The sequence below is a fragment of the Felis catus genome, chromosome D2 (genome assembly GCF_018350175.1).
Source record: "Felis catus isolate Fca126 chromosome D2, F.catus_Fca126_mat1.0, whole genome shotgun sequence".
NCBI lineage: Eukaryota > Metazoa > Chordata > Mammalia > Carnivora > Felidae > Felis > Felis catus.
The window spans coordinates 25,670,275-25,814,453 of record NC_058378.1 but is presented as its reverse complement, the minus strand read 5'-3'; the positions used below and the strand labels follow the sequence as shown (position 1 = coordinate 25,814,453).

The window sequence follows — 144,179 nt, the reverse complement described above, 5'->3', positions numbered from 1 at the left end:
ACACCACAACCCAAAACCTCTGGGATGCAGCAAAGGCAATCATAAGAGAAAAGTATATAGCAATCCAGGCCTTCCTAAAAAAGGAAGAAAGATCTCAGATACACAACCTAACCTTACACCGTAAAGAGCTGGAAAAAGAACAGCAAATAAAACCCCAAACCAGCAGAAGACAGAAATAATAAAGATTAGAGTAGAAATTAATGCTATCAAAACCAAAAACAAAAACAAAAAAACAGTAGAACAGATCAATGAAACCAGAAGCTGGTTCTTTGAAACAATGAATAAAATGATAAACACTAGCCAGTTTGATCAACAAGAAAAAGAAAAGGACCCAAATAAATAAAATCAAGAATGAAAGAAGAGAGATCACAAGCAACACAGCAGAAATACAAACAATAATAAGAGAATATTATGAGAAATTATATGCCAATAATATGGGTAATCTGGAAGAAATGGACAAATTCCTAGAAACATATACACTACCAAAACTGAAACAGGAAGAAATAGAAAATTTTAACAGACCCATAACCAGTAAGGAAATCAAATTACTAATCAAAAATCTCCAAAAACACAAGAGTCCAGGGCCAGATGGCCTTCCAGGGGAATTCTACCAAACATTTAAGGAAGCATTGACAACTATTCTCTCAAAACTGTTCCAAAAAATAAAAATGGAAGGAAAGCTTCCAAACTCTTTCTATGAAGCCAGCATTACCTTGATTCCAAAACCAGAGACCCCACTAAAAAAGGAGAACTATAGACCAATTTCCCTGATGAACACAGATACAAAAATCCTCAACAAGATATTAGCCAACCAGATCCAACAATACATTAAAAAAATTATTCACCATGACCAAGCGGGGTTTATACCTGGGATGCAGGGCTGGTTCAATATCCACAAAACAATTGACGTGATTCATCACACCAATAAAAGAAAGGACAAGAACTATATGATCCTCTCAATAGATGCAGAGAAAGCATTTGACAAAATACAGCATCCTTTCTTGATAAAAACCTCAAGAAAGTAGGGATAGAAGGAGCATACCTCAAGATCATAAAAGCCATATATGAATGAACCAATGCTAATATCATCCTCAATGGGGAAAAACTGGCAGCTTTCCCCCTGAGGTCAGGAACAAGACAGGGATATCCACTCTTGCCACTGTTATTCAACATAGTATTGGAAGTCTTAGCCTCTGCAATCAGACAACACAAAGAAATAAAACGCATCCAAATCAGCCAGGAGGAAGTCAAACTTTCACTCTTCACAGACGACATGATACTTTACATGGAAAACCCAAAAGATTCCACCAAAAAACTGCTAGAATTGATTCATGAATTCAGCAAAGTTGCAGGATATAATATCAATGCACAGAAATCGGTTCCATTCCTATACAGCAACAATGAAGCAACAGAAAGAGAAATCAAAGAATCAGTCCCATTTATAGTTGCACAAAAAAAACATAAAATACCTAGGAATAAATATAACCAAAGAGGTGAAAAATCTGTACACTGAAAACTATAGAAAGCTTATGAAAGAAATTGAAGAAGACACAAAAAAATGGAAAAAGATTCCATGCTCCTGGATAGGAAGAACAAATATTGTTAAAATGTTGATACTACCCAAAGAAATCTACATATTCAATGGAATCCCTAGCTAAATAACACCAGCATTCTTCACAGAGCTAGAACAAATAATCCTAAAATTTGTATGAAACCAGAAAAGACCCCAAATAGCCAAAGCGATCTTGAAAAAGAAAACCAAACCAGGAGGCATCACAATCCCAGACTTCAAGCTATACTGTAAAGCTGTAATCATCAAGACAGTATGGTACTGGCACAAAAACAGACACTCAGATCAATGGAACAGAATAGAGAACCCAGAAATGGACCCACAAGCATATGGCCAACTAATCTTTGACAGAGCAGGAAAGAATATCCAATGGAATAAAGACAGTATCTTCAGCAAATGGTGCTGGGAAAACTGGACAGCGACATGCAGACGAATGAACCTGGACTACTTTCTTACACCATACACAAAAATAAACTCAAAATGGATGAAAGACCTCAATGTAAGACAGGAAGCCATCAAAATCCTCGAGGAGAAAGCAGGCAAAAACCTCTTTGATCTTGGCCGCAGCAACTTCTTACTCAACACGTCTCTGGAGGCAAGAGAAATAAAAGCAAAAATGAACTATTGGGACCTCATCAAAATAAAAAGCTTCTACACAGTGAAGGAAAGAATCAGCAAAAATAAAAGGCAACCGATGGAATGAGAGAAGATATTTGCAAATGACATATCAGATAAAGGATGAGTATCCAAAATCTATAAAGAACTTATCAAACTCAACACCCCTCCCCCCCCAAAAAAAACAATCCAGTGAGGAAATGGGCAAAAGACATGAATAGACACTTCTCCAAAGAAGACATCCAGATGGCCAATCGACACATGAAAAAATGCTCAACATCACTCATCATCAGGGAAATACGAATCAAAACCACAATGAGATACCACCTCACACCTGTCAGAATGGCTAACATAAACAACTCAGGCAACAACAGATGTTGGCGAAGATGTGGAGAAAGAGGATCTCTTTTGCATTGTTGGTGGGAATGCAAGCTGGTGCCATGACTCTGGAAAACAGTATGGAGGTTCCTCAAAAAACTAAAAATAGAACTACTCTATGACCCAGCAATTTCACCACTAGGCATTTATCCACAGGATACAGGTATGCTGTTTCAAAGGGACACATGCACCTCCATGTTTATAGCAGCACTATCAACAATAGCCAAAGTATGGAAAGAGCCAAATGTCCATGGACAGATGAATGGATAAAGAATATGTGGTATAGATATAGAATGGAGTATTACTCGGCAATCAAAATGAATGAAATCTTGCCATTTGCAACTACGTGGATGGAACTGGAGGGTATTATGCTACGTGAAATTAGTCAGAGAAAGACAAAAATCATATGACTTGACTCATATGAGGACTTTAAGAGACAAAACAGATGAACATACAGGAAGGGAAACAAAAATAATATAAAAGCGGGGGGGGGGGAAACAGAAGAGACTCATAAATATGGAGAACAAACTGAGGGTTACTGGAGGGGTTGTGGGGGGGGATGGGCTAAATGGGTAAGGGGCACTAAGGAATTTACTCCTGAAATCATTGTTGCACTATATGCTAACTAATTTGGATGCAAATTTTAAAAAATAAAAAAAATTAATAACAAATAAATAAATAAATAAATAAATAAATAGAGTGAAGTGAAACAAATCTTTAAATCATTGCAATTATTTGAAGGGTTGGGGAAAGTATGAGGGTTATGTCTTTAAAACCAATAAAAACCATAAAATTCTGCAAGCTTTTATTTATTCCACATTCCCAATATGAAATCCCCAAATAGTTGGAAATGTTTGTATTACTGATAGAATATTTTTCCTTTTACCTGGCTATGAGAAAAATCAGTATGAAACATAAGACAAGCTTTCTTAACATAATGATCATAGGAAAATAATAGAGGGCAAGGATTTAGGGCCTGTTAGGTTTAAGAAAGGAGGTTCAAATTTGAAAAGACAAATAATAAGAATAGACCAATGGGACACGTGATTTGATTTTTAAAATGTATCCTGATGTTGCCAGTCAAGCTGTCTCCTTCAGTGCATGAAATAAAGGATAAACTCATAAGATTTACTACACACAGTCCCCTCTACTATTATATTTCAGAATTTGTACTTTCTTCTAAAATATTCATAAAATTAAGGTTTTGCTTAATTCAACTTATTTCAAATTATAAAAAATTTAACACTGCATAGGCACCTTTGGGAAATAGACCACTCCCAAAAGTTACCTTAGTCTAGAGACATTCCAAGTACTATATCAATGCTACACAATTACAGTAACAAGAGCTTACTTGGTTATCATTACAAATGTATATTTGATCTTCTCAAACTGTGCTCAACCATTAAGTCATGTCATTTATTTTTATTTTTTAAGCACTGAATATCCTCATGGTGAGTATTACATTTTTAGGGGCTCTTTATTGAAAATAATTAACCTTAGAAAATTGCAAACTTTTTAGTTCAGGATTCATGTTCTATACTTTATCTATTTCCTTCAAAGTATTAGGAAAAGTCTTGAATATATAGGAGGCAGAACTTAACTAATTTTTTAATTACATTTTAAAAGACCATGAAATCATAATCTAAATGAAAAGTAGTTATTCTTTCCTTGCAATGGTGATATTCTATTTTGACAAGAAATTTGATATGTATGTATTTGCCATGATTATTGTTTTTCTTCTATGGGATATTTGGGACATTACATCACATTTTTGGTAGCAAGGTCATTGACACGTGGCCCACAAGATCTCCTCCACGCAAACCCACAGTGTTCCTAAGAGAGGCATTCAACAGAAGCCTAAAAGTAATTTTCTCTAGGTACGCGGTTCACTTATATGATGGGACATGTGTGGTTTGACTAATCAAAACTCAGACACTTGAAAGTTATTTGAGAAGGGAGGCAGCACTCCTAGACTAATAAGCAATTACAGTAAGATGGCAGGATAAAAGGGCAATATAATATACAAGAGTCAATTGCTTTCCTATATCAACAATGAACAAGTAGAATTTGAAATTAAAAACACAATACCATTACATTAGCAGTAAAAGAAATGAAATAGTTATAAATTTAGCAAAATACATACAAGGTCTATATGAAGAAAACTACAAAACTCTAATAAATGAAATAAAAGGAGACACAAATAATTGGATGACTCAGTATTGTCAACATGTCAGTTCTTCCCAAGTTGAACTATAGAGTCAATGCAATACCAGTCAAAATCTGAGCATATTTTATGAATATTGACAAAAGGATTCTAAAGCTTATATGAAAGGCAAAAGACTCAGAATAGACACACCAGGATTGAAGGAGAAGAACAAAGTTGGAGAACTAACACTACCTGATTTCTAGACTTACCAGAAAGCTACAGTAATCAAGACAGTGTGGTACTGGTGAAAGAATAGACAGATAGATCAGTGGAACAGAACAGAGAGTCCAGAAACAGACCGCCAAAAAACACGCGACTGATCTTTGACAAAGGAGCAAAAACTATAAAATGGAGCAAAGACAGTCTTTTCAACAAATGGTGCTGGAACAATTGGACATCCACATGCAAAAAAAAAAAAAAAAAGAAAAAAGAAAAAGAGGAAGAGAGAGATAAAGAAAGTAGGAAAAAAGAAAAGAAAAAAACAAAAACCTTACATTCTTCACAAAAATTACCTCAAAATAGATCATAAACCTAAAGGTAAAACACAAAACTATAAAACTTCTAGAAGTTAACATAGGAGAAAACCAAATGACTTTGGATAATGGTAATGCCATTTTAGATACAACACTAAAGACAAAATCCATGAAAGAAATAATTGACAAACTGGACTTCAATAAAATTATAAGCTTTTACTCTGCAAATGATAATGTCAAGAGCATTATAAATCAAGCCACAGACTGGAAGAAACCATTTGCAAAAGACACATCTGATAAAGAACTCTTACATAAAAAATACAAAAACTCTTCAAACCAAACAATAAAGAAGCAAACAACCTAATTTAAAAATTGACCAAATAGACGCCCACCAAAGAAAACATACAGATAACAAATAAGAATTTGAAAAGATGCTAGACATCCTATGTCATCAGGGAAATGAAAATTAAAACAATGAGATACCACATTGCACCTATTAGAATGGCCAAAACTCAGAATATTGACAACATCAAAGCTGACAAGAATATGGAGCAACAGGAAGTCTCATACAGTTTGCTGAGAATACAGAATGTCACAGCCACTTTGGAAGATAGTTTGGTTGTCTCTCAAAAAACTAAACATACTCTTACTATGTGATCCAACAATGACACTCCTTAATATTTACCCAAATGAGCTGAAAATTATGTTCATACAAAAGCTTTCACATTAACCTTTATAGCATCTTTATTCATAATTGCCAAAACCTGGAAGTAATCAAGATGCCCTTCAGTAGGTGAATGGATAAATAAAATGTGGTACACCCAGACAATGGAATATAATGCAGCACAAAAAGAAATGATCTATCAAGCAATGAAGAACCTTAAATGCATATTACTAAGTGAAAAAAAGCCAATCTGAAAAGGCTATATACTGTATGATTCTACGTATATGACTTTCTGGAAAGGGTAAACCTATGGAAACAATAAGAAGATCAGTGATCAGCAGGGGTGAAGGGGGGTGGTAGAAAGAGATGAATGAACAGAGCACAAAGGACTTTTAGGGTAGTGAAAATACTCTGTGTGATATTACAATGATGGAAATATGTCATTATACACTTGTCCAAACGCATAGGATGTACAACACCAAAACTGAACCCTAAGGTACGGACTTTGGGTGATCATGATGTGTTAGTTTAGGTTCAATCTTGGTTTTATATATATATATATATATGTGTGTGTGTGTGTGTGTGTGTGTGTGTGTGTGTGTGTGTAATTCTAGTGGGCTATATTGATAATGGGGGAGATTACACATGTATAGGGGCAGAGGAGATGTGGGAAATCTCTGGATCTTCTTCTCAATTTTATAGTAAACCTAAAACCACTTTAAAAAAAATAGTCCAAAAATTTTTATTAAAAAAAAGATCAGGGTGGGGGTGCCTGGATGGCTCAGTCACATAAGCATCCAACTCTTGGTTTCAGCTCAGGTCATCATCTCACGGTTCATTGGTTTGAGTCCCAATCGAGCTCTGTGCTGACAGCACGAAGCCTGCTTCGGATTCCTTCTCTCCCTCTCTCTGCCTCTCCCCTACTTGCATTCTTTCTCATACTCACTATAAAGATATAAATAAACTTGAAAAAAAGAAGACAAGAGGCAACTATAAGGGAAAAGTTGTGAAGAAGAAATCTTACTTTTGCTTAGTCTTCCTCTATTAACTATCAGTTGCAGTTAAAACCCGCATCTCAGTTCCACTCCCTTCTGACCTCTGCGCACCCTGCACCACTCCCTGCTTGTCCAGCAACACTGAATCCGTTTAACCTGTGACACTGCCTTATAACATCATGGGGTCCCAAAGGGAGTCAGAGGCACTAATACTGATGGATGGCCCACTGATTCCCTGCACAAGCAGATGCTATCAATACCACTGACCTCAATAGGCAACTGCTCCACTGGAGAAACAGCAGCTCTTACCTTGACAAGGTGATAATGGAAGACTCCTGAGTTAAAACGGGAGAGTAATCTGCTGCTGTGGTAAAAGGAAGAAAGAAAGAAAGAAAGAAAGAAAGAAAGAAAGAAAGAAAGAAAGAAAGAAAGAAAGAAAGAAAGAAAAAAGAAAGAAAGAAAGAAAGAAAGAAAGAAAGAAAGAAAGAAAGAAAGAAAGAAAGAAAGAAAGAAAGAAAGAAAGAAAGAAAGAAAGGAGAAAGAAAGAAATTCTTCATTCTGGAAACACAACTCCCAGGAGGAAGAGAAAGGGAACTTGGTGAGGCATGAAAGATAAGATGGTAGTCCCGATTCCACTATTAACTAGAAGCATCAGGAGGGAAACTATTTAACCTTTTGACATCTCCATTAGTCAGCAAACTTAAAATTATAAAAAAATAAATATCACTTATGAAACATTTACCGTGTGTCAGAAAATGCTAAGCATTTTACATGTGTTATCTCCTGGCATCCCTTACAATTACCCTTTGAGTATTCCTGTCATTTTCCCCATTTTATTTATGTGGAAAGTTGAGGTTTTGAGAGTATAAGAAATTTAATCAAGTGGGAGTGATCTGGCTGTCAGAAACAGCTAATAACATCGCCCTTGCCTTCTTTTTGTTTTTTTTAATTTTCTTTTAATGTTTATTTATTTTTGAGACAGAGAGAGACAGAGCATGAATGGGGAGGGTCAGAGAGATGGAGACACAGAATCTGAAACAGGCTCCAGGCTCTGAGCCGTCAGCACAGAGCCCGACACGGGGCTCGAACTCACGGACAGCAAGATCATGACCTGAGCCGAAGTCGGCCACCCAACCGACTGAGCCACCCAGGTGCCCCAACATCGCCCTTGCCTTCTTACCAAGACGGTAGACAAGACCCAAGGAGATGATGGGTGTGTAATATTTAGAAGTCGGCCCCAAGTTATACCCCAATGTTTATAGCAGCACTCTCAACAATAGCCAAATTATGGAAAGAGCCTAAATGTCCATCAACTGATGAATGGATAAAGAAATTGTGGTTTAGATACACAATGGAGTACTACGTGGCAATGAGAAAGAATGAAATATAGCCCTTTGTAGCAATGTGGATGGAACTGGAGAGTGTTATGCTAAGTGAAATAAGCCATACAGAGAAAGACAGATACCATTTGTTTTCACTCTTATGTGGATCCTGAGAAACTTAATAGAAACCCATGGGGGAGGGGAAGGAAAAAAAAAAAAAGGTTAGAATGGAAGAAAGCCAAAGCATAAGAAACTCTTAAAAACTGAGAACAAACTGAGGGTTGATGGGGGCTGGGAGGGAGGGAAGGGTGGGTGACGGGTATTGAGGAGGGCACCTTTTGGGATGAGCACTGGGTGTTGTACAGAAACTAATTTGACAATAAACTTCATATATTGAAAAAAAATAGAAGTTGGCCCCAGTGGAGGGAGGAATGGCCATGGTCATGTAGCCCTTATGCAAGTTTTCAAATCATATGCAATGTCTTTTATGTCTGACACTACTCCAGTATTTTCTCAGACCTCCCTTTTCTAGCCCTCGTATCTGCTGCTCCTATTAGGATGATAGGGAAAATGTGAATTGACAACAACTTTGGTGGCTTTGTCCTATCTTTCCTCAGTCACATTTGATACTTCTTTGTGGTGCTGCCACTTTTGTGAAAGTGTTCGCATCTCTTTCTCTTTTATTCTCCCCAGTCATGAGGTCGAACAAACTGGCGGGGCTTAATATTGGCTCACGTAACCCTGGATGTGTAACTCAAACTTTGCCTAAGATAATATTTTTGGTTCAGGGAGTAAGACAAGAAAAGGAATGATTCTTCTTTCTCAAGTCACATCATTTCTTTACACAAAAGAATAGGAAGGGGTGGGGGTGGGGTGAAATGCAGAAGTTACTACTCCTCAGGAGTAGAATTATTTATCAGTAAGTGGTCACTTCTAATTAAATGTAGCATTATGGAATCTTGGAATATCTTAACCCTCTACAAAACTTCTTTCACGCTCAAATACAAACTTCTGATATTGTTACCCTCTTCCCAAGGTCATTTCTTTTGATTAAAATATCGCCTTGCATTAGCATATAGTCAAATACTAGGAAAACTGTTTATCAGTCACCTTCACCTTAGTATATACTAGTTTTAAAGTATTTTATTCGCAAAGGAATTTTGCTACAAAAATAATGGAAAGTGTGTAAGGTGCCTCCATAGTTGGAAGGCGAGAGATTGAGGACTGTCTGCTCCTCCAGTGTGATTTTCACTCCCTAAAGTTACCAAAAAAAAAAATGATGATCCTATTATTGGTTTCTATGTACAGACTACAGTCTTCATGTAGCACACATGATCTCATGCTCCTCTTACTGGAGAATGTTAAGAGAACAACACAGGGACAGCCCAGCTCGCAGAGGGACTGAGACTCTACCTGGATTACAAAGAACTTTCAGGATCGGACCCCTGACAGAGGACCAGTTATATGGCTGTGGCAGAAGTGGTTACCTGGGCTCACATATTTGAATATCCCATGACCAACATATGGGAACAAAATACAGACCTGGGAACTGTGAGAGTACAATAGAAAAAAAAAAAAAAAAAGAAACACTGGCTCTGCCCTGGGTCCAATGAGCAACAAATGCACTCAGTTGCAAATTGGGATCCTGGTAAGTAGACGAGTGACTTGATGGAGTGATTTTTTCACTTTTATAAAAACGTGCTTTATTTTAAAATCAGTCTATAAAAGTAGAAATCACACCCAAAAATACAGATCACTCTGACATGTTAGCTTATGGCTAGATAATGAAATACTGCCATCAATGTCTTGGAAATGTGTTAGAAGCAGGAAAATAATGACTAATGAAACATACAGGAAGTACGGTATGATTGAAGGCCTCTAGAAATCAGAGCCCAGCTGGAGAAGCCCTTGTCAGTAACCTGTAAATAATAATTTCACATGGCATATTTTGCACTTTTTAACTATTACAAAATCAAAACATAATCACTTCCTGTATAACACCACTTTGATCTAATATTATTCCCACTGTCTTGTAGGCAGTGTAGACGGAGTTGGGGTAACAACAGGAGAAAACGAATTATCTCTGTGCAGGAGGTTGAATACTAGTCTGGGGGAAACGAAGAAGGCAGAGAACACAGAAAATGACACGGGGGTTGGCATTACCCTGAGAGGTCAGTTGTTTTCTCTTAACACTTACGTGGTAGGTAAGACAGTTTTGTTCTGGCTCGCCATTGACTCCCTGGCTGAACCAGACATGTTGATTTGTGTCTCTAATTTGTTCGCCTGTAAAATGGGATATTACTTAATCCCTACTTCCTTTGGGTTGTTACAAAATATTTTCCATGTTTTTGTAAATGAAAAGAACCATAAATATATTTTAAATAATCAGCTTGAAAATGTATGAAATGTGGTAGGAAGGACACTGGGCTTGAGGTCAGTATATTTGAAATTAGAGTATGGCAAATCCTGGAGACAGGCCATTTCGATCCTAATCTTTGCTCTACTGATTATTAGCTGGGTGATTTTGAGAAAATTACTCTATGACTCATTTCCTCATTTATGGAACAAGGATAATAATAGCCTTATTTCATACAATAGTTGTAGGTATTAAATTAGTTAATATGGTCAAAGCTTTGTATGATACCTGTTTCATAACATGTGCCAAATGCATCTGTTACTAGATTTTAGTCCTAGAAACTTCTGTTAATTCGCCATATGACATTGGCCAAGTTATTTCACTTCTTTGGGCTTTCCTGCACTAATACTTAAAATGGAGATTGCAATTTCAGACAGGTAATTTCTAAAGTTCCTTCCAAGGCTAAATTCATGATTCTCTAAGTTACTTCCATTCATTACTACAGATCAGTTGCACTGTGCATTGCAAACAGAGAGGTAAATATTGCAGACATCTTAATTGTTAATGAAATACTGCCATCAATGTCTTGGAAATGTATTAGAAACAGAAAAATCATGACTAATAAAACCGATAACGTCCATGGCAAAAGAGAGTGAGACACTTAAAATAGTAAAAGAGACATCCATTGTTCTCTTAATAAATGGTACAAAGCAAATATAAGTGACTTGATCACTATAAGTCAGTCTGATTCTCTTAAAGAAATAAGATTGTAATTAGTGCACACCATTTACACTTAACAGGGAATGGAGACCATTCCTTAACCACTAGTGGCAAATCACAGTTTAGGAATGATATTCAAATCGTTTTAAATGGATTGAAATGCTCACGTGTTGGCCTTCAGATTGGTCCACCGAGCTTTCCCGCACACAGCTCCTGCACAAGGAACAGAGCCAGGGGTCTTCCGACCCTGACACACTGCTTTCTGGGTAGAAACAGCAGCTGCAGCACTCTTTCATTGCCCTGCGTGCTTCCTGGGAAAGAGCTTGCACTGGGTCACACCTAATCTTCACTGACTCCTCAGAAGCTTTAAACCCTACTTAGGGTTTCTGCCTTGGAAATACAGATGCCGAGTAGATCATATCCCCGACAAGGTAGCATCTCCCACTCTGCCAGCTAAGCTTCTCAAAAACACTCACAGGAAATGTATTACAAAAGTTCTCAGGGCTAAATGCAACACTACATTTAATATGACTAATCATTGTCACCGGAAGAGCATTCTTTTTTAACTCTGAAAATTTAAGCTGTTTCCACATTTCTACTTCATTTGTCAGCAGGGTCAGCTGGGCCCCCTCTTGTATCACACATCCTGAGCAACCTAACAGTTCCTTGACTTCTGGAATGTTAACCCAGTCCTGTGCTCCACTCCCTGGGCCCTACGCCACCCTCTCAGCTCCATGCTTTATATGTCCTTCTGTGTCAGGTGCCACTTTATCCGGCCCTGAATTTTTTTCTGAAACTTCCACCCTCTTGTCATTCATCCCTCTGCTTGTGTGCATTATTTTATGTCTGATTAGTAAATCTCTGACTAACTGGGCAGGGTGGGGGTGGGACACTGCACTCCACAGTGTCCTCATTAGTCACGTGTTCAGCCCCTTTTCTACTCAGTAACCTGTTCTCCACACCCTCTCCAAATAAAAGACAAAGGTGCTAAATTATCTTGAAATTCTTTTAAAATTCACACAATCGAAATGTGATATGGATGTCTCTAGCCTGTAACAACAACAGCACAACAACAAAAGTGAACTATTGTATCCAAGTACTTGGAGATCTCATCTAGAGAGAGAAACATTTTAGAAATAGGTCGCAACTCTTTAAGACCCAAGCTAACTTTATTTTCCAACTTGATTTAAAATTTCCCATATAAACCCAATATATGCTTTCAGAAATTTTTCTGCATTGATTTCAAAGCAATAATGTTTAGTGGGAATATCAATGTTTCTCTTATACTCTGTCTTATCAGAGTATTTGTTTTGAGTCTTCTTATAATAAAAACATTAAATATCTAGTTCACATCATACTATAATAATAAAGTTCTGTAAAAACTGCAGGGAAATACATCTTCAGTGAGATTCCATCATCCCTTATTAATGCCATAATTGAGGGCTATAAATCTGTTTCTTATACAATTCATGCAATAAAATACTTAATGGATTGTGAATGACGTGTTATAAAACTAGGCATTAAGTATTGCAATTTATATTTAAATGTGCTTCAGACATAAATAAATGTTCTATAAATAGCAGGCTTTCTCAAGTCAGAAGATATAACCTTCCATTTATTTCTAGCAGCCTTGGGAGCAGAATCATTACAGAGTGTATTGTTGTCACCAAATTGTTATCGTATTTTGAATGAGATTTTGTTTTTGTTTTTGTTTACATTTAAAATCGTTTATGATTATCAAATTGTTCAAGGGCTATTCAAACAAAAGCAGCTTCAAGGATTGCCTTTATAAAGTAAGCCCCCTCAGAGAATGTCAGAATGTTCTCACCTGCCCTGAAACTGTTTTGTTTGACATTAGTGTCATTGGTTGGTCCAAAATGAAGATATGATGGAACGATGGAATAGAGTAAGAATAGCGCATATGGAATTACAAAATTTCTACCCTCCAGACTCCTTCTTTGTTTCACGTCTTCTTTAAATGGCCATTTCCCTGGGGGGACATCACTATGGCATTTACCATTAAATAAACCTGCAAACGAGACACAATCTCTTTGGCTAAGGCAGGGCAAAGTGTACGTCACATAAGTGCTACTCTGTGAAAATTAACTTCTAGATCCTGCCCGAAGTTTCACGCCATTTCTGTTTGGCATCTGGTATGGAAAATCAAATGGTAACACTGGAGCATCTCTCATATCTATTGTGATGCCACACCTTGCCTTTGCGTTACAGGCATGTGTGTGATTGTGTATGGGGGTGTCTGAAATCTGGTCTCTGACTTTAGAAAATGTGGCAGACCTGACCTCTTCAATCTATCCGAACGACTACTGACTCACTACATAAGACGGGAGACAAGCATTGGTCCACTAACGTTTGCAAGATGAGAAACACCAGTTAAACACCACCCTACTACCCTAGGAAACTGAACGAGCCAGCAATCGCTAAACAACACTAGACATAACGTAATGCCATTGCAGAGTGCCGCATGTTGAGTCTAGGCCTGAGACTTGATTCCACACTAATTCCACTCAGTATTTCATGGCCAACTACTCCAGAATTATAAGTTCTCATCTTAAAAGGTGGAGTAGAAAAAGGCCAGGGAAATTGGAAATGAACTCTAACATCCATTCTAACATCGACATACTTGGATCCATGAGTCTGAATGTTTCAGTCCTATCTATGTCATCCACCTACTTTCTTACTTTGCTAACCCCCATACTGGTTCTACCTTTCCAACCCCAAAAGTAAATTAATCACTTTGGAAGATGTGTAAACTGTCATTTCATATTTTTCAAGTAATACATTCCCTAGTATGGAGGTGAAAATCTCTGTCTCTGGCAAAATTCTGCTCTGCTTTTAAAAAATATGACCAGGTTTTGGGGCGTCTGGGTGGCTCAGTCAGTTGGGCATCTGACTTTGGCTCAGGTCATGACCTCACAGCTTGTGGATTCAAGTCCCGCATGGGACTCTGTGCTGACAGCTCGGAGCCTGGAGCCTGCTTCGGATTCTGTGTCTCCCGCTCTCTCTCTGCCCCTCCCCCACTCACACTCTGTCTCTCTGTCTCTCTGTCTCCCTCTCTCTCTCTCTCTCAAAAAATAAATAAACATTAAAAAAAGTTTTTAATTAAAAAAATAAGAAATATGACCAGGTTATGTGGAAGTAGACGCCAGTAAACAGCACCCACAGCCATCACTCCGTACCTAACGATGTCTGGGCTCTCCTCTCCTGCTTTGCTCTCTCTCCTCCCTGCTTTTCTCTCATGTCACGGTTACATGCCACGCATGGCTCCAGGTAATCAGAGGGAGAATAATATTTGTAAATCATATCATAGTTTACAACTGCCAAGTTCAGGTATAGTAACAGACCCTTTAAGTTACACGTTATATATCTCTTTTTTGGAAGTAATAAGACAAACTTAGACATATACATTGACTCATCCAAGATCTACCCACTCAAATATGTGCTCTGTAAGAAAGAATTCTTGTCTCTTTCCCGTTGCTGTGCCCTAGACATCGAGAAGAGCAACTGGCATGTAGCAGGCATGTAAATACTACGACTAACAAATAAATAGTCACTTGAACAAATCTCACAGCTGATATGTGACACAGAAACACTGATTCCAAGTTTCTCAGTCCAAATCTTATAAAATCTGGTGTGTTCAGAAAAGTACAGGTGTTTGAGTCATAGAGACTGCCTCAGTTATAGATGCCAGCCAGCAGTTATGTGGGCTAAGTAACACTAATCTCTGTGCCTCCGTCTTATCACCTGTAACATGGGCCTGATATTTGTTGACTGGATACAGAAAGTTAAAGATTGTAAAGGTGCAGCCAAAATACCAGGCACATCATAAAGGCTGAAAAGAATCTTAGATTTGTTTCTTTTTTTTTTTTTTTTTTTTTTTTTTTTTTGGCATACTACCATCTTTTTTCTGACCTTATTTATTCTTCAGGCTCCAATTCCTTTACCTCTAGCAAGCATACTCCACTAGATAACTCAAGATAATTTAAGAAATGGCAAAAAGGCTACCCCTATTCCCCACGGCTACCATGACAGATACAGAACCTAAGGAAATGCCTAGGACAGTTCAAGAGGTGCAAAAAGACGGTGATCCTAGCACCCTGTGGAAATGAGTCACAGTCACTATATTTGTTCTTATACAGAGCTTTGTTCTTTTTTCAAACACTCATTTCATAGTGCGGGTTCTGAGGATTTCCCCAGATTAAAAAAGAAAAAATCTAAACCCCCACACCCTTTCATTTTAAGATTCTCTGTTGATGTAGTAGGTTCCCTTAAATTATCCTGAGTTGCTGAACTTTTTATTGGCCACCAGGCTCCCTGTCCTGCTCTTCTCTTTATCCGCAGCCCTTTCAGGCTGTCACTCAGAAGATGGAGTTGTTGGTGCTCTTGGTTTTCCAGGTTCTGTAATCCTTAGCGATGATCTTTTTCTCCGCTCTACTGACTTATCTTTGCCATAATAATGGCTTTCACCTTTTTGTCTAATTTTCAGAATTGATCTTTCTGCAGTAACGGTTTTATGTTCCCACGTTTGGCCACTTGACCTTTTGAGTGGTTGTCCTTTTATGGGCTAATAACCAGTTTGAGGGGTTAACCTGCCATCGTTATTATGGGCAGATCCACTGTTCTTCCTTTCTCCTTTATAGTGACTCTCCATTTGATTATTTCATCTCCCAATGGTCAATGTTATGTTTAAAAAGGACTTTTCAACATTGTAAATTTCCACATTATACTGTCTTCCTTTCATCTAACCTATATTTTATGAGGCTTTCTACCAGTGAAACATGTTAGTTAACTGAATCTAAAAGGGGATCTGCTCGACGCCACTCTCTATCAAGGGAACATGAAAAACTCCCATCTGACCCATGCATATCGTTCTGGTTTCATCGAATCCTGACTTCAGTTACAAAATCCTAGGAGGAACATATACTGCCAGGCCAATTTCACCAGACAAAGCAATGTCTTTACCTTGATCTTTGCTATGACTTCCTAACCATAAGCGAGGAAACTGGTGCTCAATTAAAATTATCCATTTTAAAATAAACTTGAGCCTCTGACAGGCTGAGAAATAGTTATCTCTACCTCAGAATCTTCCCAACTTCTCTACTCCAGCCCACTTCAACCTTTACAAGTTTTCCTCCACCCCCAAGTCACTAACGTTGAAAAACCCCATCCTTCCTTCTGACTCTCCTGAATATTCCACCACAGTCCCCCTTTCAAATGTGCCCTCGGATATAGCACCACCTGAGGTACAACTTTCCTGACCCCTCCCGTCAAAATCTATCACACCATTCCCCTATTATTCTCTTCTTGTCCTTCTTGAGTCATTAAGCGACTCAAACCTAAATCTCAATTTGATGTTAACAGCCATTAATGACTTCAAAGGTGACTTCACTGTATTTTAAGGGGGCTTCAAAAGTCTTACCCTGAAATGTTATAAAATTGTGGGAATTTCAGGTTCCATCGATGGCAGAGGAGCAAAGGAAATATATACGGACGATGCGGTTCCTCAGGTCACCTTCCAATCACACTACGGAAAAAGCTTGTGCTTTGAGCCTGAGCATGGCTGCCCCTGCTTATTGCAGACTGAAGCCGGATAACTATATAGTCTGAGGGGATTATTTCCAGTGGAATCTTGATGGACTAATCAACCTTCTTACCTTTGGAGGCAGAGTGATTACGAGTTATTAGCTGAATCTCTGAATGCAAAAAGACGTTGCTCTCTGAAGGGGAATCCAGCCATTGAGACATTAAGCAGAGCATTTTTTAAAAGTCAATTAAATAAAAGGTTTAAATTTTCCATATAGTTTGAGGGGCTTAAATTTTTAATTCAAACTAATTTATCGAACAATGGCACTTAAGAAAATGGAATGACGCAAGGGGACTTTTATCCGATGATAAGTGGATAAGAGAGAAAAATGCGGACAGATCAGCAGAAGTTATCCAAAAGCCGAGAGGCAAGCAGGAGCAGAGCCTTGCAGATCCCCAAGCCCAGCCAGGGAACAGAGATAAATGGGAGCAGAGATCAGAAAGCGCATCCCTACCCTTCTACCCATGGTGAAAGGAGACTCACGGCCTGTGAGGTACCTGTCTCTAATCACATGTAAAACTGCAAAACTTGCAGGGTTACTTTGATATGAACAAGGTTAATGTGCTACTCAAGATTAATTGTGACTTCACTAGGAAATTTATTGAGTATGAGGGAATCCGAAAGTGAGAGGAGAACCAAAAGCCTTGTTAGAGATTTATCACGGGAGCGTGATGGATGAAAGCCTTCAGGAACCAATAATAGGATTTTAAAGATTCACATAAGCAGCATTAAGGAGATCTCTGGTGCTTACCTTAGACAAACCAGAGCTGGTGGATGGATGAGTCCTGTGGTTAGAGCAGCCAGCGAGTGCAGCTGGCACTTCTGGAGGGGGCCTCAACAACCGTCTGTGCTCCACTTGCGTGGGACTCCCGGGTCTGGTTGTCTACGCAACATGTCTACAGATTTAGTTTTAGATTGACCGTTACACAAACAACAAAGAACACAAAATAACCACCAGCAAGGCCGCTGATGGGTATAAGCATGGAATTCCTAGTCAAACAGATCTGGGCTGAAGTCTCATCTACACCCTTCATTCATTAGCTGCACGGTCTCAGGCAATTCACCGAACTTCTGAAATCCTCTATTTCCTGGAAGACGGCAGACAAAAGAATTGCCCCAACTTTTATTTTTGTTGTAATAAATGAGATAATGGTTTTCAAGTGATTAGCAGAGTGCCTTTTTTAATGTGTACTTATTTATTTAGGGGAGGGAGAGAGAGAGAGGGAACCTGCAGGCGAGTGGGGGAGGGGCGGAGATAAAGGGAGAGAGAATCCCAAGCAGGCTCTGCGCTGACAGCAGCAGACCAGCTGATGCGGGGTTCAAACCCGGGAACCATGAGATCATGACCTAAGCTGAAACCAACAGTCAGAAGCTTAACCAACAGAGCCACTGAGGTGCCCCTAAGCAGAGTCCTTTAAACTAAAACAAAACAAAACAAAACAAAACAAAACAAAAAAAACAAAAAAACAAAAAACAGGAAATGAGCTGCTATTGTTGGAACCCTTTTCGCTGCTGTTGTCGTTCTTGATGATAGAAGTAAAAGCAGTGGGTAGAGAAACTAAATAAAGGAGCTGTGGGCTCGAACTGTGAAACCCAGTGTACCCATCACCGCCACAAGCATATTCTGCGAAATAACCAGGAAATATATATTGGTTTTTTTCTTCCATAGATAAACAGTCAAGTATTTATCCCCATCTTCTTCATCAAGAGATTTATGGGTCATGAAAAGTGTCTGTCATTACTTCATGTAAAAAATGGTACAAGTTTATCTCACTTTCGTAATTCGCTGCAGTTTTAAACGAGTTTGAGGAGGCAACCCGGACTGGATCGCACTGTTACAATGTGTTCCTTTAGGGGGGCAAACTTCTGGAGACATTGCGCAGATGGCTAATACATATGTGGATTCTCGTTACCTTCAGTTTCAGCAGGGAATGTACTTTAATTCTGTTCATAAATTTTACATTAAATATTGTCTTTGAGGCCTGAAGTTCTCCATGCTTTTACTGAACAATCCATTTTTTTTTTCTGCTTTATACATTTTGCAGAAGGGTGAATTAAAATGCAAAGGAAGCTTTCGGTCAGGATGACTAAAGTGGAAGATTGTGATCACCTTTTATTGTGTAAAGTTTATGCAAGGAAAACTGCTTATCTTAAAATTAATTTTATTTATTTTGAGAGAGAGCAGGGAGGGTCAGAAAGAGAGAGAATCTCAAGCAGGCTCCAAACTGTCAGTGAGGACACGAACCGTGAGATCATGATCTGAGTTGAAATCAAGAGTCAGAGGCTTAACCAACTGAGCCATCCAGGCGCCCTGGGAAGCTGCTTATTTAGATATGATGTCTCAGGCTAACTCATTAGTTTTCCAGCCGGCTGCCTTCCTCAGTTTCTCTTAGTCTTGTTTACCGGTCCCTCCTCCTTTCCTTGACTTTGTTCTTGTCTCACTCTACACTGGGCTGGTGATTTCAGCATCTTGATGGGTGAACATCCGTAGCCCACTCTATCTCCCTACCTCCAGACACATCTGTGCCCAACAATTAATTGGAGAATCCTCAACTTCACTTCTCAAAGGCAACACATATTCACTCAACAATTATTAAGAGCCTACAATATGCCAGGCCATATTCTAAGCCAAAGAGATACACTAAAGCTTATAATCAACTGAAGGAGAATGTTAGTAATCAAATAGTAGTAACACACCAAAATACTCAGCTTGCAGCAGATAATATAAAGGGAAAGCAAAAATTACTATAAAACATTTTAAAAGGAGAGAAGACCAAGCCAGGAAAGACTAGTTATCTTCTTCTAATACTCCAAATCTCAATAAATGGTATCACCCTACCCCCGGATGTTCAAGCCAAAAACTTAAAAGAGACCCTTCATTCCACCTCTCCCCACTATTTTCATATCCAGTTTGTGAGTAAAGCCTCTCAAGTACAAATCTTGAATGTTTTCATTCAAAATATTGAATGTTTTCACATTGGTTCATTTCTCTACACCTCCAAGTCCAAGCCAAAATTATCTTTCCTAACTGGGTGTCCTGCATCAATTTTTGGCTGCCTCCAATCTAAGGTCCACAATATCAACCAGAGTAATGCTTTTAAAAATACAGGCAGGAGGGGTGCCTGGGTGGCTCACTTGGTTAAGTGTCCGACTTCGGCTCAGGTCATAATCTCACAGTTCACGGGTTGGAGCCCCTCTTTGGGCTCTGTGCTGACAGCTCAGAGCCTGGAGCTTGCTTTGGATTCTGTGTCTCCCTCTCTCTCTGCTCCTCCCCCATTCACACTCTGTCTCTCCCTCTCAAAAATAAATAAATATTTTTTTAATTAAAAAAAATACAGGCATAAAATCCCAATCAAAACTACACTGGCATTTTTCTCAAACCTAGAGCAAACAACCCTAAAATTTGTATAGAACCACAAAAGACCAGAATAGCCAAAGTAATATTGAAAAAGTAAACCAAAGCAGGAGGTATCACAATTCCAGACTTTAGCCTCTACTATAAAGCTGTAATCATTAAGACAATATGGTATTGCACAAAAACAGACACATAGACCAATGGAATAGAATAGAGACCCCAGAATTGGCCACAAATGTATGGCCAACTAATCTTTGACAAAGCAGGAAAGAGTTTCCAATGGAAAAAAAAGACAGTCTCTTTAATAAATGGTACTGAGAAAATGGACAGCAACATGCAGAAGAATGAAATTAGACCACTTTCTTACACCATACACAATAATAACCTCAAAATGGATGAAAGACCTAAATGTGAGACAGGAAACCACAAAAACCCTAGAGGAGAAAGCAGGCAACAACTTCCGTGACCTCAGTCACAGCAATTTCTTGCTCAAAACATCTCCAAAGACAAGGGAAACAAAAGCAAAAATGAACTATTGGAAACTCATCAAGATAAAAAGTTTCTGCACTGCAAAGAAAACAATCAACAAAACTAAAAGGCAACCAACAGAATGGGAAAAGATATTTGCAAATGATATATTGGATAAAGGGTTAGTATCCAAAATCTATAAAGAACTTACCAAACTCAACACTAGAAAAACAAGTAGTCCAGTGAAAAATTGGGCAAAACATGAATAGACACTTTTCCAAAGAAGATATCCTGATGGCCAACAGACACATGAAAAGATGCTCAACATCACTCATCATCAGGGAAATACAAATCACAACCACACTGAGATACCACCTCACACAACTAAAAGTGGCTAAAATGATCAACTCAGGGAACAACAGATGCTGGCAAGGATGTGGAGAAATGGGAACCATCTTTCACTGTTGGTGGGAATGCAAACTGGTGCATCCACTCTGGAAAACCGTGTGCTAGTTCCTCAAAAAATTAAAAATAGAACTACCCTATGACCCAGCAATAGCACTACTAGGAATTTACCCAAGGGATACAGGAGTGCTGATGCATGGGGGCATATGTATCCCAATGTTTATAGTAGCACTATCAACAATAGCCAAATTATGGAAAGAGGCTAAATGTCCATCAACTGATGAATGGATAAAGATGTGGTTTAAATATACAATGGAATACTATTGGCAATGAGAAAGAATGAAATCATGCCATTTGCAGCAATGTGGATGGAACTGGAAGGTATTATGCTGAGTGAAATAAGTCAGTCAGAGAAGATAGATATCATATGTTTTCACTCATATGTGGATCTTGAGAAACTTAACAGAAGACCATGGGGAAGGGGAAGGGGAAAAAATAGTTACAAACAGGGAGGGAGGGAGGCAAACCATAAGAGACTCTTAAATACAAAGAACAAACTGAGGGTGAATGGGGGAATGTGGGTGATGGGCATTGAGGAGGGCACTGTTGGGATGAGCACTGGTGTTGTATGTAAGCAATGAACCTTGGGAATCTACCCCAAAAACCAAGAGCACACTTTACACACTGTGTGTTAGCCAACTTGACAATAAATTATATTTTAAAAACAAATACATGCATGAGGGGCACCTGGGTGGCTTAGTCCATTGGGCATCTAACTTCAGCTCAGGTCATGATCCCACAGTTCATGGGTTTGAGTCCTGCATCAGGCTCTGTGCTGACAGCTCAGAGCCTGGAGCCTGGTTCGGGTTCTGTGTCTCTATCTCTCTCTGCGCCTCCTCCACTCATGCTCTGTCTCTCTCTCTCAAAATTAAATTAAAACATTAAAAAATATTAAAAATACATGCATGATTTTTAGCCAGTGAAGATGGCTATGGAGAAGATCCTGGGGCTCGCCTCCTTCCACCGACACACCAAATGTGCATCAACACATGGAACAACTGCCTCTGAAAAAAACCTAAGAACTAGCTGAGCAACTTCTAGACAGGGGCCACTGGAGAAGGAGAGAAGGCCCACATGGAAGCAGGTAAGAGAAGCTGGGACACAATCCACCATAGACCCCTTCCCCAGTGCAATGAACCACTGTTGAGAGGGAACTCAAAACCAGAGCTTCTCCCTGAGGAGTGAAGGGTTTGAACCCACACCAGGCACCCTCAGCTTTAAGACCTGCATCTGAGAGACAAGTCCCCAAAACCTATGACTTTGAAAACCAACAAGGTTCCTGCCCCAGACCTGCAAGTCCATACTGAACAGAGACATGGCTCTTAAAGGCCTCAGACTCAACTGCCCAAGGCCCAGTATAGAGGCAGCCAGTCCAGATGCACCCAGACTTCTTGCTGCTATTCTTAAAGCATGGGCCTTATGGGCAGGCATCTAATTTAGCATACACCTAGACACCTTTTCTTTTTCTTTTTTTTTATTAATTAATTTATTTATTATTTAATTTACATCCAAGATAGTTAGCATATTGTGCAACAGTGATTTCAGGAGTAGATTCCTTAATGCCCCTTACCCATTTAGCCCATCCCCCTACCCGCAACCCATCCAGCGACCCTCAATTTGTTCTCTGTATTTATGTTTCATCTGCCTCCCTGTTTTTATATTATTTTTGCTTCCCTTCCCTTATGTTCATTTGTTTACTATCTTAAATTCCTCATATAAGTGAATTCATATGATATTTGTCTTTCTCTGTGTAACCGATTTCACTTAGCCTAATATACTTTAGTTCCATCCACATAGTTGCAAATGCCAAAATTTCATTCTTTTTGATTGCCAAGTAATTCCCTCTCTCTCTCTCCATATATATATATATATATATATATATATATATATATATACATACCACACTTTCTTTATCCATTCATCAGTTGATGGACATTTGGGTTCTTTCCATACTTTGGCTATTGTCAATAGCGCTGCTATAAACATTGAGGAGCACGTGCTCCTTCAAAATACACATCTGTATCCCTTGGGTAAATACTTAGTAGTGCAATTGCTAGGTCGCAGGATAGTTCTATTTTTAACTTATTTTTTTAAATTTTTTTAATGCTTATTTGTTTTTGAAAGACTGAGAGAGACAGAGTGCAAGCAAGGGTGGGGCAGAGAGACAGAATCCAAAGCAGGCTCCAGGCTCTGAGCTGTCAGCACAGAGCCTGATGCAGGGCTTGAACACATGAACTGTGAGATCATGACCTGAGCCAAAGTCAGATGCCTAACCAACTGAGCCACCCACACGCCCCTATTTTTAATTTTTTGAGGAACCTCCACAATGTTTTCCAGAGCCGATGCACCAGTTTGGATTCCCACCAACAGTGCAAGAGGATTCCCATTTCTCCACATCCTCACCAATATCTGTTGTTTCCTGAATTGTGAATTTTACCCACTCTGACCAGTGTGAAGTGGTATATCAGTGTGATTTTGATTTGTATTTCTCTGATAATGAGTGACGTTGAGCATCTTTTCATATACCTGTTGGCCATCTGGATGTCTTCTTTGGAAAAGTATCTATTCAATGTCTTCTGCCCATTTCTTCACTGGATTATTCATTTTCTCGGTGTTGAGTTTGTTAAGTTCTTTAGAGATTTCTAACCCTTTATCTGCTATGTCATTTGCAAATATTTTTTTCCCATTCCGTTGTTGCCTTTTAGTTTTACTGATTGTTTCCTTCGCTGTGGAGAAGCTTTTTATCTTGATGAGGTCCCAATAGTTCATGTTGAGTAAGAAATTGCTGCAGCCGAGGTCAAAGAGGTTTTTGCCTGCTTTCTCCTTGAGGATTTTGATGGCTTCCTGTCTTACATTGAGGTCTTGCATCCATTTGAGTTTATTTTTGTGTATGGTGTAGGAAAGTGGTCCAGGTTCATTCTTCTGCATGTCGCTGTCCAGTTTTCCCAGCACCATTTGCTGAAGAGATCATCTTTATTCCATTGGATATTCTTTCCTACTTTGTCAAAGATTAGTTGGCCATACGTTTGTGAGTTCATTTCTGGGTTCTCTATTCTGTTCCATTGATCTGAGTGTCTGTTTTTGAGCCAGTAACATATTGTCTTGATGATTACAGCTTTGTAGGGTAGCTTGAAGTCCGGGATGGTGATGCCTCCAGCTTCGGTTTTCTTTTTCAAGATTGCTTTGGCTGTTTGGGGTCTTTTCTGGTTCCACACAAATTTTAGAATTGTTTGTTCTAGCTCTGTGAAGAATACTGGTGTTATTTTGATAGGGATTGCATTGAATATGTAGATTGCTTTGGGTAGTATCGATCTTTTAACAATGTTTGTTCTTCCAATCCAGGAACATGGAATATTTTTCCATTTTTTTGTGTCTTCTTTAATTTCTTTCACAAGCTTTTTACAGTTTTCAGTGTATAGATTTTTTATCTCTTTCCTTATATTTATTCCTAGGTATTTTACAGGTTTTGGTGCAATTGTAAACGGGATCAATTCCTTGATTTCTCTTTCTGTTGTTTCATTATTAGTATATAGAAATGCAACTGATTTCTGTGCATTGATTTTATATCCTGCAACTTTACTGAATTCATGGATCAGTTCTAGCAGTTTTTTATGGAATCTTTAAGGTTTTCCATATAGAGTGACCTAGAAGCATTTTTGATGGCAGGTACCATGTTTGCTCTTTCCCTTTGCTTCACTCTAGCCAATGGGTGCACCTTTTTTTTTTCTTTTCCCACCAACCCTCTGCAGTCATGTCTATACATTCTCCCTGCTTCATTCCAGCTAGCAGGCTCATCTTAGCACTGCAGCCAGCAGGCACCATCTCTCTCTCTCTATAATGCTAGAGTTTTGTTTTGTTTTGTTTGTTTTGTTTTTCTGAGCAGGTGCCACTCACACACTGGAGCAGCTGTGAGCAGCATCTTTGTGCCTCCCCTTGCCACTCTCCAGGGGGCTGCTATCTCCTGGAAGGGGCTTGAGCACAAGCCTCAGGTTTCCCCAAACTCAGCTGCTGTCCAGAGAACACTTCCTGATTACCTGGCTCCAGAGATCAGGGGTGCTTGCCATCCCAGGTTCCATAGACTGTAATAGTTGGAGAGACAGTTCTTGGCAGACCACCATACCTAGGTGGTGGATAGCAGGTAGTCAACTGAAATGTGCCCCCAGCCTTTCCTTGAAAGAGGCCTTTTTGCTGGTCACAGAGCTTCATCCTGAAAAGGGGGCTTCTGGTTTGGCACATAACTAGGAATCTACTGGCCTTGCTCCGACACTGACATAGCTGAGGAGAATCTGGCCACTTGGAGCCTGTCTTCTCTGCCAATTGCTCCCTGTGAGAAAGACAACATGGCCGAGGCTCTGAGTAACCACAGCTATAAAGTTCCAATCACAAAAAATACACTCTCTATAATTAGCACTGCCTAGAGCATACCTTAAAATCTGCAAGCAGCCCACAATTCCACTTTTGGAGATGGAGTAAGGGAAGACGGAACTATCTTAAAAATATTTTCTGTTATTTCTAGGAGACCATGTAATGTACTTCAGAATAAACATATGTGTGTATATAAATATGTGTGTATTTGTCTCTGTGGGTGTACATATGCATATATGTAGGTATATTCATATATATTGTTATATACTATGTATATGTTACATAGAGACACACATACAACCCTACCCACTCCATATACACATATATGTGTATATATATATACATATACACACACACACATATATATATATAATGTGTGTGTGTGTTTGCACAAAAATTATATATAATATATATTAAACATGTATTTGGGTGTTTGACATAAGATTAACCTGCTTTGAAATGGAAAATGACCAAATTCCAGTAGAATTTAGCTCAAAAAAATAGGTGAAACCCATATTTATTAAAACATAATTTGAGATGTAAAATGTTTCATTGTTACTTCAGGCCCAGAAGTAATAACTATTTCTAAATCTTTACTGTATACTTAAAACTGTGCCAGAGCTCATTGTGGAGAATAGCTATTTATTAATAATAAATTATCTAAACTTTTGAGACTTCACAGTAAGTAGAAACCTTAATGACTTGTCAGATGAGGTCTGGGAGAATTTCTAAGTAATGATACATATAATTGAAATAAGAACCAACAAAACAGTGCCCGAATCAGCTTCAGTGGGAAATTTACTCTCTTGGTAGGGAAGTTAGGGTTTGGGAAGGGAAAAGTGACCGCTAACACCATGTCCAACCAACAGCTCCATCCAATCTGCCTCCATTTATTCACTTGACCTAATCTTTCAAACAAGGAAGATCCAAACCATTGGAATAAATCTCAACAGATTCTGGAAGTCTAAACAATTATGAGCAGTGGAACTAAAAGTGAAGGTCTCATGGAAGCCTGAGAGAGTTCAAAGAATGTTATTGAATTCCATTTTTTATATTTTTAATTTCTAGAAGGAAAATTGGCTACAGTTAGCTTGGATTTAAGTGATTTTTTTTCCTCCTATTTATCTGGACCTTGAGTTTGGCTAGTAATACAATTGCATAAAGTTACTTCCCTTATGTGTGCTGAAAAATTCTAATCTGCTGCTAAATCTACACATCACAGGAGAGTCCGCAGATCAGTGCTTTAGAAGGGTAGGCATAATAACTTTTATTTCTGGCTTTCTGTTAGAATCACCCTGTATTTAAAAGAAAATACAGATGCCTGGACCATATCTGAGAAGTTCTAGGCATGGAGCCCAGATATGTATATTTCTTTAAAGTTCCAACGGTAATTTTGATGAACATCCACCATTAAGAACTTATGATTAGATGATCTCTAAGGTCCTTTCCAACTCTATAGTCTACATTTTTTTAAATATTCACTTAAAATCAATTTATGTTTTCATAAAATCATATACACTCCTAGAGCAGTCAATTGTGATGAACTCTCTAAAGAAGTTTCAAAAGTAGTTGTAAAAAACAATGCTTTCACCTGGGTGGCTCAGTTGGTTAAGCGCCCGACTTCGTTCAGGTCATGATCTCACACTTCGTGGGTTCACGTAGGGTTGACCACTCAGAGCTCGGAGCCTGCTTCAGATTCTGTGTCTCCCTCTCTCTGCCCCTCACCCCTCAATGTTCTGTGTGTGTGTCTCTCTCTCTCAAAAATAAATAAACATTAAAAAAATTAAAACAAAAACAATGCCTTCAAAACAAGTAAAAGTCATCAGTGGCTTAAATCAATAGGAGAACTTTTTCTTCCAAATAAGAAATCTGAAGGTGGGCAGTTGGTGTTGACTCAGAAGCTTGGTGAGGTTGCGATGATCTTCTGGTCACAAGACCGTTTTGCAAGTCCAACCATCTTGGCTGCATTGAAGGCAAGAAGAAAAGAGAAGTTAAATGATGGGCAGCTACAACCATGTCCTTTAACCAAGAAAGCAAAAACCTTAACAAGTAAAGCACTTTCTGAATCAACTTCTGATGAGGTCTTATTGACAGAACAGGTTCCGAAGATCAAGTCATGTTGTAAGACATCCTGAGAATTGGCTTGGACCAGCCATAATCTAGTGCCAGGGCCAAACACACTGCAGCCACTCTAGCTAAAAATAAATTAATAATAACAATAATAGTAATAATAATAAAGAGGAGGAGGAGAAGAAGAGGAAAAAGGTGGTTCTGGTTAAAAAGGAAAAGCTGGACATTGAGTAGGAAAATGTTGGAAACTATTTTAAGTCAACTCTGATGGAAAAAAATCAAGATAAAGTTCAATTATATTTTGGTATAGAAGATAATAATAATCTACCATAATATATGAAAAATGTTCAGGACTTTATGTAATTGCTGACAAATAACTTCTTATGACAAATGTGACATTTTGACAAATATAATCATGAATATAACAAGTTTGTATCTTATCTTTCAGGGTAATTATTTTAAAGACAACATTGATTGGATGCATACGTTCTTGTGTTACATCATTTCCACCGCATATTTAGTATATGGCCATTATTGTCTTACCCTGTGAAACCAAGATTTTCATCCAACAGGAAATAAAGGTATAACTGCTTTATTAAAGTCACCCAAAGTAGGGGGCCTAGGTGGCTCAGTCAGTTAAGTGTCAGACTTCAGCTCAGGTCATGATCTCAAGTTTCATGAGATTGAGTTCTGCGTGGGGCTCTATGCTGACAGATCAGAGCCTGGAGCCTGCTTCAGATTCTATGTCTCTCTCTCTCTCTCTCTCTCTCTCTCTCTCTCTCAAAAATAAATAAACATTAAAAAATTTAAAATATAAAATAAAATCACCAAACGTATTTTTAAAATGGTGTTTTTAAAATCCCTCAAACCTCATTGTTCAGTTTTGCAACAGATATTAAAAACCTTAAAACTGGGCACATATTATTGGCTTCAGCCATTTAATTTTTTTCAAATTGGAAAAGAATATAAAAACTATCTATAAATTTGTTATTTTTAATAGCATAAATTGTTTTAACTAGCTTAACTTCCCAATAATAATGGATTATTATACAAAATACACATCATATTATCATAGGATGGAATACTAATTCCTTGCTAAAATTAGTTAATAATTAAGGAGGTTACATGACCTGGAGATGTTAAGAATATATTAAATGAGTAAAAAAAGTACCTAATTATGGTGCAGTAGGTTCCAAATTCTTTAAATAATGATTGAATTATTGAAAACATACTATATATGACAGGCTTAAGACTTTGCACGTATTTCTTTCATTAGAGTCTCACAACCCAAAGGGGAAGGTTATATCACCCTACCATCTTACAGATGAAGAAACAGGTTTAGAACAGTTATGGAATTTACTCAAAAACACAATAGTTTACCAATGCAGAACTAGGATTTGAACCCAGGAAGTCTGGTTTCAGAAGATAGGCTTACACATCTACAATAATATATACCTAGAGAAAAAAATACCAAAAAAAAAAAAAAATTGCACCAAAAGGATATCAAACATTGTGTCTGGGGAGTGAAATTACAGTATGCTTTTTATAGTTTCCAAAATTTTTAGAGTATTTATTAACTATAACCAGAAAATACAATGATTATTTGATAGAATTTCAAATCCAATAATTGCTTAATAAGCGTTTTAACCTAGTTTGATAGGCTAGCAAATAAACCAGTGCTCTACTCAGCAACTCCTAATAATATGAACTCTACAAAATGTGACTCCTCATCACTGAGAGATAAGACCTTTCTAAAATCACAACTCATGAAAGCTAACAGTTTCATGCAAAGTATCTCCTATAAAATCCGCCTTAAGATCAATAATCTTACTGCACAGACATCATAAAGTTAATTTGTTGGAAGGAAATAAAATTCATGAAGGCTCATCTTTTGTTTCATGAAATCAAGAGAAAGGAAACAAAAAATCCAAAAACTATGTTTAGAAACCAAATACATCCCATTGAATGAACTGCTGTGCATCCAATAAAAGAACCATGGAAATGTATAAATAGTGGTTTATAAAAATATTTCTAAGATATCGGTATCAAGTATATAAAAAAACAAGAATAAAAACAACACAAAGAGAAAATTCTCAGATATTTTTAAAACTTCTTAATATATAAATATATATGCATAAATAAATAGAAGATGGCCTGAAGATACATTCTCAAAAACTTGTAACCTAAGGTCATAACACATCCCTTCCAAAGAAGGGAGTGAAACTGAATTAGAAAGACAAGCACAAGGGAAGAGATTTTAGCTTTTACTGTGCATAGGACTGTTTTATTCCAAGTTTTTAAAATAATGTATTAAATGTATTTATATTATGCAATTTTGAAGAAATGTAACAAAAGTATATTCTTAAATTTGCCATCACTCACAGTCATCATACTTACCATAACTTCTTTGTGTTGTCGTTTTATGTATCTCAATAATAACCCCTTTATGTACTATGGTATGTATTTGTCCAGTAGAATTTTAGAAAAAACACAGGGAAAATTTGTTTCACTCCATAACTTTAATGGGAGCAAAACTGAATATATTTACCTTTGTTTCTAAAAATAAAGGAAAATTATTGTCCCGTACGCAAATACTGTTGACTATTAACTTCTACCACAAAATGAATATATAGATGTAAACAATAAAAATAGGTAAAGGAAAGTAGACATAATTTGTAATGGAAAACTTGTGTTATACTCTGCGCAGCAAGACAATTCAGACATTTTGTTTGTGAAGTTGCATGCGTACCTACTAAGCCCATTTGCCCTAGTGCAAAACTATTCTATCATACTTTTTCTTCTTTCAAAAGCATTGCTTCCCAATTAAAAATTGGAGAGAAAAAAAATCAAGTATATGATCCCTTTTTTCCTCTTTTTGAAAAGCCTAAACTACTATTCATAATTTACAAATGGATGAAACCTTAGAGTCAGTATCAACGACTAACCAGGGGGGAAAAAGGTATTACAATGTATTTAATGTGCACTGAAGAACTTCAAGGTAAATTGAATATAATTATTTTACCCCCTTGTTTATTTTCTAAATTGTACAAATAATTATAAAATTTTTCATAAAATTTTAGTGAAAAAAGAAACATAAACATGATCTAACAGATAAGAAACCTGAGGTCTAGACAACAAATAATCTAAGGCTATAGAGCTAATTACTGTCAAAGCTCGGATTGTAACAGAGATGCTCAATTTAACAGATTGTGTGTTAATAGATGGAGCATCACTGGAAATAAATTTTTATGAAAAAACTCGCGCCTATTGAAAGATCATGGGTGACTTAGATATAACAGCATACTGATGTAATCTGTGGCAAAAACAAAACGCTTGGCTAAGATCATCTATTTAATATTGTTAAATACTAAAAAGCATGATAGTCAACATATATTCAGATCTGTTCAATACGTACATATTATAAATTCTACTGTAAATATATTTTAAGGAGATCAATAGTTCAAAAGATGTGGCTCTACAATGATACCTGACTGAAAGAGTTTCTTCTCCACATATCTTGCAATAAGTTAAACATCAACTTCATGGAGAATATTGTAATATTGCTGGTTAAACTGTGTTTCTGAGTGTTCTCTTTTTTTGTATGTAACTATGATGGTTATATATTAAAAGCTTGAGAAAATCTATTAAAATGGTTAATTTTATGTTCAGCAGTCACCATTATATTTTCAGTTCACGGTTTAACACAAGTCTTGCCTACAATATTTAAAATGGGGATGCTTATTTCTATAGAGATATGATAGAACAATTCTAGATTGATGGTAATCTTGAAATAAAGAAACTAAAAGTCCAGTGGCAAACAATGCAAGTTTCAGTATTTCTGCTCAATAAATACTTGATCAAATTCTAAATTTAATAACTACCTTAAGTCCCAGATGGAAAATGAATTAATTAACTTGATGGAGATATCACCAAAGTCATTTCAAAGAACATGGGGTTATTTTTAACTTTTTGAGGACCTTCCATACTGTTTCCAGAGTGGCTCCATCAGTTTGCTTTCCCACCAACAGTGCATGAGGGTTCCTTTTTTTCTCCACAACCTTGCCATCACCTGTTGTTTGGTAGTGGTGTTGATTTCACCTATTCTGACAGCTGTGAGGTGATACCTCATTGTAGTTTTGATTTGTATTTCTCTGATGATAAGTGATGATAAACATCTTTTCATGTGTATGTTGGCCATCTGTATGTCTTCCTTAGAGAAATGTCTATTCATGTCTTCTGCCCATTTCTAATTGGATTATCCATTTTTGGGGTGTTGAGTATTGGGGACACAGGAGCAAATAATGCATACCAAAAGCCCTCCTCTCATGGATTTCCCATTGCAGTGAAGGAGATAGACATAGACAAAATAGAAAGTAGATTACAGAGTACGTTAGATAGTGATGGATATTGAAAAGGAAATATAGCATGTTTATTTCCAGCTCCCTCCTTGAACCATGGAGAGTGCAGCACTTCTTAGTAAGGGACTTTGTTTGTTTGTTTGTTTACTTAATAATGTAATAATTTTGTTCTAAATCTTTCTATTTCTGGGCTGATTTGAGCTAGCATTTCTTGACCTTTTCTGCTTATTTATATTCCTATTATAGCTTAATCGGGAGCTTACATTATCCAGATTCCCAAAGCTTGTTAGGAGAATAAGAATGTCTTTAAATCTCGCTTTCGTATAAAATTACTACCACCATTGCCTCCACTCCCCAATTGTACTGGCACACTTCCTTGCCCTTTCAAAGAGCTTAGTAAATGCTCAGGACTGTAAAGATACAGTCTGTCTTGGATATCCCACTGAATTTGCCAAGAAAATTTAGGCTGAGAAAGTCAAATTATACAATGGCCTGACCCCATCAATTAAACATTATGCTTTAATGGGTAAAGCATAATTATTTAGCTCCAATAAACAGAAACGTCCCACTACTCTAGAGGATGGGTGTGGGATCCTATACAGACAACCTTCAGGGTAAAAGAAACACTGTAGAGTTTGTGGTTAAAAACAAGTAAACAATAAACCTGAAGTGCCAATAGATCCAATCTGTTATTGACTAACTTGTGACCTCACTGATAAAAGGAGACTGTCTGCAACCCATACCTTAACTCATTTCATGTGTAACAAACATATTTTTTTTCCTCTGACTCCTAAGGATCAGGAAAAATCCCAGATACTGAGTCAATAAGACACAGTGTCCTTTCTTCCAGAAGTTCACAGAAGGAAACAGACACCCAAGTGAAAAACCGCAATGTCTTATCATAAGCACAATGGTAGGAGACAAATAGGAACCTATAGGACCTCAGACAAGGAACCTAAACTAATTCAAAAGGAGGCTGAGGAGGGAGAGACAGAGCACTCAGAAAGGATTTCCTGGAATTTCCTTGTACCTGAGCTGTGTTATCCACATGAAAGAAGAAAGAAATCCAAGGAACAAATGAAACCATGTGGTACTCAGAATACACTGTTGAGCAGGAGTAAACTGGACATAGAGAGTGGTGAAAACTTAGCCTGAGGCAGATGTGGGGACCAGATCCTAAAAGCTTAGACTTCATTCCATAGGTAATACCTAACACATCTTGTGTTTTTAGGAAAAGAGTAACTTGCTCAGATTTTCATAGGGTGGAAAATGGATTTGGAGATTATTAGTTTAATTCTGGAAGAACATATTAAAGAACATCAGCAGGACTTAACAATTGATTGATACGGGAGTAATAAAAGGAAGTCAAATAAAACTGTCAGGCTTCTAGCTCCCATTGTGACTAAAGAACTCTTGAGGGTGGGGGGATGGTCTCAGGCAAAGGATCTTGAGCTGTAAACACAGTCTTTGAGTTTCATGTCACCTTTCCCAAACACGGCCCTTTCAAGGCCATCCAATCTTCATTTCAATCAAATTTCATTAGGTTACCGAATTTCAATGATTTAGATACAAATTGTTCAGACTAAAATGCAGGAAACACAATGGAATGTACCCTGATTTCCCTTAGAGACGGTTCTATAAAGACTTCTATTACAAATGAACTTTTCCCTTGCTCACTGTATAGAACATAAGGGGTGCTGGTACAACCAGTCAACTGGGCATATAATTAGATAAATAATGGTATTAGTCATTACGTACAATTAAAAACAAGAAAGAGGATATATTATTTGTTACGTTACTTTATTCTCATGACAACCCATTAGGCAGATATTATTTCCAATTTACAGATGGGGAAAATGAACTTCATAAAGGTTAAATAAACAGTCCTACATGACATTGAAAGTCAGTAGTAGAGGTCAGGATTTTTTAAAGAGGAAAAGAAAACTATTGTTGATGAAAGGCCCAATTTACATCTAACCCTCACACTTTATATTTGTTCATTCATTTAATCACCTGGGGTTGGCGTCACTGTTTTGATGTTTTCATTAGGTATTATAACAGAAATTGGCATGCTCTTGAAAGAGGTGTTTCAAAAATCTGTAAATATTTCACTCAAATTTTATTTTATGTTTTTTAAACCAATTTTTAAAACTACTATAAACAACATGTATGCAGAAATCCCAAATTATAGTACATTAGAAAAAAATCAATATGTTAATGTTCATTTCCAGGTTACATTATTTAGTGGCAAACCTCCAACTATAAGTTCGCTTCTAATATCTACTTGAAAAGTATACTGTGATTACAAGGTATTATTTTTTAAAAAAAGAAACTATCATATTCAGCTACTTATTTGTGTGATTGGCAATTTTCTCCATATTGTGTAGCTAATATAAAATAAATAAAAATTTGGATGCCAAATTAGATTGTCATGTTCATCACAAAATCTGTCATTAGGACATTTAAATACATTATACTAAATGCATTTTAAGAACTGTATTTTACTAAAACATGACTTCTACCTGCTGTATAAATTGGGATTTCAGATAAAATTTCATTTGACTAGAGGAATTTCTGCTTAAAACAAACTGGAAGAAATTTCTAAAGCATTGTAATATACAATGTTTTCCTTGTGAAAAACGTTTCTGTTTGGTTAATCAACATGGCCTCAGTTTCATACCTAGACTCATAATCCACTCCTGTGCTGTTAGGAATGCTCCCAAAGGTAGACTATCTACTTTGAAAGCTAAAGACATTTTCCAATGCCTGAAGATGACTTCATTCTGTTTCATGCTGTTTCAGATGACTTCTGTTTCATCTTTTTAATAAATTTTGGTTTTTTTTAGTGTTGCTCATCTCCACATAAATTATATAAAATTGAAGATTTTAATTCTAGTTGATTGTATGTTTATGGTTGGTATTTCCCCTTGGGCACAAGTTTAATACCTTTCCCATTTTCCTTAACACCTAACATTTGGAAAGATTTAAGAATCCAATAGTTGCTGATAGAGTTTATATGGCAGATCACCAAAGGAAAATGCTGCTATCTAAAAGCAGACTTTTTTCCCCTGACATTTGAAATTTTTCATGGCCGGACTTAAAAAAAAAAAAAAAAAAAGTCAAATTAGACACTTGCCATAACATTTCAGTCACTTTGTTCTTAATTGTCTCAGAAAGAGATTTGGATATTCAAGAATGTCAAAATACACACACACACACACACACACACACACACACACAGCCATCTACTTCCATGGATGAGAATATTCAGTTAAGCCAGCTAACATCCTAAGAAATCTCCCCTTATAAAGTTGTATACCAAAGCAGTTATAGCAGATGGTAATGGTGGCCTGGCTGGGATATACTTTGAAGTTATCATGACTTTGAAATATTTTATGCAATATCCGTTATGACTCTTGACAAACCCTAGACTTCTCAAAGGCAGGAATCATCCCTTTGCCAACCACAGAATGACAAAACCAGTGCTCTGCAATGAGTGGGCATTGAGCAAGGATTTGTTTATATGATTTATTTAAGACTGTTCACCTAACAAGGAAACCTTCTGAAGCCAGAAGCCCTAGGTATAGCCTAAAGTGAGCAGATCTTTGGCAGCCTAACGTTGATTCAAACTACTTACAGCTTTAACAAATGGGAGCCTGCTCGTCTCTTTCAAAAACCTATTGTGGTCTTGCCAGGTAATACTCAAGCCACTTCAAAATCACAACCCAACAGACAGGCAGTCTTTTGGGGACTCACATTCTATTTCCTCATTCAGTCCTCTTTCTGTTGTCCTGGTAAAGTGTCTGTCACTTCTTCTTAAAGAACAGTGGGATGAAGGAACGTGTGGTATTGATGTCAGAACAGCTGTCTTCTCTTCAACTTCTAGCCTTGCTCACCTGGGTCGAGAGAAAAAAGCACTGAATTATCTGGGGTGAAGCAAACGGTGTGCACAGGAAGTACAGAAAAGCTTGGGGAAACCTGGAATGTTCAGAAAAAAGAAGAAAGCATTCTGATGGCACGGACAAAATACTCTTCTGTTCTTTAGAGTAGACTACTGTTAACACCAGCCCTCCAGGAAGATCCGCCTCTGGAACCTTGTACCCCTTCCTTCAGGAAGGAAGTACCACAGAGTGCTGTGGGAAAATGGAGATGCCTCCTGTCTTTCCTGCGATCCTAAGAAAAGAGACTCTCAGGTACTAAGATTTGCATGCAGGAGGCTTAATTAGGGATGTGTTCTCAGGAACAACGGTAGGGGAGCAGAGGAAGCAGGATTGAACTGAGAAGACAAATTGACACGTGGTTCTAATGGTAGCCTTGCCGATTATTCAAAATCCACCTCTTGGAAGTTCTCCAGAGGTGTTCTGACTGAGACAAGAGTCTGAACCTTTGTACTGCCCAACAGTGATCAATCACTGGATGCGGGCTGCTCCTGCAGAGGGGGCGCCACCCTGGGCAAGGCAGCCTCCTCCATCAGAGGTCAGTTCTCAGGAAGGGATGTGGTCTTAGAGTTACCAGCAGCCAACACTGCCAAACACTTAGGAATAAGTGCCTCGTTCCTAAAGGGGGATCTGGGTGGTATGACATGGTGTCACTCCCCCACTCAGCCAGAGTACTTAGCACAATCAGTCAAAATGATCAGGACTGATTCTGAGCCTATACTGGCTGCCACTATATTTCACCCTTTGCCAAACAAAGTCCTAACCATATGCCAATCACTCCTCTGTGTAGATTATTTTGTTTTCTCTTCTCAACCCTGGAAGTCTCATTGGTTTCCATGTGTACCTACAGAAGCTATGGTTTAGAAACATTAAATAACTTTCCCAAGTTAACACCACTTAATGAGGGCACTAGCAGGGATTGAAAGTTAGAGTTTTCTGAATCGGAAGTGTTCTGAACCAATCTGTAGCGTTCAAGATCATATTTTGTTGGGATGGTTGTGTTTTCACTCTTGACAATGCCCCCGATATTTGGGGACAAGTGGTAAAATGTGTTTACATACAAGGAATTTAGGTTGCCAAAAAGTTACAGAACCGTACCCAACTAGGTGCCTCAGCACACTTTCCAAGCCAATGAAAGAAGAAGAGGACTTCATACTAGCCAAGTGAGCTGAATTGATATAATTGATCTGGGATTCTAACAACCGAACGAGTAGACTGAAGCAAATGAAGCAAAAGTGCTGGCCGTAGGATTTCCTCCAAAAATAGCATTTACAAGACTCTTTCCCCAAACTTCCTTCCTTTGTGTCCTCTCCCCCACACCATAACCCAGCAGATCCAGTGAAGGTCAGGAACTTGATTTGAATGGTGCTCTAAGTCACAAAACCAGCTTCAGTTGGCTCTTTTCATTTGTCCCATTGTCTTTGCAGTTATTTCCTTTTTTGTCTCCTGACTTCTTCCCAGAATAACTACTGCATCTAGTTCAAAAGCATGTCAGAGCAGATATTTCTCATCTCAACTACACAGAGGTACTATGTAATTACAGAATGTACTGGAAGAACTTTGGAGGAAAACCAAGATGTTCATTTAATAAGAAAAAATTAAACAGAAATAATCAAAACAGACCATTTTCAAAATGTTTTTCAAGCATGTGTGCAGGATTATTTTCCTGTTAACAATTACAATGCCACATTCCAGCAGGAATTTCCAGAATATTACACATATATTGACAGTCTCAGTCCCTGACAATGGAGAACAGTTTGGACCTGGACACCCTCTCCAAAACAGAATGGAAGCAACTAGCTTCCCCCCCCCCCCTTTTTTTAAAGTAATCCCTATGCCCAGTTTGGGGTTCAAACTCAAGACCCTGAGATCCAGAGTTGCACACTGCATCAGCTAAGCCAGCCAGGCACTCCTGGCTTCTCCCTTTCTAGTTTTTGCCCATTCCCACCAAGACAGGAATATTCTGTAAACAAGCAGAATTACCAAACTGGGCAAAATTTGCCCACTCGTAGGAAATAAATATGGAGAAGAGTCGAGAGATTATGTCTTTCTTTCCTTATCTGACTTAAGTTAATAAATTCCATATAAGAGATGATGTACCCAGTCTAGAGCCAAAATACAGTAGAAATTCAATAAATATTTGTTGAGTTCGTGAATGTGTATCACCTATTCCATGAAGCCCCTCTATTTCCCCTGGGAGAATTAATCCTTCCCTCTTTTGTGCTCTGACAACATTTTGTGCATTTTTATACTATTCCCACAAACTGACTTTTATTATATTTAGTAAAAATACACTGTTTTTTCCTCTTGCCTTAAGAGCAGGAACTGGACCTCATTCAATCTATAGCCTACATTTTGTCCTGTGCAGGGCAGAACTCAATATCAATGTTTTATTGACTCTGATGACCTACCATTTTAGGACGTATCAGTGGGATTGGCAGGTGTGCCAAAAAGTTGCTGCTGGGGGCAATGGTGACACTTTATCTCTTGACAAGGGAGGTGAATTCAATTCCGCTAGTGCCCATGACAATTTATTTAGCACCCCACAGCACACTCGTCTCCTTTTGGCATTGCCGTCTTCGCCATGCCGTTTGCAAGCAGCACAAAACTGTCAAGCTGGAATCCACTGGTTGCCGTGCTGATGATATGCTTGGATTGAAAGAAGAGAAGGACAAAGATCATTCAGGCTAAACCCAGACCCACCGTTGGCATAAAAACTATGGTGCAGAGAGTTGCCAAAGCTTCTTAGTCCTGACCTGTGATGCAGGGACTTTGCTTCTCCGGGTAAATTTAGGAGTGGTTGAATGACCATCCATTTCATGCCTCACTAAGTAATCTCTCTTACTTCTTTGTCCCTGCCTTTGCGCAGGTGAAGCAGTAATAAGCAGTGGTTATAGGGTGAACCCTGGAGCCAGATGACCCGGATTTGAATCCTGGCTCCACCATTTTCTATTTGTGGCCCCTTAGTCAGGTTACTTAACATCTCCGTGGTTCATTTCCTCTGCTAAAAAAAAAAATGGAGACAATAATAATATTTAGATCCTAGGACTGATGTGAAGATTAAAAAAAATGAGTGCTTGAAAAACACTTGGAATAACTTATAATGCAGAGTGATCACCTAACCATGTCAGCTACACAGAGGGCATTGCATATGTCATGTTAAGGAGTCTGGAATTTACTTTAAGTGGATCAGTAAGACATTGGAGGGATTTAGGCAGGGGAGGGATGTGATATGCTTTACTTGTTAAGTATCACTCTGACTGGTCTGAGAAGCTGGATTGGAGGAAATTAGGAGGCTCCCACGGCAGCACTGGGAAGAAAGGATGATGACTTAGAGCCAATGACAGCTTCCTCTACTAAAAATAGACAGAATGGGCAGGATGAGCTACACTGTGGAGTAGTGCAATGAGATGTGCTGATGGAGTACCTGTGAGAGTTGAGGGTAGTGGAATCAATAGTAATTCTAGATTTCTAGGTTTAGTCATGGAGGCTTGGTGATGCCATTTACTGAAACAGAATATTAAAGGAGAGGGGTGCCTGGGTGGCTCAGTCAGTTGAGCATCCAACTTTGGCTCAGGATATGACCTCACAGTTTGTGGGTTCAAGCTCCATGTCAGGCTCTGTGCTGACAGCTCAGAGCCTGGAGCCTGCTTTGGATTCTCTCTCCTTCTGCCCCTCCCCCATTCGTGCTCTCTCACTCTCTCTCTCTCTCTCTCTCAAAAATAAATAAACATTAAAAATTTAAAAAAAAAAAGAAAATTAAAGGAGGAACACATTTTGGAAGACAAATACAACTTTCCTTGGGAAGTTCTAGGTTTCAGGTGTCCATGAGAAATCCAAATAAAACTTTCAAATAGCCTGAACTTTAATCTTGAAAATTATATGAAATATCTATATGGAAATATAAACTTGCATTGGCATAAAGATATCTAAAACCATAAAAAAATGGTACGTGCTACTGCATTGGGGTTGACATAAAAGAGAAAGGAGGACAAAGTCCTAAATGACCCCAATATTTTTAGGACAGAGAAAGAGGCATCATGTGAAGGTGACTGGGAGGAATAACCAGGGAAATAAGAAGAAACCTGGAGAGTGGTGCCACCATAATAGAAAGGAGAAAACTGTATCAAGAACAGTTAGGTGGTCAGATGGGTCAAAGACTACTGGGTGATCAAGTAAGATGAGGACAAACAATGGTTAATGGGTTTGGTGGCATGGAGATGCTACTTGACTTTGTCAGGAATCTTTTTGGTGGACTATTGGAAACTCAAAGGCAATTGGAAAGGAATTTTTTTAAAAATTAAAAAGGAGTAAAAAAAGTGAAGAAATGGGCAGAAGACATGAAAAGAAACTTTTCCAAAGAAGACATCCAGATTGCTAGCAGACACATGAAAAGATGCTCGACATAACTCATCAACAGGAAAAATACAAATCAAAACCACAGTGAGATACTACCTCACACCTGTCAGAATGGCTAAAATTAACAACTCAGGACACAACAAATGTTGGTGAGATGTTTTGTGGAGAAACTCCTCTTTCTCACTGTTGGTGGGAATGCAAACTGGTGCAGACACTCTGGAAAACAGTATGGAGGTTCCTAAAAAAACTAAAAATAGAACAACCCTATGACCCAACAATTGCACTACTGGGTATTTATCCAAAGGAAACAGAAATGCTGATTCAAAGGGGGCACATGCACCCCAATGTTTATAGCAGCACTATCAACAATAGCTAAATTAAGAAAGAGCCCAAATGTCCATCAACTGATGAATGGATAAAGAAGATGTGGTATATATACAATGGGATACCACCTGGCAATGAGAAAGAATGACATCTTGCCATTTGCAACAATGTGGATGGAACTAGCGGGTATTACACTAAGCAAAATAAGTCAGTTAGAGAAAACTGATGTCGTATGATTTCATTCATATGTGGAATTTTAGAAACTTAGCAGATGAACCTAGGGGCAGGGAAGGATAAACAAGATAAAAACAGAGAGGGAGGCAAATCATAAGAGAGGCTTAAATACAGAGAACAAACTGAAGGTTGTTGGAGGGGGGATAGATGGAGGGATGGGTTTAATGGGTAATGGGCATTGGGAAGGACACTTGTTGGGATGAGCACTGGGTGTTATATGTAAGAGACGAATCACTGGGTTCTACTCCTAAAGCCGAGACTACACTGTATGCTAAATAGCTTGAGTTTAAATTTAAAAAAAAAGAAAGAAAAATTTTTTTTATTTTTTTAAAAAACTTTTTTTTTAACATTTATTCATCTTTTGATAGAGACAGAGCATAAGTGGGGGAGGGGCAGAGAGGGAGGGAGACACAGAATCTGAAGCAAGCTCCAGGCTCTGAACTGACAGCACAGAGCCCAACATAGGGCTGGAACTCACAGACTGTGAGATCTTGACCTGAGCTGAAGTAGGATGCTTAACCGGCTGAGACACCCAGGTGCCCCAAGGAAAAAAAAAAAATTAAGTGATGGTGAAGAAATGGAGAGACTTTTGAAAAAGTTTCTTATTGAAGGGGAAGAGTGAAAGAGGGAGTGTTAAAGAGAAAGCCTCCATTTTTGATGTTTGACCACAGACAGTTCTTTTTGCCCCAACTCTGCCCCTGTTCCTATTGCTCCATATCTGAGTGAGGGGTAAGAAAGCTCCCAAGCTCCCTCCTTTGGTGCCAATGGGGAAATTCAACCCACACAAACCCCATCCAGCACTCAAGACCCCCAATCCCACCCCACGAAATCAATAAAAGCCAAAGTTACCCACCATCCTTTGCTCTTGCTTCACCCAGACCAAACCTGAGCCTTATCCTTGGGGAATCCTTTTGGTCTTTATTTTGTGAATAAGAAATGTTATTTCATACCATATTGGTGCCCACGTGTCATTCATGCCAACATGTGTATAATCTCCGGGCAGAGGCTGCCTAGCATCTCTATAAAATAGAGACAGAAGCAGAATGTGGGGTCAAGGGAAAATTGGGCATTCTGTTTCTATGAAAGTGGAGGACACAGAACACATTCTTATGCTGAATGGAAAAATCGAATTGAGGACATGATATTAATGAGGGAGAAAGAGGGAGTAGCTGTAGGAGCAGAGCACTTGAGCACCAGAGAGGAGATGGGGATCCAGACGACAAGGGCAGAGGCTGGCCACCAATGGCAAGGCAGACACTTGCTGCGCTGTCCCAGAAAAGAAGATGGGATCTCAATTCAAACAGCCCATACTTGGGCCACATAATGTAATGAGGGCAGCAGTAACGTGGTGCATAGCAGGGACTGATTGGGACCGCGGGGGAGCTGGAGAGAAAATGTGCTTCCAATTCAAATTGGAAGATTCAAATACAAGATTTTCCAAAGTGCATCCTGTCCGTGGACCAGCCATTTATAAACCTGGGGCTGCACGTAGTTCTCCAGAATTGGCGGTATTCCCCTTTTGGTCTCCCTGCCATCCACTTCCCATGAGAACATGAAAGCGGTCAGAAGACAAGAGCTATGCATCTGAATATTCAGCAGCAACTTCAGGATGGTTGTCTAGATTCTCACAGCCATCTCCCTGGCTGTGCTTTGATCTTCATCCTGGGAAGGATGTGTTACTAAGACAGTGCGGGAATTTCAGTCACATCCACAAATAACAAGTATTTCCATTTTCAATTCTTTTTCTTTTATTTCTTTAGTTTTTCCCCAAACTGTTTGGACAGTTGTCTAGATATCTAAAGGTAAACAGTTATTGACTCCTGATACATTTTTTTCCTTGAGATTCATGAACTACGTGTTTAAACTAGGAAAGCAATTCATAATTCCCCTGGGAACCAGCAAGCTGAATCGAAATGAGTGTATTTCCACAGAAATGGACTCATTACTCCACCCGTATTGCATAGGGCCTTATGAATATTGTTATAAGACAAAGAGGTCTTATAGGAACAAAGCTTTTGCATTTATTTTAGATTATATTTTGCACTGAAAACAATGTAGCCACTAGTGGTTAATTTGTTTTAGGGTTAAATTTGCTATTTTCTTTCTGCCCAGAATAGGCACAGTCTAAAATTTGGAAATGTTAAAGAAATCGAAAAAATATATTAGTATGAAATCTACTGGCAATACAAAATGAAAAATCATTATATTTTTAAAAAATAATTTCTGGATTTCTGGATTTTACTCTAAAGTGTAATCTAAACAAGAATAGAATAAATTTGGAGCTAAAGAAAACGGACTTCTACGTGTCTGCTATGTGGTAAGTACTAGGCTTGGTATGTTGACGGCTTTACCTGTTTCGAAGTGGGTATTATCTGCACAGATGAGAAAAATGAAGTCCAAAGAGTTTAAGTAATTTTTTCAAAGCAAAATACTAGAAAATGGCAAAGTCACCATGTAAAAACAGGCCTAATTTTGAAATTTCTTCTGTCACTATTTCCCAACATAGAGGTTAAAAAGAAGGTGAAGGACTCCCATTAAACTCAAAAACTCATAACATCAAGTAATTTTAGACATTTGACATTTGATGATTGACAATGACAGAGTTTTATCCTTTTAAATCACTGGAATTTGATGTGGCTAATATTCAGGTAGAAGTCATAAATCTTTAAATGTGGTGATTAATCAACATTTCCTTCCACTAATCTAATCACTGCCTTTTTATTTGCATGGTCAGAAAGTAGGTGTGGAAAAAAAAAAAAGAAAAGAGGACAGTTGAGGGTTGTAGAAAGCCCTGAATATAGTTCTCCTTGAATAGACAGTATTGTCTACTCTCCAGATCAGCACACCCAGGGAATGTGACAGTACAGAGATTAGAACCCTCTAGGAAGTCAATTTGAAAAGACTCTGGAAAAGGCAGCTTGTTTGGTGAATTGGCCCAATATCTTCAAATAAAACACATAATAAAGCAAGCATAAACGTTTATTTTACAGGAACATTTACATCTGTGCCACAATGACTGATAAATGTCAACATGGTCCTTGAATCTATCTTTTACTGACCATACAACATTGAACTGCTTCTGACCCCAGGAGTTTAACACTGAAAGGTTTTATGGTTCTATTTAATGAGGTGAGTTTCATGCTTGTTGCTGCTATTGTTTGTTTTGTAGGGAGGATTTTTGTTTTGTTTGCCTTCTACCAAGTTTTACAGCCGTTTCTTATTTCGATAATTTCGATAATTTAGATGTAGACAATTCATAATTTCTACAAGACAGATAAACTGGGTTATGTTGCAGTAACAAATAACCCCCACATCTCATGGGCATAATGCAGTAAAAATTTATTTCTCCTTCATGTGGCATGTCCACTGCAGATTGTTGATGGGGGCTGATGGAGTAGCCACCAACCTAGAGCCTGTCAGTCATCCTGACGGAGGAAATCAACATAGCTAATCACAGACCAGATCTCCAGGCTTTGCCCCAGACCTCATTACTTCTCAGTTCATTGACCAAGTCACGTGACCATGGCCAACCTCAAAGGACTAGAGAAGTTCCATCCCGATGTGTAAACAGGAAAACCAGAAACTTTTGATAGAAAGCAGTAACTTCACCAGAATCATTTCGTTTCCCTAAATCATTATGTTCCCAGACAGAAAGACAATAACAGAATATCAGAAGCTAAGAATTCAATTGGTAAACTCAAAAAATTTTTAAAAATTAAAAAGCTCACCTAGGATTATATAAGAATGATGTAAGTTAGGCCGTGATTTAGGAATAGAATTTGTTTATAAATGAAAGGAAGGGAGAACATTTCACTTGAGAATGGATCATTGGAAACTTTAAATGAATTGTTACATAGAACCAAGATTATACATGGTGGTTGTGTCCTTGTATTGATGCACAAAGTTTTCCTTAACCCATCTATAAAAGAAAACTAGAACTACAGATACCATTGGCCTTGAGTTTAAGGCTCTAGGAGCAGGAAATATTGTAGTTAAAATTAAAACTAAAAGGAGGTAGAAAATAAAAAGTTTCCGTTCCCGTCTTTGAAACACAGGCCTGCCTCTAAGCAACATTTTTAATACAAAATGTTAACTTTGGTAACTAACCCTGGGTCACCAGGTACCACTGTCCTCACATTGCTATCAATGACACAGCGCCCTCTATCCCAAACTGCTGTGCCAATATCCAAAAATTATTTTTCCTTCATCCAGTACCAATTCCCTCTATTTTAGTACACTGGCCTTAGTCAACTATCAAGTTAAAAGGTATGGTTTAGTGGAAAGAGAGCATAGTAGCCTTCAGGGCATATATGTTCTAGTCCCACCTCTAGAATATACTCCCTAGGTTACAATTTTGTTGTATGTGATGAGTTTTAATTTATTAGTCTACGATACATAAAAGAAAATATATAAGGAAAAGCTACCACAGAATCAAATAAGATAATAAGAATGTCTTATTTTTAAATTCTAAAGGTGGTATAGAACTATAAGGTGTGGTTATTGTAGTTATTACCTTTATGATTATTATACAGTAAGCAATCTGATTAAAACAATGTATACTAATATTTTAAAAACTGACCCTTACATAACCCAAACTGAAATACTTGCATTTCAAAAGTGAGCCTTTATTATCCCAACCAGTGAGGTTCTTGAAAGCAGAGACTGTTTCTTCCACCTGTCAGTCATATACGTAGCATATACTCAAAAAATGTTGCATTGCTCCTAAGAACAAAGAGGGAGTGGCATGGGCTAAAGCTAAGGGCACAAGCTATGAAACAGAAAGCAAGAAAACCATCCTGAACAGAAGTAAAGGACTAGGCATAAGGGAAGTGCGTGGAGATCAGGTGTCACAAAATTGATGGAAGGTCCATCTCTAGAAGCCTTGAAGACAGGAATAGGAAGACAGACTTTGTACAGCAGGCAGCAGCACAGAAATGTTCCAACATGCAGCCATATCAATTATATGAAGGCTACAGAGGCTGATGTCCAACTGTTCTCAGGCCTGAAGTAATGAACCCGTCAGGAGAGTAGTTTCAGCCATTCCTTAGTAAACTATTGTCAAGTTCTTAAATATTCCCATATGAAGATATTTTCCCTGTCATCCTTGCATTTGCCTCTTTCCTAGTTTAACAGATATCTTTACACAGTTCCCTGTACAGCTTAAAATTCAAGGAGCTACTATGTTGGCCATGTACCTTGTTCAGGAATGTCTTAGATAGACACGGTTTACATATGCACAGAATATATTAGTAGAAACTTTCAATGAAGTGTTTGATGGGTAGCAAAGGACATATAAAAAAGTGTGAGTGCAGCTTATGCCAATCAAGGACAGGATTAATCACCACCAATATGAACATCCTAACTACACAGTTTGATTAATACGGCAGAAATAAGGATTCTTCGTAGTCAGTTCTTCAGTTGCCTTGCCCTCCATGTAGACAATAAGACCTCCTCATACAGAATTTTCCACTTGATTAGCCAGTCTTGACACAGAACCCCAGTGAGCTCTAGGAAGAGTCTTTCCTCTTAGAACAGAATTGATTAAAAGGGACTTAAGCACCTCACTCAAATTTGAAAGCAAAACAGTGAAATTAGAGAGGGACTATTTCTCTCAATTTTTTTAAACAACTACATTTAGGATAGATTTAAGTCATACTCTAAGTCAAAGCATATCCCTGTGTACACAGATGTACATAACATATCTCACCCTAAGAAATTCTATGATGTGGGTCTTATATTTTCTCATAGAACTTTCTATTTTCTCATGACATTTTCTCATGCATTCACATTATTTCTGTAATGGGCCTCTATTTCACTTATTTAGAAATCAGAGTTTTGGAAAAAGAATATGGTGTGATCTCAGTCATTTCTAATTAGCACTTAACCCAGCAAAAATCACTTTTTAAGGTAAATTTCAGGCCATTCCATCTGAGTAATAAAGAATGATGATCTCGACACGTAACTTCTAATTATCTCCCTAGAAAATAAGGTTAGAGAATTTATAACTAATAAAACCAAGTAGGAGGATGCATTTCTTGACTTTCCATTATCTTGTCTTTGAAGAGACAACTAATCAAATAGGAATAAATTCAAGAAAGATGGTGGCTAAAATGGAAATAGAAGACAGCCCAGCTATTTACCTTTACATTGTAAAGGTTAATCAGTGGTCTTCTCTCCACTCTACCCCTGCTTTCTACCCCCAGTTCTGGTCTAAATGGATTTCCATATATCTTGTCTTGTTTGAGTACTCTATGATGTAGAAAATCTACAGTGTGGGATGCCTGGGTGGTTCAGTCCATTAAGCATCTGACTCTTGGTTTCAGCTAAGGTCATGATCTCGCGGTTTTGTGAGTTCAAGCTCCATATCTGGCTGTGCACTGGCAGTGTGGCTCTTCCTTGAGATTCTCTCTCACTCCCTCCCTCTCTGTTCCTCTCCCTCTCTGCATCTCTGTTTCTTTCAAAATAAATCAACTTTAAAAAAAAAAAAGAAATAGAAAATCCACAATGTGGCATATAATATTGCCTAAAAATTCTGCCACAGCAGTATTTCCATACTTCAACATTCTCCTCCAGAATGTTCCCACTCCCCAGTAAAAGGTGTGGATCTATTTTCTATCCCCTTAACTGACTTGATTTAAAAAAATGTGAAAATGATACTGCATGGCTTTTGATGATAGCTCATAAAAGATGATATGGCCTTTGGGGCACCTGGGTGGTTCAGTCGGTTGAGCGTATGACTTCAGCTCAGGTCATGATCTCACAGCTCGTGGGTTCGGGCCCCGGGTCGGGCTCTGTGCTGACGGCTTGGAGCCTGGAGCCTGCTTCAGATTCTCTGTCTCCCTCTCTCTCTGCCTCTAACCCACTCACATTCTGTCTCTCTCTCAAAAATAAATAAAAGCCACAGTGTGGGATGCCTGTGGGATTTCCATTTAAAAAAAGAAAAAGATGATATGGCCTCTATGGAGCTATCTCTTCAAATACTTGCCCTTCAAACCTGGCCGCCATGTTGTGAGGAAGCCCAAATGAGTGCTCACAGAGAAGCCCATATGGAGAGCACCTAAAACCTCTGACCCACTATCACATGAGTGAGCCTAGACACAGACGCTCCAGCCTCAGTTGAGCCTTCAGAGGACTGCAGACCCATTTGACATCTTGACTGCAACCTCATGAGAGAGCCTGAGTCAGAACCACCCATCATAATGTTTGTTATTTTAAGCCATGAAATTTTGGAGTAATTTGTTATTCAGCAATCTCTAAGTAATACATGTTCTTATTAGGGGTATATGAATGGAGACAATGACCTTTTGACCATACACAAGACCAGAAAGAAAACATGAAAGGAAAAGCCCCCAGAAAAGGTGGTGAAGGAGAAATAAAAATAATAATTTAAAAAAAACAGCAACCAGAGAAAGAGAGGATTTGTGGTTTTCATGACACATTTTAAATAACTCAAGGAGCTGGGGGCCATTAATTTTATACCCAGTTGCTTGTGACTGCTTAACACTCTTCAATCCCATGTCCAGGGACCCTGCTTCATGAAACTCTCCAGAAGAGACCAATGTGCAATGTGCAAGTGCAAGGGAAACAAGAAAATACCCTGCCTTTTCAAGTATCATAAGTGAGGTAAAATCCACTCAAAAATTAGGATTTTTGCAGCATGAAACAATTCAGTCTTCATACTTATGGCAATTCTATTTTGGCCTATTAATTGACTTATATGAAAACCTCATGACATGAATGCCAGAAAAAGTGCCGAAGTGACCTAATCCTTGTCTCAAATGCTCTCAGGATCTGTGGAAAAGGGGAACATGTCAATGGAGGCAGTTCTCTGTACAAGCACTGACCTTCATCAAATCACAGCAATGATTTTTGTCACATCCTGGAGGCTGAGTGAAATAAAAGAAATGGTGATGTCACGTATTAGACGTTGTAAGAAATCCTTGAGTTCATTATATTTCAGAATTCAGAACTTGGATTTTAGAAAGGTAATCTGTATATTGTTACAGCATCCCAAAATCAACAATAGTAATGCTTCACAGAAAAATGAATATTAACACTAAATAAAGGGTAAGTAGCCTCAAATCTGTTCAGGTCAATTTTTTTTTCCAAATAAGTTTTAGCACCAAACTTAAGAAAAATATTTTGGTGTTCAGAGCCTTGGGGATTTTAAAATTGCAGATAAGAGATTATGGGCTATAATGATAAAAATATCTACTATTTGGAGACTTAGTTGTGCCACTTAATCTTGTTTGATCCTCCCATCTACCCTGTGAAAATGATAAAATTGAGGACCACAGAGGTTAAGTAACATTCCCAAGTGCAAAGGACTAAGAAGTGGGCAGATGTGGGATTCTATCTTGAGCCAGACTTTAAATCCCCTGCCTTTAGCCACTCTGCTATTGCAAAAAATAGAAGTTTTGTTGGATTTTTTCCTCCTTTTTCGGTGTGTGTGGGGGGGGGGAGGGAGTCTTTTATTTATTTTTTTATATGAAATTCTTGTCAAATTGTTTTCCATACAACACCCAGTGCTCATCCCAACAGGTGCCCTCCTCAATACCCATCACCCACCCTCCCCTCCCACCCCTCATCAACCCCCTCAGATTGTTCTCAGTTTTTAAGAGTCTCTTATGGTTTGGCTCCTCCCTCTCTAACTTTTTTTTTCCTTCCCCTCCCCCTAGGTCTTCTGTTAAGTTTCTCAGGATCCACATAAGAGTAAAAACATATGGTATCTGTCTTTCTCTGTATGACTTATTTCATTTAGCATAACACTCTCCAGTTCCATCCACGTTGCTACAAAAGGCCATATTTCATTCTTTCTCATTGCCACGTAGTATTCCATTGTATATATAAACCACAACTTCTTTATCCATTCATCAGCTGCTGGACATTTAGGGAGGGAGTCTTTTAGCTAGAAGTAGTAACAATGTTAAAGAATTTTGATGAAATTAGTTATAATTTAACATCCTGACATTAGCTATCACCCTTTTAAAAATCTTGTTGCAGGCTTTATATCAGGATATATCCCCCAAGAATAGCTACAGAAAGCAGTAATTTTAGTCAAGGTAGAAATGTAGGCAGGGGTAGGGAAAGTGACCATGATTCAAGAATGAGAAAGAGGAGTAGCTTGAAAGGAATAGGAATTATTTCCCCCACTCTTTTGGAATGATAAAGATGTTGAAAAGAGTAGACAGTGATAGAACCCTTAAAAAAAAAAAAAAAGATTTCCTTCGCAAACATTAAGGATGATTTCATGTAGGTTCTCCAGATGACATAAAGAGAGAACTTCTTAAACATTATACCAAAGGACCAAGTAGCAAAGAACTGAGACAAAATCTCAAATCAGAGGGTTCCTGGGAGGAGCACAGTGCCAAAGTCACTCCAAATGTAGGACTTCAGCAAAGTTGGTCATTGTGGGAAGTTATGCACCACAGAGCTGCATGTGGTAATATGTGTTAATGATTTCGATCGAAAAAGCCTCTTTTTAAATCATTGTCTTAGGACTGCTGATAAGGAGAGAATCAATGGACTGGCCTACATAGCTCATTGTCACAAGAGCTGGGGAGGTCCCCAAAGTGAAATGTATCATTCCTTTCCAGTTCCAGCTTTGCAACAAACCAACTCATAATAGCAACATCTTTGACACAAAGTGCCCCCAGGCATGAGACTTAAAACCATCTTAAACATTTGCATTACATAACAAGTATATTAGGGCAAGATCAATTTATACCTTAAATCAAAGCTTCCCAAAGAAAACCATTGTGTGGGTAGTATTTCAATACACGGTGCTAAAAGTAATGAATACATTAGCTTAGGCGCAGGAATTAGGACACCATTAACCAAGAAGATAAATTAACATCCTAAACACAAAAGCATAACAAACTGTCATCATTTGCCCAGATCAGCTACTTCCATACACAGGAGCAGGGCCCAAATCAGCAACCAGCTGCAAATATTCGGAAACAGGGCCTTACAAATTCATGAGTCAGGGGTAGAGCCACAGGTATTGTAGATAATAACTTTCTTTTAACTTAAATAAAAGTGTTGAGCCTCATGTCAGCACATAAGAGTAGGAGTGGTGTTTTGAGCCTCTGTATAAGATAAAGATGTCTGAAATTCGTATCTGTTTAGAGAAAATGAAATCTAGTTTAATTCGCTTACGGGCACTAATGCCTTTAAACAAGGCAGAGTATCTGACTTGAAACAAATTAGTACTGAAAGATAAAAACCAAGTGCTTCACTCATGCATTTGCTGATTATTTCTTACCTTCTGGAGACATTAGCTGTAATAAGTCTATAGCTCTGACACTATAATTTCCTGGAGATAATAAATGTGACGCTTCTGACACAATACCATCAAATGCTTCATTCCCAGCAATGCTTGGAATAGAGTTCCATGCTTAAAAGACTGTGATTTTAGGGCTAATAAGCAGACACTAAATCTCCCATTTGTCCCTTCACAAGGACAATCTATTGAACATACAAAGTGCAGACTTTCCCTCAAAGATTAGAATATGGAGTATGAAATAGTAGTATTTCCCTTCTGGAGTTCAATTATTCAAATCCTTCTCATTTATCTTTTTATTTACCTGGCCAGCTCATTTATCTTTTTATTTACCTGGCCAGCTCCTGTTTCTGACATCCAGTCTCAAGGTCTTCTTCTTGAGGTCTTCTCCTTTCTGAATTGTGTCATGGAGTATACAGCCCCCTTCCTGCTGGCCCCCAGGGATTCTGCAAAGAAAATAGTGCTTATTTTTGTCATGAGTTATCTTTTTGTTGTTGTTGTTTTGTTTTGTTTTTATTTGTTTTATGAGTTATCTTTTTACATGTCGTTCTTCCTTCATTAAAGTCTAGTCTTGTCAGGACACCGTATATGCTCTCCTTATCATTTCTGCAGGTAAATTGCCTGGCATGTATTAAGTTCTCAAATAAGTCTGTTATGTAATGGATATATGATGGAGGGCACACCTGATCACCTTCTCTGTACCTCGCCCTGTGCTAGGCATTTTCCCTGCGTTGTCTCATTCGCTGCCCCCCTCAGCACTGTGGGTGTTATCATCCCCATTTTGTGATGATGGAAATCAGACCCAAGGAAATTATTACTGACTTTCCTGAGTCCACATAGATATTGTGATGGAAACTGAATTAAGCCAAGGTTATCTGCCACCACGCTCTTTCTACCACAGCAGCAGACAGGAGGCATATTTGCCAAGGGCCTTCAGCGGGATTACTCAGCGGCCATGCTATTTTACTTCCATGGAACTGAATGGAGTGTGGCAAGAAGCAAATGAATAATACAGATTGAGTAAAGTGAGTAGAATTTGTGGGAATCTGGTGCAAATAAAAAGCTCCTAAAGGGTGCAACTACATGCATCTCAGTGGCTACAAATTAAATTCAAAAATTATGCAGTCTAGATCGGGAAAAGTGAATATTTTGAGAAATATTCATCATCTCTCATTTTTTCCCATTTTATGCGACACTGTATTTGTGGCTTCGATTCTTTCTCTCTCTCCACTTTAAACACTAACACTGACTTTACAGCAGGGAACGCTGTCTTACACTAAATTGCATCCCCCCAAACGCACCACAGTCACCAACAATGAGGAACAGCTCAAGGTGTGTCCGTGGGGGAAGATGCACCGGCCAGGAAGTGCAGGAAGTATAAGCAAAATGACAGTGGATTTATCTACAGGTCATGTTTGGTTCATAGCATAACAATCTATCCTGACTTGAACTAGATGGTGTCTCAAATTCTTTTCCTTCTGCTTTTCCCCATGCTTTCACTTCGGCTTTTCCTGAGCACCTATATCTAGAGACTGACCTCCTTACATTTCATCTCTAATTCTTACAACTCTCCTATAAGATGTATTTCTGTGGTGCCTGTTTAAAATGAGTACACTAAGGCTCAGGGGTATAAATTAATAGGTCACCCACAAAGTAAACGGTACAGCCAGGTCATTAACCAAAGGCCATGGGACTCCACACCTCATGCAACATTCACTAAACCCACAGCTCCTTGTGAAACTACATGGAAAATAGTTAAACACCGATAAGGAAAAGGAAGGGAAAACTCTGCTATTATAATCTTAACAAAGGAAACAGTTGCTAGTACCTGAGGTATTTGAGACTTATTTTCCTGGTAGAGACAGTGATTAGAGGTGGAAAATCTCAGATATCAGGAGGAGGCTGGGAGAGAAAGCACCTGTGAGATCCAGGGCCTGTCATTTCAAATTGACATCAAAGTGAATTGCTACTCACAACAATCCTAGCATTATTTGAGTGGTGAAGTTTAAAACAAAATCTTGCTAATCACAAAATTTTCATTATGTCCAATAATCCCAGGTCAACCTGGTCCACAGACTTAGTTCAACGGAAACCAAAGTTTTAACCTGAACTATGAAACATACATCTCAGACGCAACTATGCATTGAAAGCTATGAAGGAAAAACACATTTTACAGAAAGGCAATCTACTAAAAACAAGCTGAAAAGTTTAAAGTAACAAAATTTTAAGCAAAATGATTAGTCTGCTTATATAAAAGTTTGTTGCTAAGCAACCACATCAATGGAATATTTCAATTATGATTTTGAAGTTCTTGAGCTCCCCTTAGCAGTAACAAAAATAGACATTTCATGGCTAATGAAATCATCTTCTCATAAAATATGGAAACTTGAGACTAATTTTCTGAAACAATGTGTCCCAAAAACATGGCAACATATTAATATTAAAGCATAGAGTGAGGGCTTGGTGACTAGAATCTGTTATTTTCCATTGCACATTGACATTTTTTTTTTACCAAAAACAAGCTCTTGTGTAGTCTACTGTGTTTTTTAACATTCAGCAAAATAATTGGATATATATTTCCTTTTTGAAAGCATACCTATAGGCATTAAGCAGGTGAGTGATGAGGCACTTATATAACCTCCAGAGTTTCATATTTCTCTTTAAAGCACAAATTCTTTGTCTTTAGTTTTAAGATCCACTTTTTTTTAATAAAAAGAGAATAAATTAGGATGCCTTGATATTAATTACCCATTATAAACTGCTAAATCATTTTTATATTTGGATGTGTGTGTTTCCTTCTTTTACTGCCCCCAGTTGGGATCTGACCATCATTATGAAATAGTACAGTCTGGGCTCAGGAATGCCATGCAAAGCTGTCCAGTACATTTCTACCTGCTCCAGTCAGACTATACCCAAAACAATCCCTAGCAAATTATTGTTGCCTCTCTCCTTAAAATTGTCTTTAAAAATGGATGCAATGTCATATTCCTATAGCCAGTTTCAGGAGCAAATATTTCACGTAGATTTAAAAATGATAATAATGTGGGGCACCTGGGTGGCTCAGTCGGTTGAGCGTCCGACTTCAGCTCAGGTCATGATCTCACGGTTTGTGAGTTCGAGCCCCTTGTCGGGCTCTGTGCTGACAGCTCAGAGCCTGGAGCCTGTTTTGGATTCTGTGTTCCCCTCTCACTGTGCCCCTCCCACACTCATGCTTTGTGTCTCTTTCTCTCAAGAGTAAATACAACATTAAAAAAAATTTTTTTAATGATAATAATGTTATAGCCATCTCAGCTTGGGATTCCCCAGGAGTAGATCCTTGGAGCGAAGATTCCAGTGCAGGTAGTCAATGCTGAAGACGACCCTACCAAGCACAGGTAGAAAAGTTGAGGGCGTGAGGTGGAGGACAGAAGGGAACCTAGGAAGCTGTATTGTCAAGCAAGTTAGTGCTTTGGGCAATTTGAACTTGGTTCTGCTGGGGAGCTCTGGACACTGAGGAGGAATATACGCCTTGTGGGAGGAGCAAAGTCTCTACTTCCCGATGACTTCAGGTGAGTCAGTGCAGAGGAAGACCTCAGCTGAAGACATACAAGTAGTGGCATCTGGACTTCAGGCCAAAGCGTACTGAAATGCTGGGACATCATTGGGCACTGAGTGCAGTTAATGCTTCTGGGAACATCTATCAGCCAAGAGCAGGTGGGATTTAGAAAATAGACACATTAGCTTCCTTGCCAGTCATGTGGATTAACCCTGAGCCATCATGTGGGATCCTGACGTGCAAGGCTCAGGGCCCCATATGCCCACACGAATAACCTGTTTGATGTTGCACGTCTGGGATTCTTCCTCCTCTTTGCCTCACTTCCTCTCCTAAAAGTCAGATGCCAGATACAGCACTTGCATTCACCATCATCATCTCAGGGTTTGCTTCTGAGGAACATCAACCTAAGATTTTGGAAAACTATTTTCACTTGTGACCAGAATTTTTGCAAAGCAACAGCCATTGTGTAGCCGAGACGGTTAATAAAGGACAAGATTGATTTCCATTACCAGCCTAAGAATCAAATTTATCTTTTCTTCTCTTTTCTTCCCCCCAAACTCTCTTCCTCAATTAGCCATCCTGCTTCTCTACTATGTAACTCTTATCACTCTTATCGCACTGAATACCCAAATTTGACAATTGGACAATAGCTTATTAAAGTCATTTTCTTTTTTTTTTTTAAATTTTTTTTTTCAACGTTTATTTATTTTTGGGACCGAGAGAGACAGAGCATGAACGGGGCAGGGGCAGAGAGAGAGGGAGACACAGAATCGGAAACAGGCTCCAGGCTCTGAGCCATCAGCCCAGAGCCTGACGCGGGGCTCGAACTCACGGACCGCGAGACCGCGACTTGGCTGAAGTCGGACGCCTAACCGACTGCACCACCCAGGCGCCCCTAAAGTCATTTTCTTGATACCTCCAAAAAGATGACTCTACTTGCTTCAGAACTTATCAATAGTGCAGGAATCATCACATCTGGGCTTCTCCAAGAAATTCATACCCAGTGCTAAGAGACAGCACGCTCTCTCACTACAATTCCACCATATGCACTGCTTTAGTGCATAGCGGTAATTATGTCACTCTCAAGTTCAAAACCATTTAGTGGTACCATGGTCCCTACAGAAATAAATAAAATCTTCTTGAACAACATGCAGTTGAAAGAATTGATGTGCCAAAATACATAGTGGAAGTGGAGGGAGAATGCATATAAATTATGAGTTATAAAAGCAGCATGTTTCCTTATTATTCTTCTAAATCAGAATCGTAGCACCTTCTCTATTTCCTCCCAAATCTCTATCTTCCTTTACCTACTATTTCATTAAACTAAACGACCTCCACCGCCCAATAACCCTCAAAGCCCCAACAGTTCTGAGCTTCAACCATTTGTTCATGCTGTTTCCCCCGACCTAAAAAGTCACACATACCGTCCACCCCATCAACTGCCATCACGTGGAATCCATCGTTCAAGGCTTACTCAAATGCTGCCACTTGCACAAAGTCGCTCCTGTATTTCCTGCCCCCGCTCCCAGATTTGTTTTATCCATCATTTAAGCCCCCACTCCATTTTGTTCCTTTTCTTTGGCACTTGGAGGAATTTCATTATTTTAATATATGCCGAGCTATACAATCACATTCTAGGACAGCATCACATATTCACAGTTTCTCTGCGAGGTCTCCGCACAAAGCAGAGATTGTTACACATGAAGAAGCTGAGACAAATGGAGGATTAGGTTGTTGTCTGAGCTTGGAACTTGTGAGGGACTGAATTGGAATACAAGCCCAAAACCTTGAAATCGAGATCTAGATATCGCTCCTTACGTTTTATGTCCTTAACCAACCCACTGAACTCCAAATCACTTGAGCAATCAGAAACCATATATTAGTCATCGTTGTACTTTGATAACAACATTTGAGTAGAAATTTTAATCCTGACATTCAAATACCTCCCTTAGATAAACCTTATTGGCTGGTACTTATTGCTGCAAATATATTAGAGGGGGGGAAGGGGGGTAGGTAGTCCTTATCTGGATTTCTTGTAATTAAATACCATATCTATTCTTTAATATGCCTCTATGTCAAGGATATGGCTTTAAGAAGACCTATGAGGCAGAGCTAATCTCATAAAGCTAATCATAAAGCTAATCTCTCCCCCTCTTCATTACCTACATTGACTTACAATTTTTTAACAGTGTTCCTCCAATTGTGATCTGTAAATCATCTGCAATAGAAGCCTCCAGGAGCTTTGATAAAAACGCAGATCCCTATACCCTACCTCAGATTTATTGATTAAGAAAACCAGGATATGTGGTTCAAAACTGATGATCCTTATGGTTCAAATTTAAACTGAATTCAAAAATTAAAGTTTCCCTCTTAAGCCTGGAATACAAAGTCCTGCTAAATATAAAGATATTACCTTCTATTGGAAACTCCTACTTCTGCCTTTTCTTTCACTTTAGAAACTCTGGCTCCAATTTCCACCATGTTTATGACAGCCTCTCTATTCTTCCGCACCTTCCAATCCTACCGATTCCTAGAAGCCTAATCCAAATCCCAGCTCCTTTCACATCACATCTCCCTTCTCTGAGCCGTTACCATTGCGGATACTGTCATTGCTTCAGCTGGGGCGCCATGCCTCAAGCACGTAACATATGCCACCTTATATATCCTAAGCAGCTCACACACACACTATCTCTTGAAATCCTCACAAAAAATCTTATGGGATATTCTTATCTATTATTATCTCCACTCATAAGATGTTAAAACTGAAATCAAAGAGGTCTAATGACTTGTCTGAGATCGCACCATCTGTAAGGGCACAGGACACAGACCAAGGGTTTTGATGCCAAAGCCCACACCTTTAGGAACTGCACCATGTGTTTCTGTCACTCCTACCCTTAGTACACTGTCTCCAGCATGACAGGCACCTGTCATTGTGGCTATTGATGGTGCCAGTTCCTTGGGTGAGCAATGAACTGAACTGAATCATTCTTACCAAAAACGATAAAATCTAAATGAAACCAATTCCTCAAACTATCCTGCTGGACTGTCTTAACAGATTGAAAGGGAGAAGGTTCATGAACAGCCAGATGGTTTCTTTTACTCCCAGTGACAGAATGGCCTACTCTACAAACAAAAATGCTGTAATGCTGAAGATATTGAATATACACTTGATTAGTCAAGGAACAATGATGATAATAACAGTGATGCATAACTAACATGTGTATGGTGGTCACTATATGCCAGGCTTGATAATTAGCATCCTTGTGCATTATCTATCTAATTCTTTTTATAATCCTAACAAGTTGACAATATTAGTGTAATTCCACTGTATAGATGAGAAAACCTAGGCTCAAAGAAATCAAATAGTCTGGAAAAGGCCACTTAGCTAGCTATGTAGACTTAAACCTTGGGGTGCCTAACTCCCAGACTCAAACTCATTATTTTCTGCTCCTTTATGAAGGTTTTCTATTAGAAAATAATTTTGGGGGCACCTGGGTGGCTCAGTCAATTAAGCATCCAACTTCAGTTCATTTCATGAGCTCACAGCTCATGAGTTTGGGCCCCGTGTCGGGCTCTGTGCTGACAGCTTAGAGCCTGGAGCCTGCTTCGGATTTGGTGTTCTCCTCTCTGCCCCTCCCCTGCTCTCTCTCTCTCTCTCTCTCTCTCTCTCAAAAATAAACATTTAAAACAAAAAAGAAAAGAATTTTGGACTGATGATTAGAAATTACTTTTAAAAATTTCCAATACTAGAGAAATAGGCTCATTCAGCTGATAAATGAAGGCCAGACCACAAGACCTATCTGTGGATATTAGAGGAAGACTGGAAAATTGGTTTGCTGGTCGTCACATCAATGCACATACCTAGCCATCAGCTTGGTTTGGCACCTAAACTGATGCATTTTATTAAAAGTCAACTTTATCTGGCTGTAAAATCAAGCGAGGTTGGCATTGGTTTGGAAAAAGAACTTAAATTTCAGGTTTTTCTCAAAATCGTTGATATTTGTCTGTTAAGAATTATTTCCTGTAAATACCACAAAACAGCTGTGCACACAGAATTTCCCGGTGGAAGAAAACTTTCTCAAAGACTGACTAACAAAATAGAAAAAAAAAAAAAACTTTGTCAGATAAAGCAAACATTCCATTAGTTTGCTTTTACCTTTACTATGAGTATCAGAGAAGGAGGGGTTAGGTAGGAGACTAAAAAAGATTAGAAGATGGGACTGATTTTACTTGATATTCCTTTGCAGAAGCTCTGTTCTCAATTGCCTCCTCTGCTGCCCGTTTCCACCTCAGGGAGCAGGAGACCACAGAGCCCATCCTTGGCATCAAACATAAGTGATGGAAACCTCAAGACCTTTGGAATTTGCTCAGCAGGAAAAATTTCCTCTATATACCTCTGCAAAGTGAAGACAATGTTATGGTTAGGCTACATCCATCACATCCTGTAACCATCTTTTGAGAGAAGGTAGCATCTTCTCATCTAGAAATTCAGCATAAACATTTCCGTTTCTATGGGGAGCCTATAAAAAAAATAAGTCACGTTGGTAAATGGCACGTAAAAGTTTTCCAATATTCTAAAGTGTTACACACACTGTACCCTTCCCATCTATCACCTTGATAAAGCTTTTTATTACTGGGTACATGAGAAAAGTTGTTTTGTGTGACTGATTAAAACTATATTTTCCCTGGCTAAGGAATTTTATAAGCTGTCTCCAGGTGGGATAATGGATCGCATTCGTTAATCCACTCATTTCAGGCGGAAGCTTCAAATGGCACTTCCTAATTTTAATGTACTTCATAAATTTGCTGTGCTCTCAAAACCTTCTACCTCAAATGTGCTTGTTTCTTTCTCAACCTAGTTTGCTTCTTCAACATGCATCGCATGCCATTCCTTCCTCCGAATAATCTTTCCTCTGCTTGTCAAAGAGCCATCCCCATCAGAGCTCTCCCAAACAGGTTCTTCACTTGACATCTCATATTCCATTATTTTTGCCCTCGTTTTCAGTGAAAGTATCTTACTCCAATTCATCTCTCTTCATTCCCTCCATTTGCCTTGAGTTGGCTTTGTAAATGTATTTATTATTTATAAAAATTCAGGGAAGATATGTCTTTAGAAATACATGGCACGAAAGATGTTAAAACACAATCAAATTTCACTTTTTTTTTTTTTTCAGAAAAAATCAAGGACTCAAGTGTTATTCTGCACATAAAAGCTATTGAGTTTTTGGACAGTTTCTTAAGATTTCTCTAATATATAAATATACATAAGGGCAAGACAGGGGAGGCAGAAGTATCCTTGTTGTCTCCCTAAAGGCAGATAATAACTCGGGGTTAGATTTTTGTTGAATGATCAGAGACAAAAGTGATTTGCTACCCCTCTACAAATTGAAGTGCCCTCCCCCAACTTCAATGTGGTTTTACTTTGGGGCAAAAAAGTAAAATTGCATTTATTTCCTTCTCAAAGATTCTTAAGTTATACGCGAATCTGGAATCCTAGCCAGAATTTATAAGTATCTAAACAAAGCCAAAATACTGAAGGAATGAAGCAAACCAACACATTTTAAGCATTACTCATCATGCCCCATGACAGTATTGGTTTGGAATTAGAGCTGCGCTATTAAAAAGCTCAGCTTGCCTCATATCCCGCCCATTGCCTGGCCCTGTAATTGACTCTCAAGGGCTAACCATTGGGGTCACTAATGTGATTTCCTACTCTAGCTGACCACTTAAATCATCTGGAGAACTCTAAAAAAAAATTACTCATGCCTAGACCACCCCCGCCCCCGACCAATTAAAACATATCTGGGGGGAACTAAATGGTCATGAATGTTTTTTAAAATCTCCCCAAGGGATTGAATAGACAGGTGGAATTGAGAACTATTGCACTTGACAAAGACACACCCATGTGATCCCTATCCCATTGACACATAGATAGAAGATGGGGTCAATTGATTCTCTGAGCCTGGAAATTCAAGGATGGACATTCTCAATAAGTAAAACTCCTTGTACTCAGGAGGAAGAATGGAAATGCAATTGGACTGTAGAAGACAAGCTTGAGGGGGAAAGAGACAGGACCTCAAGTCTAAAGAGCCACTTTACATGAAAATTAATCACCTACCTGTGCCTTCTGGGAAAATTCCAAGCAGATATCTTTCAAAAGGACTTTACCTTATTTGAGTTATTTATAAATAACCAGATGTTCTTGAATATTGTCAACTGATAACGACTAAAAACATCTTTAAAAATATGAACGAATTATTGAGTATCTGCTGTGATATTTTATGTTATTTTGTTAAATACTCAAATTGCACATGACAGGTAATAGTTAAGGAAACAAAAAAAAATTGGAGAAATTGAGTAAATGATCCCAAATCATATGGATGAATATCTAGATCTATGTACCCTGAAAGAATGTCCAGTTGTCACACTTTTCCTACCTTACAGACATTTTTACCTAGTCAGAGGAAGTACTAATAGAGGGGTTCTTCTGGACTCAACTCTGAAGAAGAAAATTGAAAGGAAAGGAAAGGAAAGGAAAGGAAAGGAAAGGAAAGGAGGGGAGGGGAGGAGAGGAGAGGAGGGGAGGGGAGGAGGGGAAGGGAGGAGGGGAGGGGAGGAGGGGAAGGGAGGAGGGGAGGGGAGGGGAGGGGAGGGGAAGGGCGAAGAAGGGAAGGGAAGGGAAGGGAAGGGAAGGGAAGGGAAGGGAAAGGAGAGGAGAGGAGCAGAGGGGAGGGTAGGAGGGAATGAGGGAAGGAGGGGAGAGGAGGGGAGGGGAGGAGGGGAGGGGAGGGGAGGGGAGGGGAAGGGAAGGGAAGGGAAGGGAAGGGAAGGGAAGGGAAGGGAAGGGAAGGGAAGGAAAGGAAAGGAAAGGAAAGGAAAGGAAAGGAAAGGAAAGGAAAGGAAAGGAAAAAGGAAAAAGGAAAAAGGAAAAATAAACTAATTGGACATGTGGAAACTACAGGACATCTGAGCCAAACTGACTATATTATCCTGTAATCTGTTACAGAAGAGAAGAAAACTGAGGTATAGCAGGACATAAGCCAGCGACTTTAGGAACACAGATAAAAAATATGAAAAAGCAAAAGAAGAATCAGTAATACTTTACAGGAGGATGCACAAAGACAGTTGAATAACTCATGAAGATAGATTGGAAACAAAATCTGACTATATGCATTAAATAATCTCAATGCCATAGAAAACATATCCCAAGAATTGAAATTTGGAGAGATCTCTCTGGGCACAAATTAAACTAACAAGAAGGGGTGGGAGTAATGGAAGAAAAACCACAAAACCAGGTAAATAGAGGACAGTTGTGTGACTCCCTAACACTGCCATGGTGGTCCAGAAGACTCATTAACAACCAGTCATTCACTCAGTAAATATTCATTATAGGCTTTCAGGTGATACCCATTGTGCTAGGCACTAGCGATACAGTGTTTGACACACTGATATAGACTCTGTTCCAAGGGGGGCTTATAGCCTCCTGACACTGACCAACATAACCAAGCCTACACATAACTATATAATTATAAGTTGTGATAAATACTATGAAGAAAAAAATCACAGGAAGCCTTGCACAATGAGGCCATGACCTAAAAAGCGGTCTCAGGGGAGAACTTTCCTGAAGCAGAGTTAACATGTGTGTGTGTGTGTGTGTGTGTGTGTGTATGTGTGTGTGTGTGTGTGTGTTTGGAAAAGGATCCTGAAGACTGAGAACAACACATAAGAAGGCTCTGAAGGGGGAAATCTACAGTCCACTGAGGAAACTAAAGTGCTAGCCAAGGCAGGCAGATGAAGAGCCAGTGAGGGTAGGCAAAGGCTAGATCACAGAAAGCCTCCCAGGTCACGTGACAGAGTTGGGTCTTTCCCTACTGAGGTGACTTAAACAGAAAAGTTACATGACTGGGTGTGCATTTTTAAAACTCATGCAGGCTTCAATATAGTGAACATAAATGGAAACAAAGCAGAGGGAAGAAAATCAGTTGTAAAATGGTCGTAGTAGTCCTGCCAGGAGATGATGGCAGCTTGGACTGTGATGGGGCATGGCACTGGACCAGTACGGACAGACCGATAGACATTTCCGAAACCAAATCACCACCCCCCAGGGTCTTAGTGATGGATTTGATGAGGCAAGCGAGGGAAAGGTTAATCCATGATCTATCTGAGCCAACTTACACCATCTTTTTCTTTTTAGGGAGAGAACAGGTAGAGGATTCTTACTACTTTGAAGTCTCTTTTATTCCCTAACGGTCCCCCTCTTTTTTTTCTCTGCCGTTTATATGTTGATACACTAGTTCATTCAGCCTACAGAGTGTCTTATAGTCTGCATTTGACTAATTACTTCCTTGTGCTACTGCTTACTTTCTTCCTGTGCCCGCTGGGTTTCCTGTAAAATGGCCGCTCTACAGTCTCCATTCATTCTGGCTCAAATTATTTTTTCCTTTTGGATTACTTTATGGATTGCACATACATACATACATTGCTGGTTATATCACATCCTGAGAAATAGCATGTCAGAGCACTTTAGTGATGCTGGGATTAATCTGGGAGTGTAAGTGGGCTCAGCATGGTCCTCCCATTATGAATTTCCTTTCACCTTTTTAATGGTTTTAACACGCAGCACTGATGGTTGCCTCGATCCCCTAAAAACTCAGATGAAAGAGAATAAAAACACACAGACATTCTAGCAAAGCATGACTTGGACTCTATCGCTCAGGCTGTTCTAGTTTTCCCCCAGTTGCTCTGGGGACACCTTCTCAGCTCCTAAAATTCTTCCGACTCAAAATGCAAACACCACAGACCTTTCTTCTGTCCTTTTCTTTTCTCTCTACACAGTCTCTTTTCGGTAAATTGTGTCCATGTCTTGCAAACCCCTATCTACTCTATAACAAAGTCTCACAAAACCCTAACTCTAGCCTCAATCTGAGTGGCAATTTTCAGTTGCCAACTAGTCCCTCACTCCACCATAAATCCCACTTGTCACCTTTAATTTCCAAATCACTCTCAGAACCCCGTCTTTCTGCCAAGAATATCGTGATTCTCTCAATCACCATTGACTACTCCTCTTCCCCCCGCCCCCCCCCCCAACTATCTACATCAATAAGTTGACAACTCTGTGCAGTCTTCCTCCCACGTATTATTCTTATTTTTCTCTCTCCGAATTGCTGCCACTCTTCGGGTCCAAGTTATTATCTGTTGCCTAAACTATTATAAACAGCTTCTTAAGGGCTCTCTCAGCTTCCGGGTTCCGCCCTGTGCAAATCACCCTGAACCTAGGGCTAGAAAATGCTCTCCCCGATACAGCTAGAGTCCAATAATTCCCCAGCTCAAATGACTTCACTTGCTGCCCATGAGCTACCAAGGAAATACAAGCTGTTCATGCCACAGTCTGTCTCTCCTGCCTCTACTTTGTTCCACTCAGGCCTGCACTGCTGGATTGCTGATCCGGGAGTCTCTTCCCAGGAGTCATGCCTATAACCAACCTCTCCTTCCTGATGCCCAAACCATCCTCGATGACTGGCAACCTACTCATTCTTCTTTTTCTTCACTGACTGACATATATATATTTTTATTGACAGTGATTTAAATCACCAAGGTATTGAGGCATCTGGGTGGCTCAGTCAGTTAAGCGTCCGACTTCAGCTCAGGTCATGATCTGGCAGCTGGGGAGTTTGAGCCCCATAACGGCCTCTGTACCGACAGCTCGGAGCCTGGAGCCTGCTTCGGATTCTGTGTCTCCCTCTCTCTCTGCACACCGCCCCCCTCAAAATAAATAAACATTAAAAAAATTTAAGTCACCAAGACATTATATTTTTTTGTAATAAGTCCCCCTTCCCTTCTCTAATTCTACCACCCTCAGGGAATAATTTATTAGGCCCTCTACCATAGTTGTTCTTTACCTTGTATAAAAATAGATGCACCCTTCCTGCCTGCCTGCTTGAGCTAGGATGTCAGTCTTCTGCCCTTGGACTGGGATTTACACCACCAGCTCCATTCGTTCTCCGGCTTTCAGACTCAGACTGGAGTCACATCACCGGCTTTCCTGAGTCTCCAGCTTGCAGATGCGGAGGGTGGAATTTCTGAGGCCCCATAATTGCTCATTGTTCTGGACACTTACAGCATTTTTAAATATGAGGAGTATATAATTACGGCCCTAAAGATGGATAGAAGGGAATACGTGAACTTAGTCACCAATATGAACAGAAAGCACATGCTTACACCTAATCTTGATGGTTCTTATCATCCAATATCAATTATTTTCCGATTGTCTTGATGTAGAGAACTGAAACAGGATCATAGATTTCTATCTTGAATTCCATTGGTGACATGAACTTTAGGGGCAAATTCTATGTCCGTCCCTTTTAAAATTTTTAATGGCTGCATCGTTGCCTCAGCCATTTTATTTATTTATTTATTTATTTATTTATTTATTTATCTATTTATTTTTCATTTTATTTTAAATTGAAAATCAAAGTTTCTAGTCAGTTTTTTGTTAGCGATGTGTTTTTGAACAGCTTAAAGTGAAAATTTAGATGTGTGAAAATAAAAGCCTATTTCTCTCCTTCTCCTAAGTCCATCCTTAAGTAACCAGTGTTACTGATTTGGCAAATACCTGTTGGCATTTAACTCAGATCTATATAAATATACAAAAATTTACACAGCTCTACTTTTTTGTATTCATCTATATTTTTTTTGAGAGAGAGAGGAAGAGAGAGAGAGAGAGCACACGAGCGGGGCAGGGGCAAAGGGAGAGAGAGAATCTTAAACAGGCTGGACGCCTAGCACAGAGCCCAACGTGGGGGCTCCATCACATGACCGTGAGATCATGACCTGAGCCAAAATGAATAGTAGGTCGCTTAACCAACTGAGCTACCCACCCGCTTCTCTCCTATTTCTTTTTTTTTTTTTTGAAACATGGAGCTTTAATCACTTAACATAAGTTGAACTTCAATAGAGGAGGAGTTCATTTTTTACTGAAATATAACTGACACACAACCTTTTATGAACTTCAGGTGTACAATACAATGACATGACATTTGTACACACTGCGAAATGATCACCACGGTAAGTCTAGTCAACTTCCATCACCACGCACAGCCACAGAATCTTTTTTTCTTGTGATGAGAACTTTAAGATTTACCCTCTTAGTAACTTTCAAATATGCAATACAATGTTATTACTACAGTCACTATGCCATACATTATATCGTCGTGACTTACTTTTTTTATTAGCCAGCATTATTTTTTATTACAGAATAATGTCACACCATACTATTCCATATTTCTAAAAAGTGCTCAGCCATTATTAATAACTACTGGTTGTTTCAATGAATTTTATAATTATTTTCATGAATAAATCAACATTATTTTATATATGCGCAAGATCTACATTTGATGCACAAAAAAATAGATGTACAAGATATACATTTGATGAGTAATTTGGTTTATAAAGAGATCATATTATATCTGTATAAGGCATCCACATATGTTATTCTGCATCTAGCTTTTCTCATATAATTTATACAGAATCCTTTCACCTCAGTATATACAGAAGTTATATATGGTGAATATGTTCATTCATATTAATCATAGCCTTGTATTCTATAATATAAATTGTCCTTAATTTACTCTTCCATTCCCATAGATGAGCATTCAGTTTATTCCCTCTTTAAAACCATTACACGCGAGGCTGAAATAAATATCTTTGTAAATAAACCTTTATAACTTATTACTTTTTTTCAAATCCATTGCCAGAAATGGATTCCTAGGTCAAATGGCATGCACAATTTAAATTCTAATAAACAATAGCTAGATTACTTCCCAAAAGTAATAATGTACCCTTATCCCAACAGTATATGAAGGTAAGTATTCATTTCTCCACATCTTTTTTAATAACAATGTGTTAATTTTTTTATTTCAGTCAATTTATTATCTGAAAATTGGTATCTGTGAGGTTTAGCATTACATGTTCATTCTTTTTAAAAAATATTTTTAATGTTTATTTATTTTTGAGAAAGAAAGAGTTGGGGAGGGGCAGAGAGAGGGAGACAGGATCCCAAGCAGGTTCTACACTGATCACAGAGAGCCCGATATTGGTCTTGAATTCACCAACTGCGAGATCATGACCTGAGCCAAGTCAGAAGTTTAACAGACTGAGCCACCCAGGATCCCCACATGCCCCATTCTTTAAGACCCCATCTGAAACACCACCTTCTTTATGAATCCTTTATTTTCTTATCCTAGATACTCCCTTTCCTCTGAAACCTTTGTAGTGAGTGTTTTGTCCTTTGGTGGAACTTTTATATTATACTTTATGCTGAATTGAGTTTTCTTATTTTCTATCTTACCACATTGTAGCCCAAAAGGATAGGCCACACATCTTACCTAATTTTATAATTTCCATAACATTAGCACAGTACATAGGAGATGCTCTCATTTCTGCTTCATAGGATCCAGTTGATCAGTCAGAGAAATGGGGGTTCAAGGTTAGGAACTAAATGTGCCCGACCCATGGAAAGTTCTCTTGGAGAAAATAGCAGATGGCTTGTTGCAGAATTCTTTTGCTGACAACCCTGTTAAACAAAACACATATACCACATTCACTTGTCAACCCTTACTGCTCCAACATCCAAAGCAAGTGAGGCCAATCAACCAGAGTATGACAGCGTCACAGTGTTTGGAAGCCAGAACCCCAAGCAAAAGCAAATATAGTAAGCACAGCATAGTAAGAAAAGCACTTTTGTTTTTAATTTGCAGGTAGCTTATTTTAAGTGAACCCAGAGAGAATGCTTACCAGTGGGCAAAAGATAAAAAAAAGATTATAGCTCCCCATACAAATGAACAATTTAAAGGCAACAGAGCTAACATAGATTGTAAATGGTTAGCAGTGTTTTGAGAGTTGCCTTGTACACATTATACCAACACACACACACACACCACATACACATCTTTGTGCAGTACATATTATTATTATCCACATGTCATATATGACGAATTAACTTTCCCAAGGTCATAGATTGTGTATATAAGGGAATTCAGTTGAAGGCCCAAATCCATTTGAGTCTAGATTTCCTGTAATGTCCCCATTGATAAAGGTACTAAAACAGAGAACAGAAAGGGGCACCTAGGTGGCTCAGTTGGTTAAGCAACAGACTCGTGGTTTTGGCTCAGGGCATGATCTCACGGTTCATGGGTTCAAGCCCCACATTAGGCTCCACTCTGTCATTCCTGAGCCTGCTTGGGATTCTCTCTCTCTCTCTCTCTCTCTCTCTCTCTCTCTTAAAATAAATAAATAAACTTAAAAAAATAAAAAATAAAATAAAAACAGAGACCAGATGATTCTTTGTTAGAAGTTCTACAGAAACCATAATTTCATTAAGGGAAAAAATGGATGACATCCAAACTTGTCCATAGAACTTACGCTATCACTGAAGTTAGAATCTCCTCAGAGTCAAAATCTCACAAGAAAAACAAAACAAAAATAAAACCAAACATACACATACACACACACACACACACACACACACACACACACAAACAAGCAGTGTCGGACTTACCATTAAGTCATAAAGACAAAGAAAGGCCCAAAGATGACATAGGTTTACTTTTAAAATATATAAACCATGCAAATATAAAGGAATGAGTAACAAAACGTATCTTCCAAGTAAAAACAGCACAGTCACTTAAAACCATGCTAAAGTCCAGTTTCTAAACATTTTCTTGGCTGGCTACACTCAGTCTTCTGAACTTGAGCCATCTGTCATGTAATACAAGTGTTAAATGCCACATTAGCACTTCCTTGCTGGTTGCTCAGAGTTTCAACCAGCTCCTTTTACTTCCTCTGGTCTAATTCTCCTGTTTCCCGAAGTTATCAATGCCTTCTGTTCTCTTAAACATTGATCTTTTGGTTTTCTCCCATCTCTCCCCTCTCTATCAGGCACTGATAGAGAAGGCATCCAAATTCAATCCCCTCTGAACAGTGAAAGCGCTTCTCTGGGTAGATAACTCTCATGAATGCTAGAGCCCAAGCATGATACAGAGATGATAGAGATTGAAGTGTGTAAGATACGAAGCTGTGACTCAGAAAGATTCAAATTCAAATTCTCAAGCTTACTGCTGTAGGATCCTGAGTAATATAGTTAACCTACATGCTCCTCAGTTTTCTCATTCTTGTCCAGATCATAATAGTACTCGCTTCACAGGTTTTTTTTGTGAGGATTAAATGAGATGTTGCATACACAACCTACAATAAGTTCCCGATCAGCGGAAGGTAATATTATAACAACTACTAGCAGAGTCAGCCCTTTTCGACAAAATTAAAAGTGAATGAAACCCAAAATAAACTTCTAAATACCATGGATATGAGTTTAAAAAAAACTGTATTAAAAATTCCTTTATTATCTTCTTGTCTAATTAAAATAGGATTCAGCCCAATTACGACAGGGGATGAGGAAATTGCTGATGGGCTCAGTCAGGTTCTGAATACACTGGCAGAAGGCAACTCTCTTACAGAGAGTCTGGGATACTTGAAAAACAAGACGTTTTGTGGGGGATGTTCAGAAGGTTAATGCCCTTCTGCCAAGAAAGGAGAATGAGAACAGAAACTTAAGAGAGGAAATCATATGGTGACTTGTACCATAGGTAGTGGACAGAATTGTGTTTACGGCATATTGATAACAAAATATGGAAGAAATCTCCAAGAGGGAAGCATCATAGATAAACTCATCCTCCATTCTTTTCCCTACACAGAGTTGAAATGCAGTGTCTGTATTCCCCATCTCATCTTCATAATGGAACCACATCGATGCGCTTGAATTCTTAAGTGGCTCTCGTTGAAAGAGGTGATCAGCCATCAGCCATAAGCTGTATCAGATTAGAACATGTGTGGCAGCCACTGGCCTACAGCAAGATGGGCCAGTGAGCTGCCTAATAAGCAACAATAAACATTGGGCCTCAAAGGGCAGTGGGCCAGAAAGCCATCTCTTAATGGATTTGAGGTGCGTATTATTGAGGCGGCAAAAAATTAGGAAGCTCTTCACTAGTTCTCAGGAGGGGGGAGAGGTGGTCTAAGTTAGCAGATTAAGCAGCCCAGTGGGGGAGAAGAATTAACACAACTGGATGCAGCTAGAGGATGCAAAATAAAGTATGGAGAGATGAGTTATTAATTTTTTAGAGCACAAACCTGCTTCCATTGGAAGTGGTTTCGACAGGACCAAAATGATGTTAGTTCCATTTAATATAGCTCATTTAAATAGACCTTATATTACTGTATGGATGGACCACAATGCACCAGAACAAGCTAAATCTTTCTATATCTGGTTCTGCCATTGCAATGCCATAGAATTATTTTTCTCTCTTTTAATGAAACTCCAGTTTATTGTCGTCTGGTTTCTTCTGAGCCCAGGGCTCCTGATCCAAGCTAACCCACTAATTGGTTTTAGGGCAATAATTTTAGACGGGTCTCCAAGTAAACAATGGACAGCACTCATTCGGTCTTTATCCTGTGAATTTATGCTATTGATATTTTCATCTCTTTGATTTCCCTTAAAGTAACTAAATTAGTCCACTTCCTTTATGCCACATGTAAAAGAACATTTTAGCTTTCTGTGTTCTGACAAAACTCGTCTTCATCATCAATGGAAAATACAAATTATCAAAAACAAGTGTTAACTCCAAGCATGTTATTATTTTTTTAGTTCAGTTAGTCAACATTATAACATAGGAGGAAGGGATGGAGAAAGGAAGGAACACCCCAGTGAGCACTATGCCAAATGCCTTATTTTTTTTTTTTCGCATTTACTCATTTTTGAGAGACAGAGAGAGACAGAGCATGAGTGGGGAAGGGACAGAGAGAGAATGGAGACACAGAATCTGAAGCAAGCTTCCAGGCTCCGAGCTGTCAACACAGAGCCCGGCGCGGGCTGGAACTCAAGAACTGCGAGATCATGACCTGAGCCGAAGTCAGAAGTTTAACCGACTGAGCCACCCAGGCGCCCCAACACTATGCCAAATGATGTAAAGCAAAATCTTTAAGTCCTCACAGGGATCCTAACAGGTAGTTATTATGAGAAAATGACCATTCAGGAAAGTTAATTATTCAAAGTCACACAGCAAAAATATGTCTGTTCTGGATGGTAAAGTATAAATAGGAAAAGGCATTAAGTTGCTGTCTACTCAAGAAATATACATAACAATGGATGTTCCTTAACTTTGACTTTAGCTTAGAAAAAGTTCAATACAGAGAGGTGTGGGCGGCTCAGTTGGTTAAGTGTTTAACTCTTGATTTCAGCTCAGGTCATGCATGATCTGCACTGTTTGTGCAGAGCCTGCTTGGAATTCTCTCTATCCCCCTGTCTCTCTCTCTCTGTGCCGCTCTCTCTCTCTCTCTCTGTCAGAATAAATTAACGAAAATAAAAATTAAAAAGTTCAATGCAGGGAACACTAAACAAGTCAGAGCTAAGGAGAAAACAAAAAAATCTGGAAACCACAAGACGGAACATCTCAAGTAAATGGATAAGAAGAACAAAGAGGTACAAAGAAATAGAAGGAGAGAAAGAGCTGAAAGCTGAAATCCAAGTGCCAAAAAAAAAAAAAAGCCACAGACAATCTGGGGTCATATCTTACAAGTAGAAGAAGACAACCTAATGGTCAATGGTCTAAAATTGGCACAGCCAATGGGAATCTACAGATAATGACAACTACATGTAATGTGGTATTCCAGATGGGATCCAGAACAGAAAAAGGACATTAGGAAAAAACTGAGGAGCTCTGAATTAAGTATGCACTTTAGTTAGTAATAATGCATCAATATTGTTCACTAACTGTGAAAACTATACCATGTTAATGTAAGATGTTAATACCAGGGAGAACTGGAAGCAGAGTATATAGGAACGCTGTACTATGCTCACAACTTTTCTTTAAACCTAAACGTATTCTAAAATAAAGTGTTTATTTTTTAAAAAGTCAACAGTCTAGAAAAGGTTTATTTGTGGTCACCTTGTCCCAAGGAAAATCCTAAAAGCATAGACCCAAGACTTCCAACTCCACCTGCAATAAGAAAACGAAATGAAGACCCTTATTAACAAAATACTGGCACAAGTTTTGATCCACTGATGTACATTCTTTTATTCCACATATAAATAATCTACCAGTTAAGAAATTAAGAGAACCGTGCCTTTAAAAAAATACACACACATTTTCTTAAAGTTACCAAAAATTAAAAACTGAACCTTGCTTAATTTTATGAAGGCAGGAAATCAAACAACCTTCTGTTTATTTAAACAAATTACCTGGAAAACGCAATCTTAATGAGGTAATACTAATTAAGTGTCTCCTTAAGCATACTAAACTTCTGTACCTAGAGAAAGCCAAGAACATCAGACAAAAAGTAATTAACTAGCATTTCACACTCCATAGATGGATGATCTTGCATCCAAAGGAAAAAAAAAAGATAAAATAAAAGGAGCTCAGCGCCACGACTATTAACTCTGTCAAAAGAACTGCAATACTATCAAGCAGAAGAGTCTGGTAGCAACAGAATCTTTGCACATATAGCCCAGAATCGGCCACTAAACAATACGTAAACTGCTTCTCTAAAATAAAGGCATAAAGGGAGGCTTATTAGACGTTATTCTTACTATCTACCGCTCCTGGTCTTTCCACACCTGGAAATGTACTTCTTTCTGTCCTTTTGCAACAATCTTACATCTCTCATCAGGCAACAGAGCCTGAAAAATTTGAAAGGGACCTAAGGCCTACTGTGGCCATTTGAGTTCACGTGAAATCAGGACACTTTCAAAGGGATTCTATTGAATGTCAGGTTTGAGTCAAGGTTTTAATTTCACAGTAGATTTAACCGAAGAGATTTAATTTTACCAAATTAAAAACGCATGCCTTACAACAACCCCCAAGCCCTCCAGGAGTGAAGTCAAGACAGAAAGTTTGATCAGAACCCCAACTAGAAAGAAAAAGGCAATGATGCCCGATGCCCTACTTTAAAACCTCGGAGGCTCAGAATGGAGGAAAATGGAGAATTAACATTCCGTAAAAAAAGATGCCTTTCTTCCATTCTTGCTGACTCGAGTCATTTTTTTTTTCAATCAAAGGGCACGCATCTGCCCTCAGCACACTCCTCCCCAGTCTGCATTTATACATGAGTAACACGAATTGTGTCCAATACCTGGGAGGAGGAGATCGATGGCTAATATTGGTAATCAATCATATGCTAGTGTCTTCCATACCTGGGAGCATGAGTAAGATAGTGAGGGAATACAAAACACCTGTGAAAATATAATCATGTAAAGGGAAGAAGGTGGAGGGAGCAAGGGAGTAGGTACCAGCTCAGGAGAAAAATGCTCAGTAGAGAGTCGGTGAGTCGTGACTAACAGGAACACATCACTGGCACACGGCAGACAGTGTGATGAACCGCTGTGTACATTACCTCATCCTTACAGCGCTCCTGCAACCTAGACAGCGTTCGGATCATACAGTGGAAGAACTGAGGGTCGCTGGGGTTTAATTGGCTTTTCCTACAAACATTTTAAAATTCCAGGCATAAGACAAAATCCAAGGCCTATTTATTTAACATTCTGAGCCTTTGCTGTTTCCACTATATCATCCCGCCTGTCCACAGAAGAAAGTCAGCATCTGGGCAACATAGTCTGCAACCTACCGTGAGTTCCAAACACCTCACATTTGTGTGTAAACGTTAAGTACCCATCCGGGTTGGGGATTCCTTAAGACAAGGGCCAACAAAATTCGTGTGCGCCTAGGGGAAATACTTTATATTTATATAAACCTAATGAAGCAAAAAAATATACTCCCATAAAAAATTGAGTTTGCAGGACCTGAACTGAGGCGTTCTATCAGTAAAATAAAATAAAATAAAATAGGTACACTGTTACATGGTAAAAAGTTGATCTACCATTCTATAGATCTAGACACTTGAGATTGTATATTTTATGGCAGGCAAACTATACATCAGTTAAAATAACAAATAGGGGCGCCTAGGTGGTGCAGTTGGTTAAGCAGCCAACTCTTGATTTCAGCTCAGGTCATGATTTCACAGTTCGTGAGATCCGGTCCTGTGTCCAACTCCCCACTGATGGCGTGGAGGCTGTTTGGAATTCTCTCTCTCCCTCTCTCTCTGCCCCTCCCTCTCTCTCTCTCAAAATAAATAAAGAAACATTAAAAATAAATAAATACTAAAGAAAAAATTGCCGCCGACTTCTACTTCTGACTGTACTGGCTGTAGCAGACCTACACTGTTTAAGAGCAACGTGAACATTGAGTTAAAATATTTTTTAATTGTTTAAATCAATTGGATTGCTGCTAAGAAAATGGAAACCGGGGGTCACAATCCAAGAGAGAAGGGGATTCAGTGAGAGGAGTCAAATATTTTGTGTCTAGCTTCTCTCCTTGTGTCTTCTTGGTGGCAGGGAGAGGCTGACAAACCAGCTGCTGTGAAATCCTCAGAGAATTCCAAAGCCTTTCAGAGGCTGAAGAGATAAAAGCTGCAAACAGAGCTGCTGATTGAAGCAGGACTGGAGAGGCCAAGATTTCCTAAAGAATGAAGATGCAAAGTAGGAAGAACAACAAATAGTGGCTTTTCCCTCAATATATTTGCTCAATACTTAAGCTGCAGAGGCCAGGAAGTAGAAAGCTAACAAGACACAGCTCAAAAACAGAGTTTTTGTAGCCTTATGTTGCATAAAAATAGAAATTGGACATCCATTCCCACCAACAGTGTTCCATGAAGTAACACTATATAGGAATGAGAACCTGGTACATACGATATTATGGATGAATCTCAAAAACGTAATGTTGAGGGGCACCTGGATGGCTCAGTTAGTTGAGCATGCAACTGATTTTGGCTGAGGTCAGGATCCCAGGGTCATAGGCTCAAGCCCCACATTGGGCTCCTTGCTGACCATGGAGTCTGCTTGAGATTCTCTCTCTCTCTCTCTCTCTCTCTCTCTCTCTCTCTCTCTCTCTTCCCCCCCGCTGCCCCTCTCCCTGCTCAAACTTTCTCTCTAAAATAAAAAATAATAAGAATAATTTAAAAACCAATTTTAAAAAATACATAATGTTGAGACGCAAGCTAGTTACCGAAAAAGTACATATTCTATATTTCCATTTATATACACTTCAAGATAGTATATTTTATCTATTACAATAAAAATCAAAATTGTTGTTATTTTGCGTAGGGTAGCAACTAGCAGAAGCTAAAGAAAAGGGGTTTTCCAGATGTTAATACATTTTAGTTCTTAATATGGGTGCGTTCACTTGAAAAAATACAATGAATCATATACCTATGATTTATGCACTTATTTCTACTAATGTTTTAACAAAATATAACTACTTACACATAAGAAATATGATTTATCTGCTACTCTTTGCCTGTTAACAGAAACTTAAAAACGACGTAATGAACGCACATGTGATATACATACTGTTTTTTTTTATTCAGAAATACAATGCCTTTAAAATATTTTAGGCATTTAAAACTGCACAGATCTGCATATTCTTAAGACACTCACATTTTGAGCTACAAAATACAGTATGAGTGATAACGCTAAATTTTAGCAATAAACATTTTATGACATCCTGCAAAGAACACCATGAAATTAAACTATTCCTATATCGGAACTCTATGCAATTTTCAGTGTGCTTCCACATGTAGATATCATGTAATGAGATAGCTCACTTACAGAGCTCATTAATATGCTCATGAAGAAGAAAGAAAAAAATATTTTTTGCTCCGTTCAATAAGTGAAAAAACATAAAGTAGCCTCAGAGGACTTCCTTTGTTCATGTTTACATGGCCAGTACATGGCTGAAGTGAGTATCTATTGTTTTGGCCTGCTCAAGACTGCTTCTCCTGTACTGTAATATCAGTATCCCCTTTCTCTCTTTGACATTTTGGTATGATAAATCAAGGTTCTTCACCCCCACCCCTTGCTGTGTCTAGTCACTCGAAATGAAAAGATGTATATCAATTTCTATCTCCTTGAAATCAGAATCTTGAATTGAGTAACTCATGAATTGAACGCAGTTGGGTCTAAGTCATACTGCTGGCAGTTCCTTAAAAAAAAAGACTGTCAATTCATTTCTGCTATCCAGATCCCTGGAAGCTTCCTAACATCTAAACTAATTCCCCATGACTTAATTGTTCAATTCTTACTTGGACACTGTAAATTGGTCAGTATCCTTCTGATTAATTAGCCAGAGTTACTTTTTCTTGCTTACAACCAAGAATGCTAATATAAGCTTTGTAAATTATAGGGCCAGGTGTATAACCCAAACCTCCTCACTGCAAGGTCAGAGCCTTCTCCAGCCCACCGAGGAACATTCCATGTGTGCCACAAAAACAAAACAAAAACAAAGAAAAAAAACCACTACTGCCATACAATAAGATAACATATTAAAAGTCAAGCATACCTGCATTGACGCTAAAAATTAATAAAGTTGAACAGGGGAATGACAATCTTGAAGGAAATTTAAACATCTAATTGATATTTTCATTCAGTAATTACAAAGTTTTATGATAACTCTATGGTAAAAATTTGGGGTTTCCACAAATGACAATTTCATTATTAAACAGTCTAAGATTAGCACAAAATTATGCAGTGAAAATATCCTTACAGCTAAAACCAATAGGTCCAAGGTAAAAGTTTTAACTTGTAGCTTTCCAAATTAGCCTATTTTTTCCAAAAAGAAAAGTCATATATTTGATTCAGAATGATGGCTTTACCTCACCTAAATCACGATTTTTCTCAAAAAAACTGAAGGAAAATGAAAATTGTAGACATAATGGTATTCAATTATCCAGGATGCAGAAAGACACAGCAGAAACTCAATGTCATGCACAGGGTGGAACAAGGAGCAAGTGAGGAAGGGACAGGTGACTTTTTTTAATAGGATAAAATTTGCTAGTAAAACTAGTTTATGTGGGAAAAAAAGTCAAATATTTTTAAAAAGAGAAAAGGTCTAAAAACATAAAATCCCCAGTAGAAGGTAAGAAAGCTGACAATACTGAGAGTTGTGACCCACTTGAGAAGAACCTTGGATAGGAAAAGTGGATTTTTTTTTGCTACAAAAAATATGATCAATCACACAAAATATCCCAAGACAGCAGCCAAGAGACCAAAAAACATTGGAGAAATCTTCCATGGCATTCTTTGGAGACTCATAAAATTTCAAAAGCCTAAAAGAAAGGTATTTTTCATTGGAAACCAGTTTTCTCCACAGCAATGATTCAACAATGATTCATCTTTTCTTAAACGAATTGTTGGGCTAGATCAAATCATTAGCCAATAAACCAAGCTGAAAATGACTAAAATAATTCATCAAAAAGCAGCCTCCATTTCTGCAACCCTTTGACAAGAAACTGCAACTGAGAGGAGACTTACCGACACTAACTCACCCAAGATACTGGCCAAGCGTACACAGAAGGTAGATCAGGTTTGAATTAAACATAAAAACAACTCATAGAAGATGCATAGGGAACTATGAAACCTTCTTGGGCACATTTTCTCTTGTTTATACCGACCTCTTAAAATCCTTTCGATTCCCGTCACCTTGCCCATCCATGCTGATACTTCAGCTTTTTAAAGTATGAGCATAACCAAGAAATCCATAAACACTCACTGAGTCTCAAATATTTTTTTTTCTTTTCTCCTTGCCTGCACAGGACCATTCTCAAGTTAGCACCTGATACTTCCCTCCCATGTCAACTTATAACATTGGGAGCGTTTTAAGGTTTCTATGCCACATAGAATCAATACTCTGGTAAGAGTGATCTGATATTCTCTCAAATAAATCATGAAAAGAAGAAGGGTGTCTTATACCTGGGTCATTCAAAACTTGCTCAATAAATTTTTCTGAGCAGAGGACTCTCTCCCAACAAGATATCACTCACATCTGTTAGAATAGCTATCAAAAAGATGAGATAATAAGTGCTGATGAGGATGTAGAGAAAAGGGAACCCTGTGCCTTTTTGGTGGGAATGTAAGTTGGTACAGCAAGTTGGAAAACAGTATGACAGTTCCTCAAAAAATTAAAAAGCGAATCACCATTGTGCTCTAATAATCTCACTTCTAGGTATGTATCCAAAGGGGAAAAATTACTATCTCAAAAAGATATCTGTACACCCATGTTCATTGAAGCATCATTCACAAAAGCCAAGATATGGAAACAACCAAAGTGTCCATCAATGGATGAATGGACAAACAAAATACACACACACACACACACACACACACACACACACACACACACGGAATGTTATTCAGCCATAAAAAATAAGAAAATCTTGCCGTTTACAACAACATGGATCACCCTGGAGGGCATTATGCTAAGTGAAATAAGTCAAACAGAGAGAAACAAATACTGCATGATCTCTCTTATATGTGGAATTTAAACACACACACACACTCAGAAAGAGAGCATAATGGTGACTTCCAGGGACTAGGGGATGGAGGAAATGGGAGATGTTTGTCAAAGGGTATCAACTTACAGTTATAGGGTAAATAAGTTCTGAGGATGACCATATTATACACTTGAAATTTGCCTAGAAAATAAAATCTTGGAGAACCTGGGTGGCTCAGTTGGTTAAGCATCTGACTCTTGATTTTGGTTCAGGTCATAATCTCATGGTTCATGAGATTGAGCCCCAAATCGGGCTCTCCACTGACCGTGTGGAGCCTCCTTGGGATTCTTTCTCTCCCACTGTCTCTGCCCTTCTCCAATTCGCATGTTCTCTCTCTCTCTCTCTCTCTCTCTCTCTCTCTCTCTCTCTCTCTCAATTTCTCTCTCTCTCTCAATCTCTCTCTCTCTTTCCTTTTCTCTCTCTCTCTTTCTCAAAATAAATAAACTTTAAAAAAGTAAGATCTTAAATGCTCTTATCACAGAAATATCAGAATGTGAGGTGACGCATGTGTTGGCTAACTTTACCATGGTAATCATCTCACAGTATATACATGTGTATCAAATCATCATGCTGTACACTTTAAACTTACACAATATTGCATGTCAGTTATATCTCAATAAAGTTGGAAGAAAGAAACAGGCAAATCAATTTGACTCCAATTAAAATTCAGAATGTCTCTCTTCATCAAATGCAACATGAAGAGAAAGAAAAACAAGTCACACTGCGAGGGTGGGAGTTTTAGAAATGCATAAAGCTTAAAAGAACAATATGTAGAGGTATCCAATATTCATTAAGAAAAATCCAGGTCTACAGAAATATAGACAAAAGACTTAAATGGGAATTGTACAAAGTATAAATGACTATTATGTATATAAAAAGTAATTGGCTTCATTGGTAATCAAAGAAATGTAAAATAAAACACAATAAGGAAATGCTACACAGCCAACACATTGCATGTTCCTAGATCTGATTTCCATGACCTCAAAATTAAGAACTCAGAGTTGAGCCTGAAGCCATTATAGATGAGACTTCTGGGGGATCTTGAAAGAGGGTGAATATACTTTGATGTGGGAAGAAAATGAAGAATTTGGGGACAGGGAGCAGACTGGTGGTTTTAAAAGTTGTCTGTAAATTCTTTGACATTTCTTTCATAAAATGGTGGAGTCCAATCCTCTTCCTGTTGAATATGGACTTGTCTTAGTGACTTGCTTCATAAAAATATTGAAAGGGGGCGCCTGGGTGGCTCAGTAGGTTGAGAACCTGACCCTTGATTTCGGCTCAGGTCATGATCCCAGGGTTATGGGACTGAGCCCCGTGTTGAGCGTGGAGCTTGCTTGGGATTCTCGCTCTCCTTCCCTCTACCCCTCCCCTGCTCGCTCATGCACATTCTCTCTCTGTCACTAAATACACACACACACACACACACACACACACACACACACACAGAAAGAAGCCGAGTCAGCCGACTCTAAGACTGAGTCAGAAAAAGTAAATCAGCTTCCATCTGGCTTCCTTTCTCTCGAGGCACGCAGCCTGACATCTAGCCATCCTGAAGCCCCCTGGTTAGAGAGGCATTGTGAACAGAACAGGTAAATACAGAGAGATATGTCTGAGGAGCCTCAGCTGATAAATCCGGGCATCAGACACATGAGCGTGAGAAAGCCTTCAAGAAAACCCCAAACTCAGGCACAGGTTGACAGCAACTTCACGTGAAAACCTAAACCAGAATTTCTTAACTAGGAAACTTCTAAATTCCTGAACCACAGAAACTCGGAGAGATGACAAATGATTTTTGTGGTTTCAAGCTACTAAGTCTTAGGGTGATTTGTCATGCAGCAATAATTAATTCGAGTAATTGCCTCACTGGGTTGTTGTGAAGGTTAAATTAGATTATACAGATAAAAGGTTTAGCGTAATGCCTGCAACTTAGTAAGCATTAAATAAATACTAACTGCTGATGTTGTTCTGAGTAAAACCGAGAAGAAAAGACGGCTGAGAGTCTGATAAATCTGAGTAGAGGTCTGGCTGAATTCCCAAGATGGCCTGCCAATAGAGGGAGAGGGCTTTTTTTCCTCCATCTGGGGCAGGTAAGTGAATGGGAGAGTTCAGTCCACCTACAGAAGCCTGGATAGATATTTCAGAATTCCAATGGGTCAGTTATTAACAGAGTATCATTCCTTGTTCAGCAAAATAGCAAATAAAACTGATTTTGAAGAAAGACATTTTTTGCCACTTTCAATTTTTTTGGTACCTCCTGCCTATGGTAGACATGATTCACAGCTGATCTAAAAGATGTTTGTATGTGTGGACCAGCAGGTTAGGTTCTGAATAAACTATGCGCTTAGAGAACTATCACTCTTACTTCTGATTCTGATATTGTCCGCTGAGCACGTTTTATAAAGTGCTTGGGAGTTGGTAAGTCTCACGTGAAAATTGATGGAGCCAGAAGAAAAACAGTGTATTGATTTTAAAAGGAGAGTAAAATACAAGACTGAAATCTTAATAATGTCAGTAGATGAATACTACTTTCATTTGAGATTCCCCTAGTAAGAAAGGTAGTGAGAAACAGGAAAAATCCACTAGCAATGTAGGAAGTCAAAAGAGCAAAATCGCATTCACGTCAAGAGCTCAAAGGACACAACTAGACTTTGTTCTAAATAAAACATGGGATCCTCAACAGGCAGGCACATTAGAAAAGACCACTGATCAATTAGCTAGGACCAAACACCAGAGCAAGTACATGAGTTCCCTAGGTATATCTGAATTTCAAAAATAAAAAGATGTTCTCAAGTTGAACTATAATTCAAAGTTATTTTTGAAGTTTTCATACTTGAAGATAATAGCCCACTATGATTGAGAAGATGAAACAATACTTTGAAACACACACTCGTCTCTCCTTTGAAGCATACTTTGCGCATTGCTGGAAAAGATGCCATTGAAAATCATGGAATCGGTGTAGAGATGAGTCACCATTTGATGTCATTTTGTTAGCCTGCGAGACAGGTCACATTAAGCTCTGTAAGGATCAACTTTTTCCCTCCCATATGTGCCTATACACAAGGCAGTGCATTTCAAGATTTGTTTACATCATTCACAGTAATAACTACCTTGTGACCCAGAATGAACACACATTCACATATATACGTACATATAACTGAAACTGAAGTTTTGTGAAGTAATAACCATGTATCCTGCCCTCTCTTTACCTTGTTTCTATTCTGTTCAATTCTATTTCTTTCATTTTTAATGCTGACTATGGCTCAGTAAATGGATTTTGTAACCCTTTCATGGATAGTTGACCAATGTTTTAATACCACTGCACTAAGGGTGCTACCTGGTCCTTTCAAAGTTAACCTCATTGGCTTTCCTATAAAATGCTTACATTTTCACTCATTAAATCCATCTGACTTGAAACTTTTACCCGTTTGGAGATTTGTTTGAATTTCTATGCATTCATTCAACAATCTTTATTAGGTCAAATATGACTTTGATCTGTCAGATATTCCAGGCATAGGAATGAAGGACGCAACGGAAAACCAAATTAAATGCAGGCTACTTTCAAGGTGTTTAATGTCAAAAAAAAAAAAAAAAAAAAGATAGGAATTTTAAAAATAACCCCAGGGGCGCCTGGGTGGCGCAGTCGGTTAAGCGTCCAACTTCAGCCAGGTCACGATCTCGCGGTCCGGGAGTTCGAGCCCCGCGTCAGGCTCTGGGCTGATGGCTTGGAGCCTGGAGCCTGTTTCCGATTCTGTGTCTCCCTCTCTCTCTGCCCCTCCCCCGTTCATGCTCTGTCTCTCTCTGTCCCAAAATAAATATAAAAAAAAAAAAACGTTGAAAAAAAAATAACCCCATAAAGTCAAAAAATTACAATTGTTATAAAGGAAACCTACAAAATTTAGTGATAAAGAAAAATATAAATAACATGAGACTTACATAGAGCGGTCAAAGAAGGACTTTGTGCAAAGAGGATGTTTAAACAAAACCCTAAACTGGACTCTTAGTTGCTCCCCAATAATTGGATTCCTCCTTTTCCATTTTAATATGGTCTTTTTTTTAATGTTAAAGACATATTTTATTTAATTCAGTATATTCTCATTCCAACATGAAATCAATAATAAAAAACTACTGAGTTGCTTTTTTTTTACAAATATCAGTTTTCTTTATTAATATTTTTTTTCCTTTATAAACTCAGTTTCATTGACAAATGGTTTTTTTTTCTGTTTGTTTTCTTCCGTTGTTTGATGTATTCTTCATTGTGAAGTAGTCCCCATATTTTTTCTTTTTTAACTTTTCTGGTACTGGATCCACTTTAGTGTTTTTACACAAGTATAATTATCTATCACCACTAATTTATTTACCACTTTGAAAATTCTCGAAATTCCTTTATGAATATGCATTTTTTAAATATCTTCACAATAACCATAGCCACTTGGGACTTGTTTAAAATAAGATCTTCTTAGCCTTTCTCTCAAGCAAATTGTTCATCTCAGTCTTAACTGGTGCCATGGTTCCCCAGCCAAATAGTCCCTCACTTCCTTGGCAGCTAAGGGTAGCCGAGTAACTAAATTCTAGTCAATGGGGTGTGAGCAGAAGTGATCTGTGTCATTTCTGGGGATTGTAGTAATAGTGTGAGAGCACCCAACGTGTCCTTACAATGTTCTACCTCTTGGAAGTCTACACACGTAGAACAGTAGAGCGTACCATAGTGCCAGCTGGTAGGGTCATGGCACATGTTGGGAGCTGGACTCAAAAATATAAGTTATGTGTGACAGTGGTTGCTCTGCCTCCCAAGCCTGGATCAGCAAACTATCTTTGGCCTCTCACATGAAAAGGAAACAAACTTTCACATTATTAAGCTATAGTATTGCAGACTCTCTTTGTTCTGTCCCCAAAGTAAAATAGGGCGGGAACTTAGAGATGAAAGGAACTAGCCATTTGAAGAGTGGGGTATAAGGTTTGACTGAGAGGTAAAGATGTGAATTACAGGGGAAACTGACCCCCCAAGGAAGCGAAGATTTTCTAGCACTCCAGAGAACAAAAAAGAGGCTGATACGCCTGGGGTATAACAGATGAGTAAAGAATGGAACAAGGTGATATTGAACAAGAGGAATGAAAAAACAGCAACAACAGCAGCAGCAGCCGCAGCAGTGGTTTGAGTAGGTACGATAAGAATTTTGTCAAGGCTGATTGGGGAGACTCCATGATACCATGTATTAAACATCATGAACCCTGCCTGCTGTATATTAGGTACTTGATTCTTATTAGTTCTTTTTCTCTCCTTTCTTTGGTTTACTCTGACTCTGCAAACCATCTACAGCTTCTTCCCTTTTTAAAGACTCAGAGACTTAGCAGAGAATATCTACAGCAGTTCCAACTTTGTCTAAGAACTGGTTTCTCTCTTGAATTGACTAAATAATCGACTTCCAAAACCATATGCGACAGGCACATGCCTTTGTCCTGGAGGAAGGTTAATATTTTCCCTGATTCTATGTAAAGGACAGACCCATAGAGATGTTGTGCATTTTATCTGAACTGATTTTTGCAAGTAGTCACATCATGGCTTTACTGACTATTTAGGACAATTAATGTCAACGTTCGTTTTTGTTTTATTGTTAGGAAGTAAAATTAGTTCTCCCCCAGTCAGCTCAAACCGCAAACAATATAATCCAATTTACTTTCACTTTCATAGCTTATTTCAGCTGTCTTTTATGCTAAACCTGTCAGTAAATCAACTTTAATATTTAATACTTTACTTTAATATCTGCAAGCAAAATGTTCTGCTTTTATTTTAATGTCACTGTGTCCAGCTTGTATAGGTCTTTAAAATGATTTGCTGCACATCCTACTGGCATGCAGCGATGAAAAAAATTTTAATAATAATAAAACAAAATCTGTTTTCATTGATAGAAATTTCCAGCTGTTTTCTCAAAAACTATCAAATGTAATGAAAGGGGTATGAAGGATTTAAACACAAAGATGGCCTAATTAGCTGGATACATTTGAAATTATACTGCTATGTTTGTAGACATGAGGCAAAACAGGCTGCTATTTTCAATGAGGATGAAATTCTAGGAGCACTGTAATTTACCTTCTATTATTTTTAGCAGGGATTGTAGGAGAACTAACTGCAGGGCTTTAATTTATCATCATTCTAGGAAGATATTTTCACATTTTATTTTAATGTACTAATGAAAATCTATAGCAAACACAATTAGATGCACTAAATAAATTCTTTGGGAAGGGAATGACAAAATAAAAATAGTTTAGGCCATGTGGATGGAACTTGATCCTTAACTTGAAATGATGACCATTATTCCACTCAACTCAAAGAAAAAAAAAAACAGCACAACGCCCACTTCTCTCTGACAAACCACTCAGCTGAGCCATCTACTCTAAAGGTCTAACACAGCTCATAAACTCTATGAATAGGTGCGGGCAGAGAAAGCAGGATGTAGCATTTTGGATGACTGGACCATTGATTAAGACTCAAATTTAACCTTGTCACCTAAAACAAAACAAAACAAAAAAATCAGTCATTAAATACTTTTCCAGAGTAACAGCAGGAATATTTTTATGGAAATAACTTCTAGTAGTAGTATTCTTCCACACAGAACCTTCCGGAAATGAATCATTCTATATAAATGACCTTTCCTGATAAGTTTGTATTTAGCACATTTGATTTTGAACCTTATGATCTTTCTTCAAGAGAACATATAAACAAGAATTTGCTCTTCACTGATGATTCAAGGCCATCTTTTTGAAAAACAATCATCCTCCTCTTTTATAATATAGAAGTATTCTCAGAGGATATTCCGTTTGACCCACACAAAATAACATTGGATGACCCCGGGTTTTGTATTTTTGAGTCTCTGTGTACCGCAACCTCGTTATGTCCCTTCATTTGCCTACTGGTCTTGCTTTGCTGCTCTCTGAAAGACAGTTCAGTGTGGTTTTAGAGTCCTGAAAAACACATTTTGAATCCTTGCTCTGTGCCTTCGTAACAATAGGGCTTCAAACAACTGCCTTACTTTTCCGGGCTTAAGTTACTTCATATACAAAATAGAATATCATACCATTCATATGAAAAAAATGAGATGAATACCTAGAAATAGCTCTTGCTCTATACTTTATTTTCCCATTTTTATACACAGCTTCCATCCAGAACTTTTTAGTCACATGAGGTAGCGAAGATTAGCTCCACTAATAGTGCACTAATTTCAGCCAAAGGCAAAGAAATATGCTTTAGTCAAAGTAGTGTAACTGCATATAAAATTTAATTTTAAGTTAATCTATGAAATACAAGAATGAGAGGGCCTGAGAAATTTAACAGTTTCTTTTTTTTTTAAGTTTATTTATTTTTGAGAGAGAGAGAGAGAGAGAGAGAGAGAGAGAGCGCACAAGTGGGGGAGGGGCAGAGAGAGAGGATTACAGAATCCAAAGCAAGCTCCAGGCTCTGAGCAGTCAGTACAGAGCCCAACGCGGGGCTCGCACTCACCTAACTGTGAGATCATGACCTGAGCCGAAGTCCGATGCCCAGCCGACTTGAGCCACCCAGGTGCCCAAAATTTAAAAGTTTCTTAAAATCCAACAGCGAATGGCAGAATCTGCAGGCACCAGTTCTTTCCCCTAATCTAATTTCAGTACTTTTCCTCTAGATCATGCTTAATTCATAGCCTCAACATAACCCCAGGTTGTATGGGGAAGCCTAGACCTAAGGCTTGGCTCTTAGGTCCACTCTCAATGAGCCAATATACAGAAATTAATTAGACACAAGGTCCTGGGAGAAAGCTGATACCATCAGATTCAGAGTCTTCTATCCTTCCAACTAAGGCAGACTCTTTAAACTGAGTTCATAGATCTGAATTCTAGTCCGGGTTCTGCTGTTTACTCTCTGGGTGATCTAGGGCTGGTCGACGAATTGATCTGGGCTTCAATTTCCTCATCACCGATGAGTGGCCACTGAATTAGACACAAGGGTCCTTTCCAGTCCCAGAATCCTAGAATCCCAGAATTTTACTGTCATAGTCCACATGCTAGCGTTGTCTAAATGTCCATACCAATCTTCTTAGTGCCTCACTTCATCTTGAACACTGTCACCCGGTGAATTTTAACAATGCCTAATGTCTTCAGAGAAGAGAATACAGAGGATAGCGTCATATTATTGGTCTGATGATTTATGCTGAAAAGTTGTGCTACATATATTACAAAGTGCCTATTTTTGGATCTACCAGGAGGCTTAATATCTACAACAATTAAGATCTAGTACAATTTCATTCATAAAGAGATCATTAACTCCTAATTTAACACTTGATATAACTCTGGAATATTCATACACTGTGATTAATGACAGAAGTGATTGGTATGCTTTGTTTCATGACTATCAAGTATGTTTGCCAGCATCAATACTCATGAACTTCATTTTTTAAAGATAGGAGTATTTGAGCAGCAATATTGATTATGTCTTTGAAGCTTAAGACACATACATGGCTATAATTTGCTGCATTTGTGTCTATCAGGGACATGATCAACAACTGTTTCAAGTAGACTCTCTTCAATAGGAAGGAAAATTCTTTTTTACCAAATTTAAGAATCTAGTGTTTGGGGTCTACTTTTCAAAATATCGCTTCAGCATCCACAGACATAAAGTAACAGACTTAGGTCAAAAGCCTAGCCTTATCTGGGTTTGACATGAGGCAAGTTACTCATACTTCATGTGCCTTGGTTTTTCCATCTGGAAAATGGAGATAATAGTACCTACCTTGCCAGGATTTGAGGGTATTAAATACAAAAATGTGTATAGCAAGATGAGAAACGTACCTTGCAGGGGTGCAGCCACCCAGATGGCTCAGTTGGTTTAAGCGTCCGACTTTGGTTCAGGTCGTGATCTTGTGGCTCGTGAGTTTGAGCCCCGCATCCGGCTCCACACTAGTGGCGGGGAACCTGTTTGGGATTCTCCCTCTCTCCCTCTCTCTCTGCCCCTTCCCCCACCTATATTCCCTCTCTCAAAATAAATAAAATTTTAAAAAGTACCTTGCATAACATAGTGCTAAACATGTTCATTATAGTTGTTGCTGCTGTTTTTAGAGTCTTCTGTAACAGAAGAGTAACTTTCAATAGTAAACTTTCAATAGTGTCAGCTATTACAATTATTACCAGTGCTAGTATGAGGAAAGTACATAAATATTTGTCTCTGAACCTCGTGGATTTTACTAGACAGTCTTGATATAAAATTTCTGTCCCATTACCCTCTTGAATGTCATGCCAACTGTCATGATTTCCTGTTCAAAAAAATATGGGTGCTCTATTACCAGGTATTGTCCAACAGGAAATAGACTTTCTTCAGTCACACTGTAATTGGGCTGGGCAGCAAAGCTCACACTGGGACCCTCTAAGAAAGAATCCATTGACAAGCTTACTGGACCTCCTTGCCAGATAAAAAGCAAGTTTGTCACTAAAACGCCAAGAGGAAGTCATTTTTCCTCACCCTGAGTTTATGATGTTCCCAACTTCACTTGTCAAGACTACCAAATCCAACTTTTTAAAATTTTTTTTTAACGTTTATTCATTTTTGAGACAGAGAGAGAGACAGAGCATGAATGGGGGAAGGTCATAGAGAGAGGGAGACACAGAATCTGAAACAGGCTCCAGGCTCTGAGCTGTCAGCACAGAGCCCGACGCGGGGCTCGAACGCACGGATCGCGAGATCATGACCTGAGCCGAAGTCGGACGCCCAGCCGACTGAGCCACCCAGCCCCCCAAATCCAACTTTTTAAAATCCCCCTGGAACAGGAAATTTACCCAAGCTTTGGTGGGGGGAAAAAAAACTTAAAGGTAACATTGTATCTCTGAAAGAAGGAGGCTGCCTTTCATTTCGACAAATGAGAAGCTGTAACTCAAGTACTGTGATTACTTACATCATCTCACATAGGGCACACAGCACCCATAACAGGCCACAGGTAACATGCCCTCAGATCCAGAAAGAGAGAGACTAATAGACAGAATTTGAGGCTCATGTTTCTTGACCAACCTCAGAGCCGCTGACGAATCTCAAGGTCTCATGGGAATTTGGGGAGTGAGTGTGTTGTAAAGACAAAAATGTATTTGCTGCCTCCGGAGAAGAGGGCAAGAAGTAAATCAATTCATTAACCTGCTCTTACCTCTAATTCTGTCTGGAGGCAAGTTTCACTAGCACAATTAGGTGATTTGGGTTCTCATTTTCTACCTCACAGTGAAGAAATGTTGAGTACGTGCCCTTGACCTCACCTGCTGCTGTAGGGGGTTAGAAGTAACTGAAGGCACCTGGCCTTTCTCGTGGCCATATGGAGCTCCTAAGCCACTCTGCTGATCCACATTCAGGGAATGTTTCCCGACCTGACCACAGCAGCTGGCTTTCCACACTTTCCTCCCTGAGTCTATAGCAAAGTTAGTGGGCCTGACTTTGTCTCATCCGTGCACACCCTTTGTGTTTAACTGCCATATTTTTCTGAGCACACATTTGGAATGCAAACTTTTAAAAACAAGATCAAACACTTCACTTCATTCCGCTAACATTTATTGAGCTACTCCTGTGTGTAAAGCACTTCATATAACGGAAAGCAAAATATAATGATTGCCATAGAGTAAATCCAAACTATGACAAAAATCCCGAATGGAGACACTGTAATTGTATCTAGTCCTGATGTGTGTTGTTAAGAAATGGTTGTCTAAGGTGCAGAGAGGCTCAGAGGACTTGTATAAGTTGCTTTGACTTCAAGTCCTGGTTCCACCACTTACTGGTTATGTGACCATAAAGAAGTTACTTAACCTCTCTGACCCCCCAGCCTCATTGCCTTAAATCTGGGGATGACATTACAAGCTAGCTCATAGGGTTACTGTGAGAATGGACTGCGATGATAATGAAAAACATTTAGCAGACATTCTTATCATTGCCAAATCAAGGCAGATCTAATTGTTCTAAACCAATAATCAGCATGGATCCACCACATAACCCCAGGGTGCTGTAGGCTTCTCCTCAGTCTGATGGGCTAAGGGCTTAGGATATTCGCCAACTGTTCATCTCTCAATTTACGTGGGTTTTTTTTAATATAATCTATTGTCAGATTGGTTTCCATACAACATCCAGTCAATTTATGCGTTTCATCCTTGTAATAATATTGGTATTTTGGAAAGCCTGACCCATATTCAAATGAAAAGCGTTGTTTGTATCATTTCCTCGGGAAGGAAACCGGGCAAACTAACTCAATTCATGTCACAGAGTACCCTAAGCCACATGCTTGTCAAACCATCCCTGGTGACTTGACAGAGAGAGGTAAGATCGTTACTTAGGGAAACTTGGAGTGTGTTTTTCATTAACCTGCTAATTGCATCTGATTAGCAAACAGTCATTGTGTTTCCCCATTGTTAATGGTTGGCTGAGGAAATGTGGCACCCCTGAATGCTGCCTTTTATTATATACTTTTAACATGACTCAGAGACTGACAAGAAGTAAAGCAAGCAATAGCAGGTGGTAAGTCTCCCCTGGCTGTGAACCTAAACACATACAAGTAGCCGTTTAGCTTTCACTAAATTTGAATGAAATCAAGCCCTTGTAGGTACAGAATTCGCATGTCCCCAGATTGTCCATAACATCCTCAATTTCAAATATTCTGTCCTCTTGCCCCCACGAGGTCATTCACATTTGTCCAACAACAGAACTGATTTTTGGTTCAGAAAATATGAGAGCTCTATTTCTAATACACACAGAGACACAGTTGGTCCTGTTTCATCCTCAGCCTTGAACACCAGTAATTTTCATTCACTGCTATACAGTTGATGTCCAAAAAAAGAAAAAGAAAAACCACCCACAAAGATTGAAATTTTAAAGCCTGGCCAAGCATGGATATAGCAATGGAGCAGAAACCTTTGTTTCTGTGACCTTTGGAACAGATGAAATGCACTTTCCAAAAGCTTTCTCAAGTATCTAGTGAGAGAGAAAATCAAAAAGAGGCAAGCACTATGCAAGAGCTTCTGTGAAGTGGCCACTTTTTAATTCTTGTGAACCGACCGGAGGTGAAAAGGCGACCCTTTGATTTTCTGTCAGCGAACCAGAGTTTCAAAGCTTCTGTCTTCTTGTGGACTTAAGGCCAGTGATGACACCAAAGAACCCAATCGGATGTAGCACTTTATTAGAGCTGTTAACCTCCAGATGACTCATCAGAAGGCTGTTTCTTTAAGCCACCTAGAGGGACAGCTGGTCATTTCCTGAGGCAGTGGGGAACCTGGCCAAACCCCAGCCATGACTGCATTCTGTACACACTGACTCCAAAGGCTTGGGTTCATCTAATGCCAAGCCAGTGAGAGCCATTGAAGAGCTAAGGAGATATATCTGCTTTTAAAGGACAGAGAGCTGCCTGTTGTTGAAACAGATGTGGTATGCCAAGCTACACATTCTCTGGATATGAAAGGGCACAAAAAAATGTCATTATATTCTGAAGTAAGTGATTTTTGCAACTTTGATTAGGCTTCTCTGGCTTCTCTGACCCACAAGTCCTTGACTTCAGATGATCACTAATATTCACGTCTGTTCCAAACTGCACTACTCATTCACAGAAAAATGAAGCTGTTCAATTTCATCAACTTTTTTTTTTCCATTTTTGGGAGACAGTAGGAAAAAAGACCCAATTTAGAATGACAAGACATATGTTTCTGAGCATGGTAAAGTGGTTTCTAATATCTTCAGAAGTGGGACATCATTGCTTAAGAATCTCCTAAAAATGGAATAAGAAGTTTAGTGTTCAGGAAATTTCTGTCTGCTGAGAAAATGAGAAACTGATGGTATTTGTGATAAACAGTTTTTAATTGTGTGCTAAAAAGTTTGATTTTTTTTTTTAAAAAGTGACTCCAATGCTAAAGAAGCTTAAAATGGAGTCAGTGAAGACTTCAGCATCTAATCGAGTTATTTCCAGTTTTGTTTTACATAATCCACAATGGGGCTAATTGAACGGCTACCCATTTTCCTATATTTGGGGTTAGAGTAAAGGGGAAAGTCAGAATTCATATTAACGTGGGGAAAATTATTTGGGGAATATGTAAAGAAGGAATCTTCTGGAGGGTGGTTACTAAGACAATTTTTTACAGCAGTTTTAGGTTCACAACGAAAATGAGTAGGAGGTACAGAGATTTCCCTGTCACATGCACACGCACATCCCTTCCTCCAAACATGCATAGCCTCTGCCACCATCAACATCTCGCACCAGAGTGGTACATTTGTTACCAAATGAACCTGCATTGGCACATCACTATCACTACCTATAGTTCACATATGGTTCACTCTTGGTAGCGTGCATTCTATGGGTTTGGACACATGTATAATAATACATATCCATCATTATGGTATTGCATTATGGTATTTCACTACTCTAAAAATCCTCTGTGTTACACCTATTCATCTGTCCCCCAGACTTCCAACTCCTGGCAACCACTAGTAGCTTTCCTGTCTCCATAGTTTTGCCACAAAGAAGGAATCTTGAAGATCCGGTTAGAATTTCTATGCAGACTACTAGTGAAATCATAAGCAAGTCATGCTGTTAATTCTTTTCAAAATTCTATGTCAGTTTTACTTCACTGAATCTATAGCTCCCGGATCATTCCATTTGGGAATTAATATCGTGACTCACCTACTATGTCTGCCATTGCAGCTGGTGAGTTGGCCACATCCCAGGCTGACAAATTCTGTTTCTAATCTGTTAGAATGCAAGAGAGCCTTCCTAGACCAGTAACTAAGCTGCCATTCCATTTACTGTTGGTTTTATTCTGACCTTGAATTTGAGTTCCTGTCATAGACTCTAAGTCTAAAGTTCTCTTTTGGCCAGCAAAAGAGTGGATGCAGGATTAAAGCAAGAGATGGCTAATGTCCGGGAAAAAGACAAGAGCCCTGAATAAGGGTCCTTGTCCCGTATTTATTCAGATCAGAAGGCTTACAACCGTGATGGGCGTGTACAAAGAGACAAAGAAACTGTGAACATTAACTTGTGGACTTGAGGGAAAAGGGGGGTTTTGAAGATATACAGTGTTTGGGGTTTGGGTCAATATAAAACAAAATCCGGGCACCGGGCAGATGGGTAGATGGCTGTTAACAGCAGACAGGAGGCGTCATGCCTGTTTATCTTTGCCAGCATAGGGGATGAGACAGGTAGGGGGGAATAACCTCAGAGTTAATAAGGCAACTTTTCTTTTGTTAACCATCTCCGCTCTGGGCTGCTTTGCCTGCAGCGCCGCGGTCCATAGTCCAATTCACCAATTTACCTAATCTGGCCCTATTTTTCTGTGAAAGCAGCTTTTCTGCTATATACTAAACTTGGGGTGCTTTCACCCTGAATATCTAGTCTTGTTATTCCTATGTATTGGGCACCTTTGCACCGATTCTATTTCAGGCCTTTGCCTCTCTCTATATGCTTTGGGGGCTCTGCACCCCCTCTCTATTTTGGGGTGCCTTTGCACCTCCTTATTCCTGGCACCTTTGTGTATCCCTATTCTTGGGGTGTCTTTGCACCCCCCTATTCTTGGAGTGCCAATCTGGTTTATCCAAACTCGGGTGTGATCATTTTATGGCTTTGTATTTCTTTATGCCTTGTTAATCCATTGGTGTAAGCCCCAGGGATTCCTAAGCTTATCTTCCACAAGTTCCTACAAGTAGACTCTTGTGTTCTTTTCTCTGTGTCTGAGCCTTATCTGGACCTTTGTTTTTATAACCTGAGATTCAGTCCTATTTTTTACCAATATAGTGGGTTGGATAATGGACAAAAATGATATATCCAAGTCTGACAACCACCCCCCCAATACCTGTGAACTGACCTTATTTGGAAATAGCGTCCTTCCAGATGTAATCAAGAATCTCGAGATTAGATCATCCTGGATTTAGGGTGGGTCCTAAGTCCAATGAGCGGTGTCTTTATAAGAGAAAGAAGAGAGAAATTTGAAACACAGAGAGACACAGGAAAAACACAGAGAGAAAGGCCATGTGAAGACAGAAACAGAGTTTAAAGCGATGTATTTACAAGCCAAAGAATGTCAAGGATTGCCAGCAGCCACTACCAGTTCAGAGAGAGATAAGGAGCAGTCTTCTCCAGAGCCTCCAAAAGGAACCAATCCTGCTGACAACTTCATTTCAGACTTCTGGCCTCCAGACTCTGAAAGAATACATTTCTGTTGTTTCAAGTCATCCTGTTTGTGGTAATCTGTTATGACAACCCTAGGAAATGAATAAAAGTAATCACTGTGAGGGTGAACTCTTTGCTTTGTAATTGGAACATGATAACATATAGCACTGGATGCCAAGAACTGCCTAATATTAACCACAGCATTTGTATCTTTTCATATTTCCTGCTCACACACTTGACCTGCTTTCCTCCACCACACACATCTGCTATGCTAGCCCATTCTGGGCCTCATAGATCAACATATCGATACTCTAGGCATCAATTCTGCCAGACAGCCAAGATTTCTGCTGGGTCTGTTGCCCAGTGGTTCAGTCCCGCTGTGGGGATAGTTTTGCCTCAAGGAATGAAAACACCACCTATCTATTAGGCAACTTCTGGAAGAATTTGAAAGTCATGGTATGATTTGGAAATTGGCCCCAAGGTTTTTGGAAAGGCATGGATATTAATTAAAAAAAAGGGGGGGGGTGAGGTTGAGGACACCACTCTTGTAGTGAGTTGAAAATGGGGTTCTTTCTAAATTGGCTTTTCACAAGCTTAGGTAAAAGAAAATGGAGCTCTTTCTGCTTCATATTTGTTCATCAGTAAACTGACTCCTTGTAGGAGGCTGATGCTCTTGAAGAGTTAATTGGCAACTGGCACTTCCACAGCACCCTGGAGTGAAAACGAAGAAGCATCTCATAGCTCACATTAGTCTAAAACTCATTGACTGGCTAATATAAGCCAGGCATTGTTGTTAAACTGGAATAGAGCTTTGAATAAAAATGTCTAAAGACTCTATCTTCATGGAGTCTACACTCATAAGAAAGAAGATGTTCACAGCCATTTTCTTAGCAAGAATTGGCTCAATAAAGGATAGCATTTAAAAATGCTGCCCAGGATACAACAGCTTGTAGAGCCTGTGACGTGATGGAGCACCATTTACTTTCTTGAATATTTAGAAAACTGGTTGATTGCACTTAAATGGGATTTTAAAGCTTTGAAATTAGTGTTATCTTTTGAACTTGAAAAACCATAAAGCCATGTCTAAGTCACCAATTAAGTAGTTCAATTTTTTAAATGAACAAAAGATCAGATGCATTTCAATTTTATTCAAGCAAATTAAATTTCACCCAAACAAATGAAGTGTCATTCTCAATGGATCTTTCCTTTGCCTTAGGCTTTTAGCTAACAGACAGTCCTTTTGTTTGAAGGCATTGATTTTTATAATATTAAGTGACTGAAAGTATACTGTCAATAGCTGATGGTAAGGGAAAGGGATAGAAATTAAAAATCTATATATTTCATTTGTAGATTTCCCGAATAAGACAAATTCAGATTAGGTATAAATTTAGCTATGAGACTTTCCTAAGAGAAACCATTTCCAAAACTTGTTTGCCTGTGAATCTTTTGTTTTAAAAGCATCTTCATTTAGAGTCTCTTCTGATCACTCTCAATGAAGAGTTTGCAAAGTTATCCAAATTACTTAAATTCTTTCTAAACCCTTCAACTTCGTGACAGCATCTTGGAAGAGGAAGACTTATCCAGCTCTTAATTATTCAGGCTAATGGTGGCCTGCAGGGTGTGAAATGTGATGAAGCACACAGGGCAAATTCAATAACATCAGGCTAGATGTCGAGTGCCAGATGTCGTGACTGAGAACATCATTGGGATAAAGACAGGAACTGAGGCTCCATTGACCATCATGAGTAAACAAATTTTATATTCCCTAGGCAAGTATTGATTGTTTCTCTGTTGGTAAAGAAGAATGATCTTTGGAATAAAAGCTTGTGCTCTATTTTAAGCCCTTTTCTTAGAAAACTTCAAATCTCCTATGATCCTTTTATTATAGACTTTGCTTACCAGGGAACTTCAAAATATTCAAGAACTGAAATAGACAAGAAAGTTTGACTTGATGACCTGTGAATCATCAAGGGATAAACTAATATAAATTATTAAAAACCACCCCACTGTATTGCTTTATTCATGTTTAATCCTAACGTACTCTCATTTTGCTACCTGATTGGACTATATCATGGCAGAAAAAATATCTAGATGTGCAAAAGCTTGATAAATGAGTTGATGGCTATGTAAATTCATTTGTCACCCTTAAATTTCAAGATGGAGATAATAAATGGCATCCTGGGAGCACATAGAAATAGGAATAGCTTCTAACTTGAAATGGCCTCTGAGCTGCAATTTGCAAGATAAATAGGGTATAGAGGAAAGTTTTCTAGGCAGGGGTGTTGTGTGTGTGTGTGTGTGTGTGTGTGTGTGTGTGTGTGTGTGTAATATACAGAACCCTACAAGTTGATGGTACATATATTGATGTATAAATGGTTTTGCTTGCAAGGGAGTAGGGCTCAAAGGACAAGAGACAGGAGTTGAAGCTGGAGATGGGGACAAAGGCAAGTCCTAAAGGGTTTTCTATACAGGGAATGACGTGGTATGCTAAGCAGCTCTTGCAATCTCATAGCCAAAGTGCCAAAGGGTACATTTCTAACACAGAATTAGGGACTAGAACATGCTGACAAAGGAAAGACAAAGGCATAGCCGATACCTGATTCACGCGAAAGTTGTACTGCTGGAAGAATGTGTGAAAGAACCCACATGCCATCTTTGGAATATTTCACACACACCACCAAGAAAACCATAAGAGAGGGCAAGTCAACTGGTGATATGATCAGAAAATAATCTATAGCCTTAATATTCAAATTTTGCCCACAAATAGTTTTTGTTATCATCTGGGAGCTTGATAGAAATGCAGAACCTCAGGCCACAACCTAGATCTACTTAATCAGAATTTATAGCTAACAAGATCTGTAGGTGACTCATGCACATTAGCATTGGTGAAACACTGGGTGAATCTCTCAACCTTGGATGCACATTAGAAATGTATAAGGAGAGTTTTTCAAAAATATCAAGGGAAGGTACCTTCTCCAGAGATCTAAGTTAATGGATCAAATACATCACCACGTTTTTTAACCTGTGTGACTGGGTAAAGGGCATCTCCAGGCATCAGACTGAAAATAAAGGAGAAAAAGATAACATGTAAGGAGTTTGGTTTTGATACGTTACTTTGCAATATTTGTGGGACATATAAAAAGTGATCATAAATTAATAAATAGACATATGGATTTATGTGAAAATTTTCAGTAACCAATGACTAGTTTCAGTAAACAACTCCAGAGAGCTGTAATGTAAGAGAGAAATCTAAGATACAGATATAAATTTATGTAGAAATTCTGGAGTCATCAACGGTGGAGGTGATCATTGAAGGTATGGGAAAAAATAAGAATGTGAATAAAATGAAAAAATAAAGATCAAGAATAGAATCTCTTGCATAATCAACGTTTAAAGGGTAGGCCAAATAAGCTGAGCTCAATAAAGAGATGAAATTAGGGGATCTAGAGAAGAAGGAAAATCAAGAGAAAAGAGAAACACGTATAGCAAGGGAAGAGAGTTTCAAAAGGACCTAGAAATAGTGTCAAATATTGCTACAACATCGGAAATACAAGAATTCAGTAGTGCCCGTTGGTTTTACCATCTAAGAGTTCATGTATGACCTTGGCAAGAGGATGAATGGGATGAAAGCCAGCTTGTGATTCATTGAGGAATGAATGGAAAATCAGGCAGTCGAAATATATAGTTTCTATTTCTCTTTCAAAAAGCTTGGCGGTAAAAGGGAAATTATAAAATATGGTGATAGCTAGAAGAAGATGTAGAATTTTAAACCCTAAGCTGCATTTAAGGACTCCACAAATGTTTCAGAGGCTAGCGTGTTGGATCCACTAATTGCAGTGTTTCTAGAGTAAACACACATGGCTGATAAGCATATGTATTTTTCATCATAAATGTTTACACGTCTATTATATTTTGTGGAACAAAGTTGCCTATTCAAACATGGTAGGCATTGGTTCTATGTAGACACAGCTATCATAAATGTTCCACACGAGATTAGTGCAATGATGTAGTCCCACATTTTTGGGTTTCTCTTACATTAGGTTGGCCAATTAAATATTTAGATGAAGAGAAACATGACACTCAGATGGTACCTTTATATAAACCCTGTGGTTTGGTCATAACTTTTTACTACTTACAGCTGTGGGACTTGGAAAACTATTCTTTTGGTGTATCCTACTCTATCACAATGGAAAAAATAGACAAAGAAAGTGAAAAGCAATCAAAAATTATTTAAAATCATTGATTCTAAATATTTAGTTCTAATTAACTGACTGGAATTAAAATAAAAACTTAAAAATAAGGTTGTAAAAAATCAAAAGAAAAGAGTACACTTACCATGATGAGCACTGAGAATTGTACAGAATTATTTAATAATTAGATTATAAACATGAAACTAATATAATACTGTATGATAATTACACATGAATTTAAAAAATAAAGAGTACTTTTGGAGCACCTGGATGGCTCTTGATCTCATGGTTCATGAGTTCAAGCCCCGCCCAAGTTGGGCTCTGCACTGGTAGCACAGAATCTTCTTGGGATTCTCTCTCTCTCTGCACCCCCCCCCACTCATGCTCACTCTCTCTCTTTCTCTGTCTCTCTCTCAAAATAAATAAATAAACTTTAAAAAATAAAAAATAAAGTACATTTTAGAAGACAAAAATGAAATAAATAAATGTTACTATTTATTAAATATTAAAAATCAAATAAATAAATAATTAGCTGGATTTGGGTATTACTTTTATTTTTATTAATTAGTTTTTTAACAGTCACCTGATTTTAAACGGTGCTATAATCCTTTAAGGTAGGTAGAAAAGACATTACCACCAGACTTTTATGAATTTAGAAATCTAAGAGAGGGATGACAATACCTAGAACACACATAACAACTTGAAGAATACTGAAAGGTTATTCCTTCCTTTTAGAAGACTCATCCCCTTTCAAACTCTCAGAATTGGCTCAATGCCCAATGAGATAAAGTATATTAAGGCACTATAAAAATGTAAAATATTATCTGAATTTAAGTCCCAGCATTATTGGGTCATCTTTTTAAGCACCTACATCAGTGCCTGACACACACATTCTAAAAATATTTTCTCAGGGGCACCTGGGTGGCTCAGTCGGTTGAGCGACCGACTTCGGCTCAGGTCATGATCTCACGGTTTGTGAGTTCAAGCCCTGCATCGGGCTCTGTGCTGAGAGCTCAGAGCCCGGAGCCTGCTTTGGATTCTGTGTCTCCCTCTCTCTCTGCTCCTCCCCCACTCATGCTCTGTCTCTCTGTGTCTCAGAAATAAATAAACATTAAAAAAATTTGTTTAAATAAAAATACTTTATCAGTTAAATAGAAAGGACAAATCTATGAAGAAAGTGTCTTGTGATATTGGGCAAGGGATCACAGATATCTCCTAATTATTCCCTAGATTTCCCTCAGTAGTCTATTATACCTACATTTTTGTTTTCAGTGTGAGTAAACTCTGGGTAACTGCATGGTCCATAGGGTGTAGACAAAGCCTCTTCCCAGATTAGGTTGGTTGAGACAGCTTTGCCTGGAAAAGACATTTTCTATTTCTGAATAGACAACACCTCCACTCTCCACCTGCACACAGGATTAGAACAATTTTCTAGATAGTTGTGTTTGGGTCAAGGAACCCTAATGAATTGTGCCCAGATCCAAAGCCTTACTCTCACACGTTACACCAGATTCCTTTGTGAGGAATGTGTTCATTAAACAACAAAACAAACAAGCAAAAACAAAAAAACAAACCATTGAGATGCTAGTATGTTATCCCTTTTGCTGAGAGCCAAGGGGGCTGAGCCCACTGATCTTCCAACAGCCTCCTGAATCCCAAAGCACAGAACTGGTTCTGGAAGACTTGGATCCAACAGCGTAAGAACTGTGAGGCCACTACCAAATGTCACCGTCACATAGTCTCCCTTGCCTCAGGCCACATTCATTCTCTTTGTGGACTCTAAGAATGACACCTGCGTTTCATTTAGAATCTTCACGAGAACGAATGCTACTAGGTCTCCCCTGTCATCAAAAATGAATACGTCTGCACTTTGCTTCCTTTTCTTCTTCTACCGTTCCACTTTTCCCCAAACTTACCACACGGAACCCCATGCCACATAAATTCCAAGTGTGTGTGTGTGATAGTGTTTAAGAGCTTGGGCATTAGAGTCAGATTGAACTGGATTTGAATCCAGACTGTTACTTCACTAACAGACATTGGCCAGTTATTTAATCTTTCTGAGTCTCAGTTTCCCTATCAGAAAAACAAAGGCAATGGAGTTGAGTTCTTGATTTTTTGTCTGTGTGTGATGATTGAGACATCGCACATAGGGCACTTAGCACTGTGCCCAGCCTATGTGCCCGGCACATATGGCCTCAGAGTCCTTTTTTGCACGCCATGCGGGTTGGTATCAGCAGCCTCACAAGCCCTCACCGTCCCTTAGTTTTAACTTCCGGCAGCCAACTGCCAATTCTTGGGGTGTTCATCCCAGAACTCCCGAAATGAATTTTATGTCTGCCCCATAGGTTGTGTTTTAAATTGGACTGTACCTGACACCTACGTGTTTTCACGGGAGGAAGTAATAGGCAGCCAGAAACTTATTCTTATTCATTTGGATTCTCATAAACTGACCGGCTTGGGCTGCGGCAGGGGTCCCCTTCAGACCGACTCGCAACACCATAGCGTCAAATTCCGTATCTCTGTACCGTGGCATGATAGTTGAAAGCATAGACACTGAAGTCCGATGGCCTGAGCTGAAATCACATTTCTGCCTTTGTGCATCTTGAGCAAGTTACTTGGCCTTGTTGTGCCTCAGTTTCTTCCATTGTAATATGGGATAATAGTAATAATGCCAATTTTGCAGCATTTTTGTGAGACTAAAATGGGTTAATATACTACATAAAGTACTTAGAATAATACCTAAAAGATAATAAGCATTTTATGGCTGTGTGTTCACTTTTACTAACTACCTATAAAGTAGGATATAATTCACTAATTCTACAGACATTTGCTAATTGGTGATTATGTGCCAACACTACACTCAAAGCTAAAAGATAAAAGAGCTTCCAATAAAAAAGACTTTCATATTATATATAATATATGTATATGTATATATGTATATGTATATACACACATTATATACATATATATGCATATATCCATAGCACACATATATAACATGTAATATATTATATACATATACAAATATGCACAAACATATATCACATATGTTAGGCTACAACAACGCCTGACATTTTATGATCTGAGATTACCAATCTGTTCTTTCTCATTTCTTTTTTTTTAACCAATAATTATATGTGGGTTTACATCTGGACACACCAGTTGGACCAGCCTTCTGTGGGATGGGTGCTAAGAAAGTGTTACCTCTAAGTTTATCTCCCATCACTTGTTACCAAGATCCCGGCATCAAATCACATTCTTTACTAATCAAGCCACTGTCTGAAAACCAACAGTAACCGAAGCTGAAAAACTGAAGCTGTTTCCTAAATCTGTGACTGGAGACATGGAGAAGCAGCGTCAAGTCGAGTAAACAAAGGATGAAACTATGGCTAATTTGACCTGAATTCATGAGTTCTAGTGTATAGCATATGATGGAAGTGATATTTTAATCCGGATCTCATTCGAATCACAACGAGTTAATGGACAGAGCTGGTGTTATACCATTTGTGAGACGGACAAAAACTCTCTTTACCAGGCACTTGTCGCCCCTCTTAACAGGTGGCTAAGCCCCCCACTGCTGGCAGTTAAGAGTGCCTTCCACTCCCTCTCCATAATGAAGCCTGACTTCACTTAGCTGGCCATGAGGTGAGGTCCTTTGAAGACCAAGAAGTCATTGCCAATGAAGCAACTGGTTCCCACTACTCCTGACCAACTCCACACTGTGGGAGCTGGAGGCTACAATTACCCGGTTCTCAGTTTGCACCCATGCCCTGCGCAGCCTCCGACCCTCTGCTCCCTGTGATTCCTCATCCTCTGCCTTCGTCTCTGGCTTTGTCCTGGTTTCATGCCATTGATGGAGACGAGTTCCTGCTCCCCAGTGACAGTCCCGCTGCTTCTGAATCAAAGTCAGCTTCTGTCAACCCCTGGAGCTTGTCTCTGTCTCTCCGGAGATTCTGCTTTTTATTGTCAACAAGGGTTATCACAGTGGCCAAACACTGAACTCTGCTGTGGGCCACTAACCAGCCTGAGGCTCTCCTCTGCTGCTGACTTCAAAGGATCATATAAGTGCATTTACTAGAAAAGTACAGGTCGGCTTGGGCTAAAGTGAAATACTTCCCAGAGGCATTTCCATCAGAAATGGTCCTTTCTAGAGCCGGCCACAGTTTAGGGGGGATAATTATTTGGATATAGTCATTTGTTTTTATTGAGCGCCTACTATACATATAGAATTCTTTTTATTTATTTCACTTTATCTAAGAATGACCTAAAATGAGAAATCTTTACCCCATTTTAAAGATGAGGAAATTGAGGTTCAGAGACTTTTTCTTAAACAGCACAATATCACACAAAGACTGTGTTCTCTCTGCCTTCTCGCAACAGGTAGCTTTCTTTCTGCTCCTTAATCACACCAATATCAGTGGCTTCTAACTTTACCCCAAGGGTAAGGCTGACCCTAGAAGCAACTATGATGAGCCAAGCACAGATACATTTTTATGCCTAAGCCGGAATCCCTGATCTATTGAAAACAGCCTGCAAAGGAGTCAGCAGCCTGCGTTGTCCCAAATTTCTTATAATTTAGAAAGGGAAAGAAGAAAAGCCAATTTACAGGGCTAAATATAAAATGACCCATCAGTGTGCATCACCAAAGTTGCTATCACTCTGCTGTATATGGTGACCTTCAAATGGGCAAATAGGTCGTTCCTTGACAACAGTATCTTTTCAAGTTAATTGATTTGACAAAATAGCGACAAATTAACCACTCAGTTGTGTTGTTTTTTTTTTTTAATTCCAACAAATGACCAAAGATATGTGCCCTTCTGCCATGCTAGTTTAACTTATTAAGCAGGCAGCAGGAATCCAAATCAGCAAAGACAATGCATTATACAAGTGACATCGAATTTATGTGACTAATTTCAGCACTCACGAAAAGGGTTTTCCTTACTTGCCTGCACTGTGCCATGCTATATTCTGGAAAATGGTGCTTCTTTTTGCTTTGGAATCCTGAATATAGAGTTACCTGCTAAGAAAAGACTTTCCATCTCTGTGGACAGTTTCCAGGAAGCTTCTCTGAAATAAGCTATTCCCAGATAACTGTTCAAAGGCCTGTGTCATTAGTTGAATACTGATTGTTGCTTCAATATAACATACTGACATGACTTTGAGAGACAGTTGAAAAACCCTTTAATTCTAGAAAATGAGTTGATGTTTTTTAGTTTGCTCTTAGAGCAGGTTCTGGTAATACGTGGTTTTTATGCATGATCAAGGGATAGTTATAAACATACAACATATATAGGTAAAATAGTAACCCACATATGGTCCTTTAGTTTGGTACTTGTGCTGTATGTCTTGGAAATTCAGGCAAGGGGTCGAATTTCTTAGTATTCAATCACCAGTTAGTCATTCAGCAGGCAATATCACATTTTAAACGTAAAACTGCACACAAAGATTATGTCCTTCAGGTTGTCTTCCCAGTTTACCTCTTTCCAATTCTGACAATAGTGTGATTCATTAGAATCAAATATTCTTTATATTTCATTAAATGTATTGTCCCTCCTCTTTCCCACCCATGCTAATGGAACTTAGCAGTGGGCCTCACTTCTAGGAGTTACTACTGGGCTCTGTGAGTGGTATATGACCTTTATTTTGGTTGTTACAAGGTAGGGTATTGGGTTAGGGTTTTCCAGAGAAACCAGACAGATAGGTGGATGGATGGATGGATAGATAGATAGAGAGAGAGAGAGAGAGAGAGAGAGAGATTGATATAGATATATAACATGATGATGATATTTGTTATAAGGAATTGGATCCTTAACTATGGAAGCTGGGAAATTCCACCACCCCCTGTCTGAAAGCTGGAGACCCAGAAAAGTTGGTGGAAATACCAATCCAAATCTGAAGTCCTGAGCACCAGGGGTAAGTTTCACTCCAAAGGACTCCCAAGACCAATGTCCTAGCTCAACAGTCAGGCCGAGTGAACAAAGTCAACCTTCCTCTGCCTTTTTATCCTGTTCAGGTCCTCAGTGGATTGGATGACACTCCCACATTGAGGAGGGCATCTTCTTTATTATTCAGTCTACCAATGCAAATGCTAATCTCTTCCAAAAATATCCTGACAGACACAACCAGAAATAATGTTTAACCAGACATCTGGACGTCCTGTGGCCTAGTCAAGTTGACACATGAAATTAGCCATCAGAAGTATACAATTATATATGCAATAAATTTTTTTTAGCACAAAATAACAGTGGGCACGCTCTATTCAGTAACATTTGAGGAACTAGAACATCTATCCTTTGTGCCAAAGGGTATATCCAAAGAGTATCTGAAGAGAATATTGGTTCTTCTTGAAATTGGCCTCTGGATCCCTTGATGCAGAAATGGCGCACAGGTGGGGCAGAGGCCTACTTGTCACCTGTTCTGTCTCCAGCTCTGAAGTCTTTTAAGGAATATTGGTCTGATGAAGCTACACTCCCAGGACTCTGCAGGAAATGTGAACCCAAGCTCACCGCCACTTAGTAGTTATTGAAACTTAACCAAGAGAAAAAAATACTCAGTGCAATTGCTTAAAGAACAACTATTTTCCTGCTTTGGTTTCTGTGTCTTCCTCTCTCTCTACCTCTCTTTCTCTCTCTCTCTCTCTCTCTCTCTCTCTCTCTCTCTCTCAAATAAACATTATTTTTTTTTTAATGGGGCACCTGGGTGGCTCAGTCAAATAAGCATCTGACTTTGGCTCAGGTCATGATCTCATGGTTTGTGGGTTCAAGCCCTGTGTCAGGCTCTGTGCTGACAGCTCAGAGCCTGGAGCCTGCTTCAGATTCTGGGTCTCCCTCTCTCCCTGCCCCTCCCCTGCCCTCTCTCTCTCTCTCTCTCAAAAATAAACATAAAAAAATTTTTAATAAAAAATGAACAACAATTTTCCCCTTTTCTAGATAGCCTAAGACATGCCCCTAAAGCAGGTCCTGGCTAGTACTTTAAACATCATAAGACCTGAGATAATGGTGCCTCCTCCTGCCATAGGCAACCTGAAATAAATCATTTTTCAAAATTACATAAAACACAAGTGAATGCTAAAAATGAAAATATCCTTCTTCTTGGTTTTCCAATTGGATTAAGTTTGTCTCTTTTTTTCATGGCAAATAATTTGCCACTGTCTTAAATACCAGCTTTGTCTGCCCATGTAGTAACCTAGCACTCTCCAGGAATTAAGCCAGATTAGCAAAGGGAGAGGTATCTACAGTGAAATATATTGACCCCCACCATCTATCACTTCTGCCAGTGGAACCGATTTTCATGAATTATTTCTTGGTAAGAAACCATCGATCTCTGCCAAGGGATCATTTTTATGAAAAGCTTATCATCACATATATCATAAGTATGTTGTTTAGGACACCATCATACAGGGAATTTATATTTTATGAGTTTTGTATATCATGGATTTTGTGAATCATGCAACCACCCAAGTTCCTTTTTCCAACCACCCATGGCTAGCACACAGGTAATATGACAGATGTCCTCTGTCTCCTCCATTTGGAGATCCCGCCCTAATTTTCTTCCATCTACTCACTCCACTTGTTATCTTTTTATCTTTCTATGCAACTCTCTAACAACCTTAATCCTCCATAAGACAATGAGTTATATATAAATAGGTTTATTTCTAGTTCCATAACATGATATACTTGTGGCTCTCATACAGTGATTCCTCTCCTAGGCAGGCAGGAATCTTGTGACATGAACTGAAATAAAATATGCTGGATTAATTTTTAAATACTTTTTATAACATTCATTTCATCTAAATGGTTATGTGGGTGATTTTTTAATTATTTTTCTTTATATATTTCTTAATTTCCAAAATTTCTTTAGTAAATACATATCAATTTTATAATCTAAAAAAACTAGAAAAATCAGGGGCACCTGGGTGGCTCAGTCGGTTGAGTGTCTGACTTCAGCGTCAAGATCTCACGGTTTGTGGGTTCGAGCCCCACATCGGGCTCTGTGCTGACAGCTCAGAGCCTGGAGCCTGCTTCAGATTCTGTGTCTCCTTCTCTCTCTGCCCCTCCCCTGCTCATGCTTTGTCTCACTCTGTTTCCCAAAAACAAATAAATATAAAAAATATATATTTAAAAACAAATAGAAAAATCATTCACAATAGTTCTATGTTACGTAATTATATAATAAAAACATGAAAATTCTTCATTCAGATTTTGGGAAGCTAACATAAATCAGTGTGACATTTAAATTTCAGTGTAGGTTTACCTAATATGTTCAGCATTTCATACTTCCCAGTGACTCAGTATGAATAACCAAATGATTTTAAAATTATTCCTGAGATCCGTTTGTATTTTAATTTGAACAAATTATATTACAAACGTCCAGTTTTAAGCATGTTTTGAGTCCTAGATATTGCTTTATGGACACCTTATCTATGATAAGATTGATAAGCCTTGTTATGAAAAAAAAATCCAAATAGTCCAAGTGGGCTGTAATGCTGTGAGTACTACCCAGGGGAACACCTTTGATTCTTAGAGATTAGATGGAAAAAGTAAATGTCATCGGCTCCCACTGAATCCCACCATCAATCTGGGAGATGTCAAGGCACTAGGTAAATAGAAAAAAATGTAAAATAAATATCTTCAGAAGTTCCAAAGGCTATGATGTAAATGTTTTCAAGACAGAAAAATCACACTTTCATATGAACTTCAGCATTCTGCCTGCTATAGTAAGTTTTAACATCCTATCCACCCAGTGGAAGTTTTGGTTAGAGGGCCAACCACATGAAATCTCAGTCTGGTGAGGATTCAGGATTCCAACTGTGAGTCTGTCTTAAGAGAAGAGACAACTGAGCATTCTGAGAAGCAACGTGAAGAAGCAGAAAGAACATCGGGAGGGAGGCAGGAGACCAAACTTGATGATTTGCCCAAGTAATTTTACCACTAGGAGCCTTGGTTTCCTTTTCTCTACTACGAGGAGATTGGATTGTGTGATCTTTGACGATCCTTCCATAACTGCAATCCAACAAATCCCTCAGTTGCGATAGTGTGTCAGTAGCCATCAAATGGTCATTAACTCTGGTTACCAGTCATTGTGCTCCTACACAGAAAATTGACCTCATTCGTGTCCCCTTGGATTTAAAATTGCTGGTGATAAAGTCCCTAGAAGTAATTATTCCTGCTACCCTGGTGTGCAGCTCCAATTTGTGGCAATTAGGTACGATTAGTCATAGTTTTCTTATCCTTTCACTCTTTTGGCTTTAGCGTTCAGAAAGGGCAGGCATTCCAGAAAGTCACTGTGCATCAGAATACGTACATCTGGGCTTCCAATAAAGAATATCTCTCAATTTTTCTTGATAATTATGGAGAAGGGACGGGCCCTTGTTTTCTACATCGCTAGTAAAATTGCCCACAACTCAGGCTGGCAGAATTTTTGCCAAAAATAGAGAAATAAATCAAAAGGAAATCCTAGAGGACCTTGAGATTAATTTTATGTATTTTATTTTAAAATTACCCCTGATAAATATTGCTATTCTTTGAGGTTTCAGCTGTTATCCTATGGCTTGTCTTTCTGTTTTCATTTCAGCAGATAATTGCCTGCCTCAGGGTATTGTGGTTTTGTTTTTGTTTTTTTTTTTATAGACAGAGATTTCTCATATCAGATTTTAAGTGCTTTCTGAAATTAACTCTTGGGCTCCCGTTTTGGTACAGCCAGGAATTAGGATCTAGTGAAGCCTATATGGGAGTGTTATGGGTGTCTCCTCTTTTCTGCTTTCTCCAAATATGAATACTAGGTTCTTGATGTGCTGCAGAGCTTATTAGGAAAATAATACTGCATGTACAACATTGAAACATACTGTCTAGTTGTACATTCTACAGACCTTGTCCCTTTCACGTGTACCACCAAGTCTGTAGAAAAACATTAAGCTAGCACAGTTAAAGTGGTAAAAAATAGGTGCTACGTAAACATCTATTGATAAGATCAATGAATGAATGAACACATGAAGGTATTTTCATTGATATCTTCTTTTTTAATGTTTATTTTTGAGGGGTTGGGGAGGGGCAGAGAGAGAGGGAGACACAGAATCCGAAGCAGGCTCCAGGCTCCGAGCCGTCTGCACAGAGCCCGATGTGGGGCTTGAACACATGAACTGTGAGATCATGACCCGAGCCGCAGTTGGATGCTTAACAGACTGAGCCACCCAGGCGCCCCTTCACTGATAACTTTTAAGTGACGCACAGAACACTCTCACGGTGCAGAGAAGCTATAAAGCGAGCTGTTTGGTTGGTCAATAAAATAAAAACATTTAGCCTTAGCTTTCAATATCCTCACCAGGATTGTTAGAGTGTCAAATTATAAATGAATGTGTAGCCTTTCTGGACCTTTTCATATTGGGTATCTGTGACTTTAGAGGGCCTTCATAGGGGAAAGTCACTAAAGAGTATTTAAACTAGCAGAAAAAGAAAGTGGCTGAAAGATATTTTTAGAGATCATTTTTGTCCCACAGTCCACAGGCCATTACAGCAGAGCCTCAGGGTTGGACTCTGGTCCCCGGACATTTCAAATAAGCAACAATAGTTTGTTTTTCAAACAGCTACAGAAGAAGAGCTAAAAACTTGTGAACTGCCCTCTCATTTTAGTCCACATGAGGGATAGATATTAGGTTTGAAAAACAGAGTTTATTTAACTGCTAAGGAAATTAGGCCCAGAGTAACTGGGACTTGCTTAAGATCACACGGCCACCAAGGGCAGAGTCACTAAATTATCCACCGTGCCCTGTTATCCAACACGTGTGACCACCAATGCCCTAAGGCCACAGTTCTCAGCTGGGAGTGACTTTGCCCTCCCAGAGGGTGTTTCACCATTGCTGGAGACATTTTTGGTTGTCACAGCTACAGGGTGGGTGCTGGCATTGAGTGGGTAGCAGCCAGGGATGCTGCTTAACGCCCAGTAATGCACAAGACAGCCCCCCGCCCCCAGCAAGCTATCATCTGGCCCAAAATGGCAATCGTGCAAAGCCAAGAAACCATATCTAGACAATAAAGCGAGGAACAACAAGAATTCTTTTTTGGAAGGCTGGAAAGGGCAGTGGGGTGTGACAAATGAGCCGATAGAAGTCTTCCTTAGTCCCTGTCCCTTGATGTCTGTCACAGGACAGTCTCCTATTTGACACTTCACAAGTGTGTAAAATGAAATTAATGGAAGAAAATGCATATTTGGGGGACAATCAGTCAAGGACGTGGTGGGAGCCATCTGGACACCTAACCTTTCTCGTCTCGGAGCTTTCCCACACTTTTTCATCTCTAAATTCATAAGAGGATTAAATGACCAAGCACCCAGCTCATATATAGCATTTAGTAAATGTTAGCTACGACCACTGTCTAATTTCATCTTCCCAGGAGAGAAGAACTAGTATCCTAGTTTTATAGATGAAATAACTGAAATTCAGAGACTGTCTTGTAGCGTCATCAACAGCAGCAACTTCAGAGCAGAAAAGGGCTGAGGCAGGGAGTGGGCGTATCTCCCCACCGTCTCCCCACCACGCCACCCTGGCTCTCTTCTCTTTCGCACACATGCCCGCCTCACAAGTAGGACATGACTACAGCATGAAAACTCTCCCTGGACACGCGGCTCACAGTTTGTATTTTAATTTTTACTTCTCTTTTAGCAACAACTACAAAAACCTGTAACATTTAAGCTGTTTCAGAACAAATAAAACCTTGGCTTTTCTTTCATACTGTATGTCGCTTATTTCATGCATTGTAATGGCCCATGTTTTACCAAAGTTTAGATGATAATGCAGCCCCACACTGAAGTGATGAACGGCAAAGGGAAACACAGTTAACTTCACTGTAAAGAAACCTGGTGTACATTCCTTTACTCAAGTGATCAAAGTTAACTTACCAATACTGGGCTAAACACCATTTGCCTCCTAGTATCATGCACTGAAAACACTTTGTCCCTTAAACTATATTCCCACCAAACAAAGCCTAAAATATCAGGAAAATCGAAATTGTTCCATTCCCTTCGAAAATACCAAGGTCATAAAGATGAAAACATGGAAGAGGCACTATTCCAATTTTTAAAACAATTAAAGAGACACGGCTACTAAATATAATGTGTGAGCCTGGATTGGATCTTGGACCAGGAGGGGCAATAGCTATAAAGGACTTTATTAGAACCATTGGTATAATTTAATACAGACTTGGATCATATAACGGCATTTTATCAGTGTTAATTTTTCTTATGTTGCTCTCTTTACTGTAGTTAGGTAAGAGAATGTCGTTATTCCTAAGGACATGAAATATTTAGAGTTAAAGACAGTTGTAATATTGGTAAACCAGTTCTCTGGAAACAAATAATAGTAAGTCAAAACCCTAGTTTAGTGTCTGTTTATTTCTGTGGTGGAAATGCTCCCACCACGAATAATTTTAGAAGTCACTGAGTACAGAATTGGGAAGACAAATGCACTGTATATTATGTATATTATTTTAATTATAATTATAATTATGTAAATTACATATATCATAAATTCTATTTATATATAAATGTATATGATTTAACACATGTAACCTACACATACATTACACTATGTATACTCACATATGTATTATACATGTATATGTGCATCTATACATGTATTATATGTATAATCTATACATGTATTAAGTGAGATAAAGCAAATATGGAAATACACTAATAGAGATTATAAAGGGATTCATGATAATGAAGCAGAAAAAACAGGGAGATTAAGGCAAAAGAGCACGATTTAAGAATTAGAGAAATCAGTGACTCATTGAAAAGGAACAACATAGGGGTCTCGTGATAATTCTTTGTATTACGCGTGAAACTTTTCTGTAAATTTAAAATTGTACCAAAATAGTAAAGTTCAAAACCTATAGATTGTTACAAAAAAATGTTTCTCCAGGTTATTGGGATGTTGGCAGTGTTTTAGGGAAGCATTAAACACTGATTACAACCTACAGGAAGCACATTTTGATGCTAAGCTTTGGAGACATTGAGAAAATTACTTAAAGTCAGTAATATTTCATCTTCTGTGGGGGGTTAAATGTTAAAATCGATGAATATGTTGTGGCTTTAAAAACACTCTTGGGATGCCTTAAGTCTTCCGTTAAGACAGTACAGTACTGGCCTTCGCTGAGTCAAGCCCAGCCAGTATTTGCTTCTTTAATAGAAACCCAGATGGAGAAGTTTAAGGACCATATTTTAATTTAAAAAAACAAACACTTCCGGGGTACCTGGGTGGCTCAGTCAGTTAAGCGTCTGACTTCAGCTCAGGTCATGATCTCACGGTTTGTGAGTTCAGGCCCCGCGCTCGGGCTCTGTGCTGACAGCTCAGAGCCTGGAGCCTGCTTCGAATTCTGTCTCCCTCTCTCTCTATCCCTCCCCGACCAGTGCTCTGTCTCTCTGTCTCTCAAAAATAAATAAATGTAAAAATAAAAAAAAATTTTTTTTAAACAAACACTTCCTAACCCTCTGAATACTGGGACCACACTTAGCACTGAGAGATACTCACAACATAAGAGATGACTGGGCACATAGCCAACTAAAGAGATAACACATTCATTGCTCCCATACTCCCAGGCATATGCTTATGGAGAAGAATGGAACATGAACACAATTCAAATTCCTCTCTCTCTCTTTTTCTCTCTCCTTCCCTCCCTCCTTCCACTCCTTCTCTCCCTCCCTAGCTCTCTTGTTCTCCCCCACCTGGCAATTATAAGTTTCAGAGCCAGAATTATTTGAACCCCTCTACCAAGGGTTATTCTCTTTTCCCACCTCACATCTGTCTCTAGAGGATGCCAGAATGGAGGACCACTTTCAGGAGACCCTACATTCAAAGGCTAAAGAGGAAGAGATAGCAACACCAGACAAAGATGGGAGGAGATGGAGATTCATCCAACTTCCTGGAGCTAAGAGAGCAGAAGTTGTTACTGAACAGTTCCAACCGGTGTAAGAAAAGTCTGGAAAGGGAAGACTGGAAAAGATCAGAGGACTGAGCCACTAGGTGATCACGTGGCCCATCAAAAACGAGATGTCAATAGAGTAATAAGAGCAAAAGCCAGTGGAGAGCAAAGGAAGTAGGGTGGCCCCACTTCTGTTAGGGTGGCCTAACAGATTCTGTGTGTTTGTTTTCCAGACCTTTCCCCTTATTCTTCTGAGTTCGCCGTGCACATCACAAAAAATGGTCTCTTCACCAGGGTAGCGGTGCCCCTAAGACATTCTTTAAGTTATTTGGGTCCATTTGCAGTGTGAAGCTTTGCTCATGTGATTTGTGACTTTGGGGGGAAATAGGACTTGAGGGAAAGCCAGCTAGTCTGTGCAAACCAGTTTTTATTCGCAGAATGGGAAGTATAAGGCTCATGGGGAGCCTACTGTAGCGTCTCACGGGATCAGGGCAGAGCCCTCAGGACTGACTTGGCCCATCAGATAACATCTAAGGAGCACATTTCTCCCCCACTTTGTGGGATTTCCTCCCACAACACACGACACTCCTACTTGTTGTCATGGGCTGGTTCTTCTACATTCAGCAGACAGCAGTTCCAAAAGTGGGACATTGTCCGCACACGGTGTGCAGCCTTCAGTCTCCCACAGTGTGCCCCCTGTGATGCACTGTAACAAATAAACTCATTATCAGCTTGATAAAAGCCACCCCTCCCCCTCAACCCCATATTTCTATAATTATGAACATTTCATTAGTAAATTACTGGTTAGCTCGCTTAAGTCAGAAGCACTGTCAAGAGAGCATTTGTTGCCCTAGCTTTAAATCGCTCAAATAAGCAAACAAACAAGAAAACGGCAATATCTTTAGCAAAGATCACAATAATATGATAGAATATATACACTTCTGCTTTGGTAACTAAAACACAAAGCTGATGTTTTTAAAGAAGTAACAATGGTCAGGGGGCGCCTGAGTGGCTCAGACATTTAAGCGCCCGACTCTTGATTTCCGCTCAGGTCATGACCTCATGGTTCATGGGATCCAGCCCCGTGTTGGGCTTTGGGCTGACAGCATGGAGCCCACTTGGATTCTCTCCCTCTCTCTCTGCCCCTCCCATGCTCATATTGCTCATGTTTCTCTCTCTCTCTCTCTCTCTCTCTCTCTCTCTCTCTCAAAATAAATAAATAAATTTTTAAAAATAGAAGTAACAATGGTCACTTTTAGAAAAATCCTGTGTCCCTCTAAAAGACTACAGATAGCCCGTTCCCCACCCATCTGACAATCACCATGCTCATGATTGTTCTCTTCGCTACTCTGTGCCTCACCACTCTGCTGCAATTCTTTAAATTGAAAACTTCCTTCTCATTGCAGACAGTGTGACCAGATTTTTGGTTCAAGAAAATAACATCAAAATATTTGGATGCAGGCAAGCTGACTACCACACACCAGAAAACTGTAAACTGTCAATCAATTTTGCTCTTGCTGAAATTTTTTTTGCAAACCTGCGTTTTATTGAAATTCAGAATATTCTTCTCAAAACACTATCCAGTATAATAATTAAATGTTGACACCATTTTCCAAAGTGGCTTGTGCATTAGCGCTCTTTCTCCCACTCTCTCTCTCTCTCTCTCCCCTGAGCATCTTTCTGGAAATATTATTAAGTATAATATTTGAATAAATGGTCGTGCAATTCTGGCAATATAGGAGCTCTGCTTGGTCATGCTAATCTTTCTTCCTTTTCTCTCTAGCAATATATTTGGGTTTTGTTCTAGTTTCCTAGGACTGCCATAATAAAGTACCACAAAGTGGTATATAAATAGAAAAAAAAGTGGTTTTATATAAAAATTTTTTATCTTACTATTCTGGGCACTGGAAGTCCAAAATTAAGGTATTGTCTGGGCCATTCTCACTGAAAGGTTCTAGTGGAGAACCTGTTCCGTGTCTGCCCCAGGTTCTGATGTCACCTGTCATCCTCGGCTTATAGCTGCACAACTCCAATTTCTGCCATCTCCTTATAGAGTTCTCCCTGTGTGTCTCTCTCTGTGTCCAGATCTCCCTCTTCTCATGAGGACACCAGTATGCAGCCACACCCCAGCAGACTCAAAGCCTAGGCTGGGTGGTTCAGTGAGGCCAAAGAAAAGATGTAGAGATAGCAATCAACGCACAGGTTTATTGGGGGAACTTACATACAGAGAGTCCAGGAGCGGCCGACTGGACAAAGCATCGAGTCATGGGACTAACATGCAGCAGGTTTCTACATCATAGCCACTCAGCCTAGTGACTATCAGTGGCCTTCCCCTCCTTGAACGGCCACAATTTCCAAGAAGATCAAGGCCTGCCACCTGAACACTCTTCATTACAAGGGAGATGCTCCAGGGTCAGCCACCCCCCAAGCTCCTAATCTTGAACACTGACCAGCATGTTCTTCTGCACATTCTGCTTGATGGGAGGGAGGAAAGGATTGCTACATTCTCAAGGCAGTGATTTAACAAGCACATTCAGGATGTGCTTGCACAAACTAGCTACCCAGCGTGTACCACACGGCTACATCAGGTTAGGACCCACCCTAATGACCTTATCTCAACTTGATTCACATGCAAACATCCTATTTCCAAATAAGGTAACATGTGCAGGTGCTGCAAATTAGGACTTCGACATGTCTTTTTTTGGAGGGGACACAGGTCAACCTAGAACAGATCATCATCACAATACAGTTAATAACCCTTGTTAGAATGGTCACATCAATACTGCCCAGTTGAAACTTCAAACTACTAGCTAGTGGATCAACTTTTTCTTTTGTTTTTGGTTTTTTTTTGTTTTCTTTTGTTTCTTTTGTTTTTTCTTTTGTCCCAGGATGGTGGACATCATGTGGTATTCAGCCACTACATAAGTATCTCAGCTATGTGGAGTTCAGCACCCGACATCTGGAAACGTCTAGCGTTTAATTCTATTACTTCCATTAATTCCATCTTTTGGTCACCGTGTAGTCCTAATCTGTTTCACTTTGTAATACTTACAAGGACTCAAAGTTGTAGGAGTTCTCAGAAGCCTAATACATGTATGAAGCAAAATTATAACTAACCCTTCATGCAGCTTCTGCTGTCCACCTGTTGTTTTCACTTTTTATTTCAAAAGTAATACATATTCATTGCAATAGATCAAACAATATAGAAGAGTATAAAAGAGTTATTACTAATCTCTTTCTCCCATGTTCAGCCCAGACCCATGAAGTAACAAACAGAATCCTTCCACAGCTTTTCAATGCTCATAAATAAACATAAAAGGATATATGGTCATATAGGATTTTTTCACATTTATCAATAAAAAGACTTGGTATGCATATTAACTTACGGCTTGATTTTTCACTTGATGTAATCACAAATGCATAGATTTATGCATAGATTTCATGCATTTTCATATCAATATAGTAATTCCTAGTATTGCTACACCATAATTTATCCAACCATTCTTAAGCTGGAAGTTCAGATATCAGAAATTTCCTGCCACAAACCTGCTTGTCCTTACCTGCTACTACAGCTGTAGCTTACAAGTTGAATTCCTGGGCCAAAGGACAGTTTTAAGTTTTTTATGAGATTACAGCAATTCACATTCCAACCAATAATGCGTCTTCTCCCCACACCCTTACCAGCACTGAAGTTATCGATACACTTTCCTGAGTAAATGTTCTCGTATTTTATTTTTCGTTAAGAGTCTTCAGTGCTTGCTTGTGGAAGTCACATAGCACACGACACAGCAAACGCACAGGTTTTCCCATTAAAGGCATCTATTCTCTCTGTAGACAGAGTCAGGTATTCTCGACCAAGTGTTGTCGACCCTACGCATCTGCTAAACACAGGACCTCCACTGCACCCAGTCAAGTGTACTCCAGGCCAATGTTGCTCCCCTGGCTAAAGAAAGTCTCAGTTCACACAACCTCCTACTAGAATGTAGTCCCGGAAATGACTGGAACTCTTTAGAAGTTGTATGCCTTTTGGGAGTCTCGTCCCACAGTCTAAGCAGTTCATCCAAATACCTCCCAACCACAGTAGTACTTTCTCCATTTTATTACACACATATTAATTAATATCCTGCCTTGATTCAGAAGGTTAGACAATTTTCTACAACATTGTTGATATTGATATAAATCCTGATGAAAAGTTCAGAAACATTTCTGCTGCCCTTCAGAAAAATCAAATTGTCCTAAAATGTTTAAACTCTTTCACTGGCTTTCTACTTGTCCCATCCATCAATATAACTATGCCCTTGGTATACTTTCTGTTGAAAATTATTCTAGTAATGAGTTAGATTTTGAAATTTTTTAACAAAGATTTCCAGATTTTCTAAACTAATCTGAAAACGGTTCATGAACATTTGCTTGTCATGTTTCAATCAAATATAAAATAGATATATAAGTAGACGTATTTGATATCATGTCAACTGAAAGTTTTTTTGAATATTAGGAAAGTAGCATGCTGAAAATTGTGGATTTATAACTTGCCTTGAAGTTAAAAGAGATATTTAACAATGTAAGTAAACTTACTGAATTTTGTATATGACTACAATTTCAAAATAATTTAGAAAAGTAACAAAGAAATCCATAATTATTTTCCAAATAACAAGTTCTAGAAAATCTAATAAAAACATAGCTGAAATGTAAAATTTGCATATAAATTTAGACTTCATATTTCAAAGCTGGTAAATATATTGTAGAAAAGGAGCTTTTTATTTCAATTTATGCATACCTACAAGGGCATGAAAGTTTAAATGAACAGAACAGAGATGTTTCAACATTGGTTTGACTAATTATTAGCAAGCTACTTATTTCCAAGGTGTCCTCTGGCCATTTCATCAGTAATAGTTTGTATATACTACAATTATTAAAGGAGCTAGACTTTATTTATAAAGGCATAAGGTTGAATCACACAGGACTGAATAATTTCACTATTTAGTTTGTCTCTAAGAATAGAGAGCCCAAGAATAGTAAATAACCAAAGATACCATTCCGTTTAGCATGGGGCCCATTTAAGCAGGTGCACTTTGTTTTTACAATGACTTGATCTTTCCAAATAATTTGATTGATCCTGAAATACATATAGATACAGTACTTAAGGGAAAAACTATTTCCTCCCCTCATGGATTCCCCCTGTCTGTTTGGGGCAAAGACAAGTGCCCGGTTTCTTCATAAGGAAAGGGTAAGTTTGGTGCTTTAATGAATGACGTGCGAAGGACTGATGAGAGAACCCAGCAACGCCTTATAGAATCGAGTGCTGTATAAAGTAGAGCAACATTTATTAAGCTTTTGAAACTGCACTGCTTCCTTAAAAATGAATCACAAATTTAATTGAAAAGCTAAATTGGAATAGTGACAGTAATAGCACCGAAAATAACAGTGAGCAAGTTCAGTCCCATCGCAGCCCCATTACCAGGGTATGTGGTTAAGCTAAAAAGAAAAAAGGGAGGAAAAAAAAAAAAAAAAGTATACGTCCTGCTCTCAGCTCTCAGTCCCTCTGTGCATCAGCTTTATACTTAATGGCTGGCTGCCATCCAAGAAGCTGTTCCAGGCCTGACACGATCACCACAGCCTACAGAGAAAGAGCAAGTATCTCTCACAGGACATAGGTGAGGAAAGTAAGTTTCTTTCCTGGAATTACCATCAAACTTTTTCCTGCAACTGTCTGACCTGAATTGAGTCTCTTCACCCATTGCTGTGGCTAAGGAGATGGGGCTGACATCAGCCAGCCCCCACCTCTGGAAATGGCTGTATAGGCAACTCTACCCAAACTAAAAGGCTAAGAATGAGGTAGCATTGGCCAATATGTGACCAAACTATGATTTCCAAGCTCGATATTGGATTTAAGCAATATTGTCTATGGTCCATTTAAAAGTGTATTCATATTCATTTCTACTCTTCATTCTGTCATTTGAATGTATTTCTTCTCTGAAATTAGCACGTTATTTGGTTAATTCTCATCTTTCCTAATTCTCAGGTTTATTTGATCTTGGATGAGTTTTATGAAAAACAGAATTGTAAGATGAAAAGGTGGTGCTACGGTCTGAATGTGTTCCCCGACCCAACTGCCCTACTGATCCTCCAAATTCATATGTTGAGTTCCTGAACGCCAAAGGTGATAGTGTTAGAAAGAAGGGCTTTTGGGAAGTGACTTGGCCATGAGGGCAGCGCCCTTATGAATGGGATTAGTGATTTTACAAAAGAGGCTCCAGAGAGATCCCTAGCCTCTTCCACCACATGAAATCACAGGGAGAACAAGAGGTCCCTGACCAGAACACAATCATTCTGGCACCTCGATCTTGGACTTCCCAAACTCTAGACTGTGAGAAAAAAATTTCTGTTGCTTATGAGTTACAGTCTGCAGTATTTTGTTATAGCAGTCCAAAAGGAATAAGACAGATGGTATTAATGCATTTTCTAAATCAAGAAATTCACCAAGGATCTTCAGTTAGTTTAGGCACCAAAAAAAAAATTTTTATTGAAAATAAGAATTATTTGCATTTTTGTTTTTCAGGATTTAACATCATATCTCTGATTATGTGCCTGTGTGCCCACCTAAGGGACATAAATGAGTCCCAGTTATTAAAAAGAAATGCACTTATCTAGGTTCTGTAGTTCCTTTTAATTGTTTCTGTAAGAGTTTGTGTTTGGAGGGAACAGTGAATGCAAAGGATCTCAACAGCTGATGAAACCCCTTTTTCAATTTTTTCCAGAACTGCTGTTGTTTTTTGGAAAGCATTTGACCACCATCTGCCCTCTGCCACTAGGGCCCCAACAGCTGCATCTTGCAATGTAGCACAGCAGCAAAGACAAAAGTTTATACCACACACAACTGGCTGTCATAACGGGAGCCTGTGGTCCAGTTATACAGTCCATTAAAAAATTCAAACATTTATACCCATATTAGGCTTCCTGGCTATCTGGTTCATGCCAGCTCCTCCCTGGGGCAGCCCTGCTATGACTCATCGCCTACCCCAGGGAGCCCAGCCTAATTTACTGCTTTACATCCCCAGCCTCATTCTTCCCGCAGACGTTCTCATCCAGATACCACTGCTGTACTGAAGGGGTAGGCTGGAGCTAAGGATGGAGATACCTTCGTGATCTCTCGTTCACTTAGAGCTAGTTGGGTTATGTTGGAGTAGGGGCCTTTCCCAAATCCCCAAGACATGCACGAGGGCAGTAAACTCCACTCATATTTCTCTGGTGTTTGCTCTTCTCAACAAAAAAATGGCGGTCATAAACAGTATTGAACAAGCAGCATTGCAAGAGCCAGGGTGGAACCATCTAGTATCTTGTTTGTTCTCATTTTAATCATCTGCCCACTTAACATATGCATGAAAACTTAATCATTTCCAGCCTGAGGCTTTTAGACAGCAGCAATGGCAGACAGCAGGAGAGTCTTGAAAACTGTGAAGCCAATGTAAATTTAATGGGTCAAAACAAATTTCTTAGCACCTGTTGGTCTTTAAAGACTCTTAGCAAGCCATTCCTCTTCTTCCCAGGGGACTTGAAGACAGCTATTCCTGGATTATTTGGATTTTTCATGGTCTTTTAGCCACTATTCAACAAGTATAATAAAGCACCACATTCATTTATTCTAATAGTAATAAAAAGCATGGATCAGTGCCTCCTGAGACTTGAATTCCAAACAGAAATGTTTTGTAGAAATTCAATACTCATAAAGCTGATTTCTACATATTGATTTTATATGAACTTCAAAGTGCATAAAAAGTAGAAAGTGGAATTTTAAAGAAGATACGCACAAGGTGGTATGAACCCATTCGAAAAGATTTGGAAGAGGCTTGCTGTTTTTGTTTTTGCCTTATTTGGTTTTGTTTTCCAGCATTCTAGGAGAAGGCGTATTCCCCCAGAGCAGAAATTGTTTTTATCCCATTTAGGACACTCCATCCATGAGATAATTGAGTAGAATTGGATTTAGAAGGACCGTGGAAAGGAAGAGTGTCTTACTGGTCATAGCAATGAGTTCCTTTTCCTCTGGTGCAGATTTTTGTTGTTGTTCCTGTTATCCTAATAACAACAGCAACAGCAATCATGATGTCAACAATAGCTAAGTGTTTTGAGCATTGAGGTTCATGCTGGGCATTGTGCCAGCATATATATCATCTTTATGTATACCTTCTGTCTTAAATCTCATCACAGCCCTGTAATGCAGTTACTTCCATTATCCTCATTTTATAGAGGAGGTAATTGAGGCAAGGGGAGGCTAAATAACTTCCTCCAGTGCATACAGCTAGTAAGTGGCAAAGCGGGGATTTGCATCCAAGTCCCTCCCACTACCCCCTCTTCTGACCCAGAGTTCATTTTCATCCACTGGCAATTAATATCTCACACTAATATTTTTTCATCTTTCCCTGATGATAAACCTAGCATCAGGTATGTAAAGACCGTCTTTGGGAAGCAACAGATCTCATTCTTTTCAGCTTTCCCACTGTGTCTTATTTAAAAATTTCCCCAAAGTATCAGAGAAAAAGCCCTTCCTGTCATTGGGTAGATTAAAATGGCAAGACGAGGTGCCTGGGTGGCTCAGTCGGTTAAGCGTCCGACTTCAGCTCAGGTCATGATCTCACGGTCCGTGAGTTCGAGCCCCGCGTCGGGCTCTGGGCTGACGGCTCAGAGACTGGAGCCTGCTTCAGATTCTGTGTCTCCCTCTCTCTCTGCCCCTCCCCTGCTCATGCTCTGTCTCTCTCTGTCTCAAAAATAAATAAAAATATTTTTTAAAAAAAGCTAACAGCTTTAAAAAATAAATAAATAAAATAAACGGCAAGAGTGTTTGAGTACATTCCTTAGACCACTCCTTTTTTTTTTTTTCTTTCATCTAAGGACCATCTAAAATCATTGCCAAGTAAAAACAAATCATTAATACTGAGCTTGTCTTTCACTCATAATGAGATGACAGGTTTAATTGCTTGATACTGTCCCTGGTTGTCAATAGTAAGATTTCGTTCCCCATAGAGGAATAAAGGAGGGACAAGTTGTTTGTTTAAAGCTCCCAGAACATTTTTCATTTGTGGAGATGGATTTTGAATCTTTATTTCAAATCCGGTAATATGTTCACATACAGCATCTACTTATAAGTAAGCTAGAATGTGTACGTAGGTTAAGTTCCTCTCTTCTGAAATAAACTCTGAGTGAGGCATTTTAGACATGTAGATGTGTATTTCAACCAGAGATCGAAAGTAGGGGCATATTTGGAAGATCTATGATTTTCTGAGCCTTCCCCCCACCCCAAATATGAATTTAGACTGGGGTGCCCGGGTGGCTCAGTTGGTTGAGGGACCAACTCTTCATTTTTGCCTTAGGTCCTGATCTCCCAGTCATGGAACTGAGCCCTATGTTGGGCTCCTGCTGAGCGTGGGCCTGCTTGGGATTCTCTCTCTCCCTCTCTCTCTGTTCCTCCCCTGCTCACACACTGGCACTCTCTCTCTCTCTCTCTCTCAAAATAAATAAATAAACATTTAAAAAATAAATTTAGATGGCCACACATTGCCATCTTTAAGACTGTATGATGCAGGTTTTGGAGAATGCACTGCCAAACACGGGATGCCCTACCTTACCTGTGAAGATGAGTATGCTTCCAGATGATATGCAGGTTTGTGTTCTAACTCGTCCTGGGAAACAGAAGTCTAAACTCCGAGGAGCAGTGGAGACATGATCAAAGCATCTCCTATCTGAGAGAGGGAAGTGAGACCTTTCTCCTAAGCCAAGGTTTAGGAGAGAGATGGCTTCTGGAGGTCTCTTGTGAAGGGTCATATCAAATAAACCTTCCAACTAGTGAATTTCATGTTTTCTTTTTGCAATTGCCTGATGTTACCCTCAAGTCTTACGATTAAGACGTATTAGTTTTGCTTTGGATTAATTTAACAAGAAAAAAAAGCTGTTTCTTAGCTTGAGGAAAATGGAAATAAAAATCCTACAAAACCTACCAATCAGAGCTGCCTAGGGCAGTTGTCTGGGGCCAGGGACGGCAAGCAACAGCAAGCTGAAATAGAACAGACCAATCCTGGGAATTGTCTAGATATGTTTCCTATGTGTCACAGGGCTCTCATCTCCTACGTGGGATATTTCTGAGGGAAGGAAACTGGGCAGAGCTGGAGACTATCCTGTCCAAATGGCTTGCCCAACTCTAGAAAGGAAATTGACTCTCATCTGCTATAGACTGTCTTGCTTATAACAACAGAGTCTAAAGCTGGTTGAAGGAGAGGCCATGAAAGTGGAAGGGAGAGTAGGGTATTCTCATTTCCAGATCTGGGAGGCTGCCCCTACTGTTCTTAAAGGGAAGAACAATAATTCATCATTGAGTGTAACAACATCATGTGTTTATATAAATCGTTAAGCTATATTTTTTTTAAAAACCTAGCATTTGTTAGGAGTTACTATTCGTAGTTACCATATTAAATGCTTTTCACAAATTAAACTCCACATGGAGTAGATACCTCATGCAGTAGAGACTATCATTTTACAGGTGGCAGCCTGAGGCTCAGAGACATTCACCAATGTGCCCAAGGTCACACAGCCAAAAAGTAATGGAGTCAATTTGACTCCAGAGTACGATCTAATTTTCATTATACTCTACTAACTCTTGCTTCACTAAGCACTTCCCAACGTAGAAAATGTGTTTGATCTTCACACAGGCCCGTTAAAGTAAGCAGGAAATACGTGGTCATTCCCCATTTTTCATAAAAGGACATTGATGTTAGGGATGTCGCCCATCCCATCTTGCCTATTGAATTGTTGCCTAAGAAGGGAATACAGCCCTATTCTCTTGACTCCTGGTTCTTTGTTCCTGCCACTCACAACTGAACGCGACTGTATTTTTTTTTTCAATGTTTATTTATTTTTGGGACAGAGAGAGACAGAGCATGAACAGGGGAGGGGCAGAGAGAGAGGGAGACACAGAATCGGAAACAGGCTCCAGGCTCCGAGCTGTCAGCACAGAGCCCAACGCGGGGCTCAAACTCACAGACCGCGAGATCGTGACCTGGCTGAAGTCGGACGCTTAACCGACTGCGCCACCCAGGCGCCCCTGAATGCGACTGTATTAATGAGGCGTCTATGCAAACGCCACTCTGCTGGTTCATATAAAGGGGAATGGAACAAAACCCAGTCTTGACCCACCAGAAAACTAAAATCTGCACAGATACAAAATCATCTCTAACTTTTGTTCCACCAAGGATTATGGACGATCTGCTATATTGCACTGTTGTGGATGCCAGGGATGATTGATGATAAAAACAGCTCCTCCCCAGACCCAGCCCACGGGGTCAGAAAGGAGGTGGTCCTAAGAACACTTTCAATACCGCAGCATAGGGACTGTGGGGGAGACGGAAGTTCTTCATTCTGCCTCGCTGGTGTAGGGGGATACATACGGGTATCTGGGCAATCTTCACAAAAGAGGTAACACACAGGTGCATTTAAATGAGTACCTGGGAATTTGCCGGCTGAGCATGGCACAAAAGACATCCTAGAGTACAGACTGCACCTGTCAAGGCCCGGAGAAGGCAAGAACGGTGCAGCTCATTTGGAGAGAGCTTCAATTTAGTGGAGCATGGCCTGTTTTGGACCAGGTGGGGAGAGGTAGGACCGGCAAAGGTGGACAGATGTCAGGACCGGAAGAGCCTCATTCATCTGTTCCAAAGGCCAGTGAGGAGTAGGTTGTTGCCAAGAAGAGACAATGCAAGTGCCAGAAAGGAGGAGGCACGTGGAGCTTGTGGCAAAGTCTCCTTTCTAGTCTTCAGAGCCACCTTTCATTCCCAAAAGACAAAGTTGCTAATGTTTTTGTCGCTGTCACAAGGCAAACCATTTCACTCTGACCCGAACCAACTAACCCATGGGTCAGGGTCATCAGAATTGTCATAATCCACATCTGTGAGTGTTTGCCAGGATCACTTTGTGATGTCTACATTTGGACTCATTTTCTACTGCACCATCTGTTTAAAACTGATCCTCGCAGGTGGCTGGCTGCCTGTCAGATGCCTCACATTTTGTCATGTGCACTGCGAGTTAAAAGGAAAAAGAAGCTCTTAAAAGCATGTACTCCTGTGTCTTTATAAACCAGAATGAAAACAACTATTCACAAAGTCAATTACTTTGTACAGGGCTTGCACATACACAATACTTTTGTGCATGTGTGGGATGATCGGGGGGGGGGGTGTGCACTGGTGGCGAAGTGGGTGGGCAGGTGAAGGAGTATGCAGGGACAATCACAATTAAGAAAGGACAGGAGGGCACGTGGGTGGCTCAGTCGGTTAAGCATCTGACACTTGATTTCGGCTCAGGTCATGATCTCCTGGTTCATGAGTTCAAACCCCACATTGGACTCTGAGCAGACAGTGCAGAGCCTGCTTGGGATTCTCTCTCTCTGTCCCCCAACGCTGCCTTGCTCTCTCTCTCAAAATAAATAAACTTAAAAAAATAAGAAATATAATAAAAAGAAAGGACAGGAAAATTCACCTTCTATAATCTGATTGCTACAAACGCTTTACCTGCCCTCATTTTCAATTGGCTCAGAAAATCAATTAGAAGCCCGGATATTAGTAAGTATTGTGTATTATTTTGGCTCTTCTGTGTGATATGAAGGAGTCAAGAGGATTGTGTGCAAGCATGCATGCTTACTGATGTGTGTGTGTGTGTGTGTGTGTGTGTAGACAGTTAAAAGCACTGACCTGAAAATTCCACCAGCCAACAGATTTTTGTAGAATTTTTCTGCCCACCCAGACAGTTAATTATCCAAAAGCTAATTAGGATGTTAAATTTAACAGAACGCACCACTTCCAGAAAAAAGAACGGGTACGACAACCTAACACTTATATGTAATGATTGGTGAGGGGGAAAAACAAAACATAACAAAATATGTCAGTGAAGAAGTCTTAGTTTGCAGACTGAGGCAGAGGAATCCGATTTGACTATTTCTAAAATACGAACTAACCCGTGAGTGGCGACCCTATTCCCTGATTTAGGGTTTTCCATGGTCAGTCTCCACTGTGACCTCATAGACAATAACTGATCTTTGTTTTCTTCTGAGAAGAACAAGTAGGTGGTTGATTTAGAGGCTGTTGGGCTGGTTCAATTTTCAGAACAAGTGATTTATTGTGGCTCTTCCAGACTTGCTCTTTTAATAAGTTTTGTTTTGTTTTTAAGGAAGAGCAATGACAACTGGGCCTTCTGGTCCTTTGACGAAGTAGATGTCCTATTCTCACTTGTGCCCGGAAGAAGAAGAAAAATATTGGATCCTGCTGAAACCTAACAAGGACACAGAGCTGCGGTGTTGTGTTTGTTCCCGTTGAAGGTCAGCCTGCAAAAAGCTTGGCATCCAGGAAGCAATTCAATTCTGTTTAGGGATTGTATCTGGTAATTACACTCTCCTTAAATCTATGCCTGAGTTGTAAATCGAGAAGAAAACCTTCCAGCAGCCACCCCGTGATCCTTTTTAAAAGGGCAATTTCAAAAAAGTTCAAGAACCTTCAAGGTGCAGGTAATTCTTTGATATTTAGAAGGATTGCAATGAAAAGTCATTAGATTTCATTACGTGGAAAGAAGGATTCGTCCTTTAAAAAAAAAGAAAGAAACTGAGCACAATCATTCTTAGTATGTACTTTGTTCTGAATGGACATATGTGGATATGTATAAAACAGGGTGGCCGTACTAAATGTTTTTCCCCACAGTCTATGTCTTACTATCTCTACAAAAGAAAATGAAACCAAGTAGGCTTTAGGGATACATAAATGCATTTTTAAATGTTTTTACCTTGGGAGTTAAAAATTAAATAAGCAAAACTCAACCTCCCTAAATTCTTAACAAGCGTTGAAACATACTGAGGAAAGATAGATTTAAATGCTATAAGAAAGAACAATATCAAGTATATGCTGTCAAAGGACTTTGCTGTTTCTTCCCATGGCACTCAAACTCCAAACACGGTACCCTGAACCAAGCATAATAAATACCTTCATGCATAACATCTTTCCACCATCCTCCACTCATACGGATATTGTTGGCCACACAGTACTCATTTATCGTGAGTCTGGACACTACTTACGAATTCTTAACGCAAACTTTACAACTGTTGCTATGAAGTCACTGGGGCTAAAACTTGTGATAAAACAAATGCGTCTGTCTGTATTGACCCTTCATGAACTTGACTCCCTTCCTGTACCGCAAGTGAGAAAGTACAAGAAAAGCTTAGAGTAGTCACAGTGGTGGTAAAACAGACCTTCCGACGGAGCGCAGAATGGTTGTTTCTCTGCAGGTACCAAACATGCCTCTGTTCTTTGGTTCTGTCCCATCCAGGACAAGACCTTTATTTCACTAGCCACTTCTGTGTCCTTCCTTTTGGCTGTTCTTCATCTCACATCAATTTTTTACTGAAGAACCTAAAATTCCTTCTCATCATTTTTTTACTGAAGAACCTACAATTCCAAGGTCTTCCATTCGTTAACAGCATAGATGAGTACAGTCAGAACAAAATAAAAGAAATGAAAAGTATTTCACATTTTCATAGCATAAAAGCTTAGCTGGAGCCGCTTGGTGTTCTTCTCGAAGTTGATAATATCATAATATGATTTAGGGACTTGGACTTCTTGACAAAGGCAAGTGCAAACATCCTGTAACATTGTTTTCAACATATTTTCCAAAAGACGTTTCCTTTCACACTTTGAAGATGGCAAAATCTCTCCTAGTTGAACAGTAGGTGTCTGAAAAATTGAGTTTCATACTTAGGGCGTCTCTAGGCAATGGAAAGGAGAATAGCACTTCACTGGTGCCATTTATGTATTATATTGATTATCTGGTAAAGCTGTCAGAATGCCTTCTTGAAAATCTCAAGAGGGCAGTTGTGCTTCCTCAAGTCCGTATAAGAAGAGAAGGTTGAATCGTTGCAAGGGGTTCAAAAATTCTGTGTGTCCTCCCCTGATTGCACTGCATGGCACAATGAGAAGAAATTGAATTTTGGCAAAAACAGAAAGAAAAAATAGTCTCCAAAGCATTTCTAGGACATAACCAATATGGAGGTTAAATTTGTTTTGTTTTTTCTACATTACAAATTTACGATGAACTACAAGGGCATTTGCTAGAGAGCTTCACCTTTCTTCACCTGAAACCTCGTGTTTGCCAGGTCTTTTAATGCAATGTATCACTTGTAACCATAATAATTCAGAAGAAGTCATGCATCTCCCTAGAAAGACTGCATGAAAAGCTTCTTTAAATCATTTTCTGTCCTATAATAGTGCTTAAATCATTTAAAAGTAAACTATTTTGGCACTTTAAAAAAATCCCCTTTAAAAAATCTCCTAGTTATGGGGCGCCTGGGTGGCGCAGTCGGTTAAGCATCCGACTTCAGCCAGGTCACGATCTCGCGGTCTGTGAGTTTGAGCCCTGAGTCAGGCTCTGGGCTGATGGCTCAGAGCCTGGAGCCTGTTTCCGATTCTGTGTCTCCCTCTCTCTCTGCCCCGCCCCCGTTCATGCTCTGTCTCTCTCTGTCCCAAAAATAAAGAAAAAACGTTGAAAAAAAAAATTTTTTTTTAAAAATCTCCTAGTTAAATATTGTTTGCTGAGAGTTAAATTGCTGGTATGAGTAAGTAGTGGGCACTCAATATCATTTGCCCCCTTGGTTCCAGTAACCAAGAAATATTTGATGAGTATGAGAGAAAGTGCTAAGGTAAAAGGGATATTGGGGGCACCTGGGTGGCTCAGTCAGTTAAGCCACCGACTCTTGACCTTGGCTTAGGTCATGATCTCACAGGTTCATGATGGAGCCCTGTGTTGGGCTCTGCACTGACAGTGTGGAGCCTGCTTAGGATTCTCTCTCCCTCTCTCTCTGCCTCTCTTTCTCTCTCTCTCTCAAAATAAATAAATAAACTTTTTAAAAAAAAAGGGGATATTGCTCTCATTCTCAAAGAGTTTGGAGTCTTCTAGTGAGCACCATTTATGAGGGTAAGTCCTAGAATATAAACTTATGAATAGGTCTGGAACAGATAATACTTACTTGCTAGGAATAGGTGTTTATGCATTTCAAAAGTTGTTCTCTAATGGGAAATATTTTTGAAATAAAGTTTAAGATACAATGTTTTTATTTTAACCATTAAATAAAGTCACCAGGCTTTTAATTTTAGTACTGCAAATACTGCTTTTTCACTAAAGCAGAAAGTAAAACACATTGAATTTCGTTCCCATATACAGTAGCCTCCATTTTTTTTCTTTGTTTATAGTCTGTGTTAAAAATTCAGTGCAAGTAAGTGGGAGGACACTTGTGTTCATGGATTGAAAGACTTAATATAATTAAGATTCAATAATATCCAAAGCAATCTATGGATTTAGTGTAATCCCTATCAAAATCTCTATCCCTATCCCTATCCCTATCAAAATCTCAACAGTGTTGGCAGAAATAGAAAAAAAAATCCATCCTAAAATTCCCATGGAATCTAAAGGGATCCCAAATAACCAAAACAATATTTTTTTTAAGATTTTATTAAGTAATGTCTATACCCAAGGTGGGGCTCAAACCCACAACCCCAAGATCAAGAGTCACATGCTCTATGAACTGTGCCAGCCAGGCTCTCCAAAACAGTCTTAAGAAGAAAATTGGAAGTCTCACACTTACTGATTTCAAACCTTAGCACAAAGAAAGTTACAGTAATCAAAATAGTATGATATCACTACAAAGATCTGTAAACCAATGGAATAGAATAGAACGCCCAGAAATAAACCTGTACAAATATGGTCAAATGATCTTCAACAAGGGTGCCAAGACCATTCGATGGGGAAAGGACAATCTCTTCAACAAATAATTCTGGGAAAACTAAATATCCACATGCAAAAGAATAAAGATGAACACTTACACAGTATACAAAAATTAACTCAAAATGGTATGAAAGACCTAAATAAAAAGTTAAAACTACAAAACTCTTAGAAGAAAACTGTAGAAGTGCTGACAACACTGACTCCATCCATCTTTGGCCCTCTATCTTGTTTATGACCGCACAATGACCTCTCTCAAGGTTGCGTGTTCCAGGCCCCTTGGTAGTTAATGTTTATCCTGACTGGAATGTAGGAAGGCTTTTTCTGATCTTCCCTAAGGGGCTCAGAGGCACCACTTTAGATGACAAGGACATATAACTGGTGCACAGGTGTCACCACTTTAGACCTCACCACAATGCTCTTTGCTCTATAAAAGCTGTGGATTAAGGTCCAGACTTGGTGGAGAATAGCTGGGTAGCATCTGGACCATCCATCTGCTTGATCCACCCCAGTCAGTAAGTTACCCTGAAATAAAACTCTCTGTAAATGATATGGAGTGTCTTGCTGCATTTTTCCATCTCAAAGTGTTCTCTCAGTCTGGAGGATATCTTACTGCCCTCCTCCACCTTCTAACAAAAACATAGGAGGAAAGCTTCATGAAATTGGATTTGAAAATAACTTCTTGGATATGACACCAAAAGTACAAGCAAAACAAATAAAAACAGATAAATTGGAATATATCAAATTTTAAAACTTCTGTGCATCAGAGAACAGAATCAACAGTGAAAAAAATTAACCTAAAGAATAGAAGAAATATTTGCAAATCATATTACTGATAAAAGGTTAATATCCAGGATGTATAAAGAACTACAACTCAACAACAACAAACAGTCCAATTAAAAAATGGGCAAAGACGGGGCGCCTGGGTGGCGCAGTCGGTTAAGCGTCCAACTTCAGCCAGGTCACAATCTCGCGGTCCGTGAGTTCAAGCCCCGCGTCGGGCTCTGGGCTGATGGCTCAGGGCCTGGAGCCTGTTTCCCATTCTGTGTCTCCCTCTCTCTCTGCCCCTCCCTCATTCATGCTCTGTCTCTCTCTGTCCCAAAAATAAATAAACGTTGAAAAAAAAAATTTAAAAAAAAAAAAAATGGGCAAAGAACTCGAGTAGACATTTCTCCAAAGAAGATATACAAATGGTCAACAAGCCATGAAAAGATGCTCAACATCACTAATCATTAGAGAAACGCAAATTAAAACCACCAGATAGACACTACCTTACACCCACTAATATGGCTACTCCAGAGACAGAAAGAAAGAGAGAGAGAGAGAGAGAGAGAGAGAGAGAATAACAAGTAACGGACAAGATGTGGAGTAATTGGAGCCTTTAGTGGGAATGTGAGGTAGTACACTATGGTTCCACTATGGAACACAGTATGACAGTCCTAAAAAAATTAAAAATACAACTGCCATATAATCCAACCATCTTACTTCTAGGCATATATTCAAAGGAATTGAAAGCAGGATCTCAAAGAGATATTTGTACACTTATTATTCACAATAACCAAAAGCTGAAAAGAAAGTAACTTAAGGTGTCCATTGAAGGATGAACGGATAAACAAAATGTGGTATATACACACAATGGAATATTGTTCAGCCTTAAAAAGGAAAGAAACTCGGACACATGCTATAATATTTAGGAACCTTGGGGGCATTACGCTAAGTGAAATGAGACAGTCACAACACAGTAAATACTGTATGATTCCAGTTATATGAGATACCTAGAGTAGTCAAATTCATAGAGACAGAAAGTAAAAGATTGTTTGCCAGGGACAGGGGGAGGGGAAATGGGGAATTGCTGCTTAATGAGTATAGAGTTTCAGTTTCATAAGATGAAAAGAGTGCTGGGGGCGCCTGGTTGGCTCAGTCAGTTAAGCATCCAACTTCAGCTCAGGTCATGATATCGCAGTTCATGGGTTCAAGCCCCAAGTTGGGCTCTGTACTGACAGCTGTGAGCCTGGAGCCTGCTTCAGATTCTGTGTCACCCTCTTTCTGCCCCTCCCCCACTCATGCTCGCTCGCTCTCGCTCGCTCGCTCTCTCTCAAAAATAAAAACATTTTTAAAAATTAACAAAATACAATTTTCTTTAAGCCTAGAGCAAGAGGTCCATATTATCCAACTCCCTCCCTGGCCAAGTACGTTCCTGAGTTTTTAGAGGACACGTGGTATGTGTTTCATCATTAATGGATGATGCGGGCAGCAAACTCTTTCACAGTCCTCCCATGGAGAGGTGGAGTCTGTTTCCTCTCCACTTGAATCTGGGCTGATCCCTGATGGCTTTGACCAATGGAATATGGCAGAAGTTATGCCATGAAAGATTCTAGGTTAGGCTGCAAGAGAACAGGCATTTCCACCTTGATCTCTTGGAGCTCTGAGCTGCCATGTAAGCAATCCAGCTACCCCACTAGAAAGACCACAGAGAGAGACCCTAAGGTTGCATGGAGGGGAAGAGCAGCCAGCTGGGCACTGCCCTCCAGACATCCTGCCGAGGTACGTGGGTGGACCTATCCTAGACCCTCCAGATCAAACCGGCCTTTCCAGTCGACATCACACAGAACACAAAAAATTCATCCAGCTGAGCCCTGCCAAAATTATGGGCCCACAAAGCAATGAAATAAAGTATTATTGGCATAGTTTCTTATAAAGCAATAGACAACCAGAAAAAGACGCTTTAAGAATTTAGTCTTTGAAACTTCTTCCCTCCTTCCCAAAGACTGAAATGAAATGATAAAAGGACAAAGAGAAATGTAACTGCAGATTGATGTCAAGATGAAAATGAACTTAGAAAAGTGAAGATCTCATTTTAGCATAAAATTATATGCTTATGGGATTGAAAGTGAAGATCACATGGGAAAGGGCCAGATAAGCACTAATCATACACAATAATTCATTTCATACAGGGATGAAAAATAATATCAGTGAGGACATGGGAGCATCTTTGCTATTGCTAGCTTTATCTTCTAATTACATACCCCATGCTGATATTTTGCCTGTAATACGAAACACACCCGCCCACTGTTCACTGAATCTACTCACAAAGCTGAACTAAGAAATGGTAGGTGGATGTCGGAATGGAGCACAGAGGAGGAGGACAGTACGTTAGAATTGGCTGAGGGGCGCCTGGGTGGCTTGGTCGGTTCAGCATTCAATTCTTGATCTCAGCTCAGGTCATGATCTCACAGTTCGTAAGATTGAGCCCGGCATCAGGCTTTATGCTGACGGTGTGAAACCTGCTTGGGATTCTCTCTCTCCCTTCCTCTCTCTCTCTCTCTGCCCCTCCCCCACTCATGCGCTCACTCGCTCTCTTAAAATAAATAAATAAACATGAAAGATTTTTGATTGAGGCAGAACTGTCTGATACTGCTCTCTGCTCAGACAGACAATAAAGTCTCACAGACACTGAACGTCAGCGAACACCTATGTTTCAACCTGTTGCCCAGGTGGTTGCTCCTCAAGCAGTTGGTGAAGGTGATGGAAAAGTAGCAAATTTCTGACACTATGCTGAGAAGTGAAGAAAGGCAAATGTACTTCTGCTTCTGATCCTTTTTCTGGGTTTGACATAAGGCAGAAGAAAATATTCCATCCAAATTAAAGACCACCTCTCACTTCATGTATTAACTCAGGGTGTTGTATATCATCACTTCTAATCATGACTTACAAGTATTTGTTTTTGGCATTTTCAGAGGTCAGTCCCCAGCAGACCTATTATACAAGCAATTTCATTCAGCTTGGAAATTGTACTCTGTAATTACACTATCCTTCAATAGTCACCCTGACTAGAATGTAAATAACCCAGGGAATTATATGGCTTAACATACTTTTACATTCAAAATAAAGTTGGCTGTGAAATTTAAAGCAGGGGATATAGGCTGATTCCCAAGCTTGTCTTCTCTATAATCCCCAAAGCCCATATCCAGGCATTTCAATTATTTTGGTATATATAACTTTTAAGCTCACAGTGTTTACTAGGTTTTTCTTTTCAAAGTAACATTGGTTTGGGGAGAATCCTACCTGGGTGTGGCTCTTCAAGCCCTCACAGGAGGTAAGAGAAAGATATTCTTTTATGCACAATAAATATTTGGGTTTGACTTTAGGTTGCTTTCTAGCATCTAATATCAGTTACTTAACAATTTACATCCTCTGCTACCTATTCTTATTTGTAAATAAGACTACATATTAAATACTTACCTTGTAGGGTTGTTATAAAAGTTGGAGATGAGGTATCTAAAGATATGGAGCCAAGGGGCGCCTGGACAGCTCAGTCAGTTGAGCGTCCGACTTCAGCTCAAGTCACGATCTCACAGCTCGTGAGTTCGAACCCCAAGTCGGGATCTGTGCTGACAGTTCAGAGCCTGGAGCCTGTTTCGGATTCTATGTCTCCCTGTCTCCCTGCCCCTCTCCCACTCACATTCTGTCTCTCTCTCTGTCAAAAATAAATAAACATTTAAAAATTTTTAAAGATGTAGAGCCAAAAAATAATAATAATAAAGATATGGAGCCAGAACTGTATACTCATTAACTATGTAACCCTGGATGAGTAGCCTTGATTTTCCATGACTCTTTTGTCATCTATAAATAAAAAGGAAGAGGTGGGCACCTGGGTGGCTCAGTCAGTTAAGCATCCAACTTCAGCTCAGGTCATGATCTCACAGTTCGTGAGTCAGGCCCGCTTCAGGCTCTGTACTGACAGCTCAGAGCCTGGAGCCTGCTTCAGATTCTGTACCCTTCTCTCTCTCTGCCCCTCCCCTGCTTGCTCTCTATCTCTCTCTCGGAAAATAAATACTCATTAAAAATGTTTTTTTGATAAAAAGAAAATTATATGCTTAGAGCATAGAGTTTTGTGAGAAGGATAAAATTATGTATGGAATATCTTAGCAAGCACTTACTAAATGTTAGCATTGATGATGATATGGTGATGACACAATAATGATACCTACACATAGTAGTTGCTCAGTAAATTATAGCTATTAAAAAAAAATTTAATGTTTACTCATTTTTGAGAGACAGAGCATGAGCAGGGAAGGGGCAGAGAGAGGGAGACACAGAATCTCAAAAAGGCTCCAGGCTCCGAGCTGTCAGCACAGAGCCTGACGCGAGACTCGAACTCATAAACTGCGAGATCTTGACCTGAGCCGAAGTCGGACGCTCAACCGACTGAGCCACCCAGGTGCTCCTCTAGCTATTTAATGTTATTGAATTTAAAGAAAATGGGGTAAATCCTATGCCACAGGTATTCAGAATAGGAAAACTAGAACACATGGTCTAGTGTGCATTCTATCTATGTGAAAATAATCCAGGTTTATGATTTGTTCAAGGCCTGAACCCATAAATATGACCAGAAGAAAAAGACCGATTTTCAATAGCTTTATTCAGCTATTCTCATCCCAACTATGCATTGGCATCAACTCTTGATTTTTCTAAAATGACAGACATGCAGGCCATACCTTTTACCCCAACAATTCTGGTCTACAGGTGACTGATATACAGACTATCTTGAAAGTCACATAGGCATCTGATGCATTTCCTAGATTGTGTATGCCACAGCTAGTCCTAGCCTGACGAGAGACCTTGCCAAGGAAAAACAAGTAAGTTCAAAACCCATGTATCGTGTCCTTTGCTACTAAAACTTCTATTAACTCAAGACCCTATAACTTGACTTTAGAAAGTAGAATTGGCTCAGTCTGGGTCTCTGAATAAAATGCCAGCTAAGGAAATTCAAATATTCACAGAAATATTGAAACACTTCTAGAAGTTAGTCATCAATTCTAATTCTATTTTCAAAAGCTACATATTTTAGTAAAAATTAGTAGTCTTGAGGTAAAAGTGTATGTGATCCTCTAGCCTAAGCCAGCAGCCACCACCAGAGCTGTGATCATTTTTTGGGCGTCAGGGTTTGAACCTGGGTCTGTGTGACTTGATGGTCTGTGTTTTTTCCAGTGTATCCTTCTATCTCAGGGCTATATGCCCACAGTAAGAAGGATGAGACAAGGCCCCGGGTTTCCATCCCACATTCAATCCAGGGATGCAACCCTAATGTAAAAAGTGTCAATTTTACATTTTGGCTTGCCTTTAAGGACAGATAAGCAGTAAGAAAAGAATTGTACAAATCCCAGGTAACTAATTTATTCCTTCTCTTCTTTGTTGCGGAATGCCAGAATCTTTACACGTTCGTATAACAAGGTAAACTAGTGACTCAGCAATCATCCGATTAATTTGCATCATGCTAACAATGCTTCTGGGTAAAGAGGGCCCAACGAAAATAGTGCTGAGATAATCTGATTTCACTTGCACAGACCAGGTGACCTAGGTAATTGCGAAAACCCCCACTTAGTTTTAAAGTGTGTAAACACAGTCAGAGCATGAGGTTTGCTATATTTGATTTCGCCTTCACTATAGAAAACCAAATCCTCGCTAAGGCTTCCAATAGACCGGTAATGACGGTGGGGAATTGCAGGTCTCAACCTCTCCTTTGCGGGGAGGGAGACAGCTTGGGTAAGACCGCACACCAAACATTTACAGGCTTTGAAGAAAGGGCTGATTGGAAATTGCTCCTGAGAGAAGATCAAAGGTTGGGGCTTTGTGGAGAGAGGAACAGGATGGGTTTTAAATCAGTTTTTAAATCATAATGCTTTGTCAGTCAGCTGAGCACAAAGCATCAAGGCCTTTGCTGGGCAGAGAACAATTTTGACACAGAATGAAATGGGAAAATAGGATGTAAGAGGGAAGCTTAATGAACAACTTTGTGTCGATTTTTAAAACTGGATTTGGTTTGCTTTAAGGAAACTTTAAACATAAAGAACAGCCAACGATGTCAAAAGAAAAAGCAAGAGCAGTAAAACCGTCCAGATGTGACCGGCACGAGGTACATTGGAAAAAACATGGGCTGTCAAGTCAGACACAGCAAGGTGCAATGTCTGACTCCACGGCTTACTAGCCCTGACAAGTTACTTTCCCCGAAACTTTGCTTCCTCATCTGTACAAGGGGGCCCTCCGTAAGCTTCTCACGGAATTGTTACAGCAATGAAACGAGACACTTCCTGTCAAGCGGCAGGAATAGTGTCTCCAGTCGAACAGTAGATATCAATTCCTTCCTCTCCCTCACCTCCAGACATCTACATGGAATAGTCTTTGATTATATTAGAAGCCATCCCTATCCTGGGCTTCCAAAAAGGAATGATACCATAAAGACTATAAATAACAAAGGAAAATACATGAGTGGTGTTTGGCTCGCCAAAATCGGTAGTCCGCCCTTGCTACTAAAAGTGTGGTCGGTGGGCTGTGCCTGGGTGGCTCGGTCGGTGAAGCGTCTGACTTGATTTTGGCTCCAGTCATGAACTCACAGTTTCAGGAGTTCGAGCCCCACATCAGGCTCCACACTGCTTGGGGTTCTCTGTCTCCCACTTTCTCTGGGCCTCCCCCATTCATGTTGTCTCTGTCTCTAAATAAATTTAAAAAAAATTTAAAAGCATGGTCCCTTAAGAGCAGCGTGGCTACCCTCCGTGAGCTTGTTTGAAATACAGAATCTCAGATCTCATCTCAAACCTACTGAATGGGGATCCACATTCTGAAAACATCCCTAGATGGTTTCTACGGACATGAAATTTTGAGAGGCACAGGTCTGACTTCATACCATCCAAGGAATTGTTTTACTTTCTATATCAACTGGTTGTAGACTTGACTTCTAGAATAAAATGTTTAACATTCAAAGTCCTCCCGGAAAATGGGCTTAGTTTGTACTTCGAATGTTGTTCAGATACACTTAGCCTTCAGATGTTTTTGTGCACAGGTGTAGGGTTTATGTGTGATTTTTGTCTTTGTGTTTCTGTGATGGATATTATGAAGTGTTCTAGCAACCCAACATTAAAACTGTTTTTACTTAAGGTGCGCCTGGGGGGCTCAGTCAGTTAAGCATCTGACTCTTAATTTCGGCTCTGGTCATGGTCTCGGGGTTCATAAGTTTGGAGCCACATAGGGCTCTGCCCTGGTGGCGGGGAGTCTGCTTGGGATTCTCTCTCTCCCTCTCTCTGCCCCTCCCCCACTCGCACTCACTCTCTTGCTCTCTCTCGCTCTCTCAACACAAACTTAAAAAACGTTTTTAATTAATATTCAAAAATTAACTATTTCTTTTCTAAATATGGAATAATACTTTCCATGGCACCTCAAATTTATCTAAATGGTTTTAAATAAGAGATTTTTTTTTCCAAAGGAGATTTTTTTTTTTGAATTCTCTTTTCTTTCTCTTCTACATCCGTGAATTGACTCGAAAAGTTCAAATTTGCTTTAACCATTTTTTACGAAGGAAGCTCAACTGGAGCTACCACCAAAAAAAAAGTCTAACACTGAATACAAAGGACAAAGATCTTCCCCAGAGGGGTCTAGCATCCTGAATCTGATGTTTAGGGGAGAACTCAGGTTTCTCATTTTCCAGACCAATGAAGCCAAGGTAACATTGGAGGGACTGAGCTGGAAAAGGAGACGACCTCTCTGTCTGGATAAGAGTCGAGGCAGCACAGAGGAGTAGTTGAGAGAGCGGGATTTAGAATAAGAAAACCCGGAGTTCTTCTTCAGTCCCTGCGATGGGCTGGCTAGTTGGGTGCTTCTGGGCGTGATACGTATTTTTCTGAATCCCAATTCCGGCTTCATAGAATGAGGAATCACAAACCTCAGTGGATTACTGTGTGACTCAAACCATACAAGTAAATACATGTAAGGTATCCAGAAGAGTACCAGCCAGGTAGTAAGGGCTCAGTGACTCAGAGCTGGTAGTGTCATTGTTTGCACGTGCAAAGTAAAGGCCTTTGGTTATGGATGCAAACCACAATGCAGGCGGTTCACCCTCCAGTACCTTACCCGCTGGGCAGCTGGGTATATGGGTTGTGAGAAGTATTCTATTGCAATGTTTAGATAAGAAATTATAGCACCTCAGGGCCCCCGAGAGGCTCAGTCAAAGTGTCCAACTTCGGCTCAGGTCACGATCTTGCGGTTCATGAATTCAAGCCCCACAGGGGGCTCTCCGCTGTCACCACAGATCCCGCTTCGGATCTTTTGTCCCCTTCTCTCTCTGCCCTTCTCCCACTGGTTTCTTCTCTCTCTTTCTCTGTCTCTGTCTCTCTCTCTTTCACTGTCTCAATAAATAAATAAACGTTAAAAAAAAAAAAAAGAAAAGAAAAAAAATTACAGCACCTTAATTTATTGAGTGCTGGTTCCAAGCACTTCTGTAAGGGCTTTACATATACTGTATCTTTACCCTTCACAACAATCATCTGTGTTGTTGCTATTATTATCCCCATTTTACAGAACTAGAATCGAAACACAGAGAAAAATGCCTTGCCAAAGGTCACACGGTAAAGTGGCTATAGTGGGCAACTATAATTTTTTTTTCCATCTCCCTACCGAGCACTTTAGGTAGAGCACATTTAGGAAATGTTTGAAGGGGGATCCTGCTGTGAACACTGAATGGTGGGATGATTAAATTTGCATGTCGCTTGGTAAGGCTGCAGTGCCCAGCTGTTCAGTCAAATACTAGTGTAGATGTCCCTGTGAAGGTAATTTTTTTTTTGTAATTGACATTTTAATCAGTAGGCTTTGAGTAAAGCAGATTCCCCCTATTGTAGGTAACCTTCATGAGTCAGCTGGAGGCCCTCAGAGCAAAGGCAAGATTTCCCAAAGAAGGAATTGAGTCACAACTGCAACATAGAAATGCTGCCTGAGCTCCCAGCCTACGTGGCCTGCCCTGTAGAATTCACACTCAAGACTGCAACATCTCCTCTCACCTGAATTTCCAGCCTGCGGGACTGCCTAATAGATTCCAGACTTTCCAACTCCTGTAATCACTTGAGCTTAAAATAAAGTATCTTAAAATAAAATAAAATGTTGCTTCTACTTCTCTGGGGAACTCAAATACAAATGGGGACATAAATCTCCTCTCCTCCTCTCTTGAGACTTAAGAGCACAACACAACCAGTCACAAAGACGGAGGGGGAGTTGAGCAATTATTGACAATGATAACGACATCAAGTATGTACTGGGGGCCGATATCCCATGGCAATGGCACCAGTGGCAGCTTCCCCATCGGGTTGTTCCTTCCCCATCAGGCTGACCTCCCCACCGCCGGGCCTCTTTGGTTTTCTGCCCATTCTTTGAGACTGGCTTTCCAGCTTTACTATAGACTCTATTATTCATTATCCTTCTTGTAATTTCCTTTATGTTTAAGGAAGCACGATTGTCCTCTGTTGCTTACACAGTGGTGGAGCAGTGATATGCATCTGGGTGTCTAACTGCTGTGCCTCCAGCCCTTTCAGCCTATTTCCTGCCACGATGGAACTTCTGATTGGAAAAGGACCTTAGCAGTCAAGTCCAATTTTAAAGATGTGGAAACTAAGACACAAACCATTGATTGTGGACTCTAAAACTCAGTGGGAACGACGAGAAATGACTCCAGGTGACAAAGGGTTATATGAAGAAAATCAAGGGTTATAAAAGGATTATATAAAAAAAGTTATACCTATCTATTCATAAATCCCAATATATCTAAATTAGGGGTTGAAGCTACAAAGAGACAAACTAAGAATGAATTAAAATTCCAAAAAAAAAAAAAAAGGAAGACTTTTCTTATATTTCAGGAAAAGAAGCACTTACATACCTCATACAATCCAGCAGAAGAGAGAAGGTTTCGAATAAGGATAAATTGAATCAGAGATGCTCGGGAGCTCAGGACCAAGAGACACTGGCCACAAAGAAAGATGGGAGTGAAGAGCTCCAGTGGAAATAAGAGGGATTACCTGGGTATCTACAAACCAAGCCAGGAGTCCACCTTCACCCAGCTCCAGCTAGTTTCTCCCAGCTCAGATCCTTAAGAACCGTGGCCAACAAACATATTATCCTTGGGCAAGAAATTGGAGGATTCCTCTTCCGGGATGGTATGGCCCAGGGGAAAGAGCTACAGAGATTGGTACCTGGAAGTACCCCCATAAAATGACAAATCTCTGCCCAATCCTGATGATATTTTTAGGTTTACCAGTTGACCAGCCACCCTTATATGCACAGGACTCCCAGATGGTTTCTCAGTGCCCGGCTCTTAAATATGAACAGAAAGCCAAGCATCTCCAGATACTCGAGAAAAGTCTCTACCACAATAGTGAGGAGCCAATCCCCAATAACCCAAAAGGGAACCCCCTTACAAAATGTATCTAGTGACTCCTGACGGAAAAGCCCAGGAAATCTTGAAACAAGTTGTATCACCACAATGATAATGCCAATTGACAGACTTGAGGAAGAAAATTTCATGAGATGATTTTATTTATTTTGGGGCAATTAACCCAAAGATGGTCATTTAGTAACACAACCTGAATGAATTTCTGCCCTAGCTTCCCTTGGAAGAAGAAAGCCGGGCACTTTAGAAAATTGAATACTTGCCTAGAGATTGACATTCATATGAGAAGGCTTTGGAGATGGAATTTATTTCTGAGGTCCAACAGTGTAGCCCAAAAATTGAACAGTTATCATATTCAAAAAACTTTTAGAAACTGAAGCATGAAGGAAATACTCAAAATAAACAAACAAAACAAAACAAAACAAAAACAGTAATACAGAATCCCTTGCCAAAAGCTAATTTTGGAAGTTTAGTATCAGGAAAGAATTTTCCCAGTAGACCTATCAATCCAAACAATCTAGGCTGAGGAAATTGTTTCTGATTTGGAATGCGGAAAAAATAGACAAATATCTGTTAAATCTCCATGGGGCTTGGCCTCTCGATGCACTTAACAGAGAATGGTCATAGGAATGTGTTATATAGTGCTTTGTAATAACCTCTCTAGCCAAATATTTTAATAATTCTCTTCTCACTTGGTCCATTGTTGCCTAAAAAGAGCACTCTAAAATGTCTCTCTTGCCTTCTTTCTTTTTTCTCTCTTTTTTTTTGTTTTGTTTTGTTTTTAGGTATGACAATGGTATTATAGTAATTTTTTAAAAGACTACGTTTAAAGCAGTTTTAAATTTTTTTAGGTTTATTTATTTATTTTAAGAGAGAGACGGAGAGAGTAAGTGGGGGAGGGGTAGAAAGAGAGGGAGAGAGAGAATCCCAAGTAGGCTGTGACTGTCAGCGCAGAGCCTGATGTGGGGCTCGAACTCACGAACAGTGACATCACGACCTGAACCGAAACCAAGAGTTGGATGCTTAACTGACTGGGCTACCCAGGCACCCCATACAGCAGTTTTAGGTTTACAATAAAACTAAAAGGAAAATACAGAGATTTCCATGTACTCCCCTCCCCCACACATACATGGCCTCCTCCATTATCAATTCCACTCACAAGAGCAGTATATTTTTTACCAAGGATGAATGTACAATGACACATAACAATCACCCGAAGTCCATAATTTACCTTGGGGTTCACTCTTGGTGATGTATGAAGAGTACAATGACATGTTTTCGTTATTATGGTATACAGATTATTTTCACTGCCCTAAAAATCATCTGTGATCTGCCTATTCATCTCCACCCGCCCTCCATTCTACACTATTTGGTAACCCCTGACCTTTTTTCTCATCTCTGTAAGTCTGCCTTTCCAGACTGTCATATAGTTGGAATCATACAATATGTAGCCTTCCCATATTGGCTTCTTTCACTTGATAATATGCATTTCCATTTCCTCCATGTCTTTTCATGGCTTGATAGCTCATTTCTTCATGAATAATATTCATGAAGATAATGAATAATATTATCTTCAATGAATATTGAAGATAATGAATAATATTCCATGTTCTAGATGTGCCACAGTTTATCCATTCACCTAATGAAGGGCACCTTGGTTGCGTTTAAGTTTTTTGCACTTATGAATAAAGCTATTATAAATACCCATGTGCAGATTTTTGTATAGATGTAAGTTTTCAACTCCTCTGGGTAAATACCAAAGAGTGCGATTTCTAGAGCATATGGTGAGAGTATGTTTAGTTTTATCTTCTTTTCTTTAAATTCTCCACTTTTGTTATTGTTGTGGAGTCATGATATTCCTGGTGATAGGTTTAGATAGCTCCAAAGAACAAGTCTATTACATTAGTAAAAGTAAATTTTAATATAATTTTCCCTAATAATTACTTTTCAATTATAAAAGTAATGATAAATATCAGCAATTGAAATGTTTAATAAGCATTGTTTTGGATTAGAAAATAATAGAGGATATTTAAGAAACAAAACAGAAGAACATAAGGGAAGGGAAGCAAAAATAATATAAAAACAGAGATGGAGACAAATCATAAGAGACTCTTAAATACAGAGAACAAACTTAGGGTTGCTGGAGGGGGAGGTGGGTAGGGGGGTGGGCTAACTGGGTGATGGGCATTAAGGAGGGCACTTGTCGGGATGAGCACTGGGTGTTATATGTAAGTGATGAATCACTAAATTCTATTCCTGAAATCATTATTACACCATATATTAACTAACTTGGACTTAAATTTAAAAAATAAAGGGGCACCTGGGTGGCTCAGTCAGTTAAGGTCTGACTTCAGCTCAGGTCATGATCTCATGGTTAGTGAGTTCAAGCCCCACATAGGGCTCTGTGCAGATACTATAAACAAATAAATAAATAAATAAATAAATAAACAAACAAACAAACTTTAAATTTAAAAAATAAATAAAGTCAAAAGAAAGAAAGAAAACTCTAACCTTTCCCAAGAACCCAGTGGAACCCAATATCCACTGCGAGCAGTATTACCAAGGAAATGGAAAAAAGGAGAAGATGTTTATAACCCCTTAATGCTGTCAAACTGGGAGGATCCAGATTTCTGTTTCCATTCTTTAAAAACCATGGGAATAAGGAATGGATTTCCCCATGCTATTGTCCTGATACATGGAAAAATAAAACAAAGTGTGGGGAAGACATTTTATCTTTGCAAAACTTTAAGGTCCTTTTCTTCTGTAGCTCTTTGGACTGAGTTTAGGTGAAATTGCCCAGCAGCAGGGGTCAGGAATAGAAGCTGAGGAGTATGCTTGCCTTTACCCAAAAGAGTGAAAAGGGAGTGCTCTGTGGAAGGGAGGTCATGGGGCTGGGGTGATGAGAAGAATGCGGACAAGACCTCAAGTAAGCAAAGCGAGGAACCAGGAGAAATGTCCTTGTTGGGGATGGTCAAAAGCATTCTAAAATCTGAGTAGATTTTAGGGTCTGCTTTGAAGTTACTTTTCTCTACCTCACAAACACCACCTTCAGGAGCACCACGTGCAGCATCCATGAGTGGGAGCATGTGTGTGTGGCCAACGAGGGGCTAAATTTCACATGTGGGAATACACGGCAGACAGATGCAGATAACGGGAATAGAAAAGCCCTGAGGTAGACGAGACACGAGGATATGGGTGGTTGGCGGTTCTTAAGAGTGTGCTTTGAACTTTGAAACAAGGATCAGAGAGATTCTTGGGAAACTCTGCCAAAAAACAAATTCCATTTAATTAAACAGACTAAGTGCAATTTCTAGTTTGACATACTGAGCTTTTATCAACCCAAAGCATTAGGCTTCTCTTTTGTTTTTGGAGGAAATCAGACAGAGCAGGGAACTTCTGTAGAACCAGCTGACTGTTATTGTTCTGGTTTCAACCCACCTGAAGCACAATTCTCCTTTTTAAAAAACTTGGCATTTTTAGGAAACTTATTTTTTTGCAACTGGGTGTTTTGGAGGAGGCTCTTAATATAACTTAAGAAAGTCTAGGTTAAGCCTATAGATTTTTTGTTTTGCATCATCGTTCATACCCCCTTATATTTGAAAACAAGACTTAAACAATTCAAGTATTTATTCCTGTTTTGTTACATCCATGCCACTCATTCCTTTTCCTTGGAAATACTTTACTTATTTCCACTATCTCAATGGAGTTGAAGTTCTATCTTCTGACTTTTGAAAGTTTGTCTTTAAAAAATAGATTACTATTTCTCCTGAACTGAAGTGGAGGGGGGAAAAAAAGCTCCTTTCATTAGGTTATTATTCACTCTTTATGTTTGCCTTTTCTTCTCTCCTGTCAGTACATTCCATTAAAAAAAATCTCGTTCAATAACTAGCTGGCTGAGTTCATTTCCACATAAATGTATTCATATCCCAGCAGCTACTTGGCAAAGAATTTTACAAAATTCACTGACCTTGAAAAACAGATAGGTATGAGGGATGCTCTAACTCTACACACCAAATGGAGGAATATGTACAACATGATGGTTTTTAAACATTGGTGGTTTCAGTGTACAAAACAGTACCATAACTGTTTATTAAGACCACCAACTTTATTCCCTTTGGACCATGGGTTTATTATTTTGATGACAACCTGCCAGTACTCATTTGCTGCAAGACGGTTGTGTGTTGCCCAGTAACGTGGGCAGAGGTTCCTGAACAGACTGCCTTCGTCATTATGATCCATATGGCCAAGCACAAATGAATGGGTGGGGAAGGAGGGGTTCTCACTCTGTGTCACAGTCACTCAGACTGTCCCAATGAAAGAGACAGGAAAGAGCCCAACCATGTGATTTTTTAAAGAGCATTTCCATTCTCTTCATCTGCTGATTCATTGAATATCACCTCTCCAAGTCTCTTCTAAGCTCTTATCCTATACATCACACTTTTGATCTTCAAGATGATTTTAAAGAAAAAGAAACATCGTACAGGAAGAAAGTGCACGGAGATTCAGAAATCGTACAGTCAAGCCAATTTATGGATCCAATATAAAGGAAATAATACTATCTTTATCATTTCTGTGCTCTTAATGGGAGCCACCATTATTATGAGAAAAATAATAACTATCCTTTATCCCACAGAAATGGAGAAAGAAGAAAAAGTTCAGTAATTCTATGACCCTGCAACAATCACTATTAACATTTTAATGGCTATCTTTTTATATACCTCCATAGGTACACACCCATAATTTTAAGTACACATGCTGATATGCAACAAAGTGTCTTTTTTTTTTAATGTTTATTTTTGAGAGAGAGAGACAGAGTGTGACTGGGGGAGAGCAGAGAGAGAGAGAGACACAGAAT

At 39.1% G+C, this 144,179-nt stretch overlaps 2 long non-coding RNA genes across 2 annotated transcripts; both read right to left on the bottom strand.

Annotated features, from left to right (window-relative positions):
* Nucleotides 1–34,482: 34,482 nt before the first annotated feature.
* On the bottom strand, nucleotides 34,483–93,565 carry LOC123380790. Its single transcript, XR_006586971.1, has 3 exons — nucleotides 92,914–93,565; nucleotides 51,453–51,565; nucleotides 34,483–35,878 (listed from the first exon to the last, which is right to left on the bottom strand). It is a non-coding gene; the product is annotated as an uncharacterized LOC123380790 (long non-coding RNA).
* Nucleotides 93,566–111,733: 18,168 nt separating this feature from the next.
* Nucleotides 111,734–123,682, bottom strand: LOC109492465. Its single transcript, XR_002736639.2, has 3 exons — nucleotides 122,814–123,682; nucleotides 113,218–113,471; nucleotides 111,734–112,030 (listed from the first exon to the last, which is right to left on the bottom strand). It is a non-coding gene; the product is annotated as an uncharacterized LOC109492465 (long non-coding RNA).
* Nucleotides 123,683–144,179: the final 20,497 nt, after the last annotated feature.